Below are 108,578 nucleotides of genomic sequence, written 5' to 3' on the forward strand. Positions count from 1 at the left end.
GCAGTGGAACGGTTTCTTCGTGACATTCGAAGCTGGCAATTGTAAATGTCACCGACCGTTTCAAACTAAATATATTATAATCAGTAAAGCTTTGTACGGCGCGGCAATGATTTCCAGGCCATAATATTCATGACATTAGGATGTCTGCGTAATGAATTATCTGAATGTCAAAAGTTTCACACTAACAGACTAACAGTGGGATAACGACTATCTCCGGAAATTGCGGTATTGATAAAAGTGCTCTCTGTGATAGAAGTCTCTTAGTTTCCGTTTACAAATTTTGTCATAATATTTGGTTCATTGTACTCATTTTAACAACTAAGGAACACTGATATCCTGCGTCAAATAGATTTATATGCGTGATGCTGCGTCTGAATGAGGTCGCCTACAATTCTGAAAAAGATTTCCGTTAATGTACTGTTAAATGAAAGCTACAGTAATAGTGACGATAATGTCAATTAGGTACGTTGCTACTCGAAATTTAACAATTTTCGTCACATTACACAGACAAGAACAATGTGTTTAATGTGGCACTGTCCGAAAAATATACCTTATTTATTAATTTTGCATTCAATTGCATTATTGATGTTCTCACTTGAATGTATGAAAAGTTACAGCATAGGAGAGAATAGTGGATTCACATCAAAGAATAGTTTAACAAGATATATATTAGTAATTACGATAATACAATCAGCAAAGCTGTTTTATGTGAAAGATGTATATTCAATGCGTTGTGTTATCACTAAAATTACATCATACCTAACAATTGGTTGATTGGTAGTTTGTTCTTTCTATAGAGATGTCAATGCTTTCATTTGTATAAATACACTTCATTCATGTTGCTAGTCACATCAAACGCATGCAATCATTCGCGAAAAGTTCAACACGTTTTTTAAATATCCACGATACTCTCTCAAAGTGTTCAATAACAAAGTAAGTTGAAAATGAACATGTCACGACAATATACAATGTGCACGTGATTCACGTATATACTATAAGTTGTGTTTAAATCAGTGGGGGAAAGATATTTCAAATTCAACTTCGAAATAGTTACAATACAACATACAGATATGCTACCAATCTTGTTATAAGCAAAATGATATATCCTTTTTCCTGAAGTATATGTCAACCTGATATGGTGCATTCGCTTTTTCGAGTTTAAGTAATCAATTTTCGAGTGCAAAAATGTGCAATTCAGAAAACTGTCTTTTCAAACGCATGATTTCGTAATAACTATATTGTAAGGAGGCTTATCGAAACTTCCCCTAGGTAGGAGGAAAAAATAACTGTCTCAATTGACTATCGATAAGAAAGATGCTTTCATGCTCGTTAATTTAGTTACACTTACTGCTCAACTCGAATGACAGCACGAAACCGACGCATGTTTTCCTCCAAGGTTTTTGGGACATCTACAATTTCGCTTATATTATTGCTTAGGTACTTCGGAATTTTCTTTGTCTTATTCAATATTTTTTTAAATTAGATACTCGACATATTTGCTTACTATCCACTTTTTTAAAAGTAGTTAAGCATGGGCTTATAATTCAAACCTTGTCAAATATTTTAACGTAATTGTCATGTCTCGGTTACATTTCTATCTCTTAGCATGTGGATAAATACACTGTATATTTTATATGGCATGAATGTCACTCTCTGAACTACGATGGGATATGTTATTTTTACTTTACAAGGTAATCGTACCGTTTCTTATATGTAATGGTGAGCGATTCTTCCTCCAAATTATTGGTATGAGTGTTTATGAAATGAAATATTTTATATCGATTGATTTTAAATGTAATTAGTCTATTATAAAACTTTGCTACATGTTGATCTAAATTATTTTTTTTTGTATGGCAGGTAATCAGATATATTAGATGCAAGTATATTCGTTGGAAATTTAATAAAGAAATGACTTTTCTGCATTACAAGTATATCTGACATGTGAATATAAATCACATTATTATGATACTTGCATAACTAACGATTGCGAACGTAACACATACACACTTATCATATAAATATGTACAATATTTTGATTGAATAATATATGTGTATATATGTGTATAATGAGACGAATATACATATTCTCAGTTTATACACGATGAAATAAAACAATGCGCAAATTATGTCATTGCAAAGTCCATTAGGGCCAAATTTAAAACGTAAAAGAAATATATCTCGAAATTTCGACTCCGTATCTCGAAATTACGACTTAGCATCTTATCGTAACCTCCCTGCTTTGCAGTGCAGCACATGGTCTATAAATAAACTTCATATTGTATAATTACTTAGCATAGTTGTGTGCAACATCATAAATCATTGTGTAAATGATTTCATGACGTACTGCTCTAAATCATAATGACATAATATTGAGTAGAATTAATAAAATCTAATATTTATTGAATCTAGGGGCATTCATGTACGGTCTCGTTATTAGACAAGAATTCAATATTATGCAAAATATGAATAAATCACCGTAAGCCACTGACGCAGTTCACATCGACATCTTAACGTGAAATCACTTCATCATTGATATGTTTTTATTTTTATTTTCAAAAAAATATTTATTAGAAGCAATTTAAGAAGAAAATGCAGTTTGTTAATAATGAGATGTGGAATTACATATATTACATATTATGACGTTATTAAGAAGATATTGCAAAGCATGCACGAAGGCGTTACTGTACTGCCTTTGTGCAGTATTCCCATGATAACCATATTAATCTACATGTACATCTTTTTCCTGCTTGTAATAATAATGATCCAATGAGAAATAACAGACAGGAATGGCAACAAATAATGTGTTACTGTGCTGCCTAAGTGCATAATTTGCGGTATTCTCATCTTTTTCCTGCTTGTAATAACAATGATTTCATGAGAAATAACATACAGGAATGGCAACAAATAATGTGTTACTGTACTGCGTAAGTGCATACTTTGCAGTATTCTCTCGATAAACATATTATTATACATATTTTCCCTGCTTGTAATAATTTGCCTTTGCGTTCAGTGACGGGATTATATTTCCAACACGCTTCTGCGTCTGACGTAAACTAAAAAAAGTGACGCACACAATACAAATTAGGAAGACATTCAAACTTATTCCTAACACTTTTCGAGACGTAATATCACCTCAATTTGGCACATGGTGAACATAAAATGTATTTTGAATACTGTTTCGACAAGGGTACGCAGATAGGCGATCGATCCATGGAGCACATGACTTTCACGGCTGAGTACCCCGAGCTCTAGATCGGACGGTATGGTAATTCAAACAGGATGACTTTATTCTTCATAACAAATGCAAATAAAGTTATTTACAAAATTTCAGAAATTAGCCTCAATTGCACACATATGTTTATCGTAATGTTAACCTTGAATAAAGAACAAAAACACATATTAAATATTGTTTTAAACACCAGAAAATCAAATGAAAATTGTCTCTAACTAAAACCACTTGTTGGATATGGAACAAGTCTATCATAAAATATCAATCGACTGCACAGAAAATAAATGTACATGTTTTACCGGATTTGTTATTTTTGTATTTTCACATACAAGCTCGCCAGCTCTTTCTAATGTTGATAAATGTGTGTCCGTGTAGTAACAACAGCTGAAAACATCATTTTAAAAATGATTTTTGATGAGTTTTAGGTAAAATGTAGGAAAGACATATTTTCACTGGAATTTTATGTTCATTGATTCATCTTGAAAATACATTTCAACTGTAAATAAAGTACACTAAGACATTTTTATGGTTGTTGGTAGCTAGTTTGCAGATTTGTTTTGCGGTTCTGTGACTTTTGGGAAGACGCCGTCAACAGGCAGACACACTGACACACGTTGGAAACAACATCGTCAGTATAGCTCAGCGGACATACGGTCAGTTGAGCTAAAAAATGCATAAAAACTAGCAATTTCACATGTGACACTTGAATTTTATGGAAAAACAGTTTGACTAGAGGGGTTACTATAAACACAAATAGAATGAAAACACATGCTGGGTCATAGTCATGTTGGACTGTGTTGTCTAAGTAACCAGACAAATTTGGCAAATACGCATTTTGGGCAATTTTGCAGTAGAAATTACAGGACCATTGTTGCACATTGATTGACAGAGAAGATGCACTCTCTTATTTAGTTATTCAATATCATAATTGACAATACCACAATGGTAATCTATTCTCAAATGAATAATTTCCAATTTTGGTTTTAATTCTGCCACAACTGTGAGGAAATACAACAATTTGCGTTACAGAATATGAACTAATATGACTAATCGCAATCATAGACAATCTTTTTTTTCATCACTATAAGAACAATATTTTCGGCAACTTGAATTCTTGATCGAATAATAATTCGTAATGTGTTGTCTATAAAAAAAAGCATTTCGAAAATGTATAAATTTCTATGGTATTTGTTCAGTCAGTTTTAAAGACTATACTATAAATATAAACATATATGGATATGTTTCAGTCACTAAGTAAACGGTATTTGACGTAGTATGTACATAAAGTACCAACATTATTTTCTCAAAAACATTTATCATGCATTTATCGCCATAAATGGCCCATTTCTGCCATGTCAACACTGTTTTGGCACCACAGATGTGTCACCAAGTTGCATTGATGTTGTCATGACGATGCTCCGGGTGACGGCCTGAGTGGTGGAGTTCACGTGCAGTCATGACAATGCATGCAAATTATTAAAATTATTGGTTGAACAATTAACACTGTCGATTATAAAAATGGGGAGTTCTAACGTAATAGGGAAGAAGAGAATCGGGGTATATGGTGACGATTGGAGTTACAATAAATACCTGGCTTGGTGACTGAATGGTGCGTATAAGTGTCGAGCGAACCCACTGTACTACTCACTGTCTTGTGAGTTACCCATTCCCCAATGCAATCACTTTCCGTACATTAACCTGACGACCCACACACTTATAACGTAACCTGCTTTTTTTACATCTGTGTGTGTGACTAGAATACTAATATGTGAGGAGATACCAGATATCTTCTAAATATGTGCAGTTTCTTCTTTTAGTATTATTGTTATAACCCAAATATTTATTTCCAAATGGGACTGTCCAACTTATGCTTTTATTTGACAAGCACATAACATTGTACATATATACAACATTTCAACATTTAATATGAAAAATGCTTCATTTTATGTGTATTATTATTTTGACCAAAACAATTTAAAATTGACAATTTGTATTTCCATTTCTTGTCGCAATTAACATGTGCATCGTGTCTCATGCATGTATAACAAGTTTAGGGTTATCGTAAAGATCCTTGTTAAATATGTAATATGAACGTATTCTTTAAATGTTATTTGTTGATGCTTCCTACTAAAGGCCAAATTCGGATTATCAAAATCAAAACCACTAATGCGCATGTGCAGAAACTGTTACTCACCAAAACAAATAGTGCACATGCGTATTAGCGAATGTCATTGTTTTGTCGAACGAATAGTCTGGTGTGTGATACAGAACAGGGTTTCTAATTCATGATAAATCATAATTCAATGTATCTATCAATAGACAGTATCAAACAATGATACTAACAATTATATGATTTCAAACTTAAAAATTATATAATTTGAATCCCCATTTTCTAAGGAAGAGATCCCGGGTGCATGGTGATTTTATTTTCTTGAACATGTAACAAACTCGACGCTTTCAACATAGTTGGCGTTATCTGCAACTAGGGGGGGGGGGGTGATCAATATATAACAAAATGTTGAGCTGCCTGAGTAATAGAAATGTGCCAAATTGTATGCTTATATTCAAAGATGCAGATTGTTGTTTATGTCTATGAGTAAAAAAAGTAACAATAATAACGGCACTTTAAAATAGCGCTCAATACTTTCACGTAGTCGTATCCATGTCATTGGTATTGTCAATATTGCTGAATATAATTATTGAAACTACGGGGAATTGTCAATAACATGTACGATAATAAAATAAATTACCTATGACGATACAGCAATAAACTCAAAGAATGACGCTATGATAGAAGTAAATAATACCACAATGATTCATATTTCACTGTATACCGATTACTAAAAATAAAATTATCCTTTAATTTATCATCTTTATGAAATCAACATGTCACGATTGTTGAATGAGTGCTTTCATGTGAAGATTGTGATTTACATGTTGTTTAGTTGCTAAAGTAATTGTCGGTATATTTCGTTTGAACGTATTTAGTGTATTTATCACGTACATCACGCGTCAGCATGTGTGATGTGGAGAATACTGCTATACCTTGCGTATCCTTTAATTGATTACGTCAGTTAATACTTAACAACAATAGACGTACGTTATTTTATTATACATCTGTCACCGTAACGCCATAAGTTACAGTCTGCCGTAATTTTGCGGTATTTACGGAGTATTTTCATCCTACCATATAAGGATATGCAAATTCCAAGTATGGAATGATTATGCGCGTACGCGTCCTCTAATAATAAAAACAAACATGACTGCCACCAGGGTTTGACCGGACTCCACACAAAGAAGTTCGCTGATTCTGTTCTAGACTTTTTGGATTTCGAAGGAAAAGATGTATAATAATAAGTTTATTACGAGGATACCTCAATGTATGCACTCAAACAGTACGCCGTCGCATCGACCGACGCGCTACTCCAGCTGTACTGTCTTCGTGCATGCTTTGAGATATCCTCTCGTAATTACCTCTTATTACTACACCGACTATAAAATATATAATACTAAAACGTAAGTAAATCATGCAACCAACCATGCCTGTATGCAATGGAAAAGTAGGCAGATTTCCAATAACACATATAATAACATTGGTCAGATATTAACGTGAATATAGGTACAAATATTACACACAAGTGACAGAGTGTGTATCGCTAAATTGTTGGCATGTGAGACACATGATGAGGAAATGAAGTTCTACTACGGTAAATCATTTTAGGTATCAATATACAATACCTTGTGCGCAATTATTGTATCATACAGTAATCATGGAAGCAGGGAGATAAGCATCAGTTCGACCAATATGACAGGTATAGTTTATAACGCACGTGACAATTGATACGTCGTTGCTTCGCGTCTTAATTACTATTGAGCGTACAATCTGGTTTCTCGGTGTATAATTAATAATAATTAACTTATTCCTACAAGTAAGAATTGATTGATATTGCGAATGATAATAAACTGATTCGTTACTACTGTGTATATAAATCATGATACTAAAATAACAAAAAAGCTTGTTAAGAAAGATTTGATTGTATCATATTGACACGTGACAAAATCGTTAACATTGATGGGCTTGCTACTCCGTATATAACGTGGCGTTGAATCGTTAACATGACATCGTGATTTTGCCCCCGGGCCAAAGTATATCACAGGAACCACGTTTAGTCGCTGTCGTATTAAATAAGTCATGTTGTTACCCTGTTATTAAACATTGCGTACATAGTGTCATTTATTCAAAATACTGCCGCAATAAATCATTGTTTTAATATAGTAATGGAAATTTAAAATAAAATACAACACTGCCACAATGACGGGGTCCTAACATAAAGCATTATATACATATACTATGAAGGAGAATATTCAATCACGTGATGAGATCTAATTTTAAATGTTATTATTTCATTCTCGATTTGCTAAAAATGGCATCCGTGCTGAACGTGTGCCAGTGGTTCACATATATACTGCTTATTAAATTAATTCCTTGAATTCAGTGTCGTTGGTAAGTCCGATAATGAACACTTTGATGTAACTTTATCTAAATATCTTTTATTCATACATAATTGAACAAATTCACATTTTCTGATAAACTGGTTTTAATTTCCGCTTTTGAATAAGCAGGGGTAGAATTTTATCGCGACAGATATATCCGACTTGGCGTCAGATATGTGTTATCGAAGTCCTCAATTTAAATTGTGAATAGACAGTTGCAGTTACATAACACACACCTTTTCCGAGAAAAAAGCGTCATTCAGTTTTGTCAGGCAATATCTCTTTTTTATTAGGAAACAATATTTTGTTACGCTTCGTTTGACTTCCATAAAATACGATTCAGCTCTCACGCCGGAAATATCTGATTTAAATGGTCTATCATCGTTTTGCTTCCTAAGCATGGACAGATCAACTCTTGACTAGTCAGTATTCGTTATTGCTGAACGAGTGAGAAATATTCGAATGCTTAGAATTGATAGAGGCAGTGAAACCACATGATGGCGCTGTTCACATTGATCTTTTAAGAGATAGAATAAGTATTTACAAGCGTAATAGGTATTTCCAGTCGATATTAGCAATTGTTGTTTTATATTACGACTCGGGATGTTCATAGCCCACGACGGCACGAAATTGCATGGGTGGGCGAGATCTGCTCACAAACCTTGCGCCGTAGGCACTACCTTGCTAGGGGGTCCGCGGACACGCTCCCCTTAAAATGTTGAAATATAGACCCTGTGAAACGCTATTTCCTTTATTTTGAGGCTCAAATTTTGCTAATACAAAAGTTTTCAGCTTGATTTGGGGGGCGAAACTTAAAAAATATAGAACCTTTTAAATTTATCTTATCTATAGGATCATGGAATCACCATGGTATTACCCGCTACCTCAGACATTAACAACTATTCGATCAATATACGTACAGTTGTTTTTACCAATATCGCCCTCTAGAGTGCATGAACATGTGATCCTATCATTTGAGATAATGTCTTCCGATGTATGGCCTTCAATAAAATTGCGATAAACACATCGACAGTTGATAATACAAATAATATTGACCTTCGCTGTTTTAGATGCAATATTTTATTGAGAATATATATTTCGAATAATATACATTTATATTTGTCGTGACCTTGATTGTACATTGTGTACATTTACGACTGTTTCGTGACTGAACGTATAAATTCATGTACGTGTATTTTTTGTAGTACAGTCATTAAACGTATGTTCCGTAATATCCGACGCTGAACCCAAGTATAGATCGGAGAAACATTATAACGCGTGGTTATCTGCGAGACAAATTTATAACACATTCTAAATTTCCCTTTTTTCAGCTTAACATTGGTGAGATACTGTGCTGTGTCTACCCTGTACTTGATTTTAATAATCTACTGTGTCCTGTAATTTTTCGCTAAAATTTGTTTCAACATTTTAGTTACTTATAACACCTATTTTTGGAATTGTTTTTTTTTAATATTTTGAAACAAATAAACACCATTTCTCTTTGGTTCCAAGTTTTGGTCAACATTTCAAAAAACAAATATGAAAAGAATATATAAAAATTGTGGTTTTATTTTGTGACAACATTTGACTTTGACTCAAAAGGTTAAAAGTTCAGTTATAAATGAATGCACATATCAGGATTGTTCACAGACGTACTTGTATGTTTCAACGTCATTGATATATAGTAAACTGATTATGCCGTGGATAATGTCAAAGTCATATATCTCTTTAAAAGCGGAATATTGTTATTTAAGTAGGCTGCTTCTAATGTTTTTATCTTTCAACTTTCTTGGGACTAGTCAATTCAATACTAGTCCCTGGAGCGTGACGTTTTTATTGTACATGGTTCAATTAGTGCCATAAAACACATATACACTTTACAAGAAGCTTGGCTGATCACTAAATTATCCTTGTCTGATATGTTTCATATATTTGATATACGCATGTAGAGGTTTCTTTTCATTTTAGCGTAAATTACCCGAAGGACGTATCATTTTAGATATAATATTTAAATTTAGCATTTTCAGTCATGATTGCCGCTGACACTGTCTTACTTTTAAATATTCGCCAGTGCTATCAATTCTCAGTGTTTAATACTGAGAATGATGAAATGTGTTTTATCATGCCGTAAAAATAAGATATGTATCGGTAACAGAGACGCCCACTCTAGATTTATTTGAACTTTCATCTTGACCTCAAGAATGAGATTATTTCCTCCGTAAGTTCTCGTTACAAAAATTCCAGTGAGGGATTAGAAAACGGAAATTGTGAATTTAAAGTGAATATTAATATCGCGACCGTTCGATGTTCGATGTGAATTGCCTACTTTGTCCGATGAACGTATATTAATCAAGATGTCAATGACGTGAATGTCATTGTTTGTGCACTCTATTTAGACTTTTTTAATTTACTGGTAAATGGCGATGGTCGGCGCGGAGCACGTATTCAAACGTTGCTACGGGTCTAACATCGAACTCGACGCAGCGCGACGACCACCGCCTTAAATTTACCGAAAATGTTGTGTGATGTACGGGACCTATACTACGGGCAGTCAGTTCCAGACATGAGTCACTGAAACATTGACATGTAGAAAAAATATATCTAACGGTTCGTGGGGAAATTTACACACGCCTGACATAGTATTTACAACGTTGCGTTCTAAGTGGGTTAGTTATATAGGATATGGCGTACAATTATGACATATGTGCTGTAACATTCAAATACCGAAGGTTGTCGAATGTATCCGAATCCCGAATAAGTTTCAGTAGCACACATGAATGTGCAGACGTCAGGTCACTGTCACCTTGGAATAAATTATGCTCATCTTTACAAGTGTTCATGTGCTTCAAAGATTTGGAGATATTAAACAAAATTCGACACAATGTATTGAAGGACAACGTGTAAAATGCTTTGTTTGTCTACATGAAATGCGAACACACGCAGCGCGACGACCACCGCCCTTTAACTACCAATACAATCCGCCAGCTATGTTTTTTTTTAATAATATTATTTTTTGATGACTAACAATCGACGTGAATATACTTGTCGTTCAACTTGTTCATATAACACCTTCTATGTGGAGATGTACAATGATGCAGCATCTGTTTGACACCTGAATTTAAAGTTGATTAATTTTACAGTTAATGTCAAGCTCGGGTGATATTTTATTCACACAATAAGCCTTTGGTAACGCACATATTAATCAACGTTTTTGTCAAAGCTCATGTTATTTCCCGGTGGATGGTGTGAGTTCGAACTAAGGTTAGTTAGTACACGGACTGTCAAGGTCAAAATGCTGAATAATTGTTTAAGTTGGTTTGTAATGTATTCTGTAATTTACTATATAACGATGATGATTGTAATATTATTTCGTCAGGGTAATTATACTATTTTATAAATATGTTATTATATTATTATATATTATCATATATTGTAATTCATTTAAGGTTATTCGATATTAGACTCTTTAGTCTATTATGTACTGTATAGAGGGTTGGCAAGGGGTATTTTTGTAAGCTATAATCAATTGTTTTTATTTTTGTAATAATATAATTTAAATAAATAAAAAACGTAAATTCGTAGACAGAGGCAAGGCGTAAAACTTAATCAGCTATTTTATTCGTCCGTAATTTGTACACAGATCTTATTTTTTGTAAGCGTATAAAGCATTTTCCACATTAAATGTTGTAATTCGTACGCAATGTTCAATTTTGTTTCCTAAACACTAATTATCAAGTATATTATAAAAATGTAAAATGTAATTAAGAATTTGCTTTAGCTTTAAAATAAAAAAAAAACATTTTTTTACAGTAAATGGAACTTTCAAGTTTATATCCTGTAATAACGTAAAATGCATTTTTATTTTTTGTAACCTGTACCAGCTATCCCCCACCCCCACCCCTTGTCCGCTCCTGTATATCTGAACTGGAAGAGTGCAATAATGAACTTCATTTAAATGTATGTTAGTACGGCATGACATGGCGTATTCTAATACGTTGTTTGGCATACTGTTATTAACAAATAGTCACTATCCTTAAAATTACACATGTGCGTATGGATGATGCTCTGTTTTTTGTCCCAACGCCACTAGGTGTAGCGGAATAATACGTAACATGAACAGGTGCAAATGACAGAGTATTCATATCATATTTATATGACAGGTTAAGAGGAGATGACCAGTAAATCTGCATATTTCACGGTTAGGAGATTACCTGAGTATACTAGTAGTCAAGAAAGTAGACAAGACCGGTGAATAAACCCTGTTATGTAACAGCTATTTTAGCACCCTGAATTTGAATAGCTACAGTTCCACAGTTCTGTCCACGGTGCTTCACGGTGGCTGTTGAATTGACAATTGATGTGAGATCGGAAATTTTGTGGAATAATAGATATATATTAATAGGTTGAAATTCACTATTTTATAGACAGTGGTTAAGTCATTGAGTAGAATGTAATTTAACATCGCATATTTGCCACAAATCATCACCTTTTCCAGAACAAACTTAGAACTGATAATGATAGTAAATAGTAGACAATAGAGCGCCTCTTCTGGGAAGGCAAAATTGCAAATATATTCTTTGGAAGGTGCTTAATTGAATCACCTCATTTTAATAGGAAAATACTTGTTATATACGAGTCACTATACAAATTTAACTCCTTTTCTAACACATTTATCAGAAATGTAAAGATAAAAATGAATGTTGAAAAAGAAATCATAAGCGAAAATCATTTTATTCTGAAGTGGGGCTCGCTGACTAGCTATTTGGGCGACTAAGGTCCGCAATGATTTGCTTAATGGAGACTCTCATACTTGGTATATTGTTTAGATATGTATAAATGTTAATTGTGTGTAACTTACTTTGCTGAAAAAAATGCCACAGTCGACGTGAGGCCCATGTGACGTATATACTGCATAAAAAATGCATTGATTGTTTACAACAATCGCGTGCGACGACTTTGACGCGTTAAAACAATGTAATTAAAATTTACATTCTTCATCCCAACTTCATAATTTGATTTGACGTACTCTGTATTCGTCACGTGACTATGTCTTAACACGATTTATGTTTACATACTCTGTATTAAAAGAGACATATTATGCAAAATATTGTTATTGTTATATGAGGGCTTAGTGGTGGTGTTTTTATTATTATTATTTGAAAATAAAATAACCCACCGTTGAAAAAATCGCATCACTTTGGAGCAGAAGCAGATCTCTCTTGTTTAGTCTTAATACTGTTTATAAGTAATTTCGAATTGACTTATGTGTGAATATTTTCCATTTTCTTCAGTTTGTTGCACGTATTCACCTTGACCTGTCGTCTACCCTATCCTGTATTAATCGTGTTTGTGTGCAACTGTGTCAAAATAGTGTTTTGTACTTGACTTTCAAGCTAGTCTGTAAGCGTTATAATGAAGCCATAGCTGCATCTTCTATCTAGTGAATACAGTACACTTCAGATGGTGACTTCTATTACCCTAAACGGTGCGCACAGATAAGTAGGGTGAACACGCTATTATTTCAGCTGGTGAAGATTGCAGTGAAGGGCTATTGGAAGTAACAAAACACGTATGTTCATTGACGCTACATATAATTCAAGACCGTGAAATATCCTACTTGGGTTGTTAAGGTCACATCCGTGTAATATGTTGTGATCATCGTCTACTAAATGAGAATATATGGATATATGTGCACACACAAAAAGTGTCGGGTCACTGTGAAACAATTTGGGCGATAATTGAATGTCTGACAGACCATTCTTGCGTTTATTAGGTAATATGCAAAACTATTTTCTCAAACATTATTGTGCTTGTGTAGTATCGGTAACTTTATCATGCAGATTATTTTCTCATTCAACGTTATTTTATTTCATTTTTTATTTCAGCATACCCAGCTGACCGCAATAAAATCACTGCTAGGCCCCTACGTTAGCAAAGTTCGCATCAATTAGTTATTATGAGTCGTCACTAGGCAACGCCCCATAGTAACAACAGTGTTGTTGCCGTTTGGCATGTATAACATTCGCTATGTGTGAAATTAAACGCAGGAGACATTACCATCAAAACGATCAATCACCATTTTGACCATATGTTTACTTACGATGTGTTTGTATCTACAAATCAGAGTGACATCATCATGATGTGACAGTACACAAGTTAGTAGGAAGTTGATCATGATTGTCTTTATACTTATTTCTTCATGCCAAAATAATATTTGTTTCCATGTAGGTACATATTACATAATACAATTGCCACATAAAACTGTTTCTTTTTTTATTATTCTCAAGTTAAAATGTAACATCGATCAACGAACCTGTTTCATATTGTTCAGTGGGAACCTGGAACGATATCTCGTCGTTATTACAAATTACACCACATTCTAGGGTTTCACGCAAGAGTATGGTAAATTCCTACATAATAAATATCAATGTTCGTTCGGATAGGAACATAGATTGTATTCTTATTTTCTCTGTAAAAAATGTATTACGTAATAATAAATAACTTACCTCAAAAATCGTGTGTGTGTGTGCAACAACTGTTATAACTGAATGAATGAATGCATGAATGAATGAACGAACGAACGAATGAATGAACGAATGAATGAATGAATGAATGAATGAATGAATGAATGAATGAATGAATGAATGCTTATTTTTCAAATTTAGTTTCTAGTGCGACGTTCCACAAAACACTTCAATATTCATCTGCACTAACCACGTGGCACCAATATTGCCAAAGTGCTTATTCTTGTTTACCACACAGCCAGGAAATTCGAAAACACGGACATACCACATCGGATTTCTGCCCCATTAGGTACTCATAAATGGCATATGCTTGTTCATTAATTGAAATAGGCATCCTAAACTACTTGAATCCACAGCGTGCTGCTAAGGCGGTCATAAAAGAACTATTATTGAACTGTTTTTCAACTCAAATAAACTGTCTCACTATTATCGATCATAAGACACGTGACCTTCATGAATACATATATTTCGATTACTTAGATATAATGTCACACGCATATAAATATACATACAATGAGCACTATACAATATCATGTTTATAATGCACCATTTTCCATTATCTTTGTGGGAAGCTAGCATTATTTTTTTACAATTCAAACTTTTCACTTTAAGCCGGTGTGATCAAAAGACCAGGAATAACAAAGAAGCACAATAGGTCACTTCCTCTTTTTTTTAAGGAACGCAAATGATATTTTTCGTTATTTGCTTGATGCATACTCATTTTGCAATGGTTTTACATGGTCACTCTATCGTCATGAATTGTGAAGCTACCCCCAGTCAAAGCTGTTGTCTATTGATTTGTGTTCTTAGACTGTAATTCACTTTATGTATGTTGTGTCAGTGTCACTGACTCCTACCTTTAATTATAAAAATCGAGCATGTTAAAATTAAAAAAATCAATGACAACTGAGCACCAGCTAGTAATGATTCTGTTATATTAATAATATTGGTGATATTGTATATGTGTTGCTCAGTTCAACAAACGGATAAATATGTTCCTATCTAAGAGCTCCAACAATTTTAGAATATGACAACACAGAACAGGCTAGATCAATATATGTCATCGGCTTGAAGTGCCGTGGTATAGACTGGATCTTCCCAAACCACAAAGTTTTTAGACAGTTTTAGTTTTTTAGTCTGTTAGTATATATGAATGATATGCTGTTGACTAGGTTCTGTGGGCGCGGGTGTACATCCCCACCACAGACTCCGTTCTGTTTTAATTATTGTTCCGATCTAATTGGTTGCTAAAACCAATGAAATGTATAAATAAATCACGTCTGTCATCCAATTAGCGTGCTTCTACTAGAGAGTGCATTGCTATATTTGATTGGTTGGTGACTCTACGCTATTTCAACGCGATATGTGTAAGTAATTGATTGGTCAGATGTAGTTACAAACATTGAAGGCAGTATAATAAATGCGACTGGGGTCTCTACTTACTTCTGAGTTTCTAATAACAACAATGTTGTTTTTGTAATAAATCATATCAATGTGTGAATAAATGTGATTTATTATTATTATCTGATATATAAACAATACAGAATTACGGGTGTATATCATCGTGTTTACATTTAATTAAAAGTAATAAAATAATGTTTGTCGTCGGAAATGAAGTAAATATATCAATGACAAGTCAGGTTACAGATTCAAGGTATTGCAATAATGTAATAAGATATCCGTTAAATGTGCAGCATACTTGTATAAATACATCGTAGGCGTATAGTCGTTGCCAAAGTTGAAGCGAGACATTCAGAGCATTACAATGCTCTTAATATACATTGAAATATACCCGTTGATGTTTGAGATGTGTTGTGAATTTTGTATTTGATACAATACGTTTCTTCACTTTGTGAATCGCAGTAACATACCATAAGTATCATATATGAATACAACAACAATTTCCACTAAGCGACCACGAAATTTTAACGGTCAAACATTTATAAAACAGTATGCTTAAATTTATGTTAATTATGCCTATATATTAGTGACTGTTACGCAATTAGTTAGGAATTGTTATAGACTTAGAAGTGGCCAACTTGATGACCTTGTACGACACTGAGACCCACACTCGTTTATTTGTTTATTTATTCCACTTTAAACTGTAACAATCCCCGGCACGATAAACAGGAAGAACACCAATAGATAGTGTTAAACTGCAACCATCAAGTGCATTTCTCCAAGCGTCATTTAAAAACATATATTTGTGAACATCTAAGCCTACAAGCTTTGATGGCAATCAAGCTAATAATATAATGCACTAAAACGTTACTTTACTTTGTCATAGTGTTTGCCACATTGTTTGTCACAGTGTTTGTCACATTGTTTGTCACAGTGCTTGTCACATTGTTTGTCACAGTGTTTGTCACAGTGTTTGTCACAATGTTTGTCACAGTGTTTTTCATAGTGTTTTTCACAGTGTTTGTCACAATGTTTGTCACAGTGTTCGTCATAGTGTTTTTCACAGTGTTTGTCACAGTGATGGAGACCGGCTTCATTAGAGTAGACATGTATAAATTCACACCAATAGTAAAAAGTAGTGATTGCATATCTGGCTAATCTACAAGCTAACCCCAAACAGTAATACAATGGACGGAATATGATAAAGAGTGTATATTGCGGAAGGTGTGAATTTTACATTTCGAGTGCATTATTTACACTGGTGAATCGAGAGTACAAATGTGCTGATGAGGTATTGTCATATTAAAAGGAGTATCTTCATTGAAATATATATATATTACTCAATAACATATTAACAATACATTAACAATTTATGTTTAATTCGCAACGGTTACCCAAATATGTATAGATACATGGCAACAGGGAGTCCGTTAACAAACCAGCTTCTTTCCTACTTCCATGCTTGTGCGATTTTTTCTTTTGTTATGTATTCATCTGAAACGGTGGCAATCTGAAAAAAAAATAATGTAAATATTGCGTTTTCAATTTGTGAGAATGTATTACACTTTGGATATAGAGAATGAAAAATAAAAGTTTCGCAATTAAAAATTCAACGCACATAAGGCGTGAATGTCACTCCTAATAAATATACAGATAAATCAACATGTTTGAAGTTTAATCTCGAAATAGGTAATTTAATTTGTCACCTACCTTTGCACTAGTGGCAGTAGTTGATTTAGTTTCTGACGAAGAAGAATATCCTGAACTGAAGACACTCGTGCCTCTTTTTCGATGCCAGGCTGATTTCACTTCGTCGTTCATCACACAGTGAAAAATAAATACGGCAAACCCCTGTGACAGATAACATGTGTAATGTGAATCGTATGGTGCATATCCATGTATATTACCTTGATGTCTCGCAATATCAACTGCCGCTCTGATAACAGTGGAATGACGTACCACTTTAGAGCAACAACGCATAATAATGTGCAGTGTGTAGTCACTTCCATGAAGTAAAGTAGACAGTGGTTGATTTGAACGACATTGCATTCACTACATACGTCATTTTTACATCACAGACACGCTGCGTTACTAGAGGGTGCGAATTATCGGAATGACGTATTACGCAAGACATCCACTCTTATTATTATGCATGCATTATTCAAAACATGTTTGTGAATGTATGTACCATTATATCGAAATATAATAAACTCAATGTGTATAACATGTGAACAATCAATTTATAAGATATCATAGGTCATATTTTTTAATTTCTGTATATTTATTAAAAATTAAAATTGGACTGATACAACAATCCGTTTCAGAGTACCGATCTCTCTTCCCTCCCAAAATATTACATTACATCTACGTAAATATTTGTATTTATAATCATTATAACCTTAATCATTGACGTAGATATTTGGGACACGGGTAGCCTGGTAACAAAATAGAAACACCCCTAGTAATGTTAGCATTATATACGTCCTGCTATATATAATAAAGTATAATTGTGTATACGTAATGTTTCTTTCACTTTACGTGTTGCGATCGAAGTTAATGTCGTTACCTGTGTTGAGTTTAGTATCACGAACAGGTATTGGAAAAACACTGTGTGTTGACTGAATGAAAAAATTCCGAACATCCATGTCAGCCCCAATATTGGCAGAAGCAGGACACTAGCACGCAATCCAGACCTGTATTTGGAGAGACAATAGCTTACTGAAACTGCAATATGTTTAAACATACGGTTGTGTTTTACGCTCTGAACGTATTTCTTTCGCAACATTGATTTAATTATCTGTCTGAAAAAATATTGTAAATACCAGTAACTGATCAACTTTATTCAAACTGTTGCTTATATTGCATGTCAGTTTTATGACAATGTGTACAACATATATACTCTGCGTCTTGTGTACGATCAAGAATATATATATTATTGACGAGTAAAGACTATGGCGTACAACTGATTAAACCCACAGAATATTTGTGTGCGATATTGTATGATTTTTTTTATAACTTACTTTATTTTTTCAATTTCCGTCTTTTTTGCCGTTGCTCGGATAGTCATGAAAGCTCGCATAACGGCGATCAGTACAACACAGTTCACCTGCAAGATAAGTAAGAACATCGATCGATAAGTGTGTAATTAAACCTGTGTATGTTAATAAAATAGAGTGTTTCCCATAACGGGTTTTAAATTATCTTTATGGGGGTGTTCACCTTTAATATCACAGATCACACGTACCGTGCGAACAGGATATAGATATAACGACTTCCAATAAAAGACAACTCTCTCTAGTTACCCAAGAAACGTATATGTACATAATAATGACAACTACCATATACACCAGTCCTATAAATAGCGCCCTCTAGTGATGGCACGCTTCTGTTACGTCAAACCGACGTGTATGGGGAAGACAATGTCGACTTTGCTTAGTTTTGTTGTTTGTCACCTACAGTATAGTAAAACATCTCAAAACATAATCGCTATAGATGGACGACTAAAGATCAAAACGATAATGACGAATTGAATGGCCTTAACGTCACCAATTAGAGTCATAGAAACGCTCGCCACCAGAGGGCGTAACTTACAGTGTAGGTGTACTAGGATTACTTTAAAAGACGAATGAATATTACGATGCTGAAAATAAGTGCATCTTTTAAAGCCATACATGACATACCACTTACAAGAGTGTGCGATTTCTCCTCTCTTACAAACACGGCATAGAAATTACCAACACAATAGTTTAAATTAAAAAATATTTGAAATATATCCCACACATTGTTAAACCCTGAAAATTGATTTACAACCCCACTCAAACTAGCGTCTTCAAGACCTGTTTTAAAAATGCAATTACTTCATTATTTTGTCTTCGTTGAATGGCAGAAGAAATGGAACTCGCAGTAAGTTTAAAACATGTCCGGTTACGGCAATCATCCGGGATATGATTATGACATCCACAACAAACCGGGATAATTATTAAGTATGGTCTTGCATTGAGTTTTACGCGTTTTATGTCGGAAACATTCCCGTAAATTGCAGTTATATCATATTAGCGATGTATTTGTCTCGGTCTATATAATGAAAGCAATACATGATTATAACTAAATATTCAGTTTGGTTGTCACATGGGATCACGAAGTTGAACTGCACTGATTTTACTGTTGTGGCAAAATAAAAAAAAAATTCCGGGTAAAATAGGCTACTCACCAATATAACAAACATGGCCGGGCCAATGAATGCAAAAATATGACCGTCTCCTGTAGACAACCAACAGCTACAATATAAATTCGATAACAAGCTTTGAATTTACCAGTTGACGAATATATGATTTTACTGATCAATATATAGTTTATCTTTATCTCACTCGTTATGCAGCTCTAACAAGTAATCTGAGTTTCCACAATGCAACGCAACCTATAAGAAATGGCTAACTCAAGAATTATACATATACACTTGGCGCTAGAAATATTGTACCAATTACTCTTGCAGTTGAGTTCAATTGTTTCAACACTCGGTACATGTGACGAGGGTATCGAGTGCATATGATTATCATAGAAAAACAAACATTGAGACACCGCCAATTTAAAGCGGGGAAGTCGTCACCTAAGCATGCGTCAGGTGGCATATCGTGTCATTGTTTACAAACAAGCTTCTACCCATGAGCCTTTGCGTTATTAGCATGTGTTGTTATCATCGCCTGGGACTCAAGTCCCACGCGTGCACAGGTGACGACCCTCCCACTTTAACGCTGACACAACACAAAACACGCAACCCTGTTTTTAGTTGTTATACATGGAATTCCACTCAACTGTACAAGTCATAAACAACATTTATAGAGAAAATGCGTGATTGAAACTCACTATGATGCAGTTCCATAATTCTCGAGACCAGTTGCCATAGATACAGCTACTATTACCACTGGTGTGACGTAACCGATACAGTAAAAGGACACCAGTCTGTAACGACCATGCCAAATGTTCCGTACCTTGACGTATAATTGTATTCCCTGAGCTAGCATCCAATGGAACACAGCGAGGTAAAGGTAGTGTAGAAGAATAGCTATAAAAGTACATACTGCCTGTAGGAGGCAAATTCAAATCCATGTTAACGTCATACATTTTTTCATAACTTGCTAAAACTGTCGTATTGTGTCTTAGGGAAACTTCTCCAGTGAAATACAGATTAATATCATTTCAGACGAGTTATATTGTGACACGTAGTAGGCAAACTGTGAGAATACATTCTGAAACGGTTTGTGCAATTAGAGTTTTGAAACGATTTAACAAGATGTCAGATGAACTTATTAGCGCGGACTTTACAAAATCCAATTTGCAAATATCAACAAGAAATTACCAAAAACAATTACAAATACGAACGTTTAGCTCTATGGTTATACAAGAAATCGACTATTCTGGGTGCAGCGAAAAACAAAATACTATGACAGGTGGTCATTGTATCATGGCAGCGTGTATCGTGCTGTATGGAATTCAAAACATCATTACCGCAATAAACCATGGGTAGATTGAATACATATTAAACTGACAATGTTTCCGATATCGCAGTATAAAGACTGTGTACGTGACTATATTGCTACAAATTGACTACAGTTTTGCACATGGGCAGAAGTGTCTTTAACTTTTGACCTCGTAGCAGCAATACACACTTGTTTTGGGAGTCGTTTTTTTTAAATATCTGCCAAAATAAATATATTTTGGGTATTTATAATAATTGCAAAAAGGCAAAACTGCTGACATCTGCTCCTTCTCAGATGAATTCGGATTCGTAATGTGCTTCATCTAATCGTTCACATGAGCAAAAACATGCTAACCTGATTATGCGCGGCGTCAGCACCTGCCAAGAACGTGATTTGGCCGGCAGCTAGTACCGCAGTGAGATTTAGTAATATCAGGAAACGTTCAGACTTTAATCTAGATTTTAAAATAAAATGAGAAGTTATTGCTTGTTAAAATGAGGTTCTCTAAATTGCAAACATCCCCGGGCGTAATAAAAAACATCAACCTATGTATCTCAATAATTCATACACTCTTGAAAGTATTTGCTGTTACATGCACGCTCAGTTATGTGTTAAACTCACAATAGAAACAATTTATTTTACGAGCGCAAATTGCGCACATGGGAAGGTTTATTGAGATGATTTCATACACGCGCCATTGCAGCCATTAGAAACGTGCTTCAGAGAACAATGTTTTCTCATTCCAGCATTTTTGAATCTGAGAATGGTTCATATAAGTTTACGGTTGCGTGTTTACAACAAATGTTGCATTATCAGTTGTAATAGCTAGGGCATTGTTTTGCGGCTCGTACAGTGAATCGTACAGTGTTACAGTCCCCGACATTGGGTAAAGCTCACCTGAAGTAGATTATTGAACCAATCGTCAGTATGATACCAAAAAGTGAAAGTGAACATCCTATATATGTTAGTACATTTAGAACGTCGTTGTGCATTTCCATACCCTGTATATAGTGGAATACATAGTTATGTGTTAAATGTACGTAAACCGTACGATGAATTGACGGCCAGTTTGAAATAACATTTGTTGTTTCAAATGAAAAGAACAAGAAAGATACAACACAACAACTAGACCTCGCCATGAGTTGGTGCCTTGAAGTAATGATTAATAATAATGATCGGTTAATAATAAAGATGTTGACTCACTTGCACTGCCACAGGCATCATCAATATCGCGAAATTCGTTAGATGAGACCATCGGCAAGACACATGTGATTCTGTTGTTTCTACAATATCCGAACCGTACGTCGACCACTGGGGAGTGTCAGTCCTTTTTAAATAAAATAAACGAAAACAATATTGTTTGTGTGTAATGCCTCTAACAGAATGTTATTGGCGCTAAAATGTGTTTAATGAAATCAATCATCGATTTGCTCTAGTAATTCAATAATTTTATTCGCATGGCTGGTTTTGGGAAATGATATGCTTGAATGGCTATCTGACATTATCACATTAATCTTACGTAATTAGTTTTGTCACATGTTCAATTTTGGGGGCGTTTCATCGACAGGAGAGATTAGGGAAAGGCGTAAGTTGTGTTAGCGCACATGTTAGCCTGTTTTACGAAAAGTGCGCGAACACTTAGTAACAAAACGCATAGTACGGGCTACATCTGACTCGTTTTTACGACCCGGTCTTGACTCTTAATACTCGCTTAGCTCGTACTAAACATCCAAAACACCCTTGTATTCAATGTTCATTTGGAAGATTTACTAATATATTCATAAATATTTTTTTCGGTATGTGATTTCCGACATATGATAATCAACGCGAGCACATCCAGAGATATTATTCTCGAGAAACAATGGAATGACGATGTAATAATCCCTGTTATTCTGCAATTTGTACTTTCTGAATAAGCATTGTTATAACATGTATACATTAATTAACCCCCCCCCCCTCGTCATTTTAAAAATCAAGTAGCGTATTTTTCTCTATTAAATACATATTTGTGATAGAGGCATATAAAATACAAAATGGTTATTTTGGATAAGTACCTGGTTACTGTACTGAGTAATCATAGTTGATATGACTGAAGATTTGTATATTCCCAACACGTTTGGGTCTTTATTAAGCGGTGCTTACTGCCCACCCCGTGCGTGAACACAAGTGATTCTAGCCGTTATGCAAATATATGAGATTAGCTTAAAACCTGTATCCTGAACACGACTATACTCTCCGCTATAAATCTTCCATGTACTAATCTACCTCTTTCTTTTATTTTATTTGAATATCCAGGCAACAAATATTGCCTTCTCTCTCTTCCTTTACCCCCTGAAAAATATTCCATAAATAATAACGCGTGAAACTGAAATTGTTAGTAATCACAGGTTCTTGTAGATGCGAATATATTCGTAAGAGAAAAAATCAATTCAAATTAATAGCGATCGCAGAGTTCAGTAGATAACAGGCGTATATGAATTGGCTATTATAATAATGCTGAGTAAATGGGAATACAAAGTAGATTGTTCGAGAATTAGTTTCAAATATACACATCTTTCACACCACGACTTAACAAGTTTGACGTACACGAAATCCGGGGGGGGGGGTTTACATACGAGCAGGTGAACGTACGCTGAAGAAATCAACTTGGAATCAACTTGATGACGTTCACGTAGAGAACACCTGCGTGCCATAAACCAGCAAAATTGCCTTGTGGTATTTTTAATGAGTACCGGCACCGTCCTGTGATGTTTATGACGCCAATTACGAAGCAAGTATATAACGTAATAAGGATATTTTTAATTGCCGACTTGGTGTAAGTTGAGAAATTGAGTTTTGAATCAATACTTATAGTCAGTTCATTTCTTGATGTTTTCAAATGAACACCAGGTGTTTCTATATATAATTATAATTTTACCATAACCATACAAATGAGTGTATAGTTAAAAATTATACGTATTATCACTTTTTGCTGCTCCTAATTAGCATGCACAAGTGAATGTCCAGACTCACCCGTAATCCAAAAAGGAGCAGAAAATCTCTTCATTGCTCTGTAAAATACCAAGAACGTTTGCAAATATATGTATTGTACGTTTATATTGTATGCAAATAGCTCAGTTGATTAGAAACTATACTATATGATGTTGACAAATTTGACAGAGAAATAATCTTATCATTCATCAATAATCAATTGCATATTATTTTATACCGATATGTCGCATATCTGTGAAATAAAGACCGTCATCATACCAAAGGTGAGGTCATTATTGAAATTTGCGACGGAATATTCAAGAGTTTTAAACTACAAATGATATACATGGCAATAAACTGAATAATGCTGTGTACCTGTTTAGGAGCAATGAGTTTATGTTTTACCAATATCGGATACACTGTATTCACCGATCCTATTATCTTTAGACTCGGGTGTACGTGCATTGATATGACGTCACTGTTCAGCTTTGCATTGCTTGTACCTCTGGATGAATAAGCACAGGGTAAGCACTATTATGGGTTGTATTGTTATTGTTTTTTTTATTTTGCGATTTTTGATGAGAAAAGTCAATAAATATCAATAAACTATAAACAAATTTCTGCATGTCTACCTATTTACTCAACACCCCTATCCCAATTTGTAGCTTATCTGTAGCATATTAAATTATTCAGCCATCACCAAATACACTAATAAAATTTAAAAAAATGTTTGGAAACTAATATTTCCCCGACGGTATTTTACCTTGATTGAGTGACGATGTCAGAGGTTACGTTCTCCATTAGTAAGTCGTCAACAGATTCATATCTGGCGGCCACGATTACAAAATTGCCGTTAACCGTGCCATCAATGGCCGAGGCCGGCAACTCAATATAGGATGAGTCGTCATTGGTAGCTGAGCCATCAAATCGGTAACCTCGAAATCCGTTCTTTTCGAACACCCGAGCTTCATAGTCTAAAACGAAAAGTAAAATACGGATTGTATGTTAAATGTATGGCACGGAATAATAGAAACGTTCGTCGCTGATCATTGATCAGTGTAGCTCAACACTACATATACCTGGGTCTCCCAGCTCAAAAGCATCGCCAGAGTGCGTTGTTGTATTTTTACGTTCTGTATCACCAAGACGATGCAAATGTAGAACACATTCACTGCGTCTACATGTCTCCTGCGCTAATTGGGTGTCAGCACCTCAATGAATCTTGGCAACATATACAGCAGACATCCGTGTTACAGATAATACACATAGTCTATGTATAAACGATCTCACTGCATTTTTTTAATTATAAAGATACCACAGAAACGCTGCTGATACGCGTACCCCGATTACTGAATAACACGATATAGCAGGTTTGATGTGTTTCTACAATGTATTTACAAGAATTGTTTTCTGCTGATACGTCGCAAAAATTGAATAAATTGGTATGGTACTACTACATTGCATTCTGCCGACAATCATGAAGAAAACATATGTGCGCATTATTCGCTGTGTGACTTTGGCCTTGCTCTATTCAATTTAATCCCAGAAGCCAGTGATTATATGAATCAATCAATTATTCAATTTGTTTGGCGATGAACTTGTCAGGAGAACTGTGGCGACGAACTTGTCAAACGAACTGCGCTTTCTTTGTAGACCCTTCATTTGCTTCGTGTCATATGGCTAGGAAAATTCTTCACGCGAGTTTTAGTTTATTATTTTACACGTTTGGTAGTATCCTTGTTCTCGTAGTTTAATAAAATAAACACTGTGAAATAAAACGCGCTGTAAATACATATTCAAATTGTTGGCACATAGCTTCAGTACGCTATGTTATATTATAAAGGATATATCTTTAATTTTGCTTCGTTTTGGCCATCTTTTATTCCCACACATTTGATAGAATTTCGTTAGTAAATATCCGAGTGATGAGGATAGAACAAGACATCAAAGAGCTTAACCGTCTGTCGCATGCATCAGTACTCAGATTTCTTTAGGCAGCGATTCTCGTGCAAAACACTGAATTGAGACTGTCCAATATGTAACTGACATCATACATCTAACACGTGGTAGTATTGAATACCCAAGTGATAGCCTATGCCCGGGAATAAGTTATTACGCATACTATAGGCGGATTTCAGCGTGATTTATTCGACATGTAGAAACGTACGACTGGGTGACCGTGCGAGTCACGAATCACCTGCGAACGAGCCTCACAATTACCGATTTAATCGCACAGTACAATAACCCGTAACTAGTCTATTAAGAAAACTGTTGCATCTCACCAATGTTTTCAGTATGTGTCGTAACAGCAAATCCAGGCATAGAGTCAATTAGAAATTCTGCGGCTTCATTCGATACAATATCTACAGTTTCCAATACTTCCAAAACACCAACCTGTATAAAAATTGAGACAAACGGTTCTTAATGATCTTTGAGCTCTGAAACAAATATAACGGTTCCTATGCTAATAATTACCCAGGTACACTGCGATAACTAGCGGTAAAATAGAACAGGTGAAAATAAATGAAATACGTATTATACTAAGCTACACATACAGTGAGCAGCACTAATGAAGTGTTGCCTTGGTAACGAATGTATTTCATTGAGATACGGGGTGTTAATGAACAACGCAATTTCCTTCTATCAAAGATACTGAGAAGGTATACCTCCACGTCAACAGGAAGAAAAAGTTAATGTAAATTGAATTTGTCGGTATTCATGAAACATTTCTAATAACCGGCCATTATGGTATAATGGGAGTTACTATTTATACAATTTGAACAATTTTATTTTATGCGACTGATATGTGTTACTAGTTTCGTACGTTCATGATAATACTGTATTTCGGTATATATACCAGTAAAGCTGATGAATGTAGCATTTCAGGTGATGAGTACGCGAAGAAAATTTATACATAGTGTGCATATGTTTTTTTGATCGTGTCACGTGACTGCGTCTGACAAATCGGATTGGCCACTTCAGAAATGCAATATATTAAATATAAAATGTGCACGACAACTCTGATTAGTAGACAGTTTTATCCATTCAAATGGAGCACTGTTAACCGAGGCGAAGGTGATGTTATTATTGATTTGTTAGGGTTGATGTCGATATAACAGTGAATGTGAGTTCTTGCAGAAACCTCATGATCAAAACGGTCTACCATATTCGCCATATCAGTATTTTATATGTTAAGCACTACAATACCTCACGTTAGTTAAAATATTAGAAGTAATTTTAATGCAGAAGTTCATTTCATTTAATTTAGGGTATTATTTCAATATTTACCGTGTATTTGATTGGGTTACAGTGTCGGTTATTTCATAGAGAATGACTCAAACTTGTTGTCACTCCATTCCCTTCCAGCATACTTAATATTGTATTGTAAAAATACGTAGTGTTCTGCGCTGCAATTACCAAATGAAGCATTTCACAGGAAATTGGGAACTCAGTAATAACATGACCTAGTTTTCAAATAAAGCGCTTAACCTCAGATAGAACTTTCATACTACTGTAACACTATTTATTTTCATTGGCGTTTCATTTCACTATTTTGATGCTTTAGGCAATTTCACTGGGTTTTTTAGTTCACGACATTAGCTGGGAAACAGTGGGTACTGCCGTTATTCTACATGCTCACGTGGATTCAATTTAGCGAATTTTAGTTTTCAGTGAAAATAGCGATATTAAAAACCAGTAGATAATTAATGTGCTAACAGTATTCGTGTGAACACTTAAATTCTCATTCAGGTAAGTTACAATTCAATTAAATTAAGTTCACTATGATGTGATCTACCTCACGACCATGATTACTCATTAAGCAATTACAGTAAAGTGAGTGTGTCACTATGGACCGAAATTATTAAATTATTTAGATGTTATATTATATATTGTTATACCGCCGCTATAATGACCAAAACAAAACATTGAAAATGTTTTCTCATAGTATAATAAAATACATTTTATACACATATTAGCCATTCTTCCAATTTTAACTCGTATGACAACATAATGAATCGAAGCCTGGTATTGAGATATTTTACATTTCAAAACTGTTGTATTAAGTTGCACTATGATACCTGCAAGACTCTCAATATCATCTACCGTAAGTACTTAATGAGTATAATGTCAAGTAGATTCTGGGAAGTCAAGTGTTCATACGTGTCCTTTTACATATTGACATTGTGAAGTAGTCGCTAATGATCCGTAAAATTGGACAAAAGAACACTGTACGTAACCTTACTATAGAAATAACAAGAAAAAAAAGCAACGTGAATAGCTTTCAAAGGTTGTGATAAAGTTTAAATAATTTGTTTTTGACATTTTATTCTGTTGATCTATCAGGATAATATTTTGGATGAAATAAAAGTTTTGTTTTGACAGCAAATATAGAAGTATTCTTTCCATGTACAAGCGTTACGGATTTATGAATACGTATAAGTAATCACAATCTCATGGTTTGGTAGTTCATCAGACTAATATAGGTTTGTTAGGTTTGCTGTCAAAATAATATGTTTATTTAGAGTTATTTAATGAACAACCGTTACACCGCCGATATTGCAGAAGACATCGAGCCGAAGGCGAATCCATTGTGCAATACCAAATGATAAACTAACTTTCATACTTCCACCAAGGAGGTCATGTTTTTGATAGCGTTAGGTTGATGGACTCAGTCTGTCTTTTAGTAACATTAAGAAACATGTTATGGAAGGACTGCTTTGATATTTTTAATATGTGCGTTGCCGCCCAAAAAAGAACTATTAAATTTTGTTGGCAATTTGTATCACTGTCTGAACATGTAAGTAATTCAAAGGATTATTTATCAATGCAATACATATTTTTGAAATATGTGAATATAACTCCATAACAAAAGTGTTTGGCAATATGATTCCAATGTGTTCTATGTATATAGTTTGATCCGGAACATGTCATAATTCTGGCTACTATGAGCAGAACAATGTAAATGAGGGGAGGTGAATTTTCAGACACTGTAAGGTAACAAGTAAAGACACATGCATCCAACTAAACCTAAATTTTTGCTAAATCTGTGTCTTCGCCCAGGGAAGAAACCATTTTGGTTGATATCAGTTATATCCCGGTACTTCCATCCAGAACAAAACATATCGGTGGATTTTCAAAGTGAGAAATGATACAGACATGTAACTAACACCAAATTGTAGTCAAAACTGTGCTGATTCTTTACTATATCATTCTATTCAACGGAGTTCGTGACTCTTTATTACACACGGAGCTAGATCCGATAGTAACCTGCTATTCGAAAGAAAAAAAATTGCCAGTAACTAATGAAGGAATAGTTATATATGATAATTCATGAACCTTGTTTCAGAATAGCGGGATTTATTCGCGGAGTTTCTTGTTAGTGGTAACATTGATACAGAGCTGTCGCAATTTACTTCAAAGAATACCGACAATAAATCGTACCCGAATGATTTTGTTTTATCAAGATCTAATACGCAAACAATTATTTAAATATACTCAAACTTTTTCACATTCCCTCTCTATTCATTTTTCATCGTGAATCTCCCCACGCTTTGTTAAAATCGACGGGTGTATTGATGCTTTCAAGTGGGATGTCGTCATATATTTGTTATTACTGTACAACGTGGCGGGAATCTACTTTACCCTGGTGTTGAATGTAATCATATTGCTATATTTCGTTTATTTGAATTCCACTGATAGTTTATACTGAACTATTAACTGTTATTTAAAAAAAACGTATTGGCCCGAACCGATCCAATTTCAAGAATATGTAATTTAAGCCTAAATTACTTCGTAGCAAATGCGATAAATGGTGTAATTTTCATTAAGGCTAATAATTGACTGTATTTAAATGAATTTCGTGGGCATGATAACTGTAACACTGATTGGCTAAATACATGGCATTAACGCTGGTGAAATGGATTACTGTAAACATGAACATCACTCAAAACTCCCATCTCAACTTTCAGCTATCTACATTCAAATGTTTTTTCCTAATCCCGATTGCACAACTCATCCAGTCTCAGCAATCACTTTTCTTCAGTTTTTAGCTGGGAAAGTGTTGCTATGAGCTATGTCAATTGATTTATGTGTGTGGTTTTTTCCACTGCGTTCAACTGGCACGTGAATTATTGAACAATATATGGCGAAATTCTGTATGAATGATAGAAAAGACGGGCTATAACGCTAAGGCATACTCGAACTTCACAAATAGCATTACAGTTCCTGCTCCAACCGCCGATCAATAAGTTGTTCCGCCCAGACTTTCTTCGAAAATTGTGCCCGCCTGTTGCTACCGTTTATGACGTATCAACAGTGCACGAGCATTTGCGAAAACAGAAAGTGTAGCGCAGTCCCAAATGTATTCAGGCTGAGGGTAATCGATGCCATAAATAGCAGAAAAGCCATTTGTATTGACTGGCCACTTCTGGATACACCTGGGAGTGACCTTTGTTTAGCCCCTCGTCAAATGCATCGGGAAGTGTGTGGCGGGTCTAAAACAAAACACATACACACATGCATACTTTGAAGTCATTGATTGCGTGTTACATACATTTTTAGAAATTATTATTACCTGTATTTTTACCAAATACCACTTTGTGAATGGTATTATATCTGTGCTATGCACATTTTAGTTCATACCTGGTTCTTGCTTTGACGTTCTCTCCAGAAATCTGTAAGATTACGTTTCAACAATGCGCTGCAAGATTCCAAGAGATCCTTTGCCAACAAAAGAAATGTGTATATTCAGTAGAATGTTATAAAACTAAAAAATAAATAATCAAATGTCATATACTTTGTTGCGATATATTTAATTATGTTCACAATTACTAGACTAAGTCACTTGAAATGATATCTTTCAGTGTTGCTTGACTGATTTGACTTGTACGACTTTGTATGAAATGCATTTTCGATTACAATACAATCAAGTACAGTATGTTTAGCGTACAGACAAGGTACTCACATCTGATTACGAATGACACCATACAAACCTTGAACAATTGCTGCTGTTCAAATGGCGCATCAAGTGTGCTAATTAAACTTTCGTCATTCGCGATCACTTGTATGTTGTCCAGAATATGTTCAATTTCTTGCTCTGTAACATCTTCTCCGATAACCGACGTTTCTTCCCGCAGTGTAGCGACCTACAACAGTAAACATACCACACAGTGTGTAAACATTACATCACCATTACCGTTTACCATCGTACATAGGAGAGCAAAAGCCGTTACTAATTTGAACAATATACGTCATATTTACGTCGTATTCTAACAATATATATTGTTTACATTGCAGTTGACATCTATATTACGCGTAACGGAATTGTTATCGCGTTACTGAACGTAAGCGAAGACGTAGATACGCATATTGTAAAGTGCTTTTTACTGGCATTCCAAATTGTTATCTCTCGAGAAATTACAAGCAAAAACGTTGTTTAATACAAGTCGATATCAACACTGAACTGCCTTTATACATACTTCGTGATATTATCGTAATAACATCATAAAACTACACTATATAGGTGTAAAAGGCGAGTTTGTTCACAGGATTCAGTTTGAAAGGTGTCCCATATTTGTTATTTTCTGCCAAAAATATTGTATAACTGGAATTCTACAAAAACCTTGTTTTAACATTTCTGGACTAGAAACAAATTTTCTTTGAGCATAATCATGTCAAACTTTTCTACTTTCAATTTATGATATCCTGCTGTGTACAGCAGCAAATTGTTTGCTGAAGAGATGATCTTGGTTGGTGGGTAGTACTACATCAACATGTATGTAATGAATGCCGAATTTATGTACATGTTCTTGTATGTATAGTAATATAACTTTACCAAGACGATAGTGTACGTGGAGAGCATTTCTTATATAATTAGGTAAAGAGATCATTTTAAAGAAATCATTCCACTTGGTAAGGTAAAAATATGAAACATATTATTAGTTAGAAGGGTTTCGATCGCAGGAAAAGAAATTTCAGCATCACACAGCATTCCTTTTAAATCATTAAAACTCTAACCAGTTTAAAATGGTAGCTTTAACCACGCCGATAAAACCTTTCATTTATGTAGTCTAAAATAAAATAATTCTTTAATAATACGATTCTCGTATGTAGTTTGTCATCGGAGGTCAATATTAATTTATATATACTTTATTTATTGTATAAGATATATATTGCATCTTAGCATATACAACCTATCGCATATGTTACCAAGGAAACAAATAACGATTGAATGTCGACAGTAATTATTATATCATATATTAAAGCTGCTTCTTACTCTCATTTTTATAATAAAATGTCTCATCTCATGTTACCCTGAATTATTATACATTTTAATAAAGAAAATAGATTGGTTGTTACACACGGGGTTTTGAATCACGTGGTACTGCCGCGAATCAACCATAAAGGTAGTTGGTAATTATTTTGTTTTAATTAAAGCGGGAGGGTCGTCACCTGCGCACGCGTGGAAATTCACGCTAATGGGAAGATGCTTGTTTGTAAACAATGACACATGATGGCCATCTGCCACATGCGCAGGTAACGACTCACCCGCTTTAATCAACAAAACAAGGTGTTTCGGGTATGGATTCATTCACCAGTGAAATATAATTTGTTTTAGTACAGTCCTAACATTATCGACTACGGTATGTATGAGGGCGAGAATTAGCGGGATATTCTCCAATTATTCCCCTAACAGTGATTCAATTTGGATTTTCAGACAAGTGCCAATTTGTATGGAATCCGGGTTAGTCGATCAGTTCTAGACACTATGTGATTTATTTACAATCCCAACAACAACGTTTTTCAAATATGTGCGAAAACAGAATGCGCTCTGTCGCTAATGTACAATCCGGATAATTATAGAACATAGCTGTATATATGGCCACAAATCATCAATGCTGTTACTGATAACAGCAATTGCAATAGACGTGTTTTCAACACTTTTCCCTCTTGTTCGACAATGAGAAGAAGAGAACCGCCGGTACTTTCACACAAAAAAACGCTGAACTATACATCAAACAACTCGTTGACTATATTATTTCAAAATGTTTCGCCATTATACACCATTATTAAATTGTTGTTTATATAAAAAATACAGAATCTGCTCCAACTTTTGCGTATAATTCAGTAATGGAGGAATAGAATAATCCTGTCTTAAATTCAATAAAATTTTATGAAAGATGCAATGCGATATTCACGCTCAGATAGATATACTGATATATGAAACACCATACCTGTTCAATTAGAGAATTATATTCACGATTTGAATCAGATGTGTTGATTTGTTGACCAGATGAAGTGGTTGATGATCCTGTATTACTTTCTGAACTGGTAGATGGTACGTTTTCTGAAGTACTACCATCAAAACTGGTTGATTCTTCTGTGCATGTGGATGAAGAGGTATTTATCATTACACCCATGTCATAGATAAAAAAAAGTGATAGTTCACGTAGAACAATGTACTAATATTAATTTCAACGCAAGAGGCATAAATATTTCCGTTAAAACTTCACAAATTGTCACAACATAAAAAGTCAAATGAAAATGAATCTTTTCAATCATTTTGATGCAAATGTTTTTAAAGTCAAATCTATCACTGAAGTGTGTGTGAACATATTAATTACAAAACGGATGGTCTAATATGCGGATTGTGTGTAGATAACTAATAGATAACTGTCAAATGTTCCAATCAAAGAATGAAACACCCACAGTCCACATTGCCTTATTGGATGAACAATTTCCCAATTATGTTTGCATGAATGATAACGGTACTACTCAACATGAAGAGTGGCTACCTCGGGGCTCGGGGTATTTTTTGTCTTACCTATGACGTATATCATGAATGTACACTCAGCCATATTGCCAGATGGATCGGAAGCATTATAGACAACATGATGTTTACCAGGTGTAAAGAAATCACCGGGACTGTGACTTGAGAAAACACTAACGCTTTGAGAATTGTCCGTGGCAGAGATATCAGGCCATGTTACTTGTGTTCCATACGATTGTATGGAGTCAACAGTTTGGTCTGGTGGACATGATATGATGGGTGGTTGGTCATCTGAAATAATAATACAAATGTACATTAACTGCAATGACAATTGCTATATTGCGAATTCGTCACGTGGTGTGTATTTATTAACTGCGAAACGGAAATTAAGCTAATTAACAATTGCGAATTTTATTTATATTTAGTATTCTTAATATCACGGCCTTTGTTCGAACCCCGTCTACGTGATTTATTCTTATCACGGAGAAAATGATTATAATTTTAATACAATTTATGAAAACTATTTAGCAGTCTAAACCGCGAAAACTAATAGATCTGGTTATAGAAAGGATGTTCAGATATTTAAATGTTTTCAGAATAATATGGTTCTGAAATGTATATTATGATAGATTTGTGCTAAAAATGCTCAAACTAAACAGAAATGCAGCTACAATTACAATACAATTGTCTAATACCGACAATAATAATAAATACTATGATGTTAGCAGCGTCGTTCGATACTGTCTTCGTGCATACTTTCCGGTATCCTCGTAATAACCTTATTATTATACATCTTTTCCTCCCAATGATACATCATGGGAATGGCAAACTCAAACAAGTTTAGAACAGATTTAGCGAACTTATTCGCGTGAAGTCCGGTCAAACCCTAGAGGACGCTCACGCGCGTAATCTGGACTTCGCATTTCCTAATATGGTAGGATGAGAATACCCAGTGCAATACCGCAAAATTACGGCACGCTGTAACTTATGGCGTTACGGTGACATATGTATAATAATGTGAGGTTATTACGAGGATACTGCAAAACATGCACGAAGATAGTTCAGCGGGAGTATCGAGCGACGCGTATCGCACAACTTTTTAACCCAGGAATACATCATGGAAATGCCGAAATTACGACAAGCTGTAATTTATGGCGGCGACAGATGTATAATAATTCGTATTATAATTTGTTTATAATTTGTTGCATTGTTCCCATGTATTTCAACAGGTACTAAGTATGCTACTGTACCAACATATACACCGTCACCATATACGAATACGGTAGTGCATATATCGTACCAATGTTTATTAATTTTGTCTTGTTTTCTTCATTCATGGTTCGCATTTTTCACATCTACCATTTTATTTTGAGTAAATGCCGAAAGGAAATTGGATGATTCGGTTTAGATTTATGTTAATGATGGTTGTTGCGTTGTCAAAAGTTCGTAAGATTAGTTTGGGTCGTGTCGAATTTTGTGCTGGTTATATATTAATACAAATGATGTGAAAGTACTCGATTTTTGTAGTCGTGTTTGTTTGATTGCACCCAATTTGCAAAGCAATTGCCATAAATAGAAGACAAACTGAAATGCAATTTAGCAATAAATACTAATATATTTTATCCATTAACAAATAATGAAGACGTCACAGTTCCTATCACTTCTCATTTTTGTGTATCTTAGCTACTGTAACAACATCACTATAGAGGGATGAGATCGTCGGGTGAAACTATTTTCACTTACCTAAGACTTCAATAGTGAATTCACAGCTTGCACCAGGCATGCCAGTAGAGCTCATCTCCTGGTACATTAGAGTATGTATGCCGATGCTGAAGAAATCTCCACTACCTAGGTTCGAGTTCAGCGTAAGTACTATGTTTGGATCGCTGCTAACGGGTAATGTCCATTGTATTATTGCACCAGCTTCATCCACATCGGCTGTTGCAGTTATCGCATTTGGACAGGTTAAACCAGATGTTACTGTAAATATGTTTAAATAATTGTGAATATTCACAATCCAATGACATATCAAACATTACTGCAAATGTCGTCATAACACCAACAACAAACGTTAACTTTAACGCATGACCGGACCATTAAGCAACTGGTGCATTGGTATTGTGTGCATTTATTTTGTTTGGTAATATAATATGTGCTTCATCGATTATTGAATGTTCCTTCGAAATGAGACCTGGATGTCTTGATTGAATTATATATTAGCGCATGCTTATAATGGTGTATATATGATGGTGCGTTGTATTGTGCGCATTTGTTTTGTTTTGTAATAGAATATGTGCTTTATCGATTATTGAATGTTCCCTCGAAATGAGATGGGATGTCTTCATTGCATGCTTACAATGATGTATATATGACGTATTTATTTAAATTGTGAGTAATGCCGCCCATACTTACAGTGCAGGGTAGAACTGCAAACAATGTACACACTAATTGCCCGTGTGAGCAGACAAACCTGAATACAAACAATAGCAATACAATTAGTTTGCATTGTGTTATTATGTCCACTTTCATTACCAAATATATATACAAGACAAGGGATATTCTTATATACTTTACTACAGTGGGTTGACCTGTGACAAATGACCTTAAATTAGTACATTCATTGGTGCACAACGACGTCGGATTGCTCATTTATTTGAAATTGGAAAAACAAGTCACGCTTTTTTGCATTTAGACTTACACACATTCTACGGGTTAAATATTGGTCTGTAATGTACACGTATTGTAAGTGCACTGTGCATGTTATAACTTACAACACATACATTATCTAATAACGTAGATATAGGATCTTACGGTAAGTTTTGCAAACGGAATACCTGATGGCTAATTTAACTATTGTCGTTTTTGACTATTGAAAGCACTTCATGTATTTTTAACTTCAGTCACGTTAATGACCTGTGATTCGCACTAGATGGCATTACGCTTTGTTTTGTTTTGTTTTTTATCTACTTGTATTATAGCTACGTACAAATAAATGCAGACATGTCACCGAGAATCTGTTGGACGGTTTGACAGGCTATAATTAGATCAATAAAGCAGAGATACAACCAGAAAAACACATAATAAACGTAGAACCAGAATCCACAGATTGTAAAATCACCTTTGGGTTGACCAAAAAAGTAGCCTAAATGTAAGCTCACAAATGATTCATAGGTTATTATAATACGTTTTAAGTTAGTCACTCTGGAAGAATGTCTGCATCACTGATGATTTTTTAACTTGTTTTCCCATGTTGCTACCTTAAACTGAATATACATTGCGCATTACTTGTTGTTAATTATTACAATTGGCGATACTAAAAGTTATCGACCTTGACTAGGGACGTTACCAAGCTTAAATTAGGTGTTATTTTAGGTGATGTGAAGGTATTGAAGGAGTCGCCGCTCAGGTCAAACCTCATACTTGTGATTTCCATTAGAAGAGCGCATTGGATTGTGAGAAAATCAATGTTTGTTAACACAAAGGTCGCGCACGTGCAGCGCGACGACCACCGCCCTTTAATCTCTCGCGAGATAGTACATCTGACATACAGTGATGATTCATGCGAATTCAACAACCTCGTTCAAGGACCAGGATGACATACTTACACCAGTGAAATGGACAATATTATTTTAGCTAGCCTAGAGCTGAGTTGATTTAGAACATATTATGGTTGTTTGTTACGCTATATTAAAATACTATACATGCGAGGAAATGAAAACACGATGTGTTCTAGGTACGAGTGCAATGGAACGGTAAACACAATTACAGTCTCCTATAAACCGACTTCATTTCCGGTAAAATGTGATTAGTTATTAACCTTCAATGATCACTATTGGTTATTATCTCAATACGTGAGTAAATATTGCATTGCATTCGGAATTGCTCAGTGTATATTGAAAATTACCAGCGAAACGGGTTTGTGTGATTACTAAAATTGAATGCCAACACGCAGCTCAATGACATCCGACATAGGTCGCACAATGGTTAATACGTGATGTAGAATAACTTCTTTTCAACTAACTGACACGTCATTACAGTCTCCGGGCAATTAGGAAACAGACATCTACGCAACTAACTATGATAATAATGATTGAATGATGTTGCCATGGTTACCACATTATATACGAAACGTAAGCACTTTGAGATCAAAGTTAGCATTTTAAAAAAAAACACTGTGTGGTTGAATTACCGACCCATTTCAGGCCTTGTCTTTAGATTTCTTTGCATGTGTGATGGATGAGTGTCTGTATCTGTGGAAAGCCCACACCAACTTGGCTATGCTCATTCACATTACACAGTGGCTCGACCTTCAAGCAATATATACCAAAAATATAAATATTATTAAAGAGCGGTGGTCGTCGCGCAGCGCGAGTTCTAATATCATGTAAAAAAGCAATGTATTTTACACGCGTTGTGTGCGTCGCTATGAGTCCCATATCGAACAGGACGTGGCGCAACGACCACCGCTCTTTAACATTTCCAAGAAATATTATTATTTTAGTACATTAAGATTAATCATCAAAACATTAGTAAGAAACTATATCAGACATATATATCTCACACAAAGTACCCGGATGTAATATTTGGTTGCAACGTCTGGCACACGTTCACAGAATAATACAACACAACTAATGTTTTCACATCGTCTTAAAATTTCATTTATCTTAATTTTAATTTGTTACCCTGTGACTTTCCCTGAGGATGTTATGCTTAGACTAATATCATATAATTACAAAATATAATTACGCATACATTGTAAGGCTTTGCATTCCAAGCCTACGACCTTGAATAATAATATATCCCAATATTTTCATTTTATATTTATGAAGGTGTGAATGAAATAAATGGCGATATCACGTGACAATACACAATAAAGTTTGTTTTATATGTATTAAACACTGTAAATATCTTACTAAAAGTCGTGGACTTTAACCATGCGCGGTACATATGTATGTGTAATTCAGTACATCTGGAACATGGATAATTATTTTAGTTATTCGCGGCTCGTACCGACAATAGCGTATTGTAATGCGAGAAGCAATCTTGCGTGCGTAGCGCGAGGAGAAATAGCAATATTACCGCACGCTAGCGCCACTATTAGGAGCGTAAGACCTCTTTATCATACGCGTAACTGCATCAGTACAAAAATCGCCCAACTGACCACAAAAAACGACAAATGGAATTGGAATTGCCCATTGCTAACTTTTAGCAATGGTTCTTTGCCGTATACGTGTAAAAAAAATCGCGAGTCGGAATAGTTTTGTCGTAATTATGAATACTGATTACTACAAAGAGACCAGCCTTCGCAAGGCAGCGATCTCTGGATTCGGAGTTGCGTTGTCATTGTAAACAAAATAACACCGAATCGAAAACCGTAAAACAATAGGACATTGCGAATATCAATGTTGCTCATATGATTACACAATACTATACCATATCACAATTGCTCTGTATATAATTATTTCCACATTACTCTTTGATGTATAGACATTTTGTTCTGTGTTTCAAATGTTTCAACTGTATGCACAGTCTCTCGTTTAAAATCAATAATGTCAGACACATATCTGAATCATGTGTATTCATGACAATACCTTATATCTATGGTTACTGAAGTGACATTTGATGTATACTTTCATAGATGTACGCAAACCATGAAACTGTTGCATCGAATGACTCAGTATACATTTGTTTTGGTTGATCTTTTTAACTATTCGTGATTCAAATATTTGAAAATTGTGTTCTATAATTCATAACGACAGGTTACCTTGTTTCGAAATTATCAATGTTTTTTTTATAAATGTTTTTGATCCGGGAACAGTTCTGTTGTCTCTCCTGATTTGTTTTGTATGTGCAAATTGCAAGGACTAACACATAGTGCATTTTTTTCCACAGAAGTCATATTCATGTTTGGGACTACACTACAGGGCTATATCTCTATCAAATGGGAATTAAATTGGCTATCCTGGCGTCAACCAGGCTCGGTCGAACACAAGCACATGCAGACATTAACCAAGGTTCCTCAAAGTCGCATTCGTTAGTGATATTTTGGCAAGTGGAAATGACCTTTCCATTGAGTCTATGGCACACAAACCCTATTTTGAACTTGGGTCCACCGATTATGAATGTGATGTAAAACCACTATACCAGTGGCCGGTATCAATGTTACTCGCAGTAACTATATGTCATTATGGTAACGATTTTACGGTCAGAGCTTCTTAAATAACGTTTCTGTTATTTTTACGATGTAGAAACATTACAGTGAACTTATCATAAGCAAATTATAATGAATCCAGTCAACATATAAATGTAGTCTAATAATTTCGAGAAAGATGTGTAACTGTCATGTATTTGTATGTTTCAGATAAAAACACGTGATTAATGTTCGAAAGGAGTGAGCACATCCTCCACATGTGGAACACAGCAAGTAACAATTTGAATCACATTCAAGTGGTTGTCTACATATGATACACAACTCATCACCTGTCAAAGTGATTTATGATTTTTATCCAGTTTATTACACCCGCGGGACAAACTGCTTGAATGTCATAAACGAGTCGCGCACTTAAAAAAATCTTGATTTAATAGTTAGAGCATTATTGTTGTATTACTTTATTTTGTAAGTATTATTAATGTTCTGATAGATGTATTGTTCTCATATTTTTACATTGGGCGTTTGACGCCGTCTGTGGTGTTTAGCCGCATAACATAAACGATGTTCACAAGAACAGTTATTGGTGTAGGGAATTGTTTCATTCCACGGTCTCAATTGTGAATGAACATCAAGTAAAGATTGAATAGTCCTATACTAGTACGTTTATCTCACCGAACTACGTGACATTACGTAACGTCATAAATTTTATATTCTGTTGATTCCGTTCACCCGTTTTGCAGGTTTCTGATCGCCAAAACTAGCTATCAATATAATGTTCTTATTTGGAAGTTTTAGGTAAACTATGTTCATGATATAATTAGAGTTATTTCAAAGAGAAACATCAAAAAGGGAAATTGACATAATTCAAGTTTGCCAGACTGAAAAATGAAAATATATATTGAGGAAAATAAATATTCAGTAAATAAAGCCATACCGAACTCATGGTTAAATTAGAAATTCATATTACCTTGTTTGTTTGCGAATGACATATGGTGAAATTTATTTTGCTGTTCACTTGAATTACTTGGCTTTAATGTGAAAACTGACAGACGAAAAACAAAAAATAAAAGACTCGAATTTAGAATTGAGGCAGTGTAAACAATATAAACTACATATACTATTGTCTCCTGCAAAATGGTAATATTATTGCCGTGGCCGTTAATATCTTACTGTTTAAATATGATTTGACTATGTGGTGTACTTTTTAACTGATTGTTTTGAAGCATTGTACCTATCAATTGTTTTGACAGATTTGGATTTGTGCATTCCATGTGCGACTATGTCTTGGATATGTTGTTATTTCTACTTTAGCAGAATGCGGACTGCTCAGTCAGCCATCGTTCCTATGGTGATGCAGCTATACAGTCATCAAAGCATTAGGTCAGAGTAAAAGAACCGTTACACATAAGACAAGTGGTTGCTGTGCGGTACGATTAAAGGTATCCCTGATTGAACGTATCCAAATAAGACATCCTGCTAAGTTGATAATACGCAAAACTGTGAAAGTAATGGACAATCGCGATAATGAGCCACGACAAAAATAGGAAAATAGGCGAAATCTAAGAATGGAATTCAACAATTAGAGTCATTGCAGTATAACGTCATGGTGTAATTTACCATCAGATATTGAATATGCCAATTAAATTGGACGTACAATATAACATTACAATCATACATTTCTTCTAAGAATTGTCACAGGAAGTGCAATTTGATACATACAGTTCTTGTAATTCGAGTTTCGAAAAAGTATACACAGTATAATGGGACGGTTATTTTACTTACAGAGGATGGAAATTATACACTATAATGGACACCTTCTTTTCACTCTACAGACCGATGACAATTACAGTAGCATGTGTGAACTAAACTCAGATTCCACTATATCATTATCACAGCTTTTTGCGCCGTATTTTCTCAATATTCAGTTACTGTGGTCGTCATGTATGCACTGCACTATAATTATATTGACATTGCTGTGTGCACTGCACTATATTTTTGTAAGGAACTGCACTATATTTTCGTAAGGAACTGCACTATATTTTCGTAAGGAACTGCACTATATTTTCGTAAGGAACTGCACTATATTTTCGTAAGATATTGCAGTATACACGGCACAATATTTTAGTCATTGCTGTCTACATATCACTCTAAAATATCACGCATGAACGGCGACCAACAATAAAACCAATTGACATATTTAAATGTATTTTCTGGCATATCTTCTTTGTTTAAAATTTGATTTTTCTAAATTTTGTTTCCAATGTTATGCATTCCATAATCCTGTCTAGGTATTTAATGTAACCGAGACCTCAGTACAGATCATTGCTCTGCAGATGAAATGAATTATTTGCTAGGTTCCAATATATTTGTTATAGAACATCATAGAAACTTTACTTTAACCATTTCACTGCATCACACTTCTCGACAAAATTTGAGTCAATTTTCAAATTTGAGAGTTGGTTGCTTAGTTAATTGGGTTGTTAATGCGAACACGGAAAATAAAAATGAACTACTTGACATTCCCCACTTTCTTTCAACCAATCATTATGACGTAATTTTTACTATTAAAATATAATTAATTACCACGTAAAATACAATTTATGCAAATCTAGGCTCTACAAATGCAACCCGGGATATTGATGATACATAGATTAACTAAAACTGGAGCCTTAACAATAGGTGACCAATAGTACATTTCATATCACGTGTCAGCCACACGTAGATCTGTGTGTATATGCCCTGCGAGGCGATGTACTTACATAACATTCATTACAACCAATCTTTGAAGCATCCACGAAGACACGCATAAATCATTATCATTTGGAATTATACGTTATTTTTAAATTGGAAGTTAGTATTGATATTCAAAGAAACATCAACTGTGTCGCTGCAAGCATTTTAATAGTATGTGTATTGTATAACAGCATATATGTTCTATCATAAGTGTGAAATAAGTGAACGTGAATTATTTATAAGCTTAGTTGAATACCTGATAGTTTGCTAAAATGCGAAATCTTGATATTCTTAACACATGTATTAATCCTAAACCTTCTATACGAATACTTATACGCGTGCATTCAATATTTCTTTTTCCTGACTGGAATTAAAAATATTTAAATTCAATGCCCACAATTTATAGCTGGGTTTATTGTGGATTAGATGTGAGTCATTATTACACGTGTCATTATTACACGTACTTCGATGCATTATTATGTTGTGGGAATAACAGGATTCAGCAGTGTTGCCCGGGGCCTATTGCAAGACATCATTTTATCGGTCACAATTAACAGTATATTGGGACCAGCTCTTGATGTTAGCTGTTCCATAATCAATATATATAGAGAAAGAAATTTCATGAATAGGTTATTTATGCGCGTTCACGTAAGTGTGGTATAAAATATAGTATTTTTTACCGTTTGATGTTTTTCAAGAAAACTCTTACTTTGCAACTAACACGAATGTTTTTATAAGTTTCATAACATATCGTCACTCTAAAAACAGTTCATATGTAAACGTAACGCATATCAAACTATATCTATTTCATGGCGAAATCAAACAAAGCTTCACCGCCCGGGTAAAGTATTGTGTAACATCGATCGGCATTGGAAAACGAATCTGAATTTCTGAACAAAATAGCTATTAAAATGAGGGAAGCTGTGAAATATTCTACAACCCGAATATCCTTGTGCTAATTAATCGCAATTTGTATCTTAGATTGATTTTCTAAAGTAATATGCACGCCATTGTATAGATCGTTGAGCGGCATAACAACACAAAAGCCATGCATTGAAGATACGATGTTTGAAATGAGATAAGTTTACATTATGGCACAATGTTGATAACACACAATAAATATTGAAGCCGATAGTAAGAAACGTTAATTAAAGTTCTTTCTCTTTCTCTTCCCTTACTTTACTACTTTAATTTTAGCTTCACAACCACACAGTAATTGATCGCCTCTATGATATTCGTATGTGATTTTGCCAGAGCAGAAATATAAGAATATGCTTTTATTATTCTTTTGAATAATTCCATAGTTCTTATTAAATTGAACATGCGTGTAATTCATACATGTTTTCTGTTTAAATACTGTATACATCGCCAAAGAAACAAACACATTTATTCAGGTCATAGGTCGTAAACATGGAGGCTGTCAACAAAAGTACACCAACATGCATATACAAATTCGCTGTAATCTATTCAGACAAATCATTCTTGTCCTAACTAGTCTATTTAAAGTTATATTCATTTGTTGAGCTCTGCACATAGTATAACGTATATAACAATTACACGAACTTATTTCAATATTAGTCAATAGTATGTAGATTCTGTCTCCATGGAACACAATGAAAAACATTTTTAATTACAACTAACTTAAAAATATGTAAATAAATTTTAACTCGTTTCTTGACTTTATAAGATACTATATATTTTTTGTTTAACTTGTGGTAGGATTAATTGAGTAAATCTATGTTAGTATATATATGTATCATGATGGAGTTAAGTGAATAATGAGTCTGAAATTAAATACATTTAGGTGCAACTTTAAATGTGGAAGCAAATCAGCGTCTATTGTTGTGAATTCGTTAATGAATTAGGTCTGTCATGTAATGGGAGTATTAACATTAATACGAGGAATTACTTGAACCTGTATCGCAAGTGTCTGAATTCCAATTATAGTTACCATAACATTGATAAATTCACGGTACGAATAGAGCACAGACCCAAATGATGGCGCGAAAAACGATGCTTGCATTATTTCCTCTCAAAATCCATGTGACATCAAAAGCTGAAATGTAGTTCAATGCATTAAATGTAGTCGTCACAAAGATATCTCAACGTCAAATCGGTCGCGTTACTAATTTATTTTTCAAATTCACCATTCTCTATGAATACTTAACTATTGCGCTATGTAGTAAACTCAGATTTTTTAAACGCGTTGAATTTCATCAGTCTTACGCACAATACAATGATGCACATTGTACACTAATTTTCTCCATCAAATATATTTTAATATATTATCCGGTTGTTGTTCTAATCGTATCTATCTGACGTAACGTGTAGACCAACGTTTAATCATGATCACCGGGAAATATTTAACGATATGGGGACCAAACGTATGCATAAAAATGTTGCGATTCCAGCCGATAAAGGTAATTTGAACATGTCAAGTATGTGTGTCACATCATAAGTACTGACATTCTACATGTGTTTCTATAGTTAGTAAGTGTCTCCCCTTAGTTAGGCATGGTTGAATTCAGAAAAAAAATATCAGTAATTGGTGCTACACACACACACACACACACACACACACACACACACACACACACACACACACACACACACACACACACACACACACACACACACTGATTTTCCACGTCCTTCTAAGTAAAAAAAATGCGTCTTATTTGAAGTGTTGAACGTTTTCTAAGGTATTTACGTGAGCCCCAGTATTGTGTACTTCGAAAATGACATACAGGGAGTCCATGTAATACTGAAATACTATCTAATGAATTAAGTTTCAATACATTCTAGCTAAGTCTAGAACATGGACGTCTTCAACGATGTATTAGTATAACCAAAAATATTTTAATATTATTTTTTATTATCATTATTATGTTTATTATTATCATTATTATATAGATAATTTATGAAAATGCATTTGTGTCAAAGTTAAAAGTATTTAGTTAAAAGTGTTTTTCGCTGTCGGAGGTACAGACAATGTACATATAAATTGCACCTAAACAAAGGAATCCGATATTAACCCACTATTATCTACCACAAGATTGGACATATTTATCTGTGTTTACTCACGAGATTTACGTGGTTAAACATTATTCAAAACCGCAGGCCTTTACATTATGATGTTATAATATCTATGGATACAAAACTCTGAATACACTATTAACGTATATTGACATTAAACTCACATCTAATCATGCAGAAACCGTCAATAAGTGGACCACCTGCTTCGTTACTCACATTTCAACAGAGAAAGCGGCATCCACAAAATATACCATATTTTGGTAAAATGAGCGAAAATTCAATACCAAGATAATAATAGCGAAAAATTTTAATTTTACTATTGAATTTAATGAAATATAATAAACAGTCTCTTTGCTTGTATTGTGCATGCTAAATTCCCGATGGTACCACGAAAGCTGTTTAAAAAAGACTACAAAACAATAATCAATATACCATATAGTCAAAGTTCTAAAGCACATTGAAAATTATATAATTACTTTCTTATATTCGTATGAGATATTTTACTAAAACACGTAAAAACCGGATCAAATAAGTACGTCCAATGGAATCTATTCTCGGAATCGATTAGTGTTATTACGTGACTGTGCAGAAGTGGTAATTGGATGATACGGATTCTTTCTGTGGATGACTGTCGCTAATCAGTAAGTGCTCCAGTTTCGCATTTAACAAACTTGAGTTAAATAGCTAACATGTTGATGTTATTTTTCTTGTATGTGAACTAATAAATCATGCTGGACCTAATCAAGACCAATTACCACCAGAGTGTGAGTTGCCATGACAACATCAACCTTTTGCGTCCAAATCGCGGATCATAAGTGTCAATTTCCTAGTAACTTGCGACGGTTTAAACCAGAGAGTTTAATGGCGTGCTTGCAAATATGTTTTGCGTTGTCAGTAGTTATACGTGAATCGATTGAAAAAGGCTGACATTATGGTTTATCTAGCAGGAAAGTGTGCAGACTGTTACTTTGTTCAGCGTACAAGTATGCGAAGGCATACACACATTAAAAGCTACATCATTTCTTAGTCGATTGCAGACATTCTCCGTCGCAGAGACTATGGGTCTTTTATCACTAAGCTAGGTAGTCGCCAGGGAACGTCACACTAGTCTCTGCCACAAGCTAATTTAAATATTAATGGCCGGACCTACATTTTGCTTTGCCATGAGTGCGTTCGCGTCGCCCCGTGAGGGTTCCCCAAACGACGCGACAGAAAGTAGATGTATTGGTGCGTTGCTATGCGAGCGAAAATCGTATAAAATGTATAACATTTATTTTGAAATCACGCCCACTGGCATTTTATGTTTGAGAAAATTACCTAAACACGTTTGTACCTATCGATTTCCTAGTTCGCTATCTTTTTTCCAAACATCGCCCAGTTGTGACGTCATATAGCAGGCGAACGAAAACTTGGCAGGCGAGAGGCGACCGCGTCATCCCGAGGCAACGACGCGAACGCACAGGTGATTTCAACTGACGATTCACATCTACATCTCCTACCGCATGATCTACTTTTTCATTATTTTAACATTTTGAAAATTAACACAAATTTTTTCAACAGAAGCTTAGGATATCAGAAACAAATGAATTAAAAAAAACGCGGAATACAATTTTGGTGTAAAATGTCGCCTGTGGCAGAGTCTAGTTTAGGCTCTCTGTGGCTCCTTAGGTCAAGAAGACTGTGCAAGGGAGAATGGATTGCAGAGTTACATATATCAGAGCCTAAAGCATACGAGTATGTGAAGGTTTGCGGACAACAATGTGTATATTTCACATGGTAAACCTCCCAGTACAAGTCAGATAATTGAGTTATATTGAGGTTTGGAGATTGTTAGTGATTGCTGCGTATGTTATGTATTGTGGTTCGATGGTCAGACCAAAACGCGGCTGATGTACACGTCACATATATACATGATCATGACACTCCCTTACCAATCACCTTGTCTAGCTCTGTCAATGGAGTTACAACGTCATGAAAAAATTGGGTTCGATTGCTGATCGCACCATTGAAGATGTTTTAGAAATACATTTACCTTCACGTGATGTGCGCGATTATTCACTGAATAGAGACGTTTGTTTGTTTGCAAAATACGAAACACTGTCATACCTATCCATTAAATCCAAAATCACTAGTCGTAAAGGGATTTCAACAAAGTATTGTTGTCATATCAGAATAACAATATGCACGAGATAAAGTATAATAACACATATACACATAGATCAATATGTACAGTAGTGCAGATATAAATGCGCTACACGAGAGAAATGATTCTTATACACAACAATTATTGTACAAAAGAATCATATATGACCAAGAAGTGGCATTAGGTGTTTGTAAAAGAATGAGCACCCACCATATATCGGTCTGAATAGTAAATTCAGAACTTTCTGCTTTGGGAAAATGATTTTCAAGGAATCAAAGATCATCTGACAAGGTGATCATTTGTCGCAAAGTTTATAATATTGCTTGGACGTTCTCTTAAAAAAACCTTGACTGCTTTGAAGACAGCAGTATATGCCGTTTCCCAAGTCATCATATCTCGTACAAGCTTTAGTATATCGAACAAGTTGGGAGAGGCATACAAAATATAGAGGAAAGAGAGTTAAAGATAGGGAAGCAATTGGTAGCCGTGTTGTTTTGAAACATCATGGCTGCTCGTATAGCTATACAAACCGTATAGTTGCTGTAACACAGAAGGCAATGAGTCGTAGCTTAATTTATGTGTATATATGAAGTAGACCTTTTGTTTGTTGCGCCATGTTCTAGAAAGACTTGCTCAACCCGTTATATTGCATTCCGAATCCGTGAGATTAGTGTGGTGCGTAACTAGCGTGGCAAGGTGTTTCAATGATAGCAGAAAACTCTACTGTCATTACTACAGTGCGCAAATGTTAAAAAAAAATCAAAGTTATTGCGATAGAAATTACCTATTTTTTTGAAGATGACGTTTTACTCCCCTCCATTGTGGCAGAACACATTTGCTCTGATACAGACAGTTTTTAACAACGAAACGCGTACAAAGACAACTCCTCGTTAACTTGGAAGGACACAGTCAGAACAGAGTGGAATGGTCAATGTGTGGTGTAGCTGTCGATGATATTATCTAAGCGAACGAACTCAAGTTTGCTATTTTGTTCAAGTATTCTATATGACATTTTCATTTCCATTTTGTCCATATACTTTCAGTATACGTAATTGTTGTATTAAAATTAGTCAAAATCAAAATTAAATATAATTTAATACCACAATCGTGATATTCTACGATGCAAACGGCTACATATTTAATACTAAAAATACATAATGTTAATGTTACAAACTAGTTTACTTGAGATTCATATAAGACATGAACTGCATATCAAATGCATTATTCACGAGTTACACATATATATGCGGTTGGTGACATGACGAGAGTGTTTTTAACAATGAAAATTTAAGTGGAGAGATGTATGAAAAGCTGAGAAAAGGTTGTATTATTAACCACAGTATTTCCATTGGAAAACCAAAAACAATAGTCTGGATACTTATACAAAAATCGAAATCGATAAATGGAATATGCCTAATGCGTTAAAGTCGATATTAAGTGTGTGAAGATAATAATTACGTTATTCCTTGATAATAAAAGACGAATTTCTCTTGAAAAGCCGGTGGTAGTGGGTGTTTTTCGTGGTCGAAGCTAAGCGTGTAGATCATTCTGTGAATTTTTGATGTGAATAAATAAGATGTAGCGACAAATGCCACGGATAGATATTACTTACCGGGAATCGCTTGTGGTGAGACAGCATCTTAAACATCGTTTTTATCAGTACAACCAAACATTTCCTGTTAGTGCCCGTTTACAAGGAAAATTGAAATGGACAAATCACCAACTGTCAACAAGTTAAATGCGACAGTCTGTATAGCCGAATAGATTCACGCATGCGCACACATATAGGCGCAGTCTGTGGGAGTCATATATAGCTGTATCCGTGATAGTCACATACTTCATGGTTTCCATGGAAATAACATCCGCTTCAGATATTATGACGTGCACTGACACTGTTCGAGTGCAGCATGTCATTAGTAATTGGAGGTAACACTCATTCACATCACTTGATTAGAATTGAACGTAAAGTTAAAGCTAACCATTCTTGCATATTAACGTGTAATGGAATTCTGACACAATTGCGAATTATATCCAGTCTGGCATTGTTCGTTAATTTAGTTACACTTTCCTGAGCCACGCACAATAGTTCATTACTCACGCTGGCAGGCTGACTGGAGATAAAAGCATATAATACATATAACTATCAGTGGCATATTACTACAGAGATTATGCTCACTTTACGTGATGCAAACGATATATGGTCGACTGTAATTCGACGTAGCAGACGTGTTACCTCGAAATTGTACATAATGCTCTTGTCGATTATCACTTGTCATATCAGCGATGGATCGAAATAATTGTTTGATGCACGATAAGTATACAGAGAAAGAAATTAAACAAAACACGAAATACACGTCTATCAAATGTCGTGAATTCGATATAACTAAATCCAAACACACTCGTGAATGAAAGCCAACTTTCAAAACAAATTTCCAATACGTGTAAGTTCTGTTTACTCCGTGGTATTGTGTCACAGGAGGACTACATTCATCAATCACACCCTGAAAACCATTAACGTTACAAATGCATTTAACACTTGATATACTATGTGTAAAACTGTATGGTTTGTTAGTTTGCTCTTTGTATCCGTGTTGTCGACATGATCCGACGCTACCCGGTTAATTGCAATGCTTTTCACATTGAAACACATCAGTAACCGACAACAAGCTTAAGAGCCATTACCTAAATTGCATAGGTACGTCACAATTAAGATACGTTGAAAGGGAAGGTTCTATTCAACAAGGTTCGTCGCTAAATGAGTCATCAAATTAAAAATAAAAATGCTGGTCTTTTTAATTCTAAACACACGCAGAACAAAGCATACGTTGGCACCTGTCACATTGACCAAGCGGCGTTGAGTAGAAATATTCAGTGGGGTTCAGTGGTCGTCTGCAGGTAGGTCGGAGCATGCGTGGATCGTTGAAATGTGGCATGTATGTCATAGTTTGTTAATCGTTCGTCTACATTATAAGGAATATTTTCCACTTAAACGTTGGAAATCTGCATTAAAAGATAAAAGCTATAATGGAGATGTCGATTACAACTGCGAATATCTGTCCTGGTTGTCGTTGTTAGAAGATATCAAATTAATATATGAGATAAACATTTAGCATCTAAGTGTCCCAGAAGAGGGGACTTCCTCATAATTTGCATACCGAAATGAAAAGCTACGGAACCTTGATCCAGCAATAATTATTCATATGACTATATAGTAGTTCGATTGTTTGCCGTTAACTTTTTAAACAATGTAGTGTTTTATTTGCAATGAAGGACATTCGGGGCAAGTCCAATTACACTGTGACAATATTAACAACTTTACCTGTAAATGCGCGTATTAAGTATGAGAACCGAGAATTCTTTTTTAGAACCAATTGTAAGCGAATATTCAAGACCGTGGCCTGATAAGATAAGACACGATGTAAAAGCATCATATAAATCACACGTATATAATCGGGTACTTAAACAAAGATCATTTGCCATTTGATCTATTGCCACCATTTCAAGTGACAATACTCATTGCTCAGCAAATTTATCGTTCGGGAGTAATTTCTTGACACGCCAGTAATATGCTAATTGCTACGTGTTTATCTGATTGTTCATTACACCTATTGTGATCTTCAATGCTGTCTATATACACAGGAGATTTTATTGCTACTCAATCGACATGCGCTTATTGCAGTCATAACACCTTCAATTGACCGTGCATTTAAAATAGTGTATCTTGTGTAAATCGGGATATATCATATATTGCCATTTGAAACTCATGTCACACGAAGGCGAATGTTCATAACGTATTTTGTTATTTCTAACCGATGGCGGCGGTAAACAGTATTTATATACATCTTGCTTGAGCTCGGCGTTGATACGTCGTACGTCATCCATTCTCAGAACTTGCTTGATGAGGCATGTTATGTACCAAATTGAATTATAGTTTAATGTAAACTAATAATTTTGCTTTTGAAGCACACTGTCCGTCTGTCCTCGTTTGATGAAAAAGACATTACTCGTCATGCAGCTTTATAACTTAAAATAGAGGGCGCTGTAACAATATGTTATTGAGACATCAATTGAAAGTTGTGAATAACATTTAGTGTTCAAATATTTTTTAAATACAGCTATTATGAATTTGATTTTCTTTTTCAAAAGTGATATTTTTCACTCTGTACTATCAAAATGGTTGTGTTTAAACCAACCCGTTAATCTTTTTTGGGTTTATAAGTGTTAGTTTTTGTATTTTTGATCTATTTAAATACGTTTTATATATGTTTAAAATGTGTTTGACAATGTGCTTTTAATTTGGTAAGGGTAGTAAGGGTAACTAAACATTTTATCTCTCATAATGCTCATTCCTGATTGAGTATACGGTGACACTTATAATGGATGCATTTGTTTTCTGGCACATGTGAAAATAGTTGCATAATTTACTTCAGGATTTCGCAGAAAATTAACACACCTCCAATTTCACTTTTACAAACTTTGGTATATACAATGTAAGCACTAAATGGCTATATGCGAGATCTCTGAATAATTGCTTGAATAAGAAAATAACATGTTTTGATTATAAACAAACAACAAAAAGATATACTGATGTTATCAGTTTAATGGTAATATGGTATATCATAGTGTTAATCTAGCCAAGAATCTGGCACTAGAAAACCTGTGATCCCACCTCTAAACTGAATAAATAACAAGCAACTTTTACTTGGTTTTCAAGACACAGTTATCAGTCTTGTATTCCTGGCTTGATTTTCAAGCCACAGTTGCCAATGTTGATTTCATGGTTTAAATTTCAAGTAATACTTGCTGTAAACTCGAATTCAACATATCGGAGTTGTATTCATGGCTTAAGTTTCAAGCTGAAGATCAGTGTCAGTGTTGAATTCCTGGCTTGAACAATAATCCAGAGCACATGTGTAATTTGAATACTAATATTGAGAAATGCAAATTAGGTAATCAATTCGTATTCGTAGTCTGTATATCAAGTTTCATTATATAACAAGTTTCATTATAATCTGATAAGTTGTAACTGAAATATATATGGAAAATCTGAAAATGCTAATTTATGCAAATTAGACAATTAATTATGTTCCAAGTTTTATCAAATGATTGATCTTCAGGATATCAGCTAAGATAGCTCCGCTGTTAGCGATGCATATTTCAATTAAAGAACAGAAGATATCATTAGAAAATGAACAATATGCATAGTATCAAAGCAATCGGACTTGCTATTTTCAACAAGAATTCGAAAATATCGCTTTTTACCAAAAATTACAAAAATATTCATCAAAATTAGATAATTGAAAATATCATCAGGAAATGAACTAATCTGAGAAAAGTTTACCTGAGGTACCTATATGTATAGTATCAATGCAATCAGGTTCCGCTGACTTCATTATCATGGAACAAGAATCAGTAAAGTGGTATTGTGGTTGACGGTTTCGGACTAGTTGTCGAAAATACCATTTTTTACCAACAATGACAAAAATATTTACTAAAACTCCAAATTTGCATATTTTGACACAAATTTAACAAATCTGACAGCGGACCACTCCATTGCTGCAAATATCAAAACATTTGGACTTACGGTTTCGGACTAGTTGTCGAAAATAACATTTTTTATCAAGAATGACAAAATATTCACTAAAAATCCAAATTTGCATATTTTGACACAAATTTGATAAATCTGACAGAGGGCCACCCCAAGTACAAATATGATTGTAATTGGTCAAGTACTTTTTAAGAAGAAGTTGTTTAAATGAAAACTTCACGCGAGACGCGGTACATGGGACACGGGACGGACGCCGCCGGAGATACCTCTATACCAACCCCTATACCCCTATATCCTATACTGAAATTACAAAAATAATCATTATAATTAGAGAATTGAACATCAAACATCAAATCTATATATATAATAGCAAAGCAATCAGACTTACGGTTTTCAACAAGAAGTCGAAAATATCACTTTTACCAAAAATTACAAACATATTCAACAAAATTAGAGAATTAAAGATATCATCACAAAAAGAACAAATCTGGGAGAGGTCCACATGTAGTACCTATATATGTAATATCAAAGCAATTGGACTTTTGGTTTTTAACAAGAAGTCGAAAGTATCACTTCTTAACAAAAATATTCACCAAAATCAGATAATTAAAAATATCATCACAAAATAAACAGATCTGAGAGAGGTCCACATGTAGTATCTATATATGCAATATCAAAGCAATCGGACTTATGGTTTTTAACAAGAAGTCAAAAATATCTCTTTTTACCAAAAATGACAAAAATATTCACCAAAAATAGAGAATTTGCGATTTTGACATGAAATGAACAAATCTGAAAAAGAACCATCCAAGGTACTTGCATACCATATTTGGAAACATTCTGACTTGTGGTTTTGAAGAAGAAGTTGAAATTGTAAAGTTGACGACGACGACAACGGATGAAGACATACGACGGCGGACAATCAGTAATATGAACAGCTCCGCTGTGTATCACTTTTTACCAAAAAAGACAAAAATATTCATTAAAATTAGAGAATTGACGATATCATCATGAAATGAACAGATCTGAGAGGTTCACATGTAGTACCTAGATATGTGATATCAAAGCAATCAAAGAAAATAGTCGAAAATATTACTTTTTACCAAAAATGACAAAAATATTCATCAAAAATAGAGAATTTAAGATTTTGACATGAAATGAACAAATCTGAGAAAGAACCATCAAAGGTACTTGCATATCAAATTTGAAAACATTCTGACTTGCGGTTTTGAAGAAGAATTGTAAAGTTGACAACAGGCGACAACGGCCAATGAACAGCTCTGATGTGTCGACTTTGTCAATAGCGGAGCTAAAAAGTCTAAATTAGCTATTTATGCCAGTCAGGTTGATTAAAAAGCACAATTGAAAATATAATGAAAACATTCAGGTCTTTTGCATCGTTTGCAAGCACCTAATACCAGCCGAATTGAAATATAATAATATAATAATATAATAATAAATAACCACCCCCTATCCGAATTAAAAATAGTAGTATTGCCCACCAGGTGTACCTCCAGGAATTATGGGTAAAATCAGTAGAATGGTCCATGCTGAGGCACATTAGCTTCCAAAGGACAAAGCGCCAGTGGCTGGGAGGTGGGTTGGTAGCTTTATATAGGTAAGTATTTAGAGTGAATAATAAACAGGTTGGAGTAATGAAGCAGCCTTATAGTTTATGGCGTCACTCCAATCAATATCAATATTTGTGTTGGATAAGTTATATAAAATGGGCTTGAGCCAGAAAATAAGAGGGCAAATCCACAGGAACCACGGTCGCACCAATCCCAATCCCAATTAAGACACAGTGTGAATTCAATGCATACATTCGAACAGAATAATAAATGCATACCAAACACTCTGAAAATGAACAGCCATAACTTGAATGATGCTGCCTCATTGCAAACGAAAGAAGTTAACAAAACATTTACAATACAGAAAACTCAACCTAGCCAAGGGCCCCCAAGGGTAGAAGCTACCTGCAACTGTCCTGATAAATGCCCAAGTCCAACTCTGCAACAGAAAGTCCAGTAGCAAGTAACTGTATGTGCGAGTTTGAGTCAGCCTGAAAGACTGCTAAATCAGCTAATGAGAGCTTGTAACTCACTGCATCTGTCAATAGCCAAGGTTATCAGAATCGTGTCTTTCTTAACTAAGACAAATTATAGTGACACGAGGATTATAGTGCCTCACGAGGAGCTTGCTGAAGAGACTCCAATACTAATGACAAGAAGCAACATGATACAGCCAAACACAGGGCCTTTGAGCAGTTCTTTAATAGCTTCTTTCTCAAGCAATGTTCCTAACCAAACTGATGTTGGCTGCAGACCTGATGTTTCCCATCATGCATAGGGTTTTATTATTCATATTTGCCACATGGTTAAAAAGTCTATCAGTGGGACATAGAGGAATACTGCAAGTGGCTCCTGAATGTGAGGATAGCATGTACGTGTGTATGTGGAACAGTCCCGAAAATGCAGACATGTTCAACTGAAGAACAGACAGTAGTCCCGAATTATTGAGAACTTACCGTAGCTAAACTATTAGTAAAGACTAAAGGAGGTGTGTCCACTTTTTACTCGGCCCGAACAGTGTTTTCATTTGTGTGTTGTCTGATAGAGCCAACTTCCAGAGTGCCACTAATATTAGTGAAATTGGGGGAATGTGTTTACATCAATGTTGCATCCCATGCAAGTGCTGTCTGGCAAGGGGTGTGTGTTACAAACACCAGTCTTTGTGTGTTTAGAAGACAACAGTTCTGTGGCAATCTGATAAGTGATCTTCCATCCCATGCTCAGAATTTGGTCCAAGTCTGCAATAGTGCAAAGGCTATGGTGTTGTGGATCTCCGTGATGCGCTTTCACTCTAAGGTGATGTTGTGCATTTACCACAAATCGAGAATAATCACTGTCAAACTGTTCAAAAGTCATGACCTTGTGTCCCCCTGCTTAGGTAGGTTCTGGTTGTAATGTATTTAGCTAACTAAGCAGTGTTCTATAGACCCTTGGTCTGGTGATCGATCATGTGTGCTAGCAAGCCCCTGATGTGTCTGTCAAATGGACAATGTTGGTACGGGCTGTAAGAAAGACATTCCGTCTACCAGATGATCAGGGATGGTCAACCAAACTAGTGGGAGGTCAACCTACCAGGCTCTCTTGGAGTATATCTACACAAGTGCAGACTGATTGTCCAGCAGAGAGTGTTGTACTGTTCTGGTTGTAATGTGTCCTGAGGGATCAAAACTCCTACAATGTCATCCTGCCGACCACCTTCTTTAGTTTCCGCAGTGTGGTTAGTGGCTCAGAAAACATATAGGCTATTATTACCCCAATCCTGCTGTTGCGCTTGACCAAAGAATGGAATAAACCCACTGTGCTGCCGATCTCTATCCCCAAGCAAGTCAAATTTTGGGTCAGCTCTAACTGCAATTGCCCAGATTTACGACCAGAGAAACCAGTCATATGTACTAGTATACTGAAATTCCCTACCTTGCACATCCTCGAAAACACCAGTGATGTAGATCGAACAGAAGCACTCAAAACTGGTAGACAATTTTTTTCTACCACAAAGCTCAACAGAGGTTGGCTTGCTTGGTGCAAGTATGTGTCCTCGGTGTAGTAGCATTCGTGCAGTCAGAATCATACTCGTTTTCATGGTGATGAATCGGGGCATGTCCAGTAACACAAGCATGACAGCAGGCAAATTTTTCTCAGCCGATACTTTGCGACGATGATTGTCATCCAGCTTCCAAACATCCAAATAGTAATTAACACAAATTTCACAACAGGAGAAACATCATCATCATAATAATCATAGATCATTACAACAGATATCATTGAAGGTGGGACTTCTAAACTTCCATTTAGACAAATATCTAACTTGAATAACTAGGGATAGTAATTGGAGTGACACCAGTAACATTGGCTAACTATTACGCAAATTCTGTAATTAGTGTGAACAAATTTAAACCCCAAACTAAGAAGGTCTGTACATTTTTTCAAAGCATCTATGAAGCAAATTTCATTGAAATGTGTTGATAGGGTTTTGAGATAATGGTGGAACATAAACACAGACTGGGTAATTCCGCAAAGACTCCCCATTGTGTGCTTCCTTTTCATTTGTATTGCTGTGATACAAGTTGGTAATTGTCCAGGTTCTCGCATGTTTTCAATTCTAAACCTCATGACTGTGTGTAGAATATGTTAAACCTCATGAGGCACAACTGTGACATTTAGAATTTTAAATTTATTTCAACTTGTATGATTCTCTATAATAGTAGTAGGAATTCGTATTTGATGACATAAACCAACAGTCACATTTACTTTATGTCTTGAAACAAAAAAAAAATCAGTCAATATATCAATTATAATTCATTAATCCAATTATTTTTTGGCATGTCAAAATGATGAACTTAGACCACACTGATTTAATTTTATGGATGATATCCTCTGGAGACCCCAAAACTAATGCGAGAGGGCAAAAAAAAAATCCTGCCAAAAAAAAAAATCCTACTAAAACCACAGGACTACGGAGCTGGTATTACGAACACAGAACACAGTGTATCAAACCAAAAACAGGAAGTCTTCATTTGTAGGAGGCACATGTTGATGTACACATCTCGTATAGCTGTCTAAACGTCACATCTCCCTGGCCGACGTCAATTGCATACCAGTCTACAACAATCCCTACGTTTTTCCTCTGAACTTTTATGCTCACGTATATTGGTGGCGTGATTGCCATGTAGGAATTCCCGGGCAACGCAATACGCATGTTCAGAAGATCATTTACGACAAAATTGGCACGTTTTTAGGTAGTCCAAAACGAGTTTCACGACAAGCCGGTGTTTTGCGACAATATGAGTCGGCAAGTTCCGGACAGAAAACCCATCTGTCTCGTTGTCAAAGATTTTTTTTTTTTTTTGAGAACAGGCGAAAACTAATGCGCGCGCGGATGTCATTCATAAACTTAAGTTGGTGTGGCCTTATACTGACAACATGAATGCATATTCCATTCAAGTTTACATTCATGGATAGAGAGATAAAACCTAGAAAACATCTGCTTGGACCATATTCCTATTAGAAACCATCAAGGCAAAGGTTAATTTTCTGAAATTAATGTGAGTTTTAACATCATGTGGGTATTGCAAAACAAACTGATAAATACATATCAAGGAAAAGCAATTTATTATCAATGTATCTATATCACATAATTCAATCAACAAATTATATTACTTTTGAATCTCACTTATATTATCAAATGTGTATGAATGCTGGTTCCTGTTATCAAAATTTTCAGTAGAAACAATTACTAAGTGCATGTACTTAGAAAATGATATTTAAAAAATATCCCAAATGCATCCTGTGTATGTGTGGCACCCAAAGAACTAGTAACCATAACAAGTGACACTGCATATGTACTATGCAGTGTAATACTAACAAATTAGAACGCCAATACAATGCAACAGAATCAATTTGGGTTACAGATGCTTCTGGAGTAGACAAAAAGTTTAGAGCTTTTCCATGTCAGTTTACATGTTTTGTGGTCTTCAAACGATAGTTTTCCAAAAATGTTATCACTCATTTCTTCTCTCAGCAATGGTTTCCATGTGAAAGTATTTTGTAATATTTCTTCAAAATTAGCTCAGTGACATGAGATAAAGATTTGACATTGTTATCCCATCTTCAGATTTTCTAAAATATTACCATTTAATTTCATTAAATTTCTGAAGAGATAATATTAAATCATGATATGTGAATGTGAATTACTCTTGCACAAAGCGAGTACTGCAAATTTAAGTAGATATAAAACTTAAATTTGGCTTAAATTCAAATGGTTGCTCTGTCTGGTTCTTATATGGGGCAGCTACTGCAAATTATATATACTGTTATGTACATGCATGATTGATTTTGAACAGCATACAAAGGCATGTTATTCGATCTATGTGATATTAAGTACAATAAAACAAATTTTCGAGATAAATTTTCGCAGGTTAGTGAACATTTCTCTCAGGTTCCTACAACATGGAGTCTTAGTCACATTTGGGGAATTTTGCCTTCATGGGTCCCATATGATCTTGAAATCGTGGGAATTTCTAGCAGTGAAAATTACACGGTTTACAATATATTGCCAAGAGATTGATTTATCGTAAAAGATGATTTCACTTTCATTGCAGTTCACCCTATCAATCTAGACAAGTTACGACTTCTTTCAATTTGTTTTCACTCTGTGTGGTACCAATAGTGTCATCAATATTTTCACTAATTTTTACATCTTTCATACCAGATATCATTATCTCATGCTCTGTGTCCAGATGTGAAACTGGATGACCTTGGCATTCAGACACTCCTGAATCTGTACTAATATTCAAACTTGGATCTTGACTGGTTTCAGGATATTTTGTCTCATGTTCTTGTGTCTGCATAAGTCCAACAAGCTGTTCTTTATTTGGAGACTCTAGATTCTCACCAGTAGCATCATTTGACTTTGCAAGACCACTGCCTGCCGTGGTTTGAAGGTTGTCACCACTAGACTCCCTAAGATTGTCACCAGTATTACGACTAACCTCCCTAAGACTGTCATCCACATCACCACCAAACTCCATGACAATATTACCAGCATCACCACCAGCTCCAGCAGCAGGGCTACATAATAAATGTAAGTGTTCATTAATTGTATTTCTTGACTGGCCTCTCCCCAGGTTAGAGAAAGAAGTGAAATGGATGTGAATACTGTAAAACATGTCTTTTTTGCGAGCATGTCTTTTTTGCGAATTTAGTGAGAGAACTGATTCGCTAATTCAAAATGGCCGCCAAACAAAGAAATCAACAATGACAAGAGATAATATGCTAAATCAACATTTCACTATTACATCATTTTATCATAATTCGCTAAAATTGCATCCGGCTTTTTCAACATGTTTTACAGTAATTTATTTTCTTTGATCATAAAATTCTGGGGTAGAACTCTGAAATTGTTTTTTTCATTAGAATTGCTGTGTGTTTTTTTTCGCTTTCAAGTGTGTAAAGTTCCTTTTTTACAATCTCTTTTTGTGCAGAATTATTTTTTTCAACTCCCACCCTAACTTTTTAATGTGACAATTTTTCTTCAAATCAAACTTAATACGTTTGTGTGTGTCAAACGAAATTTTAAAATAAACTCAATACAAAAATATTAGACAAGTCAAGTAAAACCTATTTTCATTTCTGCAATTCTGGACAATCTAATACAGGAAATTATTTACTTTGTTTAAAAAGAATTGACGTGGGGATAATTGTTAACCCTTACCTATCTGAGATACCTGATTCTTGTTTTATTCCAGTGTCCCCTCCCTCCATCTGCAGGTCAGTTTCTGGAAGCGTTACTATGATTGAAATTATGAAATATGAATCATAAAATTCACCAATTCATGTACTGACCCCATAATGGGATATAAACACTACAACATACACACATGTACTGTGAATTTTTCAAACCTCTATAAACTATGGAGTACAGTGAAACTTGTATATAACAACCACCCAAGGTACTTGAAAGCTGAAAACCTTCCTGAGTAGTCAAAATGTATGGGGAAAAAACAGTGACAAAGAAAAGAATTATATAGAGATGGATTAATTAATTTATGAATAACAGTACATGTATATAATTAAAACAATAATTTCATATTGTCAGCAAAACTTAGTTGAAAGCTTTCAATTTTGACACATCCAATAATGAAAGTAATTAGCTAGTGACGTCATAGCATTGTATCTGTTAGCGCTGATATAACTTTACATACCTTGAAATTGTAAAGACTGCCAGTATATATTGTGGGCATGTAAGGTAGATAAGATGGAGTCCACTGCTGAGTCACATGGTATAATTTCACCAATAACAGGGCAGGAATCACCTAATAATGTCTTGGTGCACATTGCCATGGATACAGAGATGGAGTTTAAATTATAGCCACCCTGAAAAACAATAATAAACTGAATGTGTAGTTGTAGTAATTTATTAGCGAAGCAAATCTTTCTGAACCCAATAATGTTCACCTAGAAGGTCTTTAAATCAAATGACAAAATGCATCATGTGTAATGCTTTATGTGTTATTGTTAAGAACTCCCTATGCTTTTGTAAAAGAATTTAATGTAAACAGAAACTAATTTAATAGATAGGAAGAGATAACCAGTAATTCACATTCATAATGTGTGTTTCTCTACGTAATTTGACATCACATACTGCTGAAATTATTCTCATTGAACACACTACAAGATTGTCCAGATCATTCAGAATTTTATATACTTGTATAATATATAATGCCTGAAAATTACAGTTTATGGTGAAAGACTCATGTTGACACTTTCAACTCTCTGGCGTTTCATTTTTTCGGATATGAATTTGATGACTATATACTCTCGTAATAATTTTTATTTTGGTTGACGTCAGTAGACGCCTCCAGAGTGCTTCTCATATATGGCTTGAATTGATACAAATTTGATTTCGTGATAATGATTATTATTATATGTCTATCACTGTAACGCTACAGTTACAGGGTTTGATCGGACTCCACACAAAAAAGTTTGCTGATTCTGTTCTGAAAATTTTGGATTTCGGCATTCCCATCATTCCTTGAATGGAAAAGATGTTTAATACTAAGGTTATTACGAGGATACCTCAAATGATACCTCATCGACCTCCGCTGCATGTCGGTCTATCCTTCCACTGTACTGTCTTTGTGCGTACTTAGAGGTATTCTCATAATAGCTCATATTATTATACATCTGTCACCATAACACCATAAGTTACAGCGTGCCGTAATTTTGCGGTATTTTACAGGGTACATGTATTTTCATACTACCATATTTGGAAATGTGAATTCCAAATATGGAATGATTACGCGCGTAAGCGTCCTCGAATAATAAAAACAAACATGGCTGCCACCAGGATTTGACCGGACTCCATACAAAGAGGTTCGCTGATTCTGTTCTAAACTTTTTGGATTTCGGCATTTCCATGATGTATCCTTGAAGGGAAAAGATGTATAATAATAAGGTTATTACGAAGATACCTCAAAGTATGCACTCAGACAGTACGCTGTCGCATCGACCTTCGCTGCACGTCGGTCGATACTGCCGCTGTACTGTCTTCGTGCATACTTTGAGGTATCTTCGTAATAACCTTATATTATATATAAATATATAGTGAAGTATTTTTTTAAGATACTCAGACATAACAATCAACAAATCATATTCTTATCAACTAACTTTAACATAAGGACATAAATGAACTTACCTCCAAGACAAGAATGACTTTACCATTTGCTAATGTACACAACATATGTGTTAAGTGACTATACCCTTCAGGAGTTATGTGATATCCCCCCTGAAAAAAAACAACTTTAGGCAAGTGTTCTATCACAATATTTGTAGCACAGTAATTCTATGTTTCTAGACATTATACCTAGCCCTTCACTTCATCCATATATAAAATACTGAGCACAAAAGACACGAATCGCCAAAATGATAAAATTTAGTCCTCTTTTTTGCTTGTTACCTTTCTTTTATTACTTTCAACCAAAAATTAATTTGTAATTTCATTATAGTATTATTATTATTATTATTATAATTATACTTACTAATGGATCCCCCTTAGCAGCATCAAATCCTGATGATACCAATACTAATTCAGGACAAAACTGTAACGAGAAATAACTATATAAATCATATTAAATAGTCATTGTCAACTTTTGACAATTCTACATAGGAAAACACACTTGTCTACATGTTACACGTGTGAATTAATTGTAAGTTCTCATCAATTTGAGATGTACTATATTGTTGGTAATAAATTATGTCTTCCTGCCACAGAGTAACATGTTGAAATGAAATCACTTACTTCCATAGCAATTGGCATAACAATTTGTTGAAAAGCTGCAATATATTCAGCATCTCCCATTCTAGCCTGTTGAGATATAACATATGACAACTTAATATATTGAATAATTATCTTCATACAATCTCTTAAAGACATCATATATATTCCAAATAAGGACTGATGTAATCATCTTCTAAGATATCATTCTCTATATAAGGAGTGATACCTGAATGAGGTATCCTACATTCACCCATATTAGGTGGGAGCATAGGAGTGACCCGATTGTGTAATTACTCATCACCACTACAGGCTGACTGGTTTGAAAAATTGTAAACATTCCAACTTAGCAACTCGATATTCGAAAACAGTGTCTTACCCCATTCCACGCAATATTGACATTGTAACCTTTTCCTTTGTCTATGCCAATTCTATCATAATTGGCATCAGATGAACTTGGATAAAAGTATCCGTTGTCATAGCGATGTAATGATATGTACAGTACTGTGTCATCATTCTCAAACATATGTTGTATACCATTACCATGATGAATATCCCAATCAATAATTAAAATCCTGAAAAAATAAGATGTATAATTTATACCAGTGTATTACCTAGGTTTGGTTCACTTTAGTTCTTTTAGCACCATCCACAAAATAGTTCCATTTATATTTCATATCAGTATTATGATTTTACAACAATTTTATTTGCTTAAAGTAAAAGGCTGTTCAAAACAATGTAAATTTCTTTATTTTTACATACTAGAAATTTTATGTTACAAGGAGGAAAAAATGAAATAAAAATATAAGGTCACTTGCTTCAAAGAAAATTGGTGTACAAAATGGAAAGAATGGAGTTCATATTTTGTCTGTTTTGGGGGATTTTCCAATTTTTTTTCTATGGCGAGGATCTCAATACCTCATAAATGATATACATTGCCTTACAACATACTTGTTCATGTATAGAAGTAATAACAAATTGACATTCATTGTGGTCTATGCTAAATGTGTATGCATACATGTATTATTTGACAGCTTTTCTCAAAAATCAAATAAACAGTGACTTAAAAAAGTCCAAATACTGTAATAATATTTAAATGATTAATTATTGACAGACTTTGACACAAAATATTGTCACTTCTATATGCAGTTAAAATATGTGCACATGTCAAAACTCATGAGTAGAATTTTACGGTAAATTGAAGCATATGGAAATACAAACTTGGTGGTTTTAGAAAATAACAAATTAAATTAGAACATGTTACACAAAGTTCTCCACGACAAATGGCATTAAACGGGTTAAGGCCAAAACTCCACTTCAGAGTAGAACTTTAGGAGAGCTTGGATTTGCATGAGTTTAATGTACTTCAGATATTTGAAGGGAAAAGTATTACATCATTTTTACAGAGCAATTAAAATAATCTTACCTTTTGAGACCAAAATTATTCTGTGCATATTTAGCAGCTAAAGCAACATTATTAAAAAAACAAAAACCACATGGTTTGTCTTGTTCAGCATGATGGCCTGGAGGTCTGAAAAAAGAGAAGTCAGACACATTTGTAAATAAACTATGCAAAAAAGCATTAAGGGACAAAATACTGAGACAGAATAAATTAAATAGCAAGCTGCTCCTACCTGACAATACATACACCATTCCTAACCTGCAAAAAATGAAGATAGCACAAGTTTATTGATTATCTGAACATCAAACAAGATTTTAATAGTTCAACTGGAAGCACCCTCTACAGGCAAAACCCACCAATAGATTTAACATACTCGTATGACTGAGGAATACATTTAGATGGCTAAATGTACCCAAGAAACGAAAATAGTCAGAATCTTTCCAAATTACAAATATACATAAATAATGTGAAAATATCGTGTTCTTTGGGAAATTATTATTTTAGTATTTTGTGTATAAAATTAATTTCATTACAGCTTTTGAACATGCAATGAATTTCAATTTTTTTTTTCTAGCATCTCCTTAACTACCAAGATTTTGCTTCTTAACCGTCATGCAAGCCAGAATGCAGACTTATCTCTTTGCTATAAAGAAATGTATCAATTATTCAGAAACTTCAAATACAAATTAATATATCAATATAAGGGCAGTGGTCATCACGCAGCATGTATTTGACTTTTGTGTAAAAACCAATATATCACATTGAATAGTGCAATGGCCACCACCCTTTAGCAAACGCTTATTATTTACCTTTCCAGTGACCACTTCCTGTACAACATTGAGGACACTACCGGCTGCCAGACAGGCACATTTGTAGGAAGACTGCAGATAATAATACACAAACACTTTTAAAATACACAAGGAAATAAATGAGAGAATAAAAATAAAAATGTTTAATGTTCCTTGCATCAAGGAAACAGTCAGCAAGACATTATGACTATGCAGAACATACATTATTTTATTTTTGACCATATCTGAGAGAGGTCCACAAGTAGTTATTGTATGTACAATATCAATTTGAAAGCAATTGGACTTGTGGTTTTTAACAAGAAGTCGAAAATATCACTTTTTACCAAAAATGACAAAAATATTCACTGAAATTAGAGAATTCAAGAAATCATCATGAAATAAACAAATCAAAGAGAGGTCTACCCAAGGTACATATACACCAAGTATCAAAACATTCAGGCTTTTAGTTTTCAAGGAGAAGTTGAAAAAGTAAAACATTGACACAGACAACGGGCGGCGACGACGGCTGACAATCGCTCATACGATAAGCTCCACTCGACAAAGTCGACAGCAGAGCTAAAAAAGATTTAAATTGTAATTTATTTTAGCTATTTTCCCTGAAGGGATGTTCAGTGAAAACAAATCCAGTGAATATATCTTTTTCTCTATGTTTTACATTGAACTCATCAAAAATCAGTGAAACTAAAACACCCAAAAAGTCTTTTCAGCGAAAATAAATTCCAGCTAAAATAAAGTATTTCACTGTATCTAGTTCAAAAAAAAATTATTGTCAATTGTTTAGCAATTCTCAATAAAGCTATTGCTTTAATTATTTGTGAAAACATTACTATACCTCGTGAAAGTAAATAGAATTGAAATTAGAAGCCAGTTCAATTAGTTGTCGATTCTTCATTCCCTGAGATTTCTTCATCAATTTGAGATGATCAGAACTGTAGAATATAAAATAGTAAACATCAGTGTTTAATATTTATTGTGAAACAAAGTAATGAACAATGATAATGTGGTACCTTTGGTAATGAACCATTTAATTAATGAGTTAATTGTTTTAGGTTGAGACAATAAATTACAATCAAGGACATGAATAAGTTTCGAAATAAAATTGCAAAAATAGTAGTGTAAGTAAACAATGAAATGGGAAAATCATAGCACAAACACAATAAACACAAACCACAGCAGTTAACAATAAAAAATCTCAGTCATACTAGTAAAGTTAATACAAGTATTTGCTCTATGGTATATGTACAATGTTGATTTGCAACCAATTTTCAAACAAAAGAAGTAAAAAGTTATGCTGCCATTCAGTACATTTAAAATGCAAGTATTTTACCATTAACTCAACCTGAACGCCTTGTTACATTTTGATTCAGTTTCTTTCATTTCAAGGTTTTTCAAAGCAAGATATTATATTAACATTCTGATTGGGTATACAACATAATTTTACATTGAAGGACTCCATATACACATACTGTAAAACATGTTGAAAAAGCGGCATGCAGTTTTAGCAAATTGTGGTAAAATGACGTAATAGCGAAATGTTGATTTAGCGAATCTCACTTGTCATTGTTGATTTCTTTGTTTGACGGCCATTATTAATTTTAATTTAAGTCATTAGCGACATCTTGAATTAGCAAATCAGTTCGCGAAAAAGACATGTTTTTTCACTGACATTTGTTTAAATCATGCTTCTGTAATCCACCATTGATGTGTAAACATACCTGTGTAATAGTAATATCTCATCATCTGTCGCCATCCTGGACTGAGAGAAAAATATGAGTTATCATAAAGTGGATTGTGAATGAATAATCAATATTACATTTGAGACCCGCCGTGACGCCATTCAACTAATGACGTTAATGTTCTTTTTTTAAGAATGGTGTGTTGATATGCTTGAATTTAAAAAAAAAAAATTGAAATTATTGATATGCTAATTATTGTATATTATAGTGAGAATTCACCTTTCTACAATAAAACTTTTCTCATACAATGTTATCGCTTGTCCAACTATAGTTGCTGGTCTATTTCTGCTCTAAATACATTTCACAGAGTTTGTGACTTGACAAAGAGTAAAAAAGAAGACCTGCTTATTTTCACAGTAAATTAGATGTTCAAAGTATTGAAAGAATATTTTCTGTCTGAATATTTATTAGTGGTCAGTAACAGACAATGTATAGCAGTTGCTGTCATGCTATCAGTGTTTGCCGCTAATGTCAAAAGGTTGGTGGCTCACACAGCATACAAGTTGAACAAATGTTGATAGCCTGAGAGCAAAAAATGCATGGTGAGGTCATGTGTAGTTTTGATGACCCACAGAGAAATTTGTTGTTTTGTTTTAGCTTTTATCATTTTTATGTTAATCATAAAACTCAAGAAGCAGGCTTGCAGGGTCAGCATGCTCTTAAGACTTGTCAGCCCTACTGTGAAGTCCTATGCCTCTGACCTAGGGTCTGCCTTAGTTTTGAACACTGCATGCTATTGGTTAGAATGTTTGATTGACATATGTGGAACACTTACTAAGGAAAAGTGAAATATGACACATTCATATGCTAATTAAGTTACCAATATTATGTAAATCAACAACCCTATTGGGACATACAACAATGAGAAATTCTAATCACAGTTAAAAGTACATATAAAAACTAGAAGAAAAAAACCCAAATCTAGGTACCGGTACTCACTTGCACTTCAATACATCTATCTAGAAGTCCCCAGTCTTCATGTTTTTTGTACATGGCTGTAATTCTGTTAGGACACTCTGGGTGAGATCTGAAAAAGTAATAGACAGTTGTAATGAAGCGATAAAAGTGCAGGAGTTGAAACTGGTGGTCATGCGGTTGTCCCTGACCACCACATTTGTCATAGCTGCTGACTGCCCACTTGTACAACAAGGAAAATAAATACAGAAATCAACAACTATTAACACAGTCCAATGTAGAATTATATTTGCTGAAAAAACTAACAACATGTTTTTTAACAGTAACATTGTTTGAAAATCCAGATCTTAGACTTGGGCACTCATTGTGTCTCTTTACTCACACCTCTGGTCACTACCAGTATTTGCTTTTACTCTATATGCTAGCCCTTTATTATGCATATTCTTGTACTAAAGAATGGTCTTATGTAATCCATTCCTAGGCCCTTACACTGAATACTTACTTGTACCACTGGTCATAATGTGCTCCCATTCTTTCATCATATGTGATAGCAGTTCTAAAAACAAAGAAAGCAACATTTGGCTAAAATAGAAAGAATCCACATTCTAGCCACCAGAGGGCTCCCTACACCTTGGTTACCAATTCCCTCGTATGTACAGTACCACAATTGCATCCTATTACTGGAATACAATGTTTGTGATGAGCTGGCATGGTGGAGGAGATGGTTACATTTTATGGTACATAGATAATTCAGTCAAATTTACTACATAAAAATACAATGTATGTTCCAGTCACATAGTTACAACTGAAAAACTATCGAAACAATCAGCAACTGGATAACTGTAAATTTTTACACTATCTACCATCCCATTTAACATTCCCGGCATCACAGGCCATTTTTATCAAGTTTTGATTATGGGAATTACAGTAGTATTGATCTCTAAAACTACATGATAACTATATTATATACCTGTGTGGTGGGCAGTTGAGCCTCATAACAGTAAATTTACTGAGAACATCGGATACAATATCATCTTCAGGTTGTTGCTGTTCTTGTAAAGTATCGCTACTTATTTCAACTCCCACAGTTTGCCCATCACTGTCTTCATCTAGTTCTAAAAAAAAATGAAAAACATTCTAACAATGTGACTGCTGTTTCAATGATTTTGTTAAGTAAAAATTAAAGGTATGCACATAATCGTGTTTCGGACAATACGAATGCCAATGTTGTCTCTCTTGACTTGTTTTATATTTGCAAATGTAAACATACAATTTACGCATATGCAAATATCAAGTGCAAGTGGCTTTGGCCTCTCCATTGAGTCTGTTGGTTGAATGCTTTATAGTGGTCAACTTCATTTAAGATTCCAACACTAAATAAATCAATCATGGGTAATGTACACTACGCTATCAGTTTCACTGAAAACTAGAAGATTGTATTTAGGTACAAGAGGTTTAATAGTTTTCCAACTTTATATCAAGACAAGTAATGATGGTTATCTCAAGTGCATGATTGTTCTCTAAAACATTTGATGCACAAGAAATGACATGATTCAATTTCAGCCAAAACAACAGCTAGACAACAGTACAGTGGCAATAGAATTTAAAGGGCAGTGGTCAAGGCGTTATGCCTGCGCTAGCTGTGGGTCTTATATAAACAAAGATGGTAACTTTGACAGTTGCGCAGACCAACAAGTACAGACTGAGTACAGGTAGGTACCAAGTTTTAATTCGGTAATTTCTTCGGTGGTTGGTAATTAGTGCATGACCACTGCTCTTTAATAAAACATTAAACTATTACTGTTATGAATGTATAAATGGTTTTATTATTGAAGATAATTTGCAATGACTAATGTTATGAATGTCAAACATGTCTCCCAGTTAAGACCCTAAGTGAGAAATTCACAAATATTCACAATCTTTATACACTGTTTACCTTGATACTGAAAACATCTCCAGTAATTACTGTGAACTGATAAGACATCCAGAATACTCTGTATTGCACTGCAATAGAAATATGTGTTATAAAGCAATCTTAAATATCAACATTTCAAAATGCAAAGCCTCTAAAGAAAGTATTATTTCTTTGTATTGCAGAGATTTTAACAAAACAATTAAGTACATAAAACAGTAGATTGTAGTTCTTGGTCATAGCCGTTAATGTTAATAATATCTCATCAATTTGAGTGGTGTGTCATGATATATAAGAAGTGGTTGTATTTTCTAGAATGACAATTAATACCACAAAACTATGATTTCAATTGAAATGCACTTTCAACACAAAAGAAACAATAATATTTTGATTATACACACCCTCATTTAGATGTGCTTTTAATAAAACAAAAAATGGCAAAAAGCAAAAGACCTATCTTACCTATCACATGGTTTGGTTGTTTGTAAAGCAGGACAGGGTTCTCCTAATAAGGTACGTGTTACCATGGAGACACCCTCACTAACAGTGTCAAAATTGTAACCACCCTGAAGAAGAAAAAAACAACAGTTATTAGTATAATAATTTCCAAAATAGTTAGAAACTTCTCAACAACTGCAAGCATATGCATTCAGGAACTAATGAATTTAGGCGAGGGTTCTCCGAACCCGCCTATTCACAAAGTTCATACCCACCATAGACTCCGGTCAGTCAAAATGACTATTTTGAACTGTAGGCATTAATCAGCGATTCTGCCGGTGACGGAGAGATAGAATCCAGGTCAGGGGAAGCCCCATGACCTCAAGATTCTTTTACCCCTTACGTCAGGAACCCACGTGACCGAGGCCACCTGGCAGCGCCACAGGTAGCCGTCCTTCACTCTGGTTCCTTTCTCTCCGCCTCAAGGACTTAGACCAACGCGACGGAAAGAGTGGGGAGGTTGGGGGGGACCCGGAGTCTATGGTGGGTATGAACTATGTGAATAGGCGGGTTCGGAGAACCCTCGCCTAAATTCACTACGTTCAATTACCCACCATAGAATCCGGTCAGTCAAAATGACTATTTTGAACTGTAGGCAGAGTCAGACACCGATAGGTTGCGGGTTTTTCCGAGCAAACAGAAAAAAAAGGAGAATGATGAAAGACTTTCCCCCAGTCCGGGATGAAAAACAAACCCAAAAACCTAAGTTAAGACCCAAGAAGGGTGGTGTCTTACCTTGCCTGTGCTGTCCCAGAAGCAAGAAGCCAATGCTGCTGTGGTGACAGGGTTCGGTGTGCCCGAGAAAGCTAGACCCAAGCCGAACTCGGGGGTGATAAACTTGAAGTAGGACCGAAACAGTTCGCATGAGGGCGTAGGTCGACAGAAGCGAAACCTGGGAGCTTCCAGGAAGTGCTAGTGGAACAGACAATCTGCCCGCAAAAATGCAGAGACTGACTTATCGCCTATGCGCAGAGGCCCCTGCAGTCGTTCGGGCTGGGTCAGCAAACAAGGCCTGACCCGCTACGACGGGGCCTAACCTGAAGAGACCCTGCTCAATAGATTGGGTGTCTCCTAGGTAGTAGTTGATGAAGACGTTCTGCGTTCTCCAGAAGCCTGCCCTCAGAATGTGTTTGAGGGGGGCACCTGACGCTAGCACTAGTGAGTTAGCAATCGCACGGACCTCATGTTCTTGTACTTGGTATCTCTGCAAGGTCTGTGTTGAGGAGGATAGTGTATTATAGACCTCCAGTACAGTCGCAGTAATCCACCTGGGGATGGAAGTCGGGGAAACCGGCTTATCCTGCTTGTCAGGGCCGTAACACAAAAACATGTGTTTGGTTCCCCGTCTAGAAAACCTGGTACGGTTCTCGTAGCAACTCAGCGCTCGGACCGGGCAGAGAAGCAATTCCTCCTGATCCTCCGGACTGACAATATTTGCCAGCCGGGGGATGACGATCGGTTGAGGATCGTGTCCTGCAATTTGGTTCTTGGTGAGAACCCGATTCGTGTCTTAGTACAACTTGATCGCCCATAAAAGCGGCACAACCGTCCGCAAAGGATAGTGCGCGCCTAGCTTTGACCGGCGCCTACCTGAGGCGAGGGCCAGTAGGAAGACTATTTTCCACATCAAAAAATTGAGTGGTGCTGATTGGAGAGGCTCAAAAGGCAGTCTGCTTAGAGCAGACAACACAGCCGATGAGTCCCAGTTGAGCGGCTCCCTTGTATGGGGTCTTGGCGTCTGGAAAGCAGTAAATAGTCTCCTAAAAATAGGACAATCGGCTAGTCTTGTTCCCGTACGTTCTGAGTGGTGGGGGACAAGACCAACCTGTAGCCAACGCTCGCTGCGTAGAACAAACCCACTTCGTCAAACAGGTGGACGAAGGAGCCTGCTACCTAGCCAATAGAGGGATGGTATGGATCAACCTCCCTTCTGCTACACCAATCAGTGTATGCTTGTGGCCTAGAAATGTAGGCCGCGTAGGTGGGATCCCTGTTCGCCCTGGCCAGGACGTTGGCAGCCCGCTCAGATAAGGCTTTCATATGTGCGGGTCTACTGAGAGCCTCTATGCGTGTAAGTGATACCTGCTGGGCTCGTTGGTAGTGCGCCGTCTGGTTGGGACGGCAGGTCCGGTAAGTCCGGAAGCACTGTTGGCGCTTCGACTAGCCTTCCCAACAGAAGTGGAAACTAGGCCTTGCTTGGCCAATTGGGTGCAACCCATGATAATATGCGGGTGTGCACCTGTCGAAGCTTTTCTCCGGTGCCCGGTGAACTAGCGGGAAGGGAGGAAAGGCGTACACAACTAAGTGGGTCCACGGGGCTAGCAAAGTGACCCTGGCCCAGGCTCCTGGAGTCAGCAGGAGTGTTACGTACGTCGGGAGCTTGGCGTTCCGGGGTGCGGCAAAACGGTCCAACCTTGGACCGTCCCACGGCCGAAAACAGCCTAGAGGCTACCCACTGGGGTATCAGCTACTCCGTGTTCTGGAGACGGAGCCGCCCTGAAAGGGCGTCGCCAGACTGTTCCTCACCCCTGGAAGGTGGTGTGCGGTTAGCTCCACATTGTATTCCAGGCACCAAAGGAGGATTTTGCTCCGCTAGGACTGACAACGATGGGGAACGCCCCCCCCCCTCCTTCTTGAAGGAGACCACCGCTGCGTTGCCTGTGCGGAGCAGGACTCTGTGGTCTCGAACTACGGGTAGAAAGCGTGGTAGTGCTAAGTACACTGCTCGCAGTTCGAGCCGGTTGATATGGTAGTCCCGAAACTAATGCGGGGGCCATATCCTCGGGCTTATTGGCCCAATAGATGCGCTCCCCAACGCTAGGGGGAGGTATCTGTTACCAGAGTCATACCTGCGGCGAGCGGGCCCAAGGGGCTCCCCTGTCCGAGGTTGGCCAGTGACGACCACCAGGGCAGGGCTTCCTTCACTTGGTCCGAGATCGAAACCCGCCTATCTAGTTCCCATAGGAGAGCTCGGCGCTATAACAAGCGTTATACCGGGCGGCTGCGTAGTGCGGCCTGGGGAACGACCCTTCCAACCAAGGTCATCATTTCGATGATCCGTGTTAGTTCGCGGAGGGACACAAAGGGAACGCTGGCTAGGCATTCGGCTAGGCTGCCTAGCGCTAAGCAATACGCTTGAAATAGCTAAGCCAAGCATACCTCTGTGTCAAAACTCCATGCCCAGGGACACCAACTGCACGTTGGGTCGAGGTGGGACTTGTCGATTTACCAATGAGCCGAACTGGTGAAGTAAATCCCGTGTTAGCCTGACACGTTTGGCTATTACCCCTTGCCCGGGTTGTTGGTAACCGGAGGTCTGGGTACGGATTGAGGTGTACCGACATCTGGTGAAGCAGCAGCACCAACTGTTTCATCACTCTGGTTAACACGTAGGGCGCTGTGCCTAACCCGAACGGGGAGGCACCCGAGATTCGAATACTTGGCCCAGCTGGGCGATTCGAAGAAGATGGCAACTCGCTGGGTGCATCGGTACGTGCAGGTAGGCCCCGCTTAAGTCTAACGGGGCTAGCCAGTCAAAACTGTGGATGGAGAGAAGAACCCTGAATAGTGTCTCCATGTGGAACCGATCGAGGAGCACGTACTGATTCAGTCTGCCTAGGTCCAAAACTGGACGCCTGCCATTTGTAGATTTGGTACTACGAACCCATTTGGGTAGAAGCCTGGCCTTAGCCCCGGCTGATGTACCCTGTTTATGGCGTCTTTCCCCAGCAAACTGCTACTTCTTGTCTGATTGCTTCCGCCTTGCGGGAGTCCCCTGGCAGTGCCCAACAGGGGAGACACTGACGGGGGGAAAAGGAGATTTCAGCGGTATCCCGTAAACTGATGTTACCATCTGGAAAGGTCCAGGGATCGGTCACCCGTTGTCTCCAAACCGGACTACACCGGCGCAATCTGTGTTGACAGGGATATGTGGCCACGTGTTCGGCAGTTGCGAGGGGGTGTGTGCTTCCTTCCCCCATGAGGTGAGTCCCCAAGGCCAGAAGTAGTGACTAAGTTGTGACCTGGCCATTCACCGAACACGTGCCTGTCCCCCCCGGTTGCAGAGGTGAGCATCAAACATGCCTCCCCTGCTGCCGGGTAGACGTCCGCCCAGGGAGGGTGAGGAGCCACCACCTGGCTCTTACCTCCCTGGGGGCGCGCCACTACCCTCCCCTCCCATGGAAGGGTATAAGCGCTTGCCTCCTGGCTGACTCCAGCTAGCGGACAACGCCCTAGGGCATTGTGTTTTCTGTGCTTGGGGTGCCCTCCGATTGCCCATGGTAGGACTAACTGGCTAGCGGATTCAAACTGAACCCTCCGGTTCATTGCACTCCGAAGCTCCGAGACTGTACCCACCATTCCCTGAACAAAGAGGGTGGAGGAAGTCCAGTCCGCGTCACTGAGGCGGGGACGTACCCCGGCTCAGCTTGTCGGCGAAAACACGTGCGTCTAAGGCCGCGTCTCGTAGCACGGTAGTGGCCCTGGCCAAGAGCGCCAGGCGACACTAGGGGGTGTCGCATGTAGATGTGCGGTGGCCCACCAGTAAAAATGTCGCCTGGTCTAGGAGGATGGTGTGTTCTGCCTCCAAGGTCTCCAGAGTGCTGGTCACGCATAATGTGCTCAAGCAACTCTGCCCTCAGGGCTAGATGGGTCGTCTTCAATTGGAAAGGCCACCCATGGAACGCAGCTATCCCCCTTTGCCCGGTTTGCCAAATTCGTGGTACCGGGGTCTGGGGAAGGAGCCTTGGAATCCGGTTGGGGGCGTTTTGGTTTCATCCCACGCTATGGGGTCTGATCCCGAAAACACACCGACCGGGTAGCATTTGGTCCAGTGGGAAGTGTTGCCTTATGTTATCCCCACTCGGGGGCCTTAAGCATTACATCCTCCACGGCTGACCAACGCCGCCCATCAACACCGTTTGCATGTTCTGCGCCCCACTCCGCACTCAGGCGGACAGGAAGAGACTTGCCAACGGGGTTGCTTTGGATCCCGACACCCGTGATCCCATAAGCATTGAAGCAACCTTAGGTGGTTGCTTTAGGATCAAGGGTGGGGGTATATACATCGTATCACTGGGATTGATGATACTCCGCCTCACCCCAAAAGCGTGGCTCACCGAGTCATACAGATGGATGACTCTGAGGGAACGCCCGGAGTACCAGCTGTATCCGACGCGAGCGAACTGCATCTCCTTTCACTTTAATATGTGAGAGGGAGCGTATTCGACTGTGCGTCTCATGACAGGGTCGGTTCCCTCTGGGGACGCCCGTGGGTCGGTAAGAAAAGAGTCAAATCCCACAGCGGGGACCGGACACAAGGAAAAACTCGTTACCATTGTACCGTTACCGTGTGACGAGTCCTAGCTGGCTGAAAGTAGGGGGGGTCAACGTGTGCCCTGCCCTGAAAGCCCTGCCCCGAGATCAGAGACTTGGCTGCCAGCACCCCGTTGGCATTCAGTGCCCGAGGATCCAGAGAAGGACCGGGGCAATTAGCCTGGGCCTCGGCCACCCCCCAAAATAGTGGGAGAGCCGTGCCTGGGAACGGGGGTTCCCCGGAAGAGACGTGTTTGAATGCAAACATGCTTTCGTGTCTCTTCCTGCTTGCCCACCGAGGGTACACAGTGGAGACAGCTCGCTCCGACTGCGTCTGATCTACCCGGCCTGCCAGGGACGCAATTGCCCCGACAGTCCTTCGACCAAAGCCCTCAACTCGGAGGCAAACTCGGCACCGTGCGAGGAAGGGTCCACGAAGAGACCCACAACGGGCCCCATAGGAGGAAAGCCTCCAGGGGCACAGCCTCGCTGCAGCCGGTAAAATCGGGTAAAAACACCGCCTGAAAAAACAGACTGTGAGGATGCCCTCCGATCAGCGGGGGAGACCGAGAAAATATCGGTACCTCTGCCGTCGGGCCTCTTACTCGACGTCCCGGTACATGAAGTACCGGTAGCCGAGCGTGAGGACTTTCTACTCATGCAAAACACGCAACTCACTTTAACCGATTTGTTTACTGGACGCGCGACCTTGCTGTGACGCGGTCAGTGTCAGCGATTTTGATGGCTCTGAAAGAAAATCTCAGGCCTCAGAACTCCAGTGAAAAAACACGCTTTCACGCAAAAAAAACCGAAACCCACACGTAGCCACGACAAAGCATCTCGGATGCGGGTTCTATGCTGGTAGATTCTGAATAAACCACTGTACGATCGGCTCGAAAGACGAGGAGACCGGAAGAAAAAGGCAGCGAGCCTTGGAGCTGTCATTACATCGATATATTGCTAAATACATTAAAAATAAAAGACGACATGCATGAGGGAGACGAATTACAGTTGTAAAAGGTGCCGCCATGAAATCAACATGTGACTACGTAGTGGCGCCGGATTTTGATTTCTTTGCTGTGAAAAATACTACACACAAAGGGGAAAACGACACGAGGGTAAAAAAAGACAAGGAAAACCTATCCTACCAGCTACCATGTCGGATGCCGAGCAGCAGCAACAACCAAAGCTATAAATCCGGACAGGAAAAAAAGCAGGCGATCCAGCAGAGCTCGCTAGATTTCATCTCCACTCGAGGCGGAGAGAAATTAAGAGTGAAGGACGGCTACCTGTGGCGCTGCCAGGTGGCCTCGGTCACGTGGGTTCGTGACGTAAGGGGTAAAAGAATCTTGAGGTCATGGGGCTTCCCCTGACCTGGATTCTATCTCTCCGTCACCAGCAGAATCGCTGATTAATGCCTACAGTTCAAAATAGTCATTTTGACTGACCGGAGTCTATGGTGGGTAATTGAACGTAGTGAATCTAGCAGTATTTATTGATGTACATGTAGTAGTTTCAGAGAAGGTGGTTACAACCTGTAGAGCTAGGCTTATAATTATAGGGTGGTGGTCATCACATCAATCATTTACTTTGTACTGGCTTGCTAATTATTTACAGTGAAGTTTTCCCAATTTTCCCCAATAATGAATTCAGTTTTATCCAAGTCTGATTGAAATCTTGTGTAATTTTACACCATTTCTTCATGTTTGGCCAAACTTAACCTTCAGTAATTGGAACCATAGTGTATTCAGCCTTAGCAAGTGGAATATGACGTCGATAATATGACTTTTAGCGTTGCATTACACATAGATTATTCAGTCAGTGGGGCAAATAGTAATATGAAGTGAACTTATTTTGAAATTAACATTACCTCCATCACAACAGCAAGTTTTCCCTGAGCTAATGACATTAACATGGTTGTCATGACAGCAAAGCCATCAGATGATAGATTCATCTCACCCTGCATTCATTCAAAGGTAAAAATAATCATTAGTTAGTGATTATCACTGGGGTCCTAGAGAGCTACAGTGACTTTCACTGGAGTCTTAAGGAGTCCTAAATTTCACTGGGGTTGTAGGGACAGTAATTTTGATTAAATTTCTTTCTCATGAACATTCTCAAATGATCAAATCAGGAAAAATGAATGATGCAAAAGTTGTTTTCAAGCTTGGATTTGGGTTTGAGTAAATGAGTGACATTATATTCCAAAATAACATGATTTGTTAACATGAAAGTTACCTAGGGTGTCTGTTGTCACTGTACCTGATAAGGCAGTTATTTTACATTCAACAAAATGTTTTAGAGGTAAAATTAAATTTTCAAGGTTGCATACCCAAGTTTTAGTTGAGTTTCCCTACAAGAGCTAAATATGGATTGATTGATAGACAGAAAAACTGATGACCAGACAGGTTTTTAGTTGGATTATTAAGAAAATAAATGTTCTGTTTATAAGTGGTTCTGTCTGCAGAGTAGCCGTGGTGTGGTACACTTACTTTTGGATCTCCAAGTCCAGAATCAAATCCTGCTGACACCAACACAACATCAGGATCAAACTGAAATATAATATGTGCATCTTAGTTCATAATCATATTTACAGAATGAACAATTCATCTGATGATCACAGAAATTGATATTAATATTTCTGAATTAAAAAACAACCAGATAGTGAGTAGTCACTTATATGGACTCACCTGATAAGCCACTGGTAACACTATTTGATGGAATGCAGCAATATATTCTGAATCACCCATGCCAGTCTACAGATTTAATCAAAAGAAGTCATTGTCAGTGACAAAGTCCTCAATTATATCATATAGTACATATGCGAGATACATGTATGACCTAATGTGTGAAGTTTAAACTTGATTGGTTCAGATCTATGTCATAATGTTACTTGGAAATGCATTAATTTAAACTAGATGGCCACCTTTCAGCCATTTTGGATGTGCATGTGTGTTTGTCCTATAGGAAGTCTCATGTACTTGTGAAGTTTGAACTTGACTAATCCAGGCATGTTGAATATATGGATCAAGAACTGCATTTTTTGAAAAAAAATAGCTGCCAGTGGCCATTTTGAACCTAATCCAAAAAATAAATAGGAGTGCATTATGTTCAACGTACATGTATGTACCAAGTTTGAACAGAATCCATCAATGCATGACTGAGATCGGGTTCCAAAGTGGTGAAAATGTGTGAATTGAAATATTTTTTGCCTTAAAATGGCTGCCATTTGGCCATCTTGAATCAGATCGAAATTCATATGCATATGTCCGATATAATGTCTGATGTACCGGTATGTGAAAAGTTTGAACTTGATCGACACAAGCCCAAAAAGTTTGATCATACTTTTATAAGATATCCAAAAATGAGAAATTCCAACTGAAAGCTGTGACAAGAATTATAATAAGAGACACTGACTGTCAGTGATAGCAAGGTTGTAAACATGACTGAGAAGGTAAAACATACCCTCCATAAATAATATGCACATTACTTACCTTATTCCATGGTATATTGATAGTAAACCCTCTTCCTTTGCCTTTGCCAACACATTGGTAGTCGCTATCTGATAAATGTGGCCAAAATGATCCATGTTCATATCGATGAATTGAAATATACAACACACTGTACAGAAAAAAAAATATATATATTTATTCCTAAAATCAATTAATTGTGCAAAGAGTGCAAAGATTAGTTTGTATATGTACTGTACAAAGTACAGCCCAGGCTAGCCAAAGTGATGCATTAAATTGAAAAACACAACAGTCAATACGGGAGGTCAATTAAGTGATAAAGGATCCTCCTATTGCGAATCTGTGTTGCAACATGTAGTAATTTGCATAAGTAACAGAAATTTTTGTTTTTAATACTGTAAAAATCATGAAATCTATGCTAACCAATAAATACTGTAAAAATCATGAAATCTATGCTAACCAATAAATACTGTAAAAATCATGAAATCTATGCTAACCAATAAATACTGTAAAAATCATGAAATCTATGCTAACCAAGAAATACTGTAAATATTTTTTATTCCTTGGGAAACCAACAAATTGCATCTGATTTCAGATAATTCAAGGTTACTACCAGTTAATGGTGATGTCAGCAAAACCAAATTTACATCTTTGTTAATAAATATGTTTTTTTCCCTTATTATTTTCTTTTAAGTTAACAAAATAAATATAAATAATAATTCAATAACCACTATCTTATTCTTCATATATATATATATATTAATTATGGTGTTGAAGAAAGATAAGGTAAATAGGGGGCCAAAAAAAAGCTTGCACTCCAAAGTACTGACTCAGAGGTACTATAGTATTATAATATCAAAATAGGATAAACAGAATACATATAAATATAGAAATTTAGAAAACTAAGTATATTCTGCTAAAAGTGGTCATTGTATCTCGTCCTGTTTTATATGAAACCCATAGTGATGTATACAACACATATAAAATACATTGTTTACATGAAATTCAAATACATGCTGCGTGACGATCATTGCCCTATGACAGCTTTTTTTGAAATACCATGGTGAGTTTATCAAACGAATCCTAGTTGAAATATTATGCCATATTTTAACACTAGAATAAAGAAATTAATAACTGATATTATTATACATCTGTCACCGTAACGCCATAAGTTATAGCGTGCCGCAATTTTGCTGTATTTTACTGGGTATTTTCATCCTACCATATAAGGAAATGCGATTTCCAAATATTGAATGATTACATGCATAAGTACATGTATGCACTCATACAGTACGCTGTCGTATCGATCTCCCCTGCGCGTCGGTCGATACTGCCGCTGTACTGTCTTCGTGCATACTTTGAGGTATCTTCCTAGTAATCTAATATTATTTAACTGACAAGAGTAGAATAATTTGTTGTGATTTGTGATAATATATAGAATACTTTTCTGACAAGTAAGATAAGAAATCTAAGGGTGTGATGTACTCTAATCTGAATCCCACACTAAGTTATCATAACATACCTTGGATCTTCCTCAAAAAGATACTGAGTACCTTGTCCATGGTGTATATCCCAGTCAACTATCAGCACTCTAGTAAGACATACACAGTAATGATTTCACATGATTTAAAAATGAAGTCAAATTATGTTACTGACTAGTATGGTAATAAGTCATGTAACATACATGTACACTGACAGCATAATGTACCATACAAATAGCTCGTGAAAGAAAGTCAATAAAAACAAATCATTTCTAATTATCTACTGGTGCTGTTCAGATATGCATAGTATTAACATCCTAACATTTCAACCAATATTGCTCCTTTTGTAGCTCAATTTGTAGGTCATTTTGGGTCAATAGCACATGGAATAACCAGTATGAACAAAATACACAAAAAACTCAGCTCATACAAACAATGTTACCAAACATACCAGGATGTATTATGCTCAACTTTGAGACATAAAATGATATATATTAATAATATGTTTTGCATTTTTAAAATTTTGACTATATACATATTAAATTTCATTCTTATTCTTACCTATTTGCATTACAATGGTGTCTAGCATGATAGGCAGCCAATGCAACATTATTAAAATATGAATAACCACAAGCAATATCACACTGGGCATGATGACCTGGAGGTCTGAAAAAATATGCATAAATTAAATGGACATCATACAAGGCAATATTACATAAGATGAGAACCTTGAGGACTACCGTAAATAAATAATGATCTGGAGGACTAAACAAATAATGACCTGGAGGACTAAACAAATAATGACCTGGAGGACTAAAGAAATAATCAAAGAAAGCTTAGAAAGAACTCCCGTGTGCTGAGAGTATTGGAGACACATTCAAAATTAATTCAAAATTAAAACTATGCAAATTAGGTAACTAATATGAACAGATTTAAGTGTAAAACTAATAAGGTCTGCACAATGTAAAGTTTCATTGAAATATGATTAGAACCAAAATAATATTAATTATTATGCTAATTAGAGAATTAATATGAACAGATTTTAACCCAAAATTAATCAGGCTGTCTATTGTCCTAGAGCACTTATGTACCAAGTTTTATTCAAATGTGATGATCAATACTTGAGATATCAGTATTAATTAATTATATTAATTAGGTGATTAAGAAGCATAAATATTTACCAAAAACTAATATGGTGTATAGTCCTAGGTTCATTGAAATGTGATGGGTACTCTTTAAAAGTTTCATTGAAATCCAATGAGTGGCTTTTAGACATCAGTGCAACAGCCATAGAACAGCAAAAAATTAACTAATTATGCAAATTAGGTAATTAATAGGCACAATTATTTATCCCAAAATTAATCAGGTCTCTGCAGTCCTAGAATATCTATGTAACAAGTCTCAATGAAATGTGATGATTAGTACTTGAGATATCAGGTGAAAAGCTGAAAATTAACTAATTATGCTAATAAGGTGATTAATATGCACAAATATTTATCCAAAAACTAATTAGGTCTCTGCACAGTCCTCAAGTAACTATGTACCAAGTTTCATTGAAACATGATCATTACTACTTGAAATATCAAAAGCTGAAAATTAATTAATTATGCAAATTAGGTAATTAATATGTACTGATATTACCCTAAAAACTATCAGGTCTGTGCAGTGTCATATGACATCTATGTCCCAAATTTTATTGACATGTTATGATTAGTACTTGAGATATCAGTGAAAAAGCCCAAAATTGATTAATCATTATGTAAATTAGGTAATTAATAATATTAACAGATTTTTACCCAAAAATAATCAAATCTGCGCATTAGTTCAGAGCATCCATGTGCCAAGTTTCATTGAAATCCAATGAATGGTTCTTCAAAAATCAGTGAAACAGTCATAGAACAGCTTAAAATCAGTTAATTATCATGCAAATTAGGTAATTAATATTCATAGATTTTTACCCAAAACTAATCAAATCTGCGTATTGGTTCAGAGGATCCATGTGCCAAGTTTCACCAAAATCCAATGAGTGGTTCTTCAAATATCAGTGGAACAGTCATGGAACAGCTTGAAATCAGTTAATTATCATTCAAATTAGGTAATTAATATTCATAGATTTTTACCCAAAACTAATCAAATCTGCGCACTAGTTCAGAGCATCCATGTGCCAAGTTTTATCAAAATCCAATGAGTGGTTCTTCAGATATCAGTGGAACAGTCTTGGAACAGCTAAAAATCAGCTAATTATCATGCAAATTAGGTAATTAATATTCATAGATTTTTACCAAAACCTAATCAACTCTGCGCATCATCCCAGAGCATCTATGTACCAAGTTTCACGAAAATTTGATTAGTGGTTCTTGAGATAACGGTGGAACAAAAAAAGTGACATACATACATACATACATACATACAGACATACAGACAGGGTAACTGCAAAGACTCCCTTTTGTGCTTCACACGGGAGTCAAAAACCTGGAGGTCATTATCTTGTGTAATATTGCCTTTATATATATATAAATTAGATGGTTGTCACACACATTTTGCATGATACAAAGTCAACAATAAAATTACAAACATTTCTGTTTGATCATCTCATGAACAGGGCTTGATATCAAGGGATCAGCAAACACCTTAGGGGATTAATGACAACAGGGGAATATCATATTGGGCAATATCACAATCATTAGCAACAAGTTAATAAACTAGGAATGAATAATCATTGCAAAATAAATAAAGTAGACTCACCGTGTTAAAGCAATACCATTTCTAATCTGTAAGTAAATAAAATCGCTGTAAATTAATGAAACAGCAAAATATGCACTGAATAATAATGCATTTTCTAAAAGCTTTAGTGATACATTATGTAAAATCACATGTTTATAGACATTATAATCATGGTTGTTACATTTTTTACATTCATGTACAACTCAAATTCAAGCAAAAACTATAATGCTTACTTTTCCTGATAAAATGTGTTCCACCAGTGTTATGGCACTTCCTGCAGCAAATGATCCACACTCAAAGGAATCCTGTGAAAATTAAATTTTGTTATCATATCACTAGCGTACTGATAGTTGAACAAAGTAAAACAGACAATGGGCTTAGTTCTCGAATTAGAGTAAATATTGGACATCTCATAAAAAATCACTACTCTGTGTGACAAAGATGCTGTCAATGTTTATGTGCACTGAGGACAGAAACTTTACACAGGGCCGACAGTTTTTACATCCCTTATGACTGACTGTCATATTCCCAACCATAAATGCTGCAAGCATGACAAATAAGCACTATGTACCAGGGATGAATGGAAGCCAAAATCTATTTGATGCTGGGTGGAAACACTGGCCATTAAAGCGAAGAAGTTGTCACCTGTGTGTGTGCAGGAATTATGTCATAAGCAATGATAACATGCTAAAAACACAGTCTCTTGAGTAGACGCGTATTTATGAACAATGAGACACTATGGCCGTCGACCACATGTGCAGGTATTGACTTTTTCATTTTAAGCCACTCATATGATAAATTAAGACTGAATACCAATAATTGCACAAAGGATCCAAAAACATTAAATATTTGAAACCCTTTTCTTATAATGGTATTATGGAAATAAAATTTATAATACACAATCTTGGTGTCAACTAGGCCCAACCAAACACAAACCCATGCATTTGTAAATCTTGCGTAAGGTTTTCCTTAAATTTTAGTCATATTACTTAGTAAATAAAACTCTCAAGGTCATCATTATGCAGCATGTACTTGAATTGCATGTAATTAACTCTATATTTTACACACATTATTGTCACATGGAACCCACGTCCAGTATTTAACAAGTCATGATGACAGTGAAACTTGATTATGATTGTCTACAGTATAAACTGACTCAACTTACTTTACTAAATGCAATGGAATCATAATTATCACTTAATGTTTTCAACTCATCCACTGACATATCTGCTGTCTTTTTCATAATGTCAATATGTTCAGCACTGGAATAAATAAACAAATGCAGTTAGTTGTACAATCAGATATATTAGTACTATCATATGTAGTACCGGGTATTAACAAATCCCGCATGTACATGTATATTCCTGATAGGTAGAGTTTCAAATCTGACACATGGATACATTTTCAGTTTTTGTTAAAGATGAAGGATTTCTATATAAATGCTGTACAGGCAAGTTGCCGCAACATAGTTTTGATTTCTGATGTTGCAAACTATGTTAGTGACAATGTTACCAGAATATTTTCTGGGATGGGTTCCTCTCCACTGCAATGTACATTCAACATAGGGATCTAACCTTAACAAAGCTGTACCATGTCATAGCAACAGTCTCTGCATAACCGCAAAGTGCCACTTCTACTCTTTATACTGACAAATCTAGATGGGTTTTATCAGAATGTTATAAATATTTCCTACTTACCTATGAAGATACAGGAGTTCTTCATCAGTTGCCATCCTGGACTAGAAAGACAGTGAGAGAAGAGATCAGTTAATATGGTGGTCATGGTACAATACATGCTTCAGATAGTGAACCCTTGCACACAAGAAATGGTAGATTGTTGATAACATTTGTCACAATTACGCAATGTGTACACATCCACAGAACAATTTCTAAGTGTTGCATAGATCAGAGTGTACAGGTTTATCTGTAGGTAAATTAAATGACTTGAGATCTACTGTCTGTTTTTTGAACTGCCACAGAGTCCATCCTCTCCAGATCAATTGTCACATATACTTGCTATGTGGAGCATAGTGGGTTGTGGAGAAATCGAAAAGTTTATCAACACAAATCTTGCACATACATGGCACAACAACCACTGCCCTTTAAATGTTAAGATTGATAACTATGATATGACAGAATACCATCACCCGACTTGACGTTTGTTGGGCATGTAAACTATTTATTTATGTGGTATGCCCAGTATGGGTTATGACACAAATCAGCTTACATTTTCTCTTTGCCTCAGTATGCCAACTAAGACTACCGTACCAGAAGTTAAGCGAATCGGTCTCCACTACTTTGAAAAACTTCCTGTACACATATAAGTAGGTTTTTGGGTCAAATATTTTCTCTCTTCTTTCTTGGTGTTTGATTAACAGATTTCAATGGATACGTACCGGTATTTCAATGGATACGTATCGGTATTTCAATGGATACGTACCGGTATTTCAATGGATACGTACCGGTATTTCAATGGATACGTACCGGTATTTCAATGGATACGTACCGGTATTTCAATGGATACGTACCGGTATTTCAATGGATACGTACCGGTATTTCAATGGATACGTACCGGTATTTCAATGGATACGTACCGGTATTTCAATGGATACGTACCGGTATTTCAATGGATACGTACCGGTATTTCAATGGATACGTACCGGTATTTCAATGGATACGTACCGGTATTTCAATGGATACGTACCGGTATTTCAATGGATACGTACCGGTTTTTCAATGGATACGTACCGGTATTTCAATGGATACGTACCGGTATTTCTATGGATACGTACCTGTATTTCAATGGATACGTACTGGTATTTCAATGGATACGTACCGGTATTTCAATGGATACGTATCGGTATTTCTATGGATACGTACCGGTATTTCTATACACTGGTCCACCAATTTCTCCTTCTTCAGTGCTTCATAACAGACACTGATTCTCTGTGGATTTTCTGATTTACCTGGTTCACTATGAAATAAAGATTTATAAAACTAAAATATTGATTCTTGTTTGTTATTTACTACATAGAGGTTGAATGCCATCACAGATGTTGTCCCATATAATCAAATCTGTATAGGCCAAATAACATGCATGACAAACATAACCCTTTCATTTTTGAGGCAGAGAGGGGGGGGGAGGGTTCAATGACATTTTCCACTTGGTACATATCTGCCAACAACAATGTCATATATAAATTTTTAAACTGTGTAATTTGAAACATCACAACTTGAAGCTGGTTGAAATGAATGTGAGTTATGATGAACAATGCTGAATCACAGTTCTTGGTCAGAAAAACTAGACAAAATAGTTTAAACTTTTTTGCTGAAATTCTTTTTTTTCAAATCCTTGGCGTGTAATATTTTTACCCTAATAAATAGGCATGCAACATTTTTTTCTGTTATTGATCTCTGCAGAATATTTTTTTTATGATTTTTTTTTTTAATTCTGCCATTGCCACCCAGCCCCCAAACAAATACAACAATTGTATGACAAAAAAGTATGATTAAAAAGTATGATTAAAATTAAAAAAAAAAAAAGAAGATTTTAGATAGAAGGATAAGCATGTGAGAACTAGATTTCATCATATAGAAAAACAATTTCAGAATGCAATGTTTGAAATGACAGTTTTGTTGGCCATGAAATAATTCTTTAGCTGACCTTTGCAATTTGTCACATGACTTGCGATTCATAAGCGCCCTCTTTGGTAGGGGTTTTGCTCCAGATGAGGTAGACTTTGAAAGCCTTGAAAGTAATATCATTTGACAATCTAGACCAGTAAAATATTTGCCCATAAAAGTGACCTCATATTCTTTGATTAATATTGCTAGAATATACTGTATCTGAGTAGTATGTAACTCCCTCCCCTGTCCCCAACACTCTAGCTCACCTACTCCCTGCCCAAATACTCTCCTCCCCAGCTCCAAATACCTGATTAAAAATATATACATTACCACTCATATGGAATAGTGTGCTTTAAAAATACTGGATCATATACCAAACCAGTTCTAGAAAAAAACGATACAAAATCAAAAATATATATAGTTAATGTATGTCCTTTCATACTTTAATTTTTGCAAAATTGTAATCTCACTTTGTATCATATCCAGAATCCCAAAACTTGAACTTCACAGAGACATCAAAGGCCTTGATGCCCAATGGGTTTGTCTTTATTATTCCTATGTGCTAAGACCATTTTATAAATTTGGGTCTTCAAAGTTCAAGCCCCGGAATATCTACCACGGATTATTATTATCATGATGAATAATTCTAAAATCAGATTGCAGCATTGAAGCTGGCATGTACTGATGGTTGTGGTGTTTAATCACCAAATCAAGCACAGTTTCCATTGTTACAGTCACTTTACTTTACACTGTCTATATTTGATCACAAGATTCTGTTGGATAAGATTTCTCATGAACAATACAAACGCCAAAACACTTTTATGGTGCTTCAGGGGTCAGTGAAAAGTTTTTTGCAGATTATAAAGTGGAAATACAAGTATAAGAATTAACATTTATTGAAAGTGACAATAACTGTAACTATCAATCTTTTTTCTCTGAGTTTTAGTTTTAATGAAACATTTCCTTTATCATCAGTGCCAATTTGTAAAAGCAAGTGTCTAAAGGTGAACACTGAAAGCATAGAATATACAGTATATATCAAGTTTGTCTTTTAAATCCTGATGGCTGTGAGGCTGCGTCCAGGACTCCAGAGGGTGCCATCCATTAAAATTTAATTTTGTCTGATGAACCTCAGAATTATGGTTCAAAATGACAACTTTGCGGGGGCCCTGGGCAAAATGTCAAATATGTTGCCATCATGAGAGGCTAAGCCTCTGACTGCCTCTCACAGATGATTTTATGTGTCATTTCCTATAATCGTGTGTTGTGCGTTATAATTTTCTATGGTTCGCATGGTGATTTCAACAAAATGGCAGCTACTCAAGTTTTTACATTGCAATTTATGTGACAATGACCATGTGTCAGTCACTTTGCTCATTTACACATAGTGTAGTATGGGCTGATGTCAGTGTTTTAAACATATATGATGCAGGTGATTACAAAAATAAATATGTACACTGTGCATCTGCTCTTTCAATCCCCAATTAGAATTTCAGTTTGGGAAAAACAAAAGTTTAAACAATAATAGCCTCTATTAGTTGAACCATCAGATTTTTGCTAAACCAATGGAGGATACTTACCCCACAGCAGATGGCGGTGGACAGTCACTAAACGTCTGTAAAACAAAAGTAAATAAAAACGCAAGGTTGTATTTTTGTAGTGTTCACTCTAGTAGCAAAATGCATGGAACACAAGTGAACAGGGTAAACCAATATCGACCAGACTCAATTTAACTCTGAGGGCAGGTTTTGACCAAGAGTTCCATGATTAGATAAGAGACGTGTGAACAAGATTTTTCCAAATGGAGATGCCATGATGGTGAGTGTGCAGCTGACCATGTACCACAGAAGTCAAACCCATAATCTTCATAATGCTGAGTTGGTCTATATGATTATCACGCCCTTTAAAGGGCGGTGGTTGTCGTGCAGCACATATTCGAATTTCATGTAAAACAAACTATGTACTTGTAAATGTTGCTATGAGTTCCATATTCAAACAGAATGCAGTGTGACAACCACTGCTCTTTAATTCTATCCATTGTGGAATATAATTTGGTCAAGAATGCAACATACAAATGAAAACCCACTAGGCTTGTTTCCAAAATATTACTCACAGAACTGTCAAAAGTTTCAATGAAAACAGATTTCAGAAGTTTGGGGAAATCACATGAAATTTTAAATCGTTAAAAAAATAATCATATTTGCATACAGTAATTTCACTGCTGTGATATGTGACCATTTCTCTGAATTTTTATTTCAAATGTTCGCGTTTTTTTTTTTTATTACTGGTACAAGAAGAAAATAACTACCTTTTCTGGTTTTGGAGTAGATTGTGTCACATCATCACTACTTTTTGCTGTTACTGATTTCATTGCTTCTCGTCCTTTCTTTTTCAGCTCCTGCAGAGTAGGGTGACTTCTCTTTTTCTCTTTCTCCCCACCAACTCTGCTTTTCTCCTCATCCTTGACCTCTTTCTCTTTTTTCTTCTTAGTCGATGAGACACTCATTCTGTTGATGTTTTCGAGAAACAAGTTCTGATGTTACAAAAAACTGATGAATAAAATAAAAGGATCGGGTACACTCATAACAATATTTATAATAAATGGAATGTAACATTTGTATTCATATGGTCCCTTTGATTACAGGATAGCTCAAGTTTCACTAGTGCAAATGTCATTCAATGTCAAAAACAATTTAGGCCATATAACCTCACTGATGACTTTTTGCAGTGATATTGATTCTTGATGATGAAACATCAAAGCAGGAGCAAAAAAAAATAAGGAGAAAATTTATAAACCATCATATAACTGGGATTTGGGAAATCTTGTTGTTAAGGTTTACATTGTGAAGCACACACAAATAGTGATGACATTTATGATTAGACAACCACATAATGAATTGTCTTTTCGCTAACCTGATGGAATGACTCAAAATGACTTGTACAATTCATTCATTCACGTGTAATAAATATTATTGCTTTTTTTTTAAAACAGTTCAAAGAATTCCTTTTTTATCCTCCATACCTAGATCTACACAATCAGAGTAATAAAATAGAAAACACTACATTTTTTTGAGAGAAAAAAAAAACTGAACTGTGAAAATTGCAGTTGAATTATCTAAGCATACCAGTACATGTATACTACACAAGGCCGGATTTGTTTCGTTGAAAACTTCATTCAACAAACAAGCTGCTCTCTGATTGGTGTGACTGTTAGATGTTAGGGTTTGGTAGCCAATCAGGCACAATCTTTTAAGTAGCTTAGTTATTAAGGTTGGTTGACAAAAATCACCTCGATGTTAAACACTCACGGTGTGGCAACTTGTTTTTATCGGCGTGTGTCAGCCAATCATTGAACTAATACAATATCTGAAACGGAACAGGAAAGTGCCAAAAGTCTCGGAAAGTAACCAGCCATGGTCAGTGAAATTTGGGAGTATGCATGATAATTCAAACTGATCTAATGTTCGTCTCAAGTATCAGTTCATCTCAAAACAGAATCCGAAATTATGAAGCTCAATAATAAATATATAAATAAATAAATCATGCAACAACACTGATAATCGGAAACGAGAGCGAACACGAACTGAATCTACCGCTACCTACATACATACATGTACAACTAAAAGAACCACATACAATGTGACAGTGACTATTTTAGATACTCACGTGAATTTAAGCCGTCACTGTACTCATACAAGTTAGATCCATGCAAAGAAGGGGACAATTTGACACAAATAAACAGATCACTCCGACTCTTGCACTAGTTTTCGAGTCACGAGCGGACGTACAGCAGGTTTTTGAGGTCAACAATTGACCTTTAGCAGTGTCTATACACAGTTCGACGCTAGAGGGCGATCGAAGTACGGCAAAAAGCGATGTTTTCAGGCTCACCATGATAAGTTTAAACATATGTATTAGCAATATTATGCAAATTAATTTGAACATCGTGTTTCAATCAGTATGAACAATTATAAATATTAAAACCGTTTTTTCAGTGATTTTTTTTTTTAACTCAGTGACTTTTTTTTTCAGTACTACACAGTTCTTATCTGATATGCGTTTCCCGTGGGAGGACTTGAATTCTTGGTACACATTGCTTTTTAAAAAGTAAAAGAATATTAAAAGCAGCCCCTAGTTGCAAAGAGATTCTCCTAGAATTCTGAATGTTGTGTATAATGAAATACGAATTCACTTTGGAGTTTCGCAGGGGAGATTCACAAGAGAATTAAGACATTAAGATTGTAAAATAACTTTTCTTTGCGCTTAATTTATCATTTTGCAAAAAAATACCTTTATTTTGTTTTGTTTTTCTATTTTAATAATCCTAAACTAAATGCGTAGAAATACTAACTATTTCTAAAATCACCCATAATACGTATTTGTATTGCAGCATACTTACCAAATTCCAATTCAAGTGTCATGATAATTGTTTTTTTAAAAAGGACAGAAAAAGCTCAAGAAAATAAAAAATAATAAAAACTTACACAGTTTTTCTGCCGTCTCCGTTCCCGTGCTCGAAGCTCCCATCGAGGTAGACGACTCATTTGCGGCAACAAACAGACACGGCAACTATATACACGAGTTACAAAGACTCGGGGATAACGAGTCCACCAACTCGGTACTATTTGAAGGTGTATGGTTGCACTTTACGGAACGTTTTGTTGGAAGATAGTGCACATACTGTATGTTTTATTTTAGTGAAAATTTAGGGGATATACAGCTTAATTGTCTGTTTTTACCTTTCTATTATAATGATTTTATTCTTTATTGTAATTCTATCTATATCTAAACAGAGAAGTTATTATTATTATTATTATTATTATTATTATTATTATTATTATTATTATTATTATTATTATTATTATTATTATTATTATTATTATTACTGTTACTGTACAGCAGATTTCACTTTTCATTTTAACGGCATATAATAAATACTCGTATATCGTCAACAACTAATATAAATTCGTCTAAAAACAAATAATGGTCAGTAGAGACCGTGACGTCACAAAGGGAATTTATGTATGCAAATAAGAAGCTAATGAGGAGTCTCGTTTTAAAATACACAAAAATAAAGTTGCCCTCGACTGAGTTTGAAACGCATTTTTTCCTTTAAAAAAATATTTTATGCTTAGAAACATAAAAATTAATAATATTGATGTACCAATGAATGATTTTAGGCGAGAAAATAGCAGCCATTTCACAGGCACTTTAAATATCAAGAAATTAAGTCCGGAGACAAGCATAATTCTGTGTTAGTCTTTTAAGCTAAGTATACCAGAGATGTGAGCAGTATGTGACAGGACAATAACTATTAAAAAGATATATTACAGTAGAAAAAGCCAAATACTGAATTATTCCAAATCATTAAAATATCTTGATTCTATTTCTCTATCAAACAGAGTCGATAAATGCCAAAATAAACTTGATTAAGATTAAGTATGAACAGTGACAAGTTTCCGGACGAATTTTGGTGAGCGTGTCAACAGCAGCACTGCTTCACATGGGTCACGACTGTTTCCGTTTTGGCACGGTATGACAAGGACTCGTGTAGCGAACTTTCTAGATCAAGTGCAAGTAATAGTATTTATTGGTATAGCACTGACTTAGGAAAGTACAGCCGTAAGGTCATGGTGAACAAAAAATTGAAAAAGATTTCACAATAAAAAACGATCGTATAAAGTAATACTAAATCAGAAGAACAAAATGTGTCTCTATTTTTAGACAGTGGTTGCCTGTCCGAAATTTACATTGTTTTTTCACGCAACTTATTAGTGTCGAATGAAAAACCTTCAATTTGAATGTTGTATTTTGGGGATTTTTTTTAATTTGTGCTAATAATTTCGGTTTGATTAATTTGTGTTAATTGTGATTTTATTTCTTATACCATTTGCTATCCATCTATTTATAATAAGTGGACAGCTTCATTTAGAAAGTGTTGTTCGAAATCATTACACGGTTTTAATATTTGATCATTTGTTTTTTAAAGAAGTACACCAATTAAAAGGATATTCGTTCAAATTTATAAATTAGGAGTTTTTCTAAAAACATCTAAAGGATATCGGCAGTAGTTACCATAGTGACATCACGTACACATGGTTGGTTCACGCGATGTTGTAGTGTATTACAGGGATTGTTTACTAATTGTAGAGGGGGCAAGAGGATAGCTGGTAAATGAAAAAGACATTTTACGTTTTTACAGGAAATAAAATGAAAGTTTCATTTACACTAAAAAATAGGTTTTATACTCTGCAGATAAAGCAAATTCATAATTACATTTTGCATTTTTATAATATATTTGATAATTTGTGTTTAAGAATCAAAATTGGAAATTGCGACCCTCATTGTATTCAGTAGAGACAATTTCGCAATGTTTTAATCTTTGAGACATATCCCCGGTAATCACGCTACAGTCATTGCCCGATTACGTTTCACATGTTTATTGTAAGTATGTAATATTTTGTAATAGAAGTGAACAGTCGGCACCATCGTCGATGGACTATACGCAATGAGATGATGTATATTCCTTTGGGTCGAACCTAGTATTGCTACAGTGTAAGTGTTATTCGCCAAGCAAGTCGAAGTCATTGCATTACTTGCGTAGCAGTTTCATGTTCCTAGATGCCAATACCATAGATCAGAGTAGTAATCAATTAATGTTGGCGGGTTGCATATTTTCGGATTTTAGACATGTTATTTACAAAGAGGTGGAATGTGTGGGACTGTCATCTTACTTAACTCCTAAGATACTTCACTACTTGATTTCACGTTGTGTTTTATTACACACTTTTGATAATGCTGTACCCACTTTTGATGGTTTTATATAGTTTATGTAATTCAGTAATTTTAGGTTCAACATAGAATTTCTTGGGTTTTTGTTTATTTATTTTTTTGTTATCTTAGGAATGAACCGCTATAAGTACTAGTAGATAATAGTTTTCAAAAAGAATAAATTATCTATAGTTCTGAGACTTTCTCGGAAGTCGAACTGAAATTGTGAAATATAATGGTTTTCATTTAGCTAATTTTAGAATCTTGTATTTAAAGCGCGGTGGTCGTCACGCAACGCGTGCTCGAATTTCATGTAAATAAACAATGTATTTTACACGCGTTGTATACGTCGCTATGAGTCCCATATCGAGCAGGACGCGGCACGATGACTGTCGCCTTTTAATGCGCTTGTAAACAGTTTCCCCGGACAACTAGATATGGAAATTCTCTTCTGGTTAGATGAATTTGATTTAGAACCTGATTTGTGGTTTGGGAAAATTAGGCTTGAACTCTAAGATTCAGGGAATATATGAGATTAGTAGCATGGACGTACTAGAGTTTGACACTGCACAGTGATTCACACCTGATAAGACGCATTGTCTTTCTATTGTACTCATCTTACATTTATGAATAGGCAGACGTACTTTCATCTTGGCTGAGTTGCCAAGTTGATTTTTCACGACAAGATTCGAATCTTAAATTTTATATTATATTGGGTCAAAAAAAATACAGACCTTGCCTGTGAGCTGGTGCAATGTTAAGTTGTAAATCAAAGGTTTAACGCAGATCCGTATGTTCTAGGCAAGTTTACGAGCATGTCTGTACCGTTCTTCTGCATTTATTAACAATTTTAATTTAATATTGCCAGTAAACCCGGTGTGAGCGGATGACGATTTTTTTTTATCCGATGTTCAATTCGAGTGAAATTTCCAGATGGCACAAAGCTCAAAATGGTCGGAAAAGTTCGGCCGCCGTAATTCGATGTTAAAAATGGACTTCTTTAACATTAGCTTTCACGTTCATGGTGGGCTCTCGCGAGAAACAATACTGCTGTTCGTCCTCTTCAGGGACGGCTGAGTCGACAGTTTCAATGTCTTCAATATCAAAATCATTATCGTCTAGTTCTAAAATGTCGGGATCTACAAAATCCGAACCGAAACCAAACTTTCTCTAGTGCCTGTTCGTTGCCATTTTGTTTTCTCTTGACGATCGTAAACAGATCGTCGGGGGCGTTCGGGACAAAACGAAGATGAACCGAGCTATAATCGGGCGTGTTCGTGATCGTTTCCCGTGGACAGGAAATTATGCAGACACGATCCGGATTAACAGTAATCTAGTGGCGGCAACGCACATACATCAAAGCGAGTAAACACCGTGCAGCGTCCATCTCTAGTACGTCCATGCATGGAGCTAAAATAAGACTTTTAGCTCCATGGTCCATGCATGGAAGGTACTTAGTACCTTCCATGGTCCATGTTAGTAGACAAAGTTGAATGGCAAGTAAACAAACTAGGACAGTTTCAAACATGGCCAGTATTAGGGACGACGTCAAAAGATCGATGTCGGATAAAAAACTTAATTCTTTTAGTTTTTTTCCAAACCCCCCTACCCCCCACTAAAACTTAATTGATAAATATTGGTCATGGCGTCAGACTACATTCACCATTAAATACAAATTGATAATCGGACAGTAGTATTACATAGCAGTTGGTTGTCGGGTGGGTGTAAAAAGATTTTACAAATGCACCTCATTTGACGCACAGATTTACACTCGAACCAAACCATTTTTCTGTTTTTTTCCTGTTTCGGTTATTTCTGTCCATAATTGGATAGAAAAAAAACGAACTACAAATACTCAAAGATTTTTTTGACTTCATTAAAAAATAAAATCGTTTTTGTAGGATGGGAACTTTTTAAGGTCAAAACCCCCACCCCCAAACTAAAGGAAATAAGTTTTTTTATCCGACATCGATCTTTTGACGTCGTCCCTTAGTAGCTTCAAAGCATTCAGTTATTGAAATCGCCCTCATTCGACAAAAAAGCGAAATGTGATAATCCGGAAGTGATGGAAACTTGAGACGAAGATTGCGCTGGTTGATCACAGTACTTGGCCCAGTAGACATACGGGCATGTGCAATTATGTAGATCAAGACAGGAATCTTTCTTCAAGACAACGAATTTTCGCCCGGGGCTACGGAACTCTATTATTCATATTCACTCATATCTATAAGAAGCAGTGCAGCCGGAGAACGAGCGTTACTTTATATCGGCTGCTTTTTGCGGGGCTCTGTGTTTGATCTGGATTATGGATTCTTCCACAACGATAAAAGACATATCCACTCTACCAACTGTCTTTGAGACAAAAAAGTAAGAACAACCATACATTTGAACAACTAAGAGTCTAAGGGATAATGTGAAAGTTTTTCTACTCCCCACTTTCCAAAGGGGCTAGACGATTTATTTGACGATGTTTGAGTTTCTAAAAGTATAACTCCTCACCACGTCTTTTTTTCGTGCTATGTATACGTGCTATGGAGGGGGGGGGGGGGGGGGGGCGTATTCCCGACATTCTCATTTGTCGTGGGACATCATTACTTTCGAGTATATCGCCCTCTATGGCAGAATATCAATATAATCTTGAAATGATAAATCCTACCTGATAATTGATAATACTAAAGGTGTTGATGTTTTTTGAGGCAATTGCTGAATGGATTATAATAATATAATAACAATATTATAATAATCTGCAAATAACCAAAAACAAATCACAAATCTTGCTAAAAATTGACATCCAGCCATCAAATTCTTACTGCCTTTAACGACAGAAGGTGTTTAGGCAGCTTCAATCTTGCTATAGCCACTGTGAGTAATTTTCAGATAAAAAATAGCCACAGCCTTCTTCATTCAATTGCACAAATATGATTCTGTGCACTTGTGCGAAGAAGAATATTTGTTAAAGGCCACTGGCCCATTTCACAATATACATGGAATAATAAATACATAACTAATACTTTCCTGAGGTCAAAAGTCACCTCATGTTAATACATTCTTGTCTCAGAATTTGTGCTTTATGTACAAACATTGCTAGTTTTGTGATTATTTGTTCAGATTTATTTGACATAATGGAATAAAATTTTTCTAATGTTGAATAAGTATATGACCATAGGGGTAAAAAAAATTTAAAACGAAGTGGTATTCATCCTCTATTTCAAGGGATTCACATATTTTACATATTTGCTGTTCTACCTCCAGTCCCACAAAACACTCATATAGTATATAGTAAACAAGTCTTAAGCATAAGCATAGTCATTCTACTACTACTAATCCATTAGTATTAGAAGATCCCCTGTGTTGCCTAAACCGAGCTATGTCCTTGAAAGTAACGCACAACTCTTATACACAAGTATACAGGTATACAAACACAAATGTTTGTGCGTGGAATTCCATTATGTTATTTTAATGTGTGAACACCCCATAGATCAGTTATGCAAAAAGTTCTTGTGAAACTAGGATTCTGTCAAAATAGGTTAGAGAAATTCACTGTGAATCACTGTAGAATAATTACCGGTAAGCTCAAAAATAAAAATACTACTCAAGCTTCTAGATAATTATAGATTGTGGTGTATTTGCAAACCAAAATTTGGTATATTTTTAATTTCTCATTGGTTTCACTGTGAGTGTGTGAACATTAAGCAGAAACCTGGGGGTAAAACATGGTATTGTCTTGAATGTTGTATTTAAATCTTACCTTAGCAGAACAAATTGAAAACTAAGCAAATACACTTATTTCAAACACTACTGATATGTGTATACATGTATAAACTTTTTATTACATTATGTATTATACTACTTAAAAATATTAATGACGCATTCGTAAATAATTGCAATAATTGTATTTAAATCAGGAAACAGAAAATAATTAACAAATCTTTACTGAGGAAATGGAAGATGTATTAACAAAACTAGTCAGGATATAAGCATTGCTGAGTGAGTGTCAACATTTAAAATCATGCAACTGTAAATAAACAGTTGCTAAACAAAGCTCTACTAGAAAAAATCAACAAACACCACATCAATTTTGATAAAAGAAGCTAAAAGAATAGAATAGGAGGAATTAAGACGAAGAAAAACTTTGAGGTAGATCTGATATGTACAACAATTGAATAAAAGAATACAAGTCTTCACCACATTCCTCAGAAGGCTTGCTATCTTCAAATTTTCAATAAAGTTGATTAACATCAAATTTTACCAATAGAATTTTAGCTAATAGAAGAGGGTTCATATGCACTTGATGATGAATGCACTCTGACCATGCATAATTACTTTTGCCATCAAAACTAAGCTGAGGACGAAGTATTTATTATTTTATGCTAAAATGAAATTTTGACCGTGGCTTGGAATTAGACAAGGTCATACAAACATTGTCACATCAGTCATGATTGCTATTTGACGCCCCCCAAAAAAGAAAGCAGAACCTTAAAAGAGAGATGTAGTGATGGCCAAATTAGAGAATTTATACTAATTTCTTATTGTTGATAAAGTATTATATTTTATTAATTTTGTTTAAATTATATTTTAAATATTTTATGCTGAAATGAAATTTTGACCGTGGCTTGGAATTAAACAAGGTCATACAAACATTGTCACATCAGTCATGATTGCTATTTGACGCCCCCCAAAAAAGAAAGCAGAACCTTAAAAGAGAGATGTAGTGATGGCCAAATTAGAGAATTTATACTAATTTCTTATTGTTGATAAAGTATTATATTTTATTAATTTTGTTTAAATTATATTTTAAATATTTTATGCTGAAATGAAATTTTGACCGTGGCTTGGAATTAAACAAGGTCATACAAACATTGTCACATTAGTCATGATTGCTATTTGACGCCCCCCAAAAAAGAAAGCAGAACCTTAAAAGAGAGATGTAGTGATGGCCAAATTAGAGAATTTATACTAATTTCTTATTGTTGATAAAGTATTATATTTTATTAATTTTGTTTAAATTATATTTTAAATATTTTATGCTGAAATGAAATTTTGACCGTGGCTTGGAATTAAACAAGGTCATACAAACATTGTCACATCAGTCATGATTGCTATTTGACGCCCCCCAAAAAAGAAAGCAGAACCTTAAAAGAGAGATGTAATGATGGCCAAATTAGAGAATTTATACTAATTTATTATTGTTGATAAAGTATTATATTTTATTAATTTTGTTTAAATTATATTTTAAATCATCAATCCTACACACATGAAAACTGGAAGTATTCTGAATAATGACCAACTCTCCCCGCAGGTTACCAAATGCAGAAAATTCTATGGCAACTGTAGCCAATGGTTACCTAGGTACCATAGTTTATAGTGAAAATCTGTATCTAAATGGTTTTTATAATGGTAGAGGTCTGAACAGTCATCGAGCAAAAATACCGTCACCTTGCAATGTTCGAGTGTCTCTGCCAGTGTTGCAGTGTGAAGAGATCTACCGACTTGATGTTAAAGAAGGTAAATTATTTATTTGTTTTTATTGCTGAAAGCTTCACACTAGTTGGCTGTTATGTAGTCATGTGACATGAAAGAAAACATTATACTGTTTAATTTTCTCTGCTCAGAATTTTTGTGATTTGAGTGATGGTGTTTGATGGTGAGGACAAAATTTAATGAGCCCCGCTGACGGTCACTGTGACTTTCAAGAACCCCAGTGAAAACTGCTGTGACTTCCTAGAACCCCAGTGAAAACTGCTGTGACTCCCTAGAACCCCAGTGAAAACTGCTTTGACTCCCTAGGACCCCAGTGAAAATAACTGACTCCCTAGAACCCCAGTGAAAACGTCTGTGACTCCCTAGAACCTCAGTGAATATTAATGTAATGTTCTACGATCCTACTGCAAGTTGCTCAGATTCAATATACTTGATTTGAAAACAATTTCTGACGATACAGTTTGTCAATCTTCAGCTTTGTTGGTAATTTTGTTGGCTGATGTTATTGAGACATTTTAGTGCAAACCAACAATATTATTCACAACCGCTACTGGGGTATTCTTTGCCAAAACCAAGCCAATCAAATGCACTGTTACATGATGGTATGTCTGTAACAACCAATGAGATCCATGTATACAGACATTTCACAGTTATTGCTGCAGCTAGCTGACATCACATGTCTACAGCAACCAATGGGATCCATGTATACAGACACCTCATAGTTATTACTGCAGCTAGCTGACATCACATGTCTGCAGCAACCAATGAGATCCATGTATACAGACACCTCATAGTTATTACTGCAGCTAGCTGACATCACATGTCTGCAGCAACCAATGAGATCCATGTATACAGACACCACATAGTTATTGCTGCAGCTAGCTGACACCACATGTCTGCAGCAACCAATGAGATCCATGTATACAGACACCACATAGTTATTGCTGCAGCTAGCTGACACCACCTGTCTGCAGCAACCAATGAGATCCATGTATACAGACACCTCATAGTTATTGCTGCAGCTAGCTGACACCACCTGTCTGCAGCAACTAATGAGATCCATGTATACAGACACCTCATAGTTATTGCTGCAGCTAGCTGACACCACCTGTCTGCAGCAACTAATGAGATCCATGTATACAGACATCTCATAGTTATTGCTGCAGTTGGCTGACATCACATGTCTGCAGCAACCAATGAGATCCATGTATACAGACACCTCATAGTTATTGCTACAGCTAGCTGACATCACATGTCTGCAGCAACCAATGAGATCCATGTATACAGACACCTCATAGTTATTGCTGCAGTTGGCTGACATCACATGTCTGCAGCAACCAATGAGATCCATGTATACAGACACCTCATAGTTATTGCTACAGCTAGCTGACATCACATGTCTGCAGCAACCAATGAGATCCATGTATACAGACATCTCATAGTTATTGCTGCAGCTAGCTGACACCACATGTCTGCAGCAACCAATGAGATCCATGTATACAGACACCTCATAGTTATTGCTGCAGCTAGCTGACATCACATGTCTGCAGCAACCAATGGGATCCATGTATACAGACACCTCATAGTTATTGCTGCAGCTAGCTGACATCACATGTCTGCAGCAACCAATGAGATCCATGTATACAGACACCTCATAGTTATTGCTGCAGCTAGCTGACATCACATGTCTGCAGCAGCCAATGAGATCCATGTATACAGACATCTCATAGTTATTGCTGCAGCTAGCTGACACCACCTGTCTGCAGCAGCCAATGAGATCCATGTATACAGACACCTCATAGTTATTGCTGCAGCTAGCTGACATCACATGTCTGCAGCAACCAATGGGATCCATGTATACAGACATCTCATAGTTATTGCTGCAGCTAGCTGACACCACATGTCTGCAGCAACCAATGAGATCAATGTATACAGACACCTCATAGTTATTGCTGCAGCTAGCTGACATCACATGTCTGCAGCAACCAATGGGATCCATGTATACAGACACCTCATAGTTATTGCTGCAGCTAGCTGACACCACCTGTCTGCAGCAGCCAATGAGATCCATGTATACAGACACATCATAGTTATTGCTGCAGCTAGCTGACACCACATCACTCTGCAGTTCATAACATTCAGATATTTTATTTTTTCTAGCTGTGTTTTATCATCAAATTAGTACACCGGATTATGCAATTGAACAACGTATATACGCACATCAGTTGTATCCTCAGTTATTGGTATGTGACATCATAATTCAGAAAAATCACAAATATGCTAATGAGATAATTGTCAGTGTTCAAGACAATTTTACCCCTGAGTCATCTGATCTTGAAGTGAATTTTTCCTCTGATAGCAGTGTAAGGTATGCAGATTTTCTTTTGTCTTGAAGAGATTTTTTAATTATACTGTAAAACATGTCTATAAGCTAACATTACCTAATTTAGCTAGAAATAGGCTAATTTAGTTAATCTGTCATTTTTTTAATTCATGTTGTCGCTAATTAAACCGTATTCTCACCATGATTTTGTTAAGATTCTGTTGATTCATGAAATACATCCAAATTAATTCATTAAACAGCAAGTACCGGTAGTTATTTCATTATGTTTACAGTAGTTGTCACCTTCCTATTTCTACTCAAAATAAACAGGCTTTCTGAAATGAGACCACTTCCACTGCTTTAACTTCAAAAGCAGTAAATTCAATAGCTTAAAAACACTGTAACATAAATACATTCTGACAATGCAACTAATTTGTTTTGGGTTTATATACATTCATAATAATTACCTAATTTGTATAATAATTTACTTTTCGGCTTTCCATCAATTTTTTTTAAGAATTAATCATCACATTATCATAAAACTTGGTACATATAAGTGCCGTGAAACAATACACAAAACCTAAATAGTTTGGGGTTGGAGTCTATCTTATATTTGCTTAATTTGTGTAATAATTATTTTCAAAAAACAATTATTGCCATTCAATAAGACTTGATATATAAGTGCCTGGACACAATGCACTAGTTTTGAATTGAAATTCAAGCATACTAATTGCTGAATTTGCACAATTTGCATAATTATTACATTTAATTGAAATTTGGTTCATATATGCTCTGGCATAATCCACAGATAAGATTAGTTTTATGTTGAAAACCATACATATTGATTATCTAATTATTATTAGCCAATTTCTGGTATCTCAAAAAATAAGAATTTAAATTGTACTTGTGGGAAAGGTGCTCTGGAATAAATTAGACTGAAAACTACAGATGTAAAATCAAATGTATTTTGTATGTACCAAGTAAACAACTGGGCGGACCATCCAAATTACATTTCCCATGATGCACTGGTACAATCTCTGGGATTGCGGAGCCGCGCTTTTAGTATTATAAACTTCAATAATGTGAATCACATTGTTTTCACGTTGTACATCTCAAATAGCAGACAAATATTAGTTGCCAAGTTTCTTATTTGAAAGGCTAATTAATTTTTAATGTGCCTCCAATACTCTCAGCACATGGGAGTTCTTTCTAAGCTTTCTTTGATTTTAGATTATACTGATAATCATCCAAACATCATGATTGTTGCCTACAGACAAAACAAATAGCATTTTTTGTAAGCTTTTCTGGACCCTGACAATTTGTGGGATATATGTACGAAAAACTGAGATGTATTTCAAAACAATTTTTTTCTTCTATCATTATTTACAACTCAAATCTTATATATATATACTCAAATATTATTTCTTTACAGCTCAATGTATGGCAAAATCTTGGCACCGGAATCTGACACAAGTGGTTATTTAGATGTTTTCATATTCTGGAACCAGTTTCCAAAATTGCTAATTTTACAACCGAACGAGGAGCGGAAGTCTTGGTTTTCCATCATCTCAGTGTCACAAATTAAATCTAAAGCATTGGAATCTTACAAATTGGGCACGGAGATGACCAAAGCAGATGAACTTTTCAATAGCCACATTGCATCATGGGAAACTAAGTGGAAGAGTGGAAATATAGACTTAGATGGCGATGTTTATCTTTCAAAGGCAATTCATGCTTCCATGTACTATATCCTGAGCTCGTTGCCACCTATAATGAGTGAAGAATTTCCATTTTATGGCCTAAGTCCTGGTAGCCTAGCAACAGGAGGCAGAAGTCATGACGATGACTACCATGGTCATGTTTTCTGGGACATGGAGATATGGATGTATCCTCCAATTCTAGCTTTTCATCCATCACTTGCTAGGAAGATGCTTCTCTATCGGGTACAGTGTCTAGATGAAGCAAAGAATAAGGCTCGTCGGCATGGTTACAGAGGAGCAATGTTTCCCTGGGAAAGTGCTTACTCAGGTTTGCATTTAAATTAGCTAGGCTTGGGTAGACTTCCATCTGAAACATGAAATTGGATAGCTTTTTTGGAACATTCCAACACAAAACAAAAAAGTTTTAGGCTTGGTTTAGCCTTGATCTATGGTGGATGGGGTGTACACCTGACAGAAATGTACACAATGTATATGTACATAACAGTGATTACATATGTGCCTAAAATTCATTCCATGAACACAAGAATTTAACTAACTTGCACCAAATTAAAAATTTAATTGAATTTTTATGTGTTATGTTTTTATGTGATGATTATTAATATTTTGCATTTGGTCTATATGTTTATTTGCAAACTGGAGTGAGGGCGGACTAATGACCAAAAAATGTAATTTGCTTTTCATTCAGAGTTAGGGTTTGGTGTTTTGTCTGATTAACCTCCTAAGACCATTCATACTTGTGTCTCTCTGTCAACGTCTTTTGAAAATAATTTCATATAAAGCTAAATCTGTTAAATTTCAGAAAGCTTTATGACTGGTATACTTTTCCTGGTAACAGCGCCATCTAGTGATGCTTTAGGCTTCTCATTTCTTGGCTGCTAGCTTTTTTAAATATTTCTTTTTAATCAATCGGGCAAATATCGTTAGCCTGCTTCTGAGTGCATATGCATGGTTGAACGATTACTGACTATAATCATTATTAAATACTGATGTAGGTATAGAGGTGTGTCCAGGCGCTGTCTATGCCAATAATGAACAGCATATAACTGGAGATATAGCGTGGGCAGTTCAACAATATCTGTATGTAACAAGAGATGTGTCATTTTTAACCAATGATGGTGGTTGGGAGTTGATTTACAATATTGCAGTGTTCTGGGAAAGCAGAGTTGATTATGATGACAGTATTGATAAATATGTTATAAACAGTAAGTTTTTTGTTTCATCAGCTGTTTCAATTTTGTATTCTTCCACAACATACTGTAAACGTAGCTACATGTAAATATCTACATGTCATTTTAGAGAATTGGATTCAATTCATGAAATGACAGAATCTTACTTTAGTTAAAGTATTCATGTACACCTGGACACTAGTTGCCAAGCAACCACAAGGCACCATTAAGTACTGTAGAATACTTCATTTTAGCTGGAATTTTTGAAAAGACTTTTTGGGTATTTGGTTTTGTCACAGTTATCGCTCTCATTGTGAGAATTACATTCTTTTCTATTGACTTGCTAAAAAGACATGTTTCACAGTGGTCCTTTATGTTTATTTTGTTCAAAAATGTTCACAAAAACTTCAAGAAATGTTTGATTATGAGGCCAGGAAAAAAAATTCTGTTTTTCGTTTCAGGAAAATTTTAAAATCAGACGGCAAGGTGATTTTTTTTTGAATACTGAGCTAAAATTGGGGAAATTTGAGACAAGTGCAAGTACATTTTTTTTGTACAAGCACATTTTGGAATGTTTTAGAAGGAAAACAAAACGTCCGAGGCGCATAGATCAAAATGATGCATGCGGAAACGAGAAACATAGATAATTTTTTTCTCAGCCTAAGCAATTGATTGTTTTAATTTCTAGGTGTAATGCCACCAGATGAGTACCATCATTGTATTGACAACTCTGTATACACCAATGTTATCGCCACAATCAGTCTAATGCTACCATACTTTGCTGCTAAGTTAATGAAGAATAAAGTGACAGTGCCAGAGCAGTGGAGACACATTGCGGATAATATCTATATACCATTTGATGAGAAAAATAAATATCATCCAGAGTTTGATGGATACACTAAAGGTAAAAAAACAGTTAATTTACAAAAAATCGTAATTCAGTGTTTACAGTGAAAGGCGGGAATATGTACATTTATAAACATATTTACAAAAATTTGTAAATACTGATCATCATTCAAATTATATAAAAAAATAAATATAATAGTGATTGGCTCAAGAGCTAAACATTGTCTATACCCATAATGCACATGCAACCCGTCATGTGACATAGCAACTGTAAATGCCCACTTAGTCAAAATAAAGCAATTGGGATTCAATGATGTTGAACTAACTCATTAATATTATTAGATGATGTTAAACTTCAATTTTAAACTGGATTGGTCATTTTTTACAGGCATTTGATTTACAAACAAATAATTTAGAGTTTATTTATTCACAAACATTCTTTTCATTTATTTGATAATTTCAAGTTCCTACATTCTTGTTTTTTTTTAAGTATTGTCTTGTTAATGATAACATTTTTCACCATTGCAAAGATCATATGCAAACTATTATTTTTACAAGTGAACCATAAAGTTCATTATCATTACTATTATTATATTATAATATTTATAATGTCCCCAGGTTTCTGTCATTCACTGTTTCACTAAATAAGTCATATAAGATTCTGTTTGAAAGGTTGATTTCATGTTATTTTTGTGTGGATCCACACGAGTATAGGAATTAGAGATAATGTAATATTTAAAAAAAATACGCATATGTAAATCTTTTCTTTAATTAGGTAGTGAGGTTAAGCAGGCTGATGTCATTCTTCTTGGCTATCCATTAATGTACGACATGCCAAAAGATGTTCGTAAGAATGACCTCATCAACTATGCCAAAGTAACTGATTCATTCGGCCCGGCGATGACTTGGAGTATGTTTGCCATTGGGTGGCTTGAGTTGAAAGATTTTGAAAAAGCTGATAAAATCTTTAAGAGAAGTTATGCACACATACAGGAACCATTTAAGGTAATGTAATGCAGTTTGATAATCTGGGGTCATGACATTTAAATCTATTATAGTATTCCATATCATAATAGAAGGGATATATTTCAGATTTTAATATATATACTCTATTCGCTCTATCTGCATATAAACCAAAAATCACATTGGCTGTTTACCATATCGTTACAATTTTACTTATTTTTACCATAGAAAAATCTCTGTAATTTACATACAAGTAAGACATGTGATACTGGTACTGATACAAAAAATATTGTAGAGAAATAAAACAAGTAATCCAGTTGAAAAATTAAAACAATATTTTAGCTTCTTATTTTAAGAGAACCTGATTAGCTTAATTAAAATTCCTCAGTTATATAACCGAATGATTTATAACAAATTCTAACCAGGTTATATACTATTTTATGGTGGCCATTTTAAAGATATGCAATAAAATATGCATATAATTGTACTTTTCTTACTCTACTTTAAACCATGTTTATCACTTTATCTTTCCCTCAATAGACTTGGTCAGAAGTACCAGACGGAGGAGGGGCATATAATTTTATAACTGGTATGGGTGGATTTCTGCAGACAATCATTTTTGGATATGCTGGAATCCGAATCTACTCTGACCATCTGGAAATGAACCCTGTTCTTCCATATGAAACTAATAACTTTGTACTACATGGAGTACATTATTTGGGGAGTGCCTTTATGTTGGAGATCAGTGATACCATGGTAACTGTCACAAGAACGACAAAGAATGAGAACTCTCCTGAACTACATCTAGTTCAAAATGATAAAAGTATTCCGTTATCTTTTGGTAAGTATGTTACATGCTTTCCTTCATGAATAATATGAGGTTATTACAAGCATACCTCAAAGTATGCACAAAGATAGTACAGCGGGAGTATTGACTTGCGAGTGCATATTTTGAGGTATTCTCGTAATAACCTTATTATTATACATCTTCTCTTTCCAATGGTACATACTGGGATGCCAAAATCCCAAAAGTTTAGAACAGAATAAGTGAACTTGTTTGTGTGAAGTTTAGTCAAACCCTGTTGGCAGCCATGTTTGTTTTTATTATTAGAGGAAGATGATTGTAACAACATTTTCAGTTCATGATACCCCGTATTTCAATAACTATCAATATACAGTATTAAATATTACATTTACATGTTATCATCCATATTGCACAATTAAAATGGATAATGTACATTATTATACATCTGTCACCGTAATGCCATAAGTTACAGCGTGCCGTAATTTTGCAGTATTTTACTGGGTATTTTCATCCTACCATATTAGGAAATATGAATTCCAAATATGGAACGACTAAGCACATAAGCGTTCTCTAATAAAAAAAAACCAAAAACATGACTGCCACCAGAGTTTGACCGAATCCCACACAAAGAATTTCGTTAAATTTGTTCTAAATGTTTTGGATTTCGGCATTCCCATGATGTATTCCTGAGAGGAAAAGATTATTATGAGGATACTGCAAAGTATGCACTCATACAGTTCACTGTCACATAGACTTCCGCTTCGCATTGGTCAATACTCTTGCTGTACTGTCTTCATGCATACTTTGCAGTATTCTCGTAATAACTTTATATGATGACATGTTCTATGAATGTCTTATACATGATACAATATTGACGTATTTTATGACTGTTTTGTTTGTTTTTTACTTTTCAGAGAAATCTGTTTCCGTGCCAAGAGAAAAACTTATCATCCAGCCATAAATATTCTTATCTTCAATTATATTCAATCTTGGGTTTGTATGAATCTTCTAAAATATGTGGTTTTAAATATTTAAGGTCCCTAGCCTGAAGCGCTAGGCCCCTATTATTATCGTCTTTTCCTCTTTCTTTCTTTCTTCTTTCTTCCCTAAAATCCTCATGTCGTTTGAGATAACCACTGAATGGAATGGTCTGAAATTATCCATACTGATAGTCCTTGATGTGAACTAGAACACCTGACTTTCAGAATTTTGATTGGTTGATTGATTGGTTTGGCAGCCATATTGGATTGAAATTATACCGGAAGTGGCTATTTGACCATTTTCTGAGGATCTAGGCA

At 35.7% G+C, this 108,578-nt stretch overlaps 4 protein-coding genes across 4 annotated transcripts; 2 read left to right on the forward strand and 2 right to left on the reverse strand.

The window, feature by feature from the left end:
- Positions 1-15,742: 15,742 nt before the first annotated feature.
- LOC144359862 (adhesion G protein-coupled receptor D1-like) lies at positions 15,743-37,113 on the reverse strand. The gene is made up of 19 exons (XM_085499006.1): positions 37,065-37,113; positions 35,608-35,844; positions 33,919-34,155; positions 33,329-33,474; positions 31,088-31,240; positions 30,738-30,815; positions 26,378-26,489; positions 24,859-25,069; positions 24,471-24,600; positions 24,138-24,175; positions 22,329-22,452; positions 22,023-22,126; positions 21,480-21,579; positions 20,512-20,729; positions 19,859-19,925; positions 18,669-18,754; positions 18,215-18,341; positions 17,359-17,499; positions 15,743-17,158 (listed from the first exon to the last, which is right to left on the reverse strand). Exons 1-19 carry the CDS (start codon positions 37,111-37,113, stop codon positions 17,099-17,101), a joined length of 2,418 nt encoding a protein of 805 aa, XP_085355132.1. The 3' UTR covers positions 15,743-17,098.
- A 21,519-nt stretch (positions 37,114-58,632) lies between these two features.
- On the reverse strand, positions 58,633-91,036 carry LOC102803980 (protein deacetylase HDAC6-like). Its single transcript, XM_085499425.1, has 32 exons — positions 90,871-91,036; positions 89,513-89,711; positions 88,785-88,819; positions 87,535-87,588; positions 86,458-86,551; positions 85,276-85,316; positions 84,744-84,840; positions 83,812-83,883; positions 83,600-83,625; positions 81,416-81,520; positions 80,896-80,964; positions 79,398-79,524; positions 78,594-78,659; positions 78,396-78,455; positions 77,774-77,863; positions 70,555-70,658; positions 70,117-70,184; positions 69,151-69,295; positions 68,683-68,736; positions 68,205-68,292; positions 67,245-67,285; positions 66,362-66,458; positions 65,530-65,601; positions 64,953-64,978; positions 64,745-64,849; positions 63,698-63,893; positions 63,343-63,408; positions 63,083-63,142; positions 62,740-62,829; positions 61,247-61,418; positions 60,757-60,832; positions 58,633-60,113 (listed from the first exon to the last, which is right to left on the reverse strand). Exons 2-32 carry the CDS (start codon positions 89,708-89,710, stop codon positions 59,654-59,656), a joined length of 3,054 nt encoding a protein of 1,017 aa, XP_085355551.1. The 5' UTR covers position 89,711; positions 90,871-91,036; the 3' UTR covers positions 58,633-59,653.
- Positions 91,037-96,182: 5,146 nt separating this feature from the next.
- Positions 96,183-99,598, forward strand: LOC144359863 (protein-glucosylgalactosylhydroxylysine glucosidase-like). The gene is made up of 3 exons (XM_085499007.1): positions 96,183-96,342; positions 99,275-99,480; positions 99,588-99,598. Exons 1-3 carry the CDS (start codon positions 96,281-96,283, stop codon positions 99,596-99,598), a joined length of 279 nt encoding a protein of 92 aa, XP_085355133.1. The 5' UTR covers positions 96,183-96,280.
- A 3,617-nt stretch (positions 99,599-103,215) lies between these two features.
- On the forward strand, positions 103,216-108,241 carry LOC100368199 (protein-glucosylgalactosylhydroxylysine glucosidase-like). The gene is made up of 6 exons (XM_006821695.2): positions 103,216-103,807; positions 104,493-104,702; positions 105,355-105,570; positions 106,288-106,517; positions 107,016-107,316; positions 108,195-108,241. Exons 1-6 carry the CDS (start codon positions 103,216-103,218, stop codon positions 108,239-108,241), a joined length of 1,596 nt encoding a protein of 531 aa, XP_006821758.2.
- Positions 108,242-108,578: the final 337 nt, after the last annotated feature.

This window comes from Saccoglossus kowalevskii, chromosome 5 (assembly GCF_978046115.1).
Source record: "Saccoglossus kowalevskii chromosome 5, keSacKowa6.1, whole genome shotgun sequence".
Lineage (NCBI taxonomy): Eukaryota > Metazoa > Hemichordata > Enteropneusta > Harrimaniidae > Saccoglossus > Saccoglossus kowalevskii.

Bases quoted from the DNA above. Each gene is read 5' to 3' on its own strand.
- LOC144359862 (XM_085499006.1), bottom strand. From the start codon at position 37,113: ATGGGAAAACAAGTTAAAAAATCATCAGTGATGCAGACATTCTTCCAG. The intron at 34,156-35,607 runs GTAAGTGAAAAT...TTATTATTTCAG, and splicing joins ATTCACTATTGAAGTCTTAG to ATGACCAACCACCCATCATA. The intron at 21,580-22,022 runs GTGAGCTTTACC...TTTAAAATCTAG, and splicing joins GGTTCAATAATCTACTTCAG to ATTAAAGTCTGAACGTTTCC.
- LOC102803980 (XM_085499425.1), bottom strand. From the start codon at position 89,710: ATGAGTGTCTCATCGACTAAGAAGAAAAAAGAGAAAGAGGTCAAGGAT. The intron at 88,820-89,512 runs GTAGTTATTTTC...TTTGTTTTACAG, and splicing joins CTACTCCAAAACCAGAAAAG to ACGTTTAGTGACTGTCCACC. The intron at 62,830-63,082 runs GTAAGTATAATT...GTTTTTTTTCAG, and splicing joins CTGCTAAGGGGGATCCATTA to GGGGGATATCACATAACTCC.
- LOC144359863 (XM_085499007.1), top strand. From the start codon at position 96,281: ATGGATTCTTCCACAACGATAAAAGACATATCCACTCTACCAACTGTC. The intron at 96,343-99,274 runs GTAAGAACAACC...CTCTCCCCGCAG, and splicing joins ACTGTCTTTGAGACAAAAAA to GTTACCAAATGCAGAAAATT.
- LOC100368199 (XM_006821695.2), top strand. From the start codon at position 103,216: ATGTATGGCAAAATCTTGGCACCGGAATCTGACACAAGTGGTTATTTA. The intron at 104,703-105,354 runs GTAAGTTTTTTG...TTTAATTTCTAG, and splicing joins TGATAAATATGTTATAAACA to GTGTAATGCCACCAGATGAG. The intron at 105,571-106,287 runs GTAAAAAAACAG...TTCTTTAATTAG, and splicing joins GTTTGATGGATACACTAAAG to GTAGTGAGGTTAAGCAGGCT.